The sequence below is a fragment of the Oncorhynchus mykiss genome, chromosome 21 (genome assembly GCF_057628025.1).
Source record: "Oncorhynchus mykiss isolate SJ-2025 chromosome 21, ASM5762802v1, whole genome shotgun sequence".
Lineage (NCBI taxonomy): Eukaryota > Metazoa > Chordata > Actinopteri > Salmoniformes > Salmonidae > Oncorhynchus > Oncorhynchus mykiss.
Window position 1 is genome coordinate 14055136 of NC_143042.1, and position 142630 is coordinate 14197765.

The 142630-nt window shown below is 43.2% G+C and overlaps 10 protein-coding genes across 16 annotated transcripts in view; 5 read left to right on the forward strand and 5 right to left on the reverse strand.

Moving 5' to 3' along the window:
• Positions 1-2432: 2432 nt before the first annotated feature.
• On the forward strand, positions 2433-19776 carry LOC110500049 (phenylalanine-4-hydroxylase). The gene is made up of 13 exons (XM_021577165.3): positions 2433-2652; positions 3855-3971; positions 9434-9617; positions 10810-10898; positions 11484-11551; positions 12007-12203; positions 12302-12437; positions 12710-12779; positions 14684-14740; positions 14850-14945; positions 18060-18193; positions 18338-18453; positions 18890-19776. The coding sequence occupies exons 1-13, from the start codon at positions 2593-2595 to the stop codon at positions 18931-18933; spliced, it is 1368 nt and encodes a 455-aa protein (XP_021432840.3). The 5' UTR covers positions 2433-2592; the 3' UTR covers positions 18934-19776.
• A 448-nt stretch (positions 19777-20224) lies between these two features.
• On the forward strand, positions 20225-31014 carry th2 (tyrosine hydroxylase 2). Its single transcript, XM_090213906.1, is given in 13 exon segments — positions 20225-20567; positions 20709-20886; positions 21014-21102; positions 21262-21329; positions 21484-21534; positions 21687-21832; positions 22174-22309; positions 22497-22566; positions 22689-22745; positions 22974-23096; positions 23179-23360; positions 30671-30827; positions 30829-31014. Coding segments are annotated over 13 exon segments (1668 nt in total). The 5' UTR covers positions 20225-20339; the 3' UTR covers positions 31012-31014.
• Positions 31015-35413: 4399 nt separating this feature from the next.
• On the reverse strand, positions 35414-46455 carry nup37 (nucleoporin 37). 4 transcript variants are annotated; one of them, XM_021577169.3, is made up of 10 exons: positions 46225-46455; positions 43821-44033; positions 43487-43611; positions 40956-41028; positions 40601-40695; positions 36651-36741; positions 36369-36550; positions 36183-36233; positions 35806-35899; positions 35414-35647 (listed from the first exon to the last, which is right to left on the reverse strand). In XM_021577169.3, the coding sequence occupies exons 1-10, from the start codon at positions 46225-46227 to the stop codon at positions 35534-35536; spliced, it is 1041 nt and encodes a 346-aa protein (XP_021432844.1). In that variant the 5' UTR covers positions 46228-46455; the 3' UTR covers positions 35414-35533. The 4 variants fall into 4 exon arrangements, with proteins under 4 accessions (XP_021432844.1, XP_021432845.1, XP_090070033.1 ...); XM_021577170.3 differs by having other exon boundaries at positions 46136-46425; XM_090213907.1 differs by having other exon boundaries at positions 46140-46398.
• A 33-nt stretch (positions 46456-46488) lies between these two features.
• LOC110500052 (PCNA-interacting partner) lies at positions 46489-59850 on the forward strand. The gene is given in 11 exon segments (XM_090213908.1): positions 46489-46606; positions 47752-47989; positions 48101-48204; positions 48771-48930; positions 49066-49220; positions 50481-50634; positions 50765-50814; positions 50816-50944; positions 51076-51157; positions 58007-58152; positions 58707-59850. Coding segments are annotated over 8 exon segments (753 nt in total). The 5' UTR covers positions 46489-46606; positions 47752-47989; positions 48101-48204; positions 48771-48915; the 3' UTR covers positions 58729-59850.
• On the reverse strand, positions 59707-61249 carry pmch (pro-melanin-concentrating hormone). The gene is made up of 3 exons (XM_021577174.3): positions 60929-61249; positions 60113-60254; positions 59707-59756 (listed from the first exon to the last, which is right to left on the reverse strand). The coding sequence occupies exons 1-3, from the start codon at positions 61169-61171 to the stop codon at positions 59707-59709; spliced, it is 435 nt and encodes a 144-aa protein (XP_021432849.2). The 5' UTR covers positions 61172-61249.
• A 9606-nt stretch (positions 61250-70855) lies between these two features.
• Positions 70856-91287, reverse strand: LOC110500054 (insulin-like growth factor 1). 4 transcript variants are annotated; one of them, XM_021577176.3, is made up of 5 exons: positions 90824-91126; positions 89167-89326; positions 78270-78532; positions 76413-76448; positions 70856-74257 (listed from the first exon to the last, which is right to left on the reverse strand). In XM_021577176.3, the coding sequence occupies exons 1-5, from the start codon at positions 90869-90871 to the stop codon at positions 74198-74200; spliced, it is 567 nt and encodes a 188-aa protein (XP_021432851.1). In that variant the 5' UTR covers positions 90872-91126; the 3' UTR covers positions 70856-74197. The 4 variants fall into 4 exon arrangements, with proteins under 4 accessions (XP_021432851.1, XP_090070036.1, XP_021432853.1 ...); XM_090213910.1 differs by having other exon boundaries at positions 78351-78532; positions 90824-91108; XM_021577178.3 differs by lacking the exon at positions 76413-76448 and having other exon boundaries at positions 78351-78532; positions 90824-91287.
• Positions 91288-98040: 6753 nt separating this feature from the next.
• LOC110500056 (WASH complex subunit 3) lies at positions 98041-102392 on the forward strand. The gene is made up of 6 exons (XM_036957345.2): positions 98041-98383; positions 98610-98774; positions 98928-99068; positions 100426-100533; positions 100619-100683; positions 100849-102392. Exons 1-6 carry the CDS (start codon positions 98333-98335, stop codon positions 100943-100945), a joined length of 627 nt encoding a protein of 208 aa, XP_036813240.1. The 5' UTR covers positions 98041-98332; the 3' UTR covers positions 100946-102392.
• Positions 102393-104232: 1840 nt separating this feature from the next.
• On the reverse strand, positions 104233-108270 carry LOC110500055 (DNA damage-regulated autophagy modulator protein 1). Its single transcript, XM_021577179.3, has 7 exons — positions 107550-108270; positions 106745-106812; positions 105815-105957; positions 105233-105410; positions 105082-105140; positions 104844-104936; positions 104233-104742 (listed from the first exon to the last, which is right to left on the reverse strand). Exons 1-7 carry the CDS (start codon positions 107678-107680, stop codon positions 104698-104700), a joined length of 717 nt encoding a protein of 238 aa, XP_021432854.1. The 5' UTR covers positions 107681-108270; the 3' UTR covers positions 104233-104697.
• A 1780-nt stretch (positions 108271-110050) lies between these two features.
• LOC110500058 (N-acetylglucosamine-1-phosphotransferase subunits alpha/beta) lies at positions 110051-128374 on the forward strand. The gene is made up of 21 exons (XM_036957346.2): positions 110051-110416; positions 110877-110962; positions 111110-111229; positions 111603-111653; positions 112124-112326; positions 112544-112608; positions 112814-112948; positions 118152-118313; positions 118614-118793; positions 118945-119115; positions 119315-119438; positions 119566-119763; positions 120291-121465; positions 121711-121910; positions 122236-122455; positions 122657-122770; positions 122870-122955; positions 124264-124362; positions 124736-124903; positions 125781-125871; positions 126621-128374. The coding sequence occupies exons 1-21, from the start codon at positions 110285-110287 to the stop codon at positions 126690-126692; spliced, it is 3852 nt and encodes a 1283-aa protein (XP_036813241.2). The 5' UTR covers positions 110051-110284; the 3' UTR covers positions 126693-128374.
• LOC110500057 (cholinephosphotransferase 1) overlaps positions 128358-142630 on the reverse strand; it is a 14406-nt gene continuing 133 nt past the window's right edge. Inside the window, exons 1-8 of the mRNA XM_021577181.3 lie at positions 142076-142630; positions 135049-135196; positions 134639-134780; positions 134395-134479; positions 133691-133822; positions 130762-130920; positions 130345-130470; positions 128358-130130 (exon numbers count right to left, since the gene is read on the reverse strand). The exon at positions 142076-142630 is cut by the window's right edge and continues 133 nt beyond it. Of these exons, the coding sequence (XP_021432856.2) occupies positions 130014-130130; positions 130345-130470; positions 130762-130920; positions 133691-133822; positions 134395-134479; positions 134639-134780; positions 135049-135196; positions 142076-142315 (1149 nt within the window). The 5' untranslated portion in view covers positions 142316-142630 and the 3' untranslated portion in view covers positions 128358-130013. The remainder of the gene's footprint in view (positions 130131-130344; positions 130471-130761; positions 130921-133690; positions 133823-134394; positions 134480-134638; positions 134781-135048; positions 135197-142075) is intronic.

Below are 142630 nucleotides of genomic sequence, written 5' to 3' on the forward strand. Positions count from 1 at the left end.
TGTGCAGTCTGAAGAAATGAATGCTCTTATACAGGAGGTCAAGTAGAGGTCAGACCCTCTCCTTGCATACATTTATCATCGTGTCACTATCCATAATGACCATGAGTGGGTTGGGTGTGTTCTCATTGTTAATACCACATTGTTGAATTGTGAGGAGTAGGCCTATTCTATCAAATGCTTGTTTGTGGTCTCTTTTAACAAGGAGAGGTAGATAGGCCTACCTTCTTTGTTGTAGAGGAGAATTCTGGGTATATTATTGATAGGCCTACCTTCATTGTTGTAGAGGAGAATTCTGGGTATATTATTGATAGGCCTACCTTCATTGTCGTAGAGGAGAATTCTGGGTATATTATTGATAGGCCTACCTTCATTGTCGTAGAGGCGAATTCTGGGTATATTATTGATAGGCCTACCTTCATTGTCGTAGAGGAGAATTCTGGGTATATTATTGATAGGCCTACCTTCATTGTTGTAGAGGAGAATTCTGGGTATATTATTGATAGGCCTATCTTCAATGTTGTAGAGGAGAATTCTGGGTATATTATTGATAGGCCTACCTTCATTGTTGTAGAGGAGAATTCTGGGTATATTATTGATAGGCCTATCTTCATTGTTGTAGAGGAGAATTATGGGTATATTATTGATAGGCCCACCTTCATTGTTGTAGAGGAGAATTCTGGGTATATTATTGATAGGCCCACCTTCATTGTTGTTGTAGAGGAGAATTCTGGGTACATTATTGATAGGCCTACATGTCTAGGCCTATTGCCTTACTGTGTTCGTTGAACACCAGCAGAAAGGATGGAGCTGTATGACAATTTATTTAAATAGCTGTTTTAACATTTTAAATTAGAGTCATGTGAAATGTAAAATACTTACGGCTTATTCACCAGTTGACAGGTATGTTGCCCTGGCACGTGACACAAAAAAATACAGTATTCCTATATGGCTTAGTCCTTCCTATAAGACACTCAGAATCAAACAGTTTTTATTTTGAAAAGTAATTTACAACTCTCCGTTTGTTTTTATATGTAACAGATGTGAAACGGCTAGCTTAGTTAGCGTGGGCGCTAAATAGCGTTTCAATCAGTGACGTCACTTGCTCTGAGACCTTGAAGTAGTAGTTCCCCTTGCTCTGCAAGGGCCGCGGCTTTTGTGGCGCGATGGGTAACGATGCTTCGAGGGTGACTGTTGATGTGTGCAGAAGGTGCCTAGTTCGCGCCCGGGTATGGGCGAGGGGACGGTTTAAAATTTGTACTGTTACATTGATGCTGTTGACCCGGATTACTGGTTGCTGCGGAAAAAGGAGGAAGGTCAAAAGGGGGGTGAGTGTAACGGATGTGAAACGGCTAGTTTAGTTAGCGTGGGCGCTAAATAGCGTTTCAATCAGTGACGTCACTTGCTCTGAGACCTTGAAGTAGTAGTTCCCCTTGCTCTGCAAGGGCCGCGGCTTTTGTGGCGCGATGGGTAACGATGCTTCGAGGGTGACTGTTGATGTGTGCAGAAGGTGCCTAGTTCGCGCCCGGGTATGGGCGAGGGGACGGTTTAAAATTTGTACTGTTACATTGATGCTGTTGACCCGGATTACTGGTTGCTGCGGAAAAAGGAGGAAGGTCAAAAGGGGGGTGAGTGTAACAGATGTGAAACGGCTAGCTTAGTTAGCGTGGGCGCTAAATAGCGTTTCAATCAGTGACGTCACTTGCTCTGAGACCTTGAAGTAGTAGTTCCCCTTGCTCTGCAAGGGCCGCGGCTTTTGTGGCGCGATGGGTAACGATGCTTCGAGGGTGACTGTTGATGTGTGCAGAAGGTCCCTAGTTCGCGCCCGGGTATGGGCGAGGGGACGGTTTAAATTTGTACTGTTACATATAGAGGGACGTCATGTAGGCAGGCCGCTGAAGTGGCGCTGTATTGAACATCAGCTACAACCTGTTTTAACCGGTTGTTCGGCGCCACCTTGTGGCTTTTAGGAGCACCATCACACCACTGGATGCTGGTAAGAGGGGCCAAGCAAGCAAAACCGACCCCAAAACATTCATAACACAAAATACCTAAAAAAAAACTGCAACAAACTTTTGACCGATACAAGTTGCGTCGTTTACTGTCATAACGTAGCCTATATGAGTAGCAGCTACACAACTTTATTGATTTTAGGGTCATTATGGTGGTCTAATGTCCAATTATGAGCATGCGCCACAGTATAGGAATGCATTGACCATCCTCTTCATCAATATACCTAAGTCATATTCATCTGTTACATCGCAGGGAAGTCCTGTGGGTGGAGGCTTGGTTATGGTTACGAAACGTTGATTCTGAACATTTACTCAGCCACCTCTACCCCAGCGCTAGACAATAAGAACCAGGTGTGCCAATATAGCAAAGAACAAAATGTGCCAATATAGCAGTTTCATAACGTCATGGCTCCATAGGGCTATACTCATTCGCGTGACAGGGATACAAACCATAAGGGGGTGTGGTGTCAGGTGGGACAAGATGAATGGCTGAAGTTGAACTTGAGCTGCTCAAACAAATTCGACCAAAGCACACACATTCAGCATCGGTAGTTACATACCTGCGCAACGAGAAGACTGGAGGATGGACGCGGCATACAAAAATATTAACGGGGACTATCCCACACCGGACAATGGCAAAGAGGTAAGCAATATTAAACATAAAATATAGTGTAAACAATCATATTAAATGTTTAAGAACATACATTTATGAACTTGTTTTTCACTAATAATATAATGGTGATGACAATATGTTATAATGTTGAATGAGTAATATAAATTTATAAACGTATTGACTTATAATACTAGAATGATGATAACTGAGGGTTTTATGATTCTATTCATTTAATATAGCCATATCATTATTATTGTGCAGTAAATTCCATGTCACGAGATAGGGAAGGGAACAGGTATATTTGGCATTGGACAAACCCCCTTTAAAACGTGCTATTGTATAAAGTCACAGTGTCATTTGGTGAAACGGCTATTAGAATGGCAGCTATGTTGTTCATTGTCCAGCTACTGTATGTTGTTCACTGTGGATGGAATTTTCTAGTCGGCGGAATGGCAACACAGACTAGACTATTGTAAACATCTCATAGTCATTGTGAATCATGTTAAAAGGTCAGTGACTATGAATCCATGCAGGAATGTGTGTGATAAATATATGTATAGATGTTTTTAATCTGATCTCGAAAAGGGGTGCACAGTTTAACATCAGCTTTTGCTTGAGAGGTAATGATAAAATGTTTATTGTTTGTTAATTCATCACAATAATGGACTGTGGAGATTCTAAATGGATAGAATCCCAATAAACAGCGAAGTTCAAGGAATTGTGGACGTCGAGGTATTTGTGCTGAGTAGAGATAAATAGTCGATTTGGATGAGATGGTGTCAGGGGTCATTACTACAAAAGGTCAGAGGGGAAAGGTGTGAAAGCTTTGCGCTTTAAGAGGTAAGTCTTTTAGAATACGCAAAATAACCTGGGTTCTATAACCACAGCCCACACACAAACACCAAACATGATTTTTCATTGTGAGTGATACTTTCATTCATGGATTAAATTAACACAATCCTAATGATATAATGCATATTTGTTCTGTTTGATCTACCTGGATTCCAATCAGGTTTGTGGGTCAGATTGTGGAGGCTCAGTCATTAGGGAGTGGGCGACGTGTTTGCGGTTCGGCTAATCAGAGAGCGAAAGAGTGAGAGGGCATAAAGGAAGAGAAATAGCCGTGTAGTTGAGGTAATGCCAAGGGTCACCACGCCACGGAATGTGTGCAGTGGTAAGGTCCAGCCCCGGGGGTCATAAGTAAAATTGCTGTGAGTCTTGTCTGGTTGCAGAGGAAAGGCTCCATGTACCTGGAGGAAGAGACCAGTGCCAAGGCGGGGGTGCTGTCCTGCTTCTTCTCCCTGAAGGAGGAGGTTGGGGCGCTGGCCAAAGCCCTCAGGCTGTTTGAGGTAAATCACTCAACATAACCGTGAACATGAATGTACACAGTAAAAACAAACAATCTTACATGTGCAGTAATGTACTGTAGTCACACACATGCAAAGTAGTGTTCAATCTTTATTCTGAAATGCTCTGATGTGTTTGTCCAATGAGTCATGGGTCCAATGAGTCATGGGTCAAGGACAAATAAGAAGTAAAAAACCTGGAAAGCTAAAAAAAAAAGAAATTAAAAGCTGAAAGCAGTAATAGCTGAAAAAGCTGTGAAAGCAGTAATAGCTGTAAAAGCTGCAAAAGCTGTAAAAAGCTGTAAAAAGCTGAAATAGCTGTAAAAGCTGTAAAAGCTGTAAAAGCTGTAAAAGCTGTAAAAGCTGTAAAAGCTGTAAAAGCTGAAAAAGCTGTAAAAGCTGAAATAGCTGTAAAAGCTGTAAAAGCTGAAATAGCTGAAATAGCTGTAAAAGCTGTAAAAGCTGTAAAAGCTGTAAAAGCTGAAAAAGCTGTAAAAGCTGAAATAGCTGTAAAAGCTGTAAAAGCTGAAATAGCTGAAATAGCTGTAAAAGCTGCAAAAAGCTGAAATAGCTGAAATAGCTGTAAAAGCTGTAAAAGCTGTAAAAGCTGAAAAAGCTGTAAAAGCTGAAAAAGCTGAAATAGCTGTAAAAGCTGTAAAAGCTGAAATAGCTGCAAAAGCTGTAAAAGCTGCAAAAGCTGTAAAAGCTGAAAAAGCTGTAAAAGCTAAAATAGCTGTAAAACCTGAAATAGCTGTAAAAGCTAAAATAGCTGTAAAAGCTGAAATAGCTGTAAAAGCTGTAAAAGCTGAAAAAGCTGTAAAAGCTGAAAAAGCTGTAAAAGCTAAAATAGCTGTAAAACCTGAAATAGCTGTAAAAGCTAAAATAGCTGTAAAACCTGAAATAGCTTTCTTATTATTGATTTAATCTGTATTTAACTTTAAAAGCTAGATGTTGAAATAGTTTCTGTAGGAGAGAAAGAGAGGTGAGTATGAGGCTGTTGTTCAGTACAAGCACAACAACAGGCTATAAGCAAACGATCAGGTGTTTTTATCCATGTCATACCATGCGTACCAAATATGAATAAAACAGATGGAAAAAGACTAATCCACAGTATCTTCAGAGAGTCAACTTCACAGCTGTGTCCTGGACCAGGAAAACGGCTTCGTCACTCCTTCAGGAGGACAGTTATTTTTTTACATTGGAGTCATTCAGCAGACACTCTAATCCAGAGCCTTTTACAGTAGCGAGGGAATACATTTTCATACATGCATTCATATTGGTTTCCTGTGGGAATCCAACCCACAACCCTGATGTTGCAAGCGCCATGCTCTACCAATGAGCTCTACGGGACCATTTATCACTAGCAACTTTAGGGAGGTAACGATCATGCCCATAAAAATCAGAGAGACTAAAAGATCAGACAGGTTTACTAGCTGCCATTTGTCAGTCCAGGGGACCAATTTAAAGAGACAGCCAGGGCTTCACACTGAGTTAGCCAGACCTTCCCTCGTTTCCCTTCTCTCCAGCCATGTAAGAATTTACAAGGTACGCAACCAAACACGCTTCATAAGACAGCATGTTTCCAGTTAGCTCCAGATGTTCGAGGTTACTGACCATCCTCCTGCATCCGGGTACCTGCCTCGGTAAAGAACCCGTGTCTGACTGAATACAGTACATAGCTCCCCCCAGTAGGAGTATATCCTACCCTAGAGCCTGCTGTATTTTAATGTGTACAGCTCTGTGTCCGATTGAAACAGGCTCTCTCATACATATAGACAAGTTGGTTAAATCTCTATGCAGGCTCCTGCAACAGAGGCCAAGGTCATGGAAAATAATGCTCCACCATTAGATGCTACCAGTAAATGCACTGTACGTGAACTACTGCACCCCTATGAAGTATGAATACTGGACATTTCCCTGGGGCAGAATTTACATGAACATTTAACTAGCCAAATGTTAGTGGAGAGTTTCCAGCAGGGTGTGAAGGAGTTGGAGGTACATAATGTATCATTCAAGTCCCAGGCTTTAGGTTGGTGCAGTAGGTTCCCTCTACCTCTGGGCAAAAAGTGTTTGTCAACATTGTTTCCTTGTTATTTCGGAATCAAAATGATACCATTGCACCATCATGGATGATGCTGTAGCTGTCTTAACACATACATATTGAACATTGCTGTGTCACTTTAACCCAAGACCTTTCAACCAGGGTTCAAGGTTTGGTCTATTTGAAATATTTTGAGTTTGTTGACTCAATCAAATATTAACCAAAATGTGGTTGTTGATCTGACGTCTTTGTCCAATGTGCTGGTTGCCCAATGTATTAGTAGCCAATGTTGTTAATGTAGGTTACTGAATTTAGAGTTGAGGGGATGTAAGCCTGACAGTGTAGATTTACGGCTCTATGGTAACTGTTAGTGTGATGACATATTTATCTTAGATATCAACGGGAGCAGCTGTGGACACAATCGTTCCAGGCCACTCTTTGATCCACAATGCAGGCTGAGGTTTCTGTTTTTGAAATAGTCAAACAGACTGGAAGACACCCATCCGACCCCAAAATGGTCACCAGTTATGGCTACTCCATTCATTTAACCATGTTGTGTTGTTGCCACCAGCAACAGTTGACCCTGTACCAAGGTGCATTGTTTTTTTGATTTTGTGTTGACTTAAACGACTGTGTACTTCGTAGCACCCAGTCAGGACTGTTCAGCAGCACATCCATTGTTTCACCTTCGACGATGAAGTGCTATCAAAGTTTAATGTCCTAGTGGTCAAAACAGAATTGGATTGTCTTGTGCCTCACTTGTAGGGGAGAGCGGGGTAAGTTGTGTCAAAGGGTTAGTTGAGCCACCCCTTGTTTCTAAGAAACCACACAATTAATCATCTGACCAAATATTTAGGAAGAGGTCATCATTTCATGGAGTCTTGTGAAGGAAGAAACCACATGGAAAAAGTGGCAAGTTAGGTCCAAAAAACTGAAAATAAATTAATTTAGTGTGCTATACGTTTCATGATGCTTGAATCGAAACCAAAGTAGATGGTTTTATACATCAGTTGGGGTCTCTATAAACTTCACACGAGGTTCTAAACCTAGCTTGAAAGTTCATCCTTGTAGCTATGTTGGCTAATTTAGACAAAATGTTTGCCTTGGAGTAAGTTGAGAAAATGGACATAGGATAAGTAGAGCCAATGGTTACCATTCTCCATACAAATGATTCAAGTTGGTCAGTTGTATGCATAATATGCCCGCAATAGGTCATGCATATGAACTCAAGATATTGCATTTGTATTGTTACAGAGCAGACATCCTCATGTCCCGTGTATACAAATGCAAAACAATCAGGGGTCTAGCTAGCCCCCTTGAGGTTCTTGAGAGAGCAGCCAACGGAGTGAGAGAGGGGAAGTCCATTCGATCAACAGCAATGGATGAAGAAAATAGACTGAATGACAATAGACTGAATGACAATAGACTGAATGACAATAGACTGAATGACACTGAAGAGGTACATTGACAAGAAAAGAAAACTAACATGTTCCTTGTGAAAGAGAGGCTATGACAGAGTAGCAGAGGCACACGAGGTCTTATCTGATTGACATGGAGGCTGAGCTTGATAAACATATCAAGAATTTCGCAGAACAGTTTCATGGGCCTAATCGCCTCAAAAGAACTTGCCTACGAATTGGTACATGGAAACAACATCCCTGTCCCAGACAACTAGTCAAGAAATGGAAGGGTTAGTGATTTTGTACAGAGAGATCTATATCTGAAAGTAGGCATACATTTAAATATACAATATACCACATCCCCATTCCATGAATTAAACTTTGACCTTCCATTCCCATCACCCACTCACCCTGTCCCTATTTTCAACCTGCCCAGGGTAAGTTGTGCCAAGAGACCACTTTTTTTTTGGGGGGGGGAGGGGGGGGGGGGGGGGCAAGCCGTTTTCAGAACTGTTATGAATTCTGATTATTTCCAGGGACACACACCATCCTGAAATATATGTAGATATCTTTGTTAGAAAGAATACTATATTTCCCTTGATGTTGTGATGCTGAATGTAAATAACAGCTCAACTTACCCCACTCTCCCCTACAGATTAAAATAAAAATTCTTAATGCGTGTTTGTGGAGATGTGTGAGATCAATAAGTATCTTCCAATGTAAACATGAGAAGCTCCTCTGCACCTATGAGCTCTCATTCCCCAGATCCACCCCCTACTCCGCCCCCATCTCCCTGTAAAACCCAAAACCTATCCACCATCAGACCAAGTTTTAGTCCAATCACTTTCCAGCATCCACACCCTCCTTTTCTATAAAAACAGGTCACGTTACCCTGAAAACCATCAACATCAGTTGGCACCCCGCCCTGTAGAGCACCTCTCAGTCATCAGTGGGAAGACAGGATCATATGCATGGTTTAGGAATACAATGTTCCCATATGGCTTTATGTATGTGGAGTGAAACATCGAAGGCATCCAAGTAGAAACCATCATCATTTGAATGTGAGAAACTGAAAATGACAGCTCAAGTAGGAAGGACCGAATACAAAGGAATCTTTTACATTTGCTCCATATATCCATATTACCAGCTGCATAATCAGCATCATTCATACCCATGTACATTTACAGTATTCATTTGGAGTCAAGAAGTCCTCCTATGCAGTTCCAGTCCCCAGCTACATCTCACTAACTCCCTGTTTATCCCTCTGAAACACCAGCCCATGTGATGTGGGTTGGATGACATGTGAGGAGTTAATTCCTAGCATCAGTAAGCTTGTCATGACCGGACCAAGGCCTTAGCCCATACAGGGCACGGGAAGGATTAATGTCACTCACACGAGGCCTTGTGGTAGACATTCATTCCTCTTCAAAAGTCACCAGGAGCATAGCGACATCCCTAGGAAGTACACAAATCTACCCAAACGACCCATAGAGGCCCTGGGTCCACATTAACTGGGCGGGGGGCATATTTTGGAGCGTTGTTTTGTAACTAAATGCTGTTGGATGTTGAAACAACAGCAGATTCATATTGTTGTTGTGCAAGCCCTTTCAAATGCTACCACAGCTCACGTCCTGGCTCTAGTCGGTTCTATAACATCCAGCCCACAGTTAATTATCTGGGTGATTGTTTAGTGGTGTACTGTTCTGTCCTAAGGGCATGGTCGACTCCACAAAGCCTGTCAAATGACCACTGTTTGGATGTGCACTTGGCGCCCTCTAGTGGTATGCTAAGTCCACACACAGTATTTCCAGTGCTGGATCGTCATGAGTTGAATCACAGGTTTTTAAACTAGTTTTTCAAAGATGTAACCTAACTTTTAAATAATGCTTTTAAAGTAAATATACAAAACAAAATAACCAAAGAAATAAAGTGATTTACAAGATCTAATAGCAGGAATGAACCACCCAGCTATCACACAGAATTTACAGAGCTACATGGCTTCTCCTCTGTCTCTGACTCAACAGGAGAAGGGCATCAACCTGATGCACATCGAGTCTCGCCCGTCGCGACTGAACAACCAGGAGTTTGAGTTCTTCATCAGCGTGGACACCAGCTACTCCAAGTCCCTGGACGAGGTCATCGACGGCCTGCGCACCGAGATCAGTGGCCACGTGCACGAGCTCTCACGCAACAAACAGAAGGACACAGGTGTGTGTATCAGGATTGGGGTTAATTCCAACTCTCGGCAACACTTTTTCATTAGGAATATTTGGAATACAGAATTACTTTTTGAATTGACTAGAGTTGAAATGGAATTCATCCTAATCCTGGTGTGAATGAGTGTATGTATATGGAAAGATATTATCAATCTAGATATGCATATAACATATTAGAAACCATGACTGAAAGTTTTAAAAACCATGACTGATTAAAATCATGACTATTAAATCATTATTTTAAGTGTACTTAACAATAATTATATGATGATATATTTGTGTCTAGGAGGGAGAAGGGGGAAGTAGATAAAGCCTGTGTGTGTGTGTCACATGATCTGAACTTTGGGTGGCGCTTTAGCAGGCCACCAGCCAGACTGTCTAATGAGGTGATGAGCGTCGCCGCGGAGACGGATGGCCTGTCCCTCACATCCAGCCTCCTTTATTAGTTGTTTCCACAATGACATTAGTTTAGTTACTGGGCACCAACTGGCCTGGCTGCAAACAGAGGAGCCCAGTGTCACCGACTGTCACAGAACAGACTGCCTCTATCACAGACCCAGAGGAGGGAAACCCGAACAGGGTCATCGCTCATCCCGGACAGATAGACAGGGCCACCACCAAACCCCCTCTGCCTAGCCCTATCGTCTACTGGACAGGGCGACAGGTTAATGTGTGATTGGTGGATATTAGAGATATTTATGGTCTGAGATGGAGACAGGCGGTTTTGAGAGGAGTTTGGTGGAGTCCCATTGTTCTCCTAGCCTCAGGCTGGACCACACGGCCTCGATTTAGATTAATGGTCGACGTCCAGTACTTCTAACTGTCATAAATGAGCCAATGGGTGACCTCCTCTGGTGCTCTGTTCACTGTCAACATGGTTACTGGATAGTGTTCTATCCCAATACAAAGCACCCTGCAGGCAAATCCCCCACAAAGCCATCCACATCAATATTAATTTGGGCTTCACTTGTTTCAATCAATTTACATTTTGGAACTGGACATTGAACACAAGGCAGATATACTACAGACAATTGTAAATATGACTAAATTGTAGTTTTCTACATCTCAAGAAGTTATGAAACCACTGTTTCGACTGGTTTTACTCTGGTCTGTTTTGGCCATGTATATATCTATTTGTCACATTCACCTGAACTGGGTAATGAGGAGATTCCCCCGTCCCACAGTTCCATGGTTCCCCAATGACATCCAGGACTTGGATCGCTTTGCCAACCAGATTCTGAGCTACGGATCTGAGCTGGATTCTGATCACCCTGTAAGGATCAACCATTTATTACTGTCTGTTTACATCCTACACACTGTGTACTGGGTGTCTGCTTTGTATTGTATGTGTATCTGCATTGTTGGGAAGGGCCCGTAAGTTAACATTTCACTGTTAGGTCACACTTGTTATACGAAGCGTGTGACAATTACTATTTCATTTGATTTGTGTGTGTGTGCGTGTACATACGTAGGTACATGTGTGTGTGCATGTGCACCCACACGTGTGTTTTATGAAAGACTCAAATCGTGATGAGTCCCCACTCTGCTATCTATTCTAATGGAAACTCTCTAGGGCCCCAAATTGATGTCATTGCTTTAATTGAGCCCCTATAATTATAGATAATTGCTCCCTTTTGCCACCGCCTTTAAAGTGAAATGTATTCCTCATGAGCAGCATACATTCTACAAAGGCCTCATTTGAATATGTGTTTCCAGCCAGGGCTCTCAGCAGAGTGGGAGAGTATGATGCTGTCAAAGAGTCCAAGTAGTCCTAGCTGAGGATTTACACACTATATACAGGGCCAGGCAGTGATCATAAATGAGATCTAACATTGATTACTTCTGTCTTTCACTCCAGGGCTTCACAGACCCAGTGTACAGAACCAGGAGGAAGGAGTTTGCCGACATTGCCTACAGCTACAGACAGTAACTATCCATCCATCCAGACTAGAATACTTTTTCTCTTGGGCTCTAGAACTTTTTCTCTTGGGTTCTAGCTTCTAGAACCTACTAGAAGTGATCTATGTCCCTCTCCTCCAGCCTCATTTCAGTCCCCGCTTGGCCTTTTATTGAAAATGACCACAAACAAAAAGGGACAAATTACAGAGGGGGCAGTGGTGGATTTGAAGCCTCTAGCTTTGTTCGCATAATTGAGACTTCATTATTCCTAGGAACTACAAAGAGCGCCAGCCCCAATGAAAACGCCCTCACAGGAAGCTCACATTTACATAGCAGTGGGACCTTGGTAGAATAATGAAGTGAATCCACTCACTGATCCCCCCCATCCATCCTCCCTCACCAAATAGGGACTGTGTGTCTGTGTATAGAATAACATATTACACACAAGTGTGTTTTAACAACAGTGTGTCTCTCTGTTTCAGTGGCCAGGTCATTCCCAAGGTGGAGTACACAGCAGAGGAGAAGGCCACATGGAGCACAGTGTTCAATGAGCTGAAGACTCTGTACCCCACGCACGCCTGCCGCGAGCACAACCGTGTGTTCCCCCTGCTGGAGCAGTACTGCGGCTATAGGCAGGACAACATCCCCCAGCTGGAGGACATCTCATGCTACCTGCAGTGTAAAGACAACCGATCCTGCCTAAGTGCCCCACTTCCTCTGCTTCTATCAGCGTCCCACATACACTGACATGGTACCCTCCCCTCCTCTCTGTTTTAGCGTGCACAGGTTTTCGGCTGCGCCCAGTGGCTGGCCTGCTCTCCTCTCGGGATTTCCTGGCTGGTCTGGCCTTCCGAGTCTTCCACTCTACACAGTACATCCGGCACCAATCCAAGCCCATGTACACACCTGAGCCGTAAGTGTCACCCTCATCATTTTAAGGGGAAAAAAACATCAAAAACATAACATTGCCATGGTATGTTTTATGGACCGTCCGATTTTCGTCATTTTCGCCCGTTTCCACACATATAGAATCGGTTGGTACTCGGTTTGCAAATTACGGCACCCTGTTAAGTATTTTCGGCCGGCAAACACCACTGTTGTGTCCGTGCCTTTATATAGGTATCACACCCCACCTTGGGACCAGTTGAATATGTTCTACACTCATTGACTTACATCTCTCCACAGGGATATCTGCCATGAACTCCTGGGCCATGTTCCTCTGTTTGCTGACCCCACCTTTGCCCAATTCTCACAGGTAAAGAACACAAGAGGACATTAACTTTCTTTAACCCCTGCTGGTATCATAACTTCAGAGAACTATCGTTGGCGTGAAAAAGGGTCCCACTTTAAAGATCAGCTTCAAACACAGTCATGCTAGTCATAATGTTGAAGAGGATTGAGGAGAATGCCATGCAACTGTACTGCATGTGTCAGTTTTTCTCTAATATTGGTTTTACTCCTGTAGAACGCTTTCATCTGTGTTACAGCACAATATCCTGAAGCAGATACAGTTGAAGTCAGAAGTTTACATACACTTAGGTTGGAGTCATTAAAACTCGTTTTTCAACCACTCCACAAATTTCTTGTTAACAAACTGTTAGGACATCTACTTTGTGCATGACACAAGTAGTTTTTCCAACAATTGTTTACAGACATATTATTCACTGTATCACAATTCCAGTGGGTCAGAAGTTTACATACACTAAAATGACTGTGCCTTTAAATAGCTTGGAAAATTCCAGAAAATGATGTCATGGCTTTAGAAGCTTCTGGTAGGCTAATTGACATCATTTGAGTCAATTGGAGGTGTACCTGTGGATGTATTTCAAGGCCTACCTTCAAACTCAGTGCCTCTTTGCTTGACATCATGGGAAAATCAAAAGACATCAGCCAAGAACTCAGAAGAAAAATGGTGGACCTCCACAATTCTGGTTCATCCTTGGGAGCAATTTCCAAACGCCTGAAGGTACCACGTTCATCTGTACAAACAATAGTACGCAAGTATAAACACCATGGGACCACGCAGCCATCACACCGCTCAGGAAGGAGAGGCATTCTGTCTCCTAGAGATGAACGTACTTTAGTGCGAAAAGTGCAAATCAATCCCAGAACAACAGCAAAGGACCTTGTGAAGATGCTGGAGGAAACAGGTGCAAAAGCATCTTTATCCACAGTAAAACGAGTCCTATATCGACATAACCTGAAAGGCTGCTCAGCAAGGAAGAAGCCACTGCTCCAAAACCGCCATAAAAAAAGCCAGACTACGGTTTGCAACTGCACATGAGGACAAAGATCGTACTTTTTGGAGAAATGTCATCTGGTCTGATGAAACAAAAATATAACTGTTTGGCCATAATGACCGTCGTTATGTTTGAAGGAAAAAGGGGGAGGCTTGCAAGCCGAAGAACACCATCCCAACCGTGAAGCACGGGGGTGGCAGCATCATGTTGTGGGGGTGCTTTGCTGCAGGAGGGACTGGTGCACTTCACAAAATAGATGGCATCATGAGGGAGGAAAAGTATGTGGATATATTGAAGCAACTTCTCAAGACATCAGTCAGGAAGTTAAAGCTTGGTCGCAAATGGATCTTCCAATTGGACAATGACCCAAAGCATACTTCCAAAGTTGTGGCAAAATGGCTTAAGGGCAACAATGTCAAGGTATTGGAGTGGCCATAACAAAGCCCTGACCTCAATCCTATAGAAAATTTGTGGGTAGAACTGAAAAAGCATGTGCGAGCAAGGAGGTCTGCAAACCTGACTCAGTTACACCAGCTCTGTCAGTAGAAATGGGCCAAAATTCACCCAACTTATTGTGGGAAGCTTATGGAAGGCTACCTGAAACATTTGACCCAAGTTAAACAATTTAAAGGCAATAGTACCAAATACTAATTGAGTGTATGTAAAGTTCTGACACACTGGGAATGTGATTAAATAAATAAAAGCTGAAATAAATAACTATTTCTGCTATTATTCTGACATTTCACATTCTTATAATAAGGTGGTGATTCTAACTGACCTAAGACAGGGAATTTTTACTAGGATTAAATGTCAGGAATTGTGAAACTGAGTTTAAAATGTATTTGGCTAAGGTGTATGTAAACTTCCGACTTAAACTGTATGGACAATAACATTATTTATTTGACGCTATTCTGAACAGGAAATCGGTCTGGCTTCCCTGGGTGCCCCCGACGAGTACATTGAGAGGCTTGCTACTGTAAGTATCTCAGACGGCTGTAGTTGATGTTGTGAGACGACTCCTGATACCAGAGGAAGGCAAAACGATATTGAATATGTGATGAGCCCTTGTGTCTGCCTATCCACAGGTCTATTGGTTCACAGTGGAGTTTGGCCTCTGCAAGCAGGGCTCTGAGATCAAGGCCTATGGAGCTGGCCTTCTCTCATCATTTGGAGAGCTGCAGGTATTTACATTGCATTTACACCTTCCAGAGCGACTTACAATGACAAATAGATGCTAGAAGCAGCCATAGTGGTCACATGTTGGGAATCTTCACAACAGAACAATTCTGGTGCCGACAGAGATGGCCGCCTCGCTTCGCATTCCTAGGAAACTATGTAGTATTTTGTTTTTTTACGTGTTATTTCTTACATTGGGACCCCAGGTAATCTTAGGTTTTATTACATACAGTCGGGAGGAACTATTGGATATAAGAGCAACGTCAACTCACCATCATTACGATTAGGAATACGACTTTCCTGAAGCAGATCCTCAGTTTTGCCGGCACATCGCGCACTTCTCCCGAGCATACTACTGGCCAATGTCCAGTCTCTTGACAACAAGGTAGATGAAATCCGAGCAAGGGTAGCATTCCAGAGAGACATACGAGACTAACGTTCTTTGCTTCACAGAAACATGGCTCACTCGAGAGACGCTATCGGAGTCGGTGCAGCCAGCTGGTTTCTTCATGCATCTCGCTGACAGAAACAAGCATCTTTCTGGTAAAAAGAAGGGAGGGGTATGCCTTATGATTAACGAGACGTGGTGTGATCATAACAACATACAGGAACTCAAGTCCTTCTGTTCCCATGACTTAGAATTCCTCACAATCAAATGTCGACCGCATTATCTACAAAGAGAATTCTCTTCGATTATAATCACAGCCGCATATATTCCCCCCCAAGCAGACACATCGATGGCCCTGAACGAACTTCATTTGACTCTATGTAAACTGGAAACCACATATCCTGAGGCTGCATTCATTGTAGCTGGGGATTAGAACAAGACTAATCTGAAAACAAGACTCCCTAAATTCTATCAGCATATCGATTGTGCAACCAGGGCTGGTAAAACCCTGGATCATTGTTATTTTAACTTCCGCAACGCATATAAGGCCCTCCCCCACCCTCCTTTCGGAAAAGCTGACCACGACTCCATTTTGTTGCTTCCAGCCTATAGACAGAAACTAAAATAGGAAGCTCCCGCACTGAGGTCTGTTCAACGCTGGTCCGGCCAATCTGATTCCATGCTTCAAGATTGCTTCGATCACGTGGACTGGGATATGTTCCGCATTGCGTCAAACAACAACATTGACGAATACGCTGATTCTGTGAGCAAGTTTATTAGCAAGTGCATCGGCGATGTCGTACCCACAGCAACTATTAAAATATTCCCAAACCAGAAACCGTGGATTGATGGCAGCATTTGAACGAAACTGAAAGTGCGAACCACTGCTTTTAAATCAGGGCAAGGTGACCGGAAACATGACCGAATACAAACAGCGTAGCTATTCCCTCTGCAAGGCAATCAAACAAGCTAAGCGTCAGTAGAGACAAAGTAGAGTCGCAATTCAACGGCTCAGACACAAGAGATATGTGGCAGGGTCTATAGTCAATCACGGATTACAAAACTAAAACCAGCCCAGTCGCGGACCAGGATGTCTTGCTCCCAGACAGACTAAACAACTCCTTTGCTTGCTCCTGTACTCCCTGTTCATCCACAACTGCGTGGCAATGCACGCCTCCAACTCAATCATCAAGTTAGCAGATGACACTACAGTGGTAGGCTTGATTACCAACAATGAAGAGACGCCCTACAGGGAGGAGGTGAGGGCCCTCGGAGTGTGGTGTCAGGAAAATAACCCCACACTCAACGTCAACAAAACAAAGGAGATGATCGTGGACTTCAGGAAACAGCAGAGGGAGCACCCCCCTATCCGCATTGACGGGACAGTAGTGGAGAAGGTAGTAAGTTAAGTTCCTTGGCGTACACATCACGGACAAACTGAATTGGTCCACCCACACAGACAGCGTGGTGAAGAAGCCTCAGAGACGCCTCTTCAACCTCAGGAGGCTGAAGAAATTTGGCTTGTCACCAAAAGCACACAAACTTTTACAGATGCACAATCAAGAGCATCCTGTCGGGCTATATCACCGCCTGGTACGGCAACTGCTCCACCCACAACTGTAAGGCTCTCCAAAGGGTAGTGAGGTCTGCACAACGCATCACCAGGGGCAAACTACCTGCCCTCCAGGACACCTACACCACCCGATGTCACAGGAAGGCCATAAGGATCAACAACCACCCGAGCCACTGCCTGTTAACCCCGCTATCATCCAGAAGGCGAGGTCAGTACAGGTGCATCAAAGCAGGGACCGAGAGACTGAAAAACAGCTTCAATCTCAAGGCCATCAGACTGTTAAACAGCCACCACTAACATTGAGTGGCTACTGGCAACACACTGACTCAACTCCAGCCACTTTAATAATGTAAAAATGGATGAAAAATGTATCACTAGCCACTTTAAACAATGCCACTTCATATAATGTTTACATACCCTACATTACTCATCTCATATGTATATACTGTACCCGATACCACCATCTTCTGCATCTTGCCTATGCCATTCTGTACCATCACTCATATTTTTATGTACATATTCTTCATTCCTTTACACTTGTGTGTGTATAAGGTAGTTGTTGTGAAATTGTTAGGTTAGATTACTCGTTGGTTATTACTGCATTGTTGGAAGTAGAAGCACAAACATTTCGCTACACTCACATTAACATCTGCTAAACATGTGTATGTGACAAATAAAATTTGATTTGGTTGCCATTTAGCCATGTGGCTATTTTTGCGAGGGTGTCTTTCATTACCTGTTTTTATGCTCACGTACGCAGGCCTCCTTTCTGCAGTTCTAATATAAACAAATCCCTATGAGGTAGCCCAGTGGGCTGTCAGTCAGCAGCATCGCATTAGTCGAATTGAAGACTGTTCTCAGGGCAGACCTGGTTGTAGCTAGATATGTCAGGGACAGTTCTAATCTTAACCTAATTCTCCAAACCTGCCAGGTAAGTTCTCCTAACCTGCTACGAAAAGTAACTTCCACTAGTCAAAACCGTCAGACCTGCCCTGATACCAATCTTGGTTTCCACTAATGCGATACAGCTGTCAATCAGTTTGTTAGATTCATGACAGTGGTGCATCTCCCATGACAGTGGTGCATCTCCCATAGGTGGGGATTAGAGTTGGAGTCAAACTCTGGAATAACATTTGACTGTTTTGAATTGTTTTACAGTACTCTTTGACAGACAAGCCCAAGATTCAACCATTTGACCCTGCAAAGACCAGCCTCCAGAAGTACCCAATCACTGAGTTCCAACCCGTTTACTTTGTTGCAGAGAGCTTTGATGACGCCAAAGAGAGAGTCAGGTAATATTTAACATCTGCACAATATTAAACGTTAATTATGTCACATTCATTCACTGCATTTGCTTTGGAACTCTGGATCTTTATATCGCAATATATAGATTCACATTTTCAATTGAAAGTCCTATGTTATGACTCTTTATACAGGAAATTTGCCGACACCATCCCCAGGCCTTTCTCAGTGCGCTACAACGCGTACACCCAAAGCATTGAAGTCTTGGATAACACCCAGCAGCTGAGAAACCTGGCTGACAACATCAGTGGTGTGTGACATTTCTATGGAGTCCTCATAAAACTAACTTATCAATAACCCCTTATGCAAATACCAACATCAAGTACTATTGGAAATGGATTCAAATGAGATTTTCTACCAATTGTCATTTATATACACTGTGTGTAGTATATGCTATTTAGTGTACACTTTTATTCAAAGCGGCTTACAGTCATGCAGGCATACATTTTACATAAGGGTGGTCCTGGGAATCAAATCCAGTACTCTGGCATTGCAAGCACCATGATCTACCAACTGAGCTATAGAAGACCACGCTAGGATTTATTTTTGTCTTGCCTTTTACAAATTGAAAACATAGTTTAATGCAATACAATATCGGTATGAATGCCCAACTCCTACTGGAATTTAATGTTTCTTAATCTTCCACAGATTAACTACCTAATGTTATCATGTTGCTTTTATTTTAGGGGAAATTGGGATCTTGTGCAATGCCCTGCGGAAGATGGAGTAAGGAGACCACTTTGGAGACATCCTTCAATACTGATGTGCGCAATGATAGAATCTCAATGCATTTCATCAATCTTGTAGATTTCCATTATACTCTTTGTATTTATAATCTGTGTGCTTGTCCATTATAACATCTAATGCATTCTGCTTCATCTTTATATAAATTATTCATAAATACCTACTGCATCCCAGACACTAGTCATTTTAAGTAGAACATTTTCATTTTAGTCGTCAATATTAGAGGAGCACTCGCTCAATGAATCACACAGACATACTACTAGCCAATGAAAATGCACATCGAAATTAGTCACTCATTGTAAATATGAAGTTACATAAAACAAGTATTAACTTTAAATGAATTATTCGATAAGTGAGTGAGTTTTTCGTTAGATTTTTGTTAACACCAACAAGGAGAAGTATTATTTTAACATACCCTTTTCAGTATGTTCTAGAAATCCAACACCGCCACTACAGTATTGATAGGTTAACCGATGTCATTTTCTGTAACCAGCTGAGAGGGATAACATTGGAAGAGTGCTGTTCCAGAACAATTAGCTCAGGCTTTGAAGACGATCTAATTCGCACTTGAGTATTCTATCTATATTGGTTAAATCGCAAATAACAAAAATACATCCTTGCATTATGCTAGAAATAGCTAGGCCTATATAACACAATAAGGAAATGCAATGTGTATGTCCAGCATGTTAGAGAATGTGTTTGATTATATCCTGAATTCGGATTAATCCAAATGATCGACTGTTTTTCCATTCTTTACTATCACGTGTTTGTATAATATGCATGAAAATGTGTTATTAACTTGCCAAATAAATGTATGCTTAAAAGGTTATTTCAGATCAATTCTCAAAATAATTGTGTTTTATTATTATTATTAGGCTATAATTGATTGTGAGGACATATTTTGTATTAGAGTCTGTCAAAGTGCGTTTCAGCACCTTGGAGAGCATCCCAAGTCAGGGGGAAATAAATGTCCTGTTGCACCTGTTACAATTCAATGGAAAGAAAAATATATAGCCTAGAATAAATGTAAGTAAAACTCAATATTCATAATCTTATTTTGTAGGCTACAAAACGTTTTTCTCTCTCAATATATTAGGCCTATATGTGCTTTCATAAACTGTGTTTTATTCCATTAAAAGGTGATTGATTGGCTGTTATGACGCATAACACCTAAAAGTGAGACGTGTGCATTTGCGTAACTCATTTCCATAAAGAATTGTGTGGCACTGGGATATAAACCTGTCTCTCTGCTGATAGCACAGCTTCAGACACTGCCTCGGAGGGTCTCAGTATCCGGTAATAGGCCTATATAGACTATTCGATCAAACAAATCATAGATACTCTGCAATATTATTTTTAAGACAGTCTACGATAAAAATTGACATAAGTTCAATGAAGACAGAGAGTGTGGCGCAAAACATTCCGTTCGTCGGCAGAAAGCGAAGTCTGATCGAAGATGCCCGGAAAGAGCGCGCCAGCGGTTCATCTTCCCCTGGCCCATCGCGGGGCGGTGAAAACTTTGTGTTTGAGGAAAAGGAAGGAACAGTGACACTGAACATTCTTTTCGCACTCAGCCATGAGAAGAATGCAGGGTTCTTTAAAACTGGCAAAGTCTTTGAGGTAAGGAAAACATGTTCATCATTAGATATGAGTTGCAGATGGAGAGCTTCAATAAAATCAGGTCTACGGAATCGAATCAACGTGATAAAATATACATGTGTTTGCTTATATATGATATGTATGTCTTTACCATGGATTCAGACGTTTGAAGCTAAGCTTCTGCATATTGAGAGCCGACCAGGGAGGAAGTCTAAGAACAGTGGCTGTGATGATCTGGAGTTCTTTATGAGGTGTGAAGTGCACATCTCGGACACAGACATCTTCATCAACTCACTCAAGAGAGTCGCCGACGACGTACGCACCATCCCAGAGGAAAAAGGTTATAATACAATTTGAATGAAATAATAAATCACACTTTTCTAATAATAGTAACGTTTTTATTATCTAATCATTTAAATTGTGTGAACAATTATGCTCTGACATATTTTCCTGTTTCCTTGTTTCAGTTCCCTGGTTCCCCAGAAAGATCAGAGATCTGGATAAATGCAACCTGTTGATAACGAAATATGACCCAGATATGGACCAGGATCATCCAGTTAGTGTTTACCTTAGCAATATTGCTAGGCTTCCATTTATATGGCATTGATACAATACTTGTATAATTCATTGGATTGTTAGAAATAATACTCAACTATCAAAAAGGATAACAACTAAAAATGTCATGGTTAACTAATTGTTATGATTCCTTTTTCAGGGATTCAGTGATCCAGAATACAGAAAAAGAAGGTGCTTCATCGCTGAACTTGCAGCAAATTACAGACAGTAAATTGATCTCATCATTCTCACCTTTCAAAAAATATATTCCCATGTAGTCAGTCGATCTTAGGTGCCAGCACTGCATCATTGGACCAAAGGCATGCCATTGTAGAAATGCATTCGTAAAGGAATGATTGATCCATCCATCTCTGTTCCACAGGGGGGAACCATTACCCAGAGTGGAGTACACACCAGAGGAGGTGGCCACATGGTGAGAATAACAGCTGATGTATAGTATACTGGAGATGGACATCATACCATCCTAATAGACTTCTTTCCTAATGATAATAGTCTACAGTCAATATACCTGTGGAGTTGGAATGACAGTGTTCTAATGACTCTGCTGCTGCTGTCATTTAACAGGAAAGAGGTGTACCGGACCCTGAGGACCATCTACCCTGACCTGGCATGCAGACAGTTCCTGGGTGGGCTGCAGCAGCTGGAGCGGGAGTGTGGCTACGGAGAGGACAGTATCCCCCAGCTCCGGGAGGTCTCTGCCTTCCTCAGAGGTGAGGCCCAGCAGCCTATCTCTGCCTGAGGGACAGAGCAATAGCAGCACTATGCCCAGCTTCAAGGAATAGAATAAACATGGACAGAGGCAAATCCAGCATGCCCATGACTTTCCATTGAATGACTAATTCTGGTCGATGACTGTGCGCACCTTATTAGATTGATTATGCCTCGTTATTTTATTGTAGATTGCTTACAACAGTAATAACACCATTAGGGATTGTTCTCGTACTGCAGAAACACTACAGGCTGTCACTGTTCACCATGTATGAACATCAGCATCCATGCGGTGAATATGTCTCTGACAGTGGTACCTTGCGCTGTGTTCTTGTTTGTCCAGAGAAGACAGGCTTCCAGCTGCGTCCGGTGGCAGGGCTACTCTCCGCCAGAGACTTCCTAGCTAGCCTGGCCTTCAGAGTGTTCCAGTGTACCCAGTACATCCGCCACGCCTCCGCACCCATGCACTCCCCGGAGCCGTACGTCAAATGGTGTCATTGACATAGTAGAATCACTCGAAATAATCAGTGTGTGTCATAATATTCAGTTTACTAACTGATCATAAATAATAACATATGTATGATTCATGTGTATCATAATCAGTCTAATCAATGGACATATTCATGTGCGTCATGTAGTCACTGCTCTTTCGCTTCCTTCTCTCAGAGATTGCTGTCATGAGTTACTCGGCCATATTCCTATGCTTGCAGACAAAGAATTTGCCCAGTTTTCCCAGGTAAAAACATTTAGACTTGTAATATGGTTCATATGATGCTTCGGCGTAATAATACATCCATTATAATAATACATAAATTGTCTCATCAGTGCGCAACGATCACAAATGTTTGTCATTTGCAGGAAATTGGCCTAGCCTCACTGGGAGCATCAGACGAGGATATTGAGAGACTCTCAACTGTAAGAGCTGACCTTTGAGCTTTCATTTCAAAATAAGCAGTTACCAATCAGATGTAAAACATTAGATACTGCACTGAGGTTGGGTGTTGGACTGCAAATTACGGACCTTTGCTGCCATCTAGTGGAAAATATAAAATACTGACCAATCTGACCATTTGATGAATGTGTTGTCAGGGGTGAAACGGAGCCTTATCATTTCCTCATCCCTTGTTGCCGTCCCTCCGACAGTTGTACTGGTTCACGGTGGAGTTTGGACTGTGTAAGCAGAATGGAACTGTGAAGGCATATGGTGCCGGCCTCCTGTCCTCATATGGAGAACTCATTGTGAGTAGTATTTTACATTGGCACTCTGTAGAATTGTACTGATAGAGGGGACTAATTCCTAATTTATTATCTCTGTTTTCATATAACATGCCACTAATCATTTCTGAAGGAGTCTAAAACGATAACTAATCACTTATCTCTTACTTCCATCTTTCAGTATGCTCTCTCTAACGAACCTGAGTACAAGCCATTCAACCCAGAGGAGACAGCAATCCAGCCTTACCAGGACCAGACTTTCCAACCTGTCTACTTTGTCTCAGAAAGCTTTGAGGATGCCAAGATTAAGATGAGGTACATCAATGCATACAAGTGGTGAATGTCTATATGTGAGCACTTCAGTAAGTCACAGGAAATGTGTAACATGTGGCGTATACCTTGGATTTGAGTTGATCTTGTTGCTCCTGGACGCGGGCTGCAGGGGTTTTGGAGAGGAGCCAGTGGGAACCTCAGAGGATCTGAGGACACGGAAGCAAATCAGACTGAAGGCAGCTGTTTAGGAGTTACTCGTAATTAGCATATTACGTTTTGTAATATATTAATGTAATCTGAATGAGCAGAGTATGGATGGACATGGGCAACTCCAGTCCTTGGGGGCCAGAGTGGTGTCACACTTTTACCCCATCCCTAGCACAAACAGCTGAGTAACCTAATTCCATTCTAAACTGAAGATCATGGTTAGTTGATTATTGGAGTCAGGTGTGTTAGTGAACACATTTATTTCACCTTTAGTTAACCAGGTAGGCTAGTTGAGAACAAGTTCTCATATACAACTGCGACCTGGCCAAGATAAAGCAAAGCAGTGCGACACAAACAACAGAGTTACACATGGAATAAACAAACATACAGTCAATAATACAATGGAGAAAGTCTATATACAGTGTGTGCAAATGAGGTAGGATAAGGGGGGTGAGGCAATAAATAGGCCATAGTGGCTAAATTATTACAGTATGGCAAATTAAACACTGGGGTGATAAATATGCAGAAGATGAGTGTGCAAGTAGCGGTACTTGGGTGCAAAGGAGCAAAATAAATAAAATAAATAACAATATGGTGATGAGGTAGTTGGATGGGCTATTTACAGATTGGCTATATACAGGTGCAGCGATCTGTGCGCTGCTCTGACAGTTGGTGCTTAAAGCTAGTGAGGGAGATATGAGTGTCCAGCTTCAGTGATTTTTTCAGTTCGTTCCAGTCATTGGCAGCAGTGAATTGGAAGGAAAGGCAGCTGAAGGAGGAATTGGCTTTGGGGGTGACCAGTGAAATATACCTGCGGGAACGCGTGCTGTGGGTGGGTGCTGCTATGGTGACCAGTGAGCTGAGATAAGGTGGGGCTTTACCTAGCAACGACTTATAGATGACCTGGAGCCAGTGGGTTTGGCGACGGATATGAAGCGAGGGCCAGCCAACGAGAGAGCATACAGGTCGCAGTGGTGGGTAGTATATGGGGCTTTGGTGACAAAACAGATGGCACTGTGATAGACTGCATCCAATTTGCTGAGTAGAGTGTTGGAGGCTATTTTGTAAATTACATCGCCAAAGTCAAGGATCGGTAGGATAGTCAGTTTTACTTGGCAGCATGAGTGAAGGATGATTTGTTACGAAATAGGAAGCCGATTCAAGATTAAATTTTGGATTGGAGATGCTTAATGTGAGTCTGGAAGGAGAGTTTACAGTGTAACATGACACCTAGGTATTTGTAGTTGTCCACATATTCTAAGTCAGAACCATCCAGAGTAGTGATGCTGGACGGGGACCTCATGAGAGAGATGAGATGACCTGAGGAGACACTCGGAGTCCATACTTGCGAACATTTAAATTTAACCCATAATAGTTTTAAGCCCTGTCTAAGCCAGGGGAGGGGGTACTACTAAGCTATATGGAATTGTTTTAACGTCATACCAAGGATCATTTTGCTATTTGATTTTGAATCTGGAGACCCCTTGAAGTATCAAAAAACAACAACCCCTTAGAAGACGATTTTCAGAATGTCATCATCTCATCATATGCTATTGGACCAGGTCTCGCTAGGAAAAGAGATGTTAGAAAACAGTATAAATAAAGGTTAAATAAAATAAATGAATCTGACAAACACCACGCTGTCACATTTGACCGCAAATGCGGTGTTACATAGGCGGATGCAATGGATGCCTCATCTAATGCAAAAAACAGATTTCTCTTGTTTAAACTGACAGATTCGTATGATGATTTTTTTATTATGATAATTAGATTTCCGCGGGGGCACGGACATCGATTTTAGTTTTTTTTTTAACAGGTTCTCTGGCACAAAATCCATATCAACCAATTAAACTTGTCGATTTACTTGCACGTGACAGAACACTAAATTGTAGCTGGTCCCATCCGATAACATGGCACACGTTAGCCCTATGCTAACCTCACCAGTTGGCACTGATTATATCCTGGCACAAATTATGCATCAGCCAATTACAATTGTCATCGTGATTGGACGTGTTCCAACTCTTGTTCATGGAAGCATCCTTAACACACCCTAGTCCAACAGGATGCTCCGATCATCAAAGCAACCGTCACATGTATTTGACTGACTGGTCAAAATGCTCTCTTTTGTTAAGTGCCAAGTCCACGAAATTGTCGTAGATTGCGGCAAGGGTTCGAATTTCACGAGTTTCCTCCCCTTTGAAATGTATATATACTGTTTTAGGGTGCTGAAAAGGGACGCCAACAGCTTGAAATGGAAGATGATTAAATAATTGAATAAGGAGATAACTCTTTCTTCAGCCTTGCAGACAAACGCACTGCTATGGCCTAATAATTATATGGCATAGGCTATATTACATGGACTATAGTACATGGACATGAACACAAATGTAGGCCTACAATTTGTTATATGCATATTTACAATCATCTACTTTGTCACATATGCGTTATTTGACTCGAGGAGGATGAACATTACAGTGTACAGTAGGATTGTAGTTAGTATCATTATCATCCTACAGATGGCAGTATTGCAGTTATTTTAAAATAAATTTATCACACTTGGCTGTCATGAGTATATTCTTATGTAGGTAGGCTACACTTACAACCAGGCCTACGTTTTGTAGGCTATGCATTATTAATCATCCACTTGGTCAAATGCGTTTTGAATTGAGCATCAAGGACCTGCAGTGAACAGTGTTTTCCTCAACAAAAAAGCTTGCCAGGAGGGTGACTCGAACCCACGGTGAGCTACTGATTTCAAGCCAACCGTTTTAGCAGTGTGCCACCTTGAGGCAATAATGATAGTGTGTGCCAATTTCAAGTGTGGCTGTTGAGCTCTAAGGATGGCACTTGAATATAAATAGATTACTCAAATTGTTTTATTGCTATTTTTTTTACATGCTATTTGACAAATCCATAAGACTCTCCGTTTTTTGGGTTTTACGATGTACGATAAACGTACACGTTGTAAGGACCTCATCATTCTTCCATAAAAGCACATGGATGTGTGTGAAACAGAAACGTGGGATTTTGTCATAAATGCAAAAACATTAACATGTCTATTGTTAGTACTAGCTAGTAGCGTAGTCGAGGATGCGTCAATGCAATATTGGCTCACAACTATACAGACCAACAGAACAGCAAAGATTGTGGATATAATGACAATATACATGGCCCTCTGCCCTAACAATGGTGGTAGTTGTCTAGAAAACTGCACGGCAGGCTGTCTTGCTCCCTCCTATCCTTTTTGTGTATACATCTCATAATTGTAATCTTTTTTGAATATTCGATGAGAGTTGTTGACGTCAACCGCCTGTATTCAATGGAGAGAGATGCTATGCTACCAAAAAAAAAATGCTACGCTACCAGCTTCATGCCATGAATATGTATAGCTATCTCGAGACAACTCCAACATGAAGTGTTTTTTCCTCAAAGTTATCGGGATGTCACGTGTCCTGCTTATATCAGTACACTCATAACAACTTAATTAAGCATTACGAAACTTCCATTCGATCAAATAAACCTCTTGTAGCAAATAAGCTATTAATTGTTTTGTTGACCAAATTCGACGTTCATTGACTTCCATACAAAAACTCCTTGCCTGGGTGAATGAAACAACGTCACCCGCTGGAAGGACACAGATTTTCTGCGAGTTGGGCCTCTCTTCCTGTAGGTTTAAAATATCCCTCTAGTGGCCAGGATTGACCTATTTTATGCCATTGGTTGGTGGATATAAGTCTAAGATCTTTGATAGGCTGATGAAGAATAAATCTGATGGGACCAGCAACAATTGTGATGGTGCCGGAGGGGATGGCTGCTGTTTTATTGGCTCTGAACCAACTGTGCTATTTTGTAAAAAAAAAAATATTGCATTGTTTGTAACGTATTTTGTACATAATGTTGCTGCTACCGTCTCTTATGACCGAAAATAGCTTCTGGACATCAGAACAGCGATTACTCACCTCGAATTGGATGAATAATTTGTCTTTAATGAGTCGGACGGGAAGGATATACTCCAAACACCCAAACAGGCCCAGTTTCCCCGTCATTCGCTGGAGAAAGAAACTGAGATTTCACTTAAAGGGGTGCCTTGTGAGGATCAGGCGACGAGTGGCTAATCTGCCTTTGCCATCAGTACTGTTAGCTAACATTTAATCGCTGGAAAATAAAATGTGACGAACTGAAAGCACATATATCCTACCAACAGGACATTTAAAACTGCAATATCTTATGTTTCACCGAGTTGTGGCTGAACGACGACATTAATAACATAAAGCTGGCGGGTTATACACTCTATCGGCAACATAGAACAGCAGCCTCTGGTAAGACACAGGGCGGGGGCCTGTGCATATTTGTAAACAACAGCTAGTGCACGGTATCTAAGGAAGTCTCGAGGTTTTGCTCGCCTGAGGTAGAGTATCTCATCATAAGCTGTAGACCAAACTATCTACCTAGAGAGTTTCTGTATTTTTCGTAGCTGTCTAAATACCACCACAGACTGATGCTGGCACTAAAACCCCACTCAATGAGCTGTATACATGCAGGGAAACTTGAATCAGTTTTACCTCATGTCTATCAGCATGTTCAATGTGCAACCAGGGATGGAAAAAAACTCTAGACCACCTTTACTCCTCATACAGAGACGCGTACAAAGCTCTCCCTCGCCCTCCATTTGGCAAATCTGACCATAATTTTATCCTCCTGATACCTGCTTACCAGCAAAAATTTAAGCAGGAAGCACCAGTGACTCGGTCTATAAAAAAGTGGTCAGATGAAGTAGATGCTAAACTACAGGACTGTTTTGCTAGCACAGACTGGAATATGTTCCGGAGTACACTACATCAGTCACTGGCTTCATCAATAATTGCATCGATGACGTCGTCCCCACAGTGACTGTACGTACATACCCCAACTAGAAACCACGGTTTACAGGCAACATTCGCACTGAGCTAAAGGATAGAACTGCCACTTTCAAGGAGCAGGACTCTAACCCGGAAGCTTAAAATAAATCCCACTATGCCTGCCGACGAACCATCAAACAGGTAAAGCATCAATACAGGACTAAGATCGAAATCGTACTACACCGGTTCCGACGCTCGTCGGATGTGGTAGGGCTTACAAACTATTACAGACTACAAAGGGAAGCACAGCCGAGAGCTGCCCAGTGACACGAGACTACCAGACGAGCTATATAACTTCTATGCTCGATTTGAGGCAAGAAACACTGAAACATGCATGAGATCATCAGCTTTTCCGGATGACAGTTGGATCAAGCACTCCGCAGCCGATGTGAGTAAGACCTTTAAACAGGTCAACATTCACAAGGCCAGACGGATTTCCAGGATGTGTACTCCGAGCATGCGCTGACTAACTGGCAAGTGTCTTCACTGACATTTTCGACCTCTCCCAGTCTGAGTCTGTAATACCCACATATTCAAGCAGACCACCATAGTCCCTGTGCCCAAGAACACTAAGGTAAGCTGCCTAAATGACCACCGACCCGTAGCACTAACGTCTGTAGCCATGAAATGCTTTGAAAGGCTGGTCATGGCTCACATCAACAACATTATCCCAGAAACCTTAGACCTACTCCAATTTGCATACCGCCCCAACAGATCCACAGATGATGCAATCTCTATTGCACTCCACACTACCCTTTCACACCTGGACAAAAGGAACACCTCTGTGAGAATGCTATTCATTGACTACAACTCAGCGTTCAACACCATAGTGCCCTAAAAGCTCATCCCTAAGCTAAGGATCCTGGGACTAAACACCTCCCTCTGCAACTGGATCCTGGACTTCCTGACGGCCGCCCCCAGGTCGTAAGGGTAGGTAACACCACATCCGCCACGCTGAACCTCAACACGGGGGCCCCTCAGGGGTGCGTGCTCAGTCCCCTCCTGTACTCCCTGTTCACTCATGGCTGCACGGCCAGGCACGACTCCCAACACCATCATTAAGTTTGCCGATGACACAACAGTGGTAGGCCTGATCATCGACAACGATGAGACAGCCTATAGGGAGGAGGTCAGAGACCTGACGTGTGGTGCAAGGACAACAACCTCTCCCTCAATGTGATCAAGACAAAGGAGATGATTGTGGACTACAGGAAAAGGAGGACTGAACACGCCCCCATTCTCATCAACGGGGCTGTAGTGGAGCAGGTTGAGAGGTTCAAGTTCCTTGGCGTCCACATCACCAACAAACTAACATGGTCCAAGCACACCAAGACAGTTGTGAAGAGAGCATGACAAAATATATTCCCCCTCAGGAGACTGAAAAGATTTGGCATGGGTCCTCAGATCATCAAAAGGTTCTACAGCTGCACCATCGAGAGCATGGTTGCATTACTGCCTGGTATGGTAATTGCTTGGCCTCCGACCGCAAGGCACTATAGAGGGTAGTGCGTACGGCCCAGTACATCACCGGGGCCAAGCTTCCTGCCATCCAGGACCTCTATACCAGGTGGTGTCAGAGGAAGGCCCTAAAAATTGCCAAAGACTGCAGCCACCCTAGTCATAGACTGTTCTCTCTGCTACCGCACGGCAAGCGGTACCGGAGCGCCAAGTCTAGGTCCAAGAGGCTTCTAAACAGCTTCCACCCCCCCAAGCCATAAGACTCCTAAACATCTAATGAAATGCTACCCAGCCTATTTGCAATGCCCCCCTTCTACACTGCTGCTACTCTGTTATTATCTATGCATAGTCACTTTAATAACTCTACCTACATGTACATATTACCTCAATATACATATTACCTGTTACCTTGACTAACCGGTGCCCCTACACATTGTGCCTGTACCGGTACCCTCTGTATATAGCCCCACTATTACTTATTTACTGCTGCTCTTAAATTATTTGTTATTCTTATCTATTACTTTTTGGGGGGTATTTTCTTAAAACCGCATTGTTGGTTAAGGGCTTGTAAGTAAGCATTGCAATGTAAGGTCTACAGAATACCTGTTGTATTTGGCGCATGTGACAAATAACATTTGATTTTGAATTTAGCTTTCTGTTACATGCAAATAAATCACGGATTTGAATTGGCTGATTTGCATTTGATGTCAGAGAACTGTTTAAAATTAAATGGTTGCTTATTCGCAAATATGGACCCAATGTTTTAAAACCATATTGTTTTACCTGCAGGCGGTACTCGTCGTCCATCCAACGGCCCTTCTCTGTCCGGTACGACCCATTCACTTGCAGCCTGGAGGTTCTGGACCAACCCAGTAAGATCCAGCATGCCCTAGGCCAGATGAGAGACGACCTGAAGATACTCCAAAGTGCCCTGGAGAAACTGGGCTGAGGGCCTCAACACTGAGCCAGAGACTCAGGGAGTGAAACTGATACATACCTCTGGAGGGGTGGAAAGGGGAAGCCATTTTGGGTCTTTAAAAGTGCAATCTGTCATTTCTCTGTGTGGCCATGGGGCCAAATGCACAAACAATCAATGCTCAAATTGCACAAAATACAGTAGTTCCATTTAAGGCAATCAGTTGAATATCCACCTCTTCAATCCTGCTGGGCTAATACTTGCATTATTATTATTGTATTTTTTAGAGACTAAACTAGATTTAGCATTTAAAAATGGATGTGAAATACTGTGTATATATTTAGTTAACTGAAAAACATAATTTATATTTACATGCAAGATTCATTAATATTTCCTGGTTGAGTGCATGTATTGATATGTACAGTGACGTTATACATGTATTGTGAGGAGAATGTACAAAGTAATACATTTTATTTTTTTCAGTCCAATCACAAAGGGCATGAAAGAGAGAGACACACACATGGGGGTAGGAAATGTACAGGCTGAATATGTCCGAGAATGTTTATCTTAGTAGAGAGATTACAGAGAAAAACTTTAGAATGCATGTGTAAAATAGTGATCAGAAAGAGAGCATGGAGGGAGATCAAGGAAAGAGACAAAAAAGTATACAAAGTCTGTGCATTTGCGTTTGAGAGAGCAAGCGAGCAAGAGACAGAGCGAGAGGGAACATGAACATCAAAGAGGGTGGGAGTACTACAATATAAGCCCATGTGCCACTGCCTCCCATTCCAAACCAACTGTTTCCATTTAGAAAATTCTTGGAACCCATTTGTCTTCACGTGTTATTAAGTAAAGGGAAGGAGCTAATTATGAATGATTTAAATATCATGTTTCCTCAGCTGGCTACTGTCAGAGCCAGTACTGAGGCCCAGTGGATCTAAAGCTGGACCTGGTCACACAGACCTCACAGTATAACACTACACGGTCAGTAGGGTTTCACAACTGGCATGATAAACTCTCTCCATCTCCTCTCTCTTCCTCTCTCTACCTGTGGGTTCAAGGGGTAATAGATGCCTTGTTTCTGTATCAGTGACAATGTGTCTGCACTAGAGTTCACCCGTATTCATTTTAAAGCCAGAATGCAAATTGGTTCATAGATCTACTCCGACTGTAAAACATCATGATGTACACAGTGGCTGTGAAAGCCTCCGACCACCTAGAGTGGGAGGCCTTCCTGTTCAATTATTCCAGTGTAAATCAAACATGGTTCACTTTACTCACAGAGAAACACAACCTCTCCAGTGGAGAGAAAATGGTGCACAGAGCCGAAGATTGATCTACAATACCGCTCGACTTGAGTGCAGCAGTGCACACATATCCACTTGCTTAACCCAAATTCAAACACTTAATAATTTTGCATCTCTCAGCTTACATCCAGCACAGCTCGAATCCAAAAATCCCCCCCCCCCCCAGAAAATCAGACCACTGGGATCCAAATCTGCTGAGGCCCCTAAACACAAAAGGGGTTGCCATGACGATACGATAACCACTACTGGTTCCAAGCAAAATTATCCTGCCTCACATACTAACCACAAATCCCCCAATGATGTACAGTATCATCCTGCCTTCAGAATTTAAGTGTTTCCTAATGTCATGGACCATCGTTACCTTGGCACGCTAGCCTCCCCAGACTCAAAAGGATGGGTCATTGGGGTTCACAGAGTCCTCGCTGAAGACATAGATGAAGCACAGATCATGGACTGTTTTTTGCCGCATTCATAAACAAAAAAATGCTGCTAAACACAATGATTACTGCACAGAGACACTTGAAATTAAACAATGACCAAAATGATCCAATTTACATTTTGTGTAACCCACTGTACCGAGTGCTCTAATGATTTATCGTAGTCACATTTAGTCTGTATTGTAATGCTTTGCAGCCTTTTCTCTCAACTGCCCTCATCCAGATCAACACATTTCCACTTCAGGCTGATTTTACATCGTGTAGGCCTAAGAAAATCCCCAGGAGATTAAAAGAAAGTATTTTTTTTACCTCAAAAGAAAACCTCTAATCTCTTCCTTTGTTTTCTCTCCTCTAATACTGCTCATTATAAGCATTTGTTCTCTTTTTCTTGAGCCCCTGGCTTCGCATATGTGGGTTGGGGCGGAATTAGCTGAAGGTCTCATCTTGTCTGAAGTGGTGGAGGGGATTACAGAGAGAGAGGTGGAGAGTTCACACCTGTCTGATCTCTCTTTGATTCCTCTCTGCGTTCGTTATTACATTACAACTGGAGATTAAGCTGGAAGCCAAATTGGCCTACTAACCAGGATAGCATTTTCTGGCCTATGAGAAATAGCTCTATCATGGTTATCCTACTGTTCAACTTCAAACCAAGGATCTCCTTGTTCAAACAAAAAAATAAAGAGGTTAAGGGTCATGAGAATGACCTAATATGGATATTTTAATACTGCAAGCTTCAAACTCAGTTTACACTTGGTTTAACTTGCCAAAAATTACATGGTATGTCAAAGAAGGTAACAAAGCAGTCTCTGAAATTCAAGACCTAGGGCAGCAACAGTACCAGGTCTGGGATTAATGACAGATTCTCTTGGTTGTTCCGGGAGGGTCCTCTTCAGACAGACAACTCTCCCCAAAAAATCACGAGACACACACATCGAAACCAACGTTTGCTGTAGTTTTAGTGAAGGTAGTTGATACAAACTAGCCACTAGCAAAAATGCCCTCATTAAAAAGAACCCCTGTGATCTCCGTCTTACCAGCTACTATGTGTCCAGGGGATGTTTACGATAGGGCAAGAAGTGTATAATGCAGTGACTTAAAAAAGCTGGATGTACCAACGCCACCCTTTCCTCTATGCCAAACTTACGTTGTATACATACCGTACCTCTCTGAATCAGAGGGGTTGGGTTAAATGCGGAAGACACATTTCAGTTGAATGCATTCAGTCGTACAACTGACTAGGTATCCCAATTTTCCTTTCCAGACGTGTTAAGATGGACAATTTGTACATTGTGGGACGCAAGCCATCTGTCCAGAACAGGGATGGGTAACTCCAGTCATCGGGGACCTGATTGGTGTCACCTCTCCAGCACCATAGTACTGGAGTTGCCCATCCCTGATCTAGAGAGACTAGAAACAGGGGTGGGAGACCACCAGGTGGTGATCTTGGGTCACTTTGATTCTGGGAGACACGATTGATTGAGAGATTCATGACTCACATTTCTCACAAAAACCTTGCACTTTGCAATTCTAATTCACCCTAAGAGGATATTATAGTCTTTGGAAAATGTTCAGTGGTGTGTGCAAAGAGAGGTTGCGGCGTCTTGATCTCCAACATTGATTTCTCTGTGTTTCACATAGCCATTCGAGCACCACTTGTGTCCAACACTGCAAACGTACGGCACCGACCACATTGGACTTGTTCAAACAAAGAGTCGACCAGGAGAGCGGTAGCATGTTATGATTGTGGATGGTGGTTAGTGCGTACGCTCCAAGAAACATACATGCCTGTCTAGCGGGATTGAAAGAGTAGAGGTCTCACCTCCCCTATACCTGCCTCACGCTGTCGTGCAGCAACACCGGTGCACAATAAAACCTACTGTTTCACACCTTAAACATACATTAATGGAGTAAAATAAACTGTTCTGTGTTAATCCTTGTAGACACACAACTCCATCCAAAGGACTGTGCCCTCGGACTAAAAAAGATCCATCCGTGGAAACAAGTGATTAGCTGTCACTAAATATGATTCATGATCAAATGTAATGCTTGCCCTCTTGTAGTTCTAATGCAGTTAGTAAGTGGTATTCTCGCACATGGGCCGTCCAATAGGATACAATGAGCCCTTGTTTCTAATGGAGTACTCTGCGTCTGTTGGCTTATGGTCCAATGTCTCCCATGCTCCATCTCAGCATCACTGATCGTCCCCACCCACTAGAACGATGAGATGTGTGTGGCTCTTGTGTTTTCTCTTCATCTCCCTCTTCTCTGGAGAGACAAATCACTCATCCCCTCTGCCAGCCAGTAGTATCTGACCTGAAAAGACCTCAACTCCCAGTTCCCTGAGCTTCTCTTCCAAAACCGTATTTCTCTCTTTTTAGTTTCCTGCCCATGTCATAATCTCAAGGATAACCCAATAGCAGGAGCAGGCTGCATGCATTAGTCTTTCGCCTTCCCAGGCCTCACTCTACAGGTGTTATAGGACCCACATGGGTGGTGACAGCTGTGTGTGTGCGTGAGACAGATTGTGTATGGGTGAGTGTGTGTCTGTTTTACAGAGAGTGAGCACCTGTAGAGGGATTGTGATGTTGACCGGTAGAGTAGAGTGCTGGCAGCATTGAGCGCACACATTCCTGTGACCTGCAGCTCACCCTGAGGCGCTTGGCAGAACATCATAACAAACGAGCACTGATACAAAACTTCTGAGAAAGACAGAACCAGCCCCGCTTTTCACAGAAGCCAAGTTCCACCCTTCTGTTTGTCTGGGTATGACAGTTTGTCTGTTTGTCTGGGCGGTCAGTTGTCGGACTCTAAAATAAACATCAAAAGTCCAGGATGTGTAAACTAAGTTCAGAAGTCAAAACAAACAAAAATATGGAAAATGAAATACTTTATTGAAAAATTATGAAAATAGAAATATCCAACCACACCTCATGTCAAACAGTTTCAATGTACATTTGCATTGCCTCCCGTATGTCCATAGGGAGTGACTGCATTACATTTCTGTCATCCAAAAAGAGAGCTTTCGGTCACCGCCAATGACACAGAGTGGGAGGGACCTGTGCCAGCTTAGACCCGCCCCCACCGTGGCTGATCCAATCATCACGGGCTGCAACCCCGCCATATAAACGTAAGAAACCAAGTTCAATACGCATGTTACGTTATCCTCATTTCCAACACTCTTACTGAACATTATTCCCACACTTTTATTACTCAGAAACTGACACACTGTATCTATGCAAACAGCCAAACACACAGCTCACTGACCTGCGGGTGACCAAGGTGATGCACTAGTAACTGACTGCTGATCTTGCCTGGACATCCTGTTGTGGAGAAGAGATTCTCATTGACCCGAGACCACCTGGAAGACATGACGCCCGTGGTTACAGTAAGTGCCATCACCATTATCATCATCACCACAGCCATTATCATGGACGTCATCGGCAGCAGCGGTATCAGCCGGACTACCACAACATGCAACACAACTCTGAAGGTCAGAGGAATTGGAAGCATTCAGGATCCTTGGGACATCCCTACCCTAACCATAACCCTTACCTTAACCATTTAACATAATTTCAATGGGGGAGGGACATCCCAAGGATACCAAATAGCAAGGACTTTGGAAGCATGGACAAAGCAGTTACCTGAAGTTTCCTGCTCGTTCTACATGGGCAGGTCTCTTCTCTTGTGGGTAACTATGAACAGACAAATAACCATTAACAAATCCCATGTCTTCATACAGTAGTGTTACACAGCATGTAACGGAGGTGATGGGTAACCTTGTCTGGGTTCAAACCCAGTCGGTCACAAGCATCTGTCCAGACACTCACCTGGAGCGGGTAATATCCCAGATGACCCAGTCGCTGCCCGTCACCGCGCCCACCTTGATGGTGTTGGTGAGGCACCAGTCAGCCGACATGAGCGGCGACTGGCCGCAATCCAGAGAAAGAATGGCCTGCTGGGTAACCAGGTCATAGAACCGTATCGTCCCTTTTTTCTCGGCCACCATCAGCTGTATAGAGGACAAAGTTTTAGTATCACAAGCTCTTTTCACTCGCACTAAGTATTTAAACTCTCATTATGAAACTGGAGAGCACTGTTACTGTACGTACCTTGAAGGCATCTTCGGGATGCCAGCACACACTGACACCAGGAGAGCGTAGTCTAAATGTAGTGGTTTCATTCCCCTCCAGGTCCCACACCCTGTGGGGACAAGAGGCCATCTAGCATGAAAGGGCACTAGCTGGACACTACAGGATGGTCAGAGAGGGGTTGTGCTCAGGGGAAATGAACCGTTTAAGGACCGTAAGAAAATGATTCTCCAGTCCTCAACTACCCGTTTAGAAAACAACCTGAGACAGGAAGTCTGCGATTCAAAAACAACAGGGGCTGAAAACAGGTCCTGTCAAAAATGACAAATTATCAAATCCAAAAAACAAGATTAATAGGCACTCAATTAGCTGTACTGGAGTTGGATGCGCTGCAGTGTTAAAAAATTGCTTCCGGAGTCCAGCCACCCCGTGTGGGGAGGGGAGAGGCGATGACGCGCAGCACAGCGCAGGCAGATGCCTTGGTGCTGACAGCTCACAAAACAAAGGATTACACACGCTAAATGGCAGCTAAAAATATCAAAAATAACAAAGACATCATGGCTGGCTGGCTGTTTTTGTTTCACAGGATCCATGTCAAAAAAGCGAAGTTACAAGCCTCCATCCAAACCCACCTTTCCCCAGGCGCCTGAGACGCTCTTCGGAATGTACTCTAATGACTGAGTAGCACACACCAGGCCTGTAGTGATGCCAGTGTTTTTCTGAAAGCACGTAATGCCTGTGTGTAATTTATCTAACTTCTGTCAGTTGTCCAAGAGATGCGGACACAGAGCCTCAATAGTACCACCCTTCTTTCAGGGAAAAAGGGATCTTGGTCGTAATCTCCCCCTTGAGCTGTGAAGACAGGAGGGCGGGGCCATGTGCTGACGAGCGAGAAGGCCGAGGACACAAGGCAAACGTGCGCACGGATGTAATAAATCACTTGGACAGGTTGCTCCCAAGACCAGGATCTACTCTTCAACCACATCGGAGAGCCCTCCTCAGCGAACACAAGGCCTCGAATCTCACAAAACATTCCCCTGAACCAGGGAGGAATAAACATGCAAGCGATTTATTTATTTTTTACAATATTTTTTTTTAAAGGACTATGGTTGGGAGCGATGTGAATGTGCTGACTGATGAGGTCATGCAGAAGACATCTAATAAAGGCCCAAAGCCCATCTAAATGTCAAACATGTTGGAGAGATGTCTGCAGTGGCGCGGAGGAGAGGATATGATTATGCCCCATCCCAGATGATAACCTCATTAAACAAACTTTTCCTGTGTCTTCCCTGCAGAGGATAAAACACCCTCACGTTTCTCCATGAGAGCTTTTGCATCATGACTCGACAAGTAATGTCAGAATGGCCCTGTGTAGAGTGAGGTGCAGACCCTCCTCCATAGAGCATGAGCAGGGTTGGAAACCTCAGACCACCGCAGGCAAACAAGCATAAACCCTCTCTTCTCAGACCACTCGCCAAGCAGAGTTCAATCGCACGCTACGCCGCATCCGGCCAAGTTGTGGTCCACCACTTTGCCCTTCAAATGGGGAAAGATTATGATTTAAAAATTATATATATTTTTTAAAATGTAATCCTTGCTGAACAAGGTGAAAGGGGGCAAGAAACAAGACTGAAACCAACACTGACAAAGAGATGTGTAATTGCATAACACTACAGCTGACGTGACATCAAGCAATAACACTGGGCTTCATGTACAATAGAGTTGAAAGGCGAGACTGCATTTGAAGTCTTTGTAGATGTGAGTGAGAAACAGCAGCCACACTTTTTCATTTCGGTCAACGTTTTCCAAATGAGCGGAGGAAATGGGAAACGTAGTGTGCACCGTGTGAACTAAATTATGAGAGTGTGCAGGGTAAATAACTTTGGCGACACTCGGCTAGAACGAGGGTTGAGAAAGACAAACAGTAATCCCGCCTCAGAGCCTCACAGGGGAGTCCAGGGAGAGGTGCACAGCACGCCGTCCTCCCCTCCCCGAAACCACACCAACATCCATCTTGATCAGACCTGCTCAAGTGTCTTGAACAATAACACGTTCTTTAGCAGACATTTGGACTGTTGAAATAATTATCTCGGCCATTTGTCATTTTTATTGGATCAGTTTGCTCCTCTCGCTAGAGTTGATGATGGGATCCCCTAGAACAGAGCAAAAAGAAAGTGTGAGAACATGAGAAGAAAAGAGGAGATGAAAGACCGGAATGTTGTAGAGTGGACACGGACATACTGACTGACAGATAACTTGACTGATGGGCTAGAGGGGGGAGAAAGTCTCAAACTATTGCAATAACGCCTCAGAAATACTTCCCAAAAGGATGACACAGAGTAGATCATACACAAAACAAATAGTTGAGATCCCGCACAAATAGTTGCAGCAGGTGTCTCTGTTCAAGCCCCTTGAGTAAGCTGTATTCTGCTGATCCATGTCAACACGAAACCAGAGCTGGCTGAACTGAGGAATCCATCTCACTCAACAGAAACATACCTACTGCAAATCCAACTGGAAGCTAACAGACAATGGGAGCCAAGCCCAGAGAGGTTAGGACCTCTAGCAGACACGCTGACCTCCGTGGGAGGCTGCGACCTTCTAGCTGCTACAGGTGGCTACTCCGGCTGGAGTAAAGTTCCCACGACGGAAAGGACAGTGCTGACAAAGAGTACAGCAGAGTTATGGTAGTGCAACCTGCCAAGTAGAGAAGACGGTCCACTGTTCTTTTCTCTCACCCTATCAGGGGTCTCGGTTTCTGTGGGCTGCCTGGAAGGCCCCTCTCCTGTTAACTTGATCTTTCCCTAGTTCCACCTTACTCTTCCTCCTGCGTCCTATATTTTTTCAACGTGACAGAATTTAAATCTTTCTGCAGATGGAGCCGAGCAAGCGTACCCGTTTTCTCTGGCCAGACCATTATAGAGGGAGGCTGAGGGAGAACTGTTCGCTGATGTTTCTCGCAGTAGCAGAGCTTCATCACCAGCCCGAGCTGAGGCCGCTCTCTCCCCACAGCCCTCATCCTAACCAACACTTTAGAGCATTTAAGCAGGGCGGAAGGAGATTGAGGAGATAATTCAACCATGGCCTGTATTTGATGACTGGAAGTGTAACCGCGAGCTCCAGGCTCCTGAAATTATGAGTTTATGAATAGAAAGCAGGTGTGTTTCTCATCCAGGGAGCTTTGGGTTTAAAGATGGATATGAGAGACGTGCTCTTTCAGGCTCTAGCGGAGAGAAAAGTAGGGGCCAGTCATTCATTTCTAAGCTGCTAACTTGATTAAACGTTCTTCCCCTTCAATCACAGGTCAAACAATAAGAGCTCACATTGTGTGGGAAGGGGCAAAGAGGAAGTAGGATTTGGGCCAGGCTTTCGCCCTGTCTGGACCCTAGCTACAACCCTAGTTACTAAGGTAACAGGAGGACCCTCAGGTTCAGTGGAGGCTGCTGAGGGGAGAACGGCTCATAATAATGGCCGGAACAAAGCTAATGGAATAGCAAACACCGGGTAACAATGTATTTGATACCATTCCACTGATTCCGCTCCAGTCATTACCACAAGCTCGTTCTCCCCAATTAAGGTACCACCAACCTCCTGTGCCAGGTTACCCCATGGTTACACCTTTGGCTAACAACACACTCTTTCCTTCCTTGCTCCACTACCTAGCTACTGATTGATAGGCCACATTGGGGGACCTTGTTAAGAGTCAACCCTAAGGAGGGGAACAACCTCCACCAGTACTGCAGCTAATTGGATTTACATATTTAACCAATTACTTTGAAAAGCTGGAGAAGCAGCGGTGTGATTCCGCACGGCAACACCGGTGTGTGTTGTGATAAGCATTGGGTTTCATTTTGGAAACAGTCAGGACTTTCTGCACCATTAACAGAGAACAGAACGCAGATCCAAGAGCTGGGGGAAGACACACTCATATTATTCTTGCTGAATGAGACGGGGAGGAGGTTCGGACTGACCTGCATGTATGGTCATCACTGACCGAAGCGATTTGTTTCCCCTCCGTGGGTTCAAACACTAAGTGGTTGATGTAGCTGGTGTGACCCTCCATCACCTAGACAACCACAAAGACATCACCACAGAAGATACAATTAACAAAACACTGCATTTGGTGCGAGCCTGTAAGACAGTTCCCTGGCTCCTTATGTGCTGGGTTCTTGATTAGACTAAAATAAAAAGCCATTCACTAAGTGCCTACTGTCAGTGTGCTATATACAAACTGCTTGATTTAAAGAAACCAGAAGCCAACTGAACTGACAGGTGCAGTAGTTCCAGTGGGATCTAGTCATGAGGGCAGGGGCTCCAGTACTCTACCTTGACTTCATGTTGATTCTGAAGATCAGAAGTCAACAGCCTCACTTTTCTGTCTGCTGCAGCAGTGCAAAATCTGGAGGGAAAGACGGAGAGAAAAACAAACAAAGAAAGAGAACATCAAAACAGAGCCCATCCTACTATAAGACACGCGAACGCACACGCAACCAGGCACACGTCCATGTCTATGCTTGTGTCTGACTGCACTGCAGCGTGGGCTGACACCTTTGGATGTGTGTGTGTGGTAAAGACTTGGACATGGATCAATGGAAACACTGCCAGGGAGATTCTAAGTGCGAAGATAAACATGGAGAAAAACAAAGATTCCTCATGCCATTTGAGCATTGCTAACGCCTGGGAGACGACTTTGCCTCTAATCAGTTGTAGTATATACCAGCGCCTGCAATTACTTACAATTACACTCTCTCACTTACAAGAAAAACACATCACACACATTTGCAGTCACAGGAACAGACGGATTTGGCATGATGTCACGATACACAGCCAGAATATTCCCCCAAGCAACTGGTACAGGTGAGTATACCAACAACTGATACATAGCCTTGTAGTTAGTGAATTGTGGAGGGCATTTCACCCTTCTTTCAACTCAAACCTCTAATTCAATACATACTTCAGTCTTGCAATATAAACTATGCTATCAAGATTTAGCCTACGCTGCAGGAATATTGTCAATGAAAGAACAAGTGCCAAGTGGGAGAACATTTCTTCATGAGACAATCTTCAAAGAGTTGTCAATGTCACAGGGTTGACTAATGACTGGGTCTGTTTTGGCCCTGAGCTGATTGATGCTGGGGAAGTGTTCCTGACAGTTCCCCAGAATCTACCAGGAGGTTGCTGACTGGACCTCACATGGATGGCCTGGTAGAATCTGGGATCCTCCCAGCGTAAGCCCCCTACCCCCTCCTCGCACCCTCGCCGGCCCCTGTCTCAGGCACGCCAGTGAGAACACTGTGCTTTTCCTGGAAGGCATAACTACGTGCAAAACTAGGGGAGGGGCGGAACTTGAACGGGGGAGCCATCAGTGTAATAACACGTGCGCACGTCACACGCCGGCCCCAGGGCCCTGCAGACTTAACCACGGAAGGCCAGGAAGTATCGCTATCTTTCCCTTTCAATTAAAGAAACTTGGAAACATCTCCCGCGGGATTACAGCATTCCCATCCACCATTCCAATTAAGAGGAAAACTTTGCTTTCTATGTAATAACGTTCAACTTCCTTTTTTTAATCAAACCACACCTGAAATAACTGGATTGGTATTCCACCGCTACAATGGGCCACAGACTAGAATGATGACTGAGCTTCATACGGTAGGTGAATTAGGAATACAGCTGGGCCAAGACTACTGAGGGTTTCATACCACTGACTGACACAGAGGTGGTGTAGATGGATGACCCAGAGACATAGTTAGATAAATCTATGGCTCTGGGATAAGCAGGTGGTCAAGCCGTACATACCTACACGTACCCAACGTTCACAAGAGGCAGGCCTCATTGTTCCTAGAATTTCTAAGCAAACGGCTGGAGGCAGGGCAGAGCTCCCTTTTTATGGAATAGTCAGCCAATCCATATGAGAGATGCAGAAACGGTCTCAACATTTAATTATTTACTGAATTCCCATCTCTTCAGTAGGTCCTATGATTGAGTGTAGTCTGGAACCAGGGGTGCAAAGGTGAATAGCAACGCATTGGAGTGATGAACCACCCTTGCTGTCTCTGCCTGGCCGGCTCCCCTCTCTCCACTGGGATTCTCTCCACTGACCCTATTACGGGGGCTGAGTAAGTGGCTTGCTTGTGCTCTCTGATGCCGTCAGTAGGACGGGTGCATCACGTCTTGCCAGGCTCTTTTCGCTATACTCAACTTGAGTGGGTTGAGTCACTGATGTTATCTTCCTGTCTGGTCTTGCGCCCCCTCGGGCTCATGTGATGGGGGAGATCTCCACGGGCTATACTCGTGGTCTGTTGATATCCCTCTGGTGGTGTGGAGGCTGTGCTTTTGTAAAGTGTGTGGCCCTGTCCAGGGGTATCATGGGAGAGGGACACAGTGTCCCCCGACCCCTCCGTCTCAGTCCCTAATATATATGCTGCAATAGTCTACCTACCGGGGGGCAAGGGTGGGTCGGTCCTATCTGACGTTTTTCTCCTGTCTGATTGGAGTCCTGTGTGATCTTAAGTATCCCTCTCGCCCTCTCCTGCTTGCTTGCTCGCTCTTTGGGCTTTTAGGCTGGGTTTGTGTATAAGAACTATGTGACATCAGCTGATATAAAAATAGGCTTTATAAATTCATTTTACATAGCAAAGATGAAAAAAAACAGTAGTGCAGCTTCAACCCACAGCGGTGGCTGGTCCAAATAACCAACTAACCAAGTCTTCAGTCTGCAACATGAGCTGAATCAGCTGTTACTTACTGCAGGGCTGGAAAGAAAGCCTGAAACAACCAGCAGCACTCCGGGACCAGACACCCTGATGTAAAGACAGAAGACAGCTGTAAGAACTAAAAGGTTTAAGGTAGGCTACCTGATGAGTTGGGGCAGCTTGTCCAGCCGAGACTCAGGGCTCCATGCGAGGCAATCCACACGTAACGCATGATGGAAAACACGCAGTGTGGTGAATTCAACCCCCTCTACCTCCATGTCCTCCTCCTGCACAAACAGTGGTTAACGTCACACATACAGCAGTGGTTTACATCACACATGGCACCAAAACACAGACTGTTTCTAATTTCCTTGTGTCCCCTATCCATGCCTCCTCAGAGAAGAACCTTGGGAGGATCTTCTCTTCAGATTCATTTTGAGAAGGGAGGCTAGAAGAGAGGACATGAGGAAGAGGAATCTGGCATGATACCACTCACCTGGAAGCGGCAGGTGCCAACCACCACATACTGGTTTCCTCCATAGGCCAGGAGGGCAGCTGAGCCACTGTCAAAGGGGCTGAACTCCACCACATGGACGTAGTCGTCACAGGGCACTGTGTAGCTGGCTCCTCGACCAGAGTCCTCCATGCTAAATGTATTTTTGGTGATGTTTATGTCCGGTGTATTTACTCTTTGGTTTGACTTTACCACCTGCATCAGGATTGAAGAGGGGTTAATATTAACTTCCTGATACAGAAACAGCACATCTGTATTGAAAGCCAAAAATAATACTTCCGTATGCATACTCAAGCGAGCCAAAGCTTAGATTCTCCAGTATTGGGCTAACTCGTTGAGGGGGATTCATATAGCCTAAACCTTAATGTGCCTGTTTAATTTCTGTGGTAGTCACTGAGGAAATCACTTTAGGGAGTGACAATAAGATAACCATGAGATCAGAACTTCCCTAAATGCAAAACCAGTCATATAGATCCCTTGCTACAATTTGACTAGGAGAGATATACCAGAAACACAGACTTGCCCGGCTTTTCTAGGAAGGGTGCGGTGAAACACCCTTCTTCCGGCACATGTGGGTCGGGGAGGTTGTTTAGATGGAAGTTTTTTAATTGTGTGAAAGGTCATAGGTGACAGCTGTCAGTGATCACATAATGGGACATAATTCTTGCTGTTGTACTGACATCATGTAGGCTGTAGGTTCCCAAACTGTACGTTCCCAAAACTTTTCACTCAGACCCCACTTCCAGCATTGGGGAACATCCCCCTGCGGGTGCCACGTCCATTTCTATGGGCATAAGCACTGTTCGTGACACAAACTGTTCACCCCTCTTGTTGGCAGAGAGAAAATGTTGCTGTTTTAAAGCACTAATGTGCATTCATGTGAATTGAGTGACTCAAACATTACAAAATATATGGGCAAAAAAACATTAGCTGACATGGGCTAGTTGATCTGGACATTTCTGATAAGTTATAAATAGGTATGCAATGATTGACATGACAAGAAGAAAACTGACAATGCACTACCCCCCAGTTTGAAAACCACTGGGCTATTGGACTCAAGGTTAACAGCTAGGGGGATCCACCAAGTGAAGGCAACAGAACACCATTTCACTACACTGGATCATTCAGTCTCAAGTGTCATTGATTGCAGTCTTAAAGGGGCAATGTGCAGTTTGAACAATTACAGAGCGGACCACACTGCCACTGATTTGGTAAACAGCTGCGGGATGGGGCTTGAGAAATGCAACCACTCAAATTCATGGACAGAGCTATGGATGGAAGTACTGACCATCTATGACAGGGGTAGGCAACCTTGGTCCTTGAATGCCACAGGCACTTCATGTTTTTGATTTAACTGACCTGGAAGACCAGGTGTGTTGAATTTAGGCAATCAGGGAACTGATCGATTAACTAAGTAACTAACTCAGTGTGGTGCCTAGTTGGGACAAAATCCTGTAGTATCTGTGGCACTCCATCCAGTAACAGGGTTACCTACCCCTGATCTATATCAAAAGTATAGGATTAATCAGATTTTGAAGCTATACAGTAATAAAAAAAACAAGCTTACATTGTGGGTTCTGATTGGGGTGTGACAGTTGAACTAAACTCACGAGGCATCTACGAGTTATATTATTCAATAATCAATGGGTATGCAACAAACAAAATATTTAAAAGGTCTAAAAATTATTGTAACTTCAAATTGCCCTTTTAAGCAGGCCAGCTAATTACTTTAGTTGACGTACTGGACTTAGTTCGTTCTAAAATGTTTTAGATAACCCCGTATCCCAGGAGTTAAAATATGTCTGGATAGGCATGAACAATCCAAATATATATGTTACACATAGAAGACAGGCATATAGTTAGTAGGTTAGGGTCAATGAGGCATGCCCTGGCTATTGCTAGCTCAACAGTGCACAAACGGTCAGTACTGTAGCTAGCTAGAATACTTAGTCTACCTAGCTATCGGCCGCGAACTATCTTCCTTGTAACCACCAGAAAGGTGGTAGCCTTGGCTTCAGGACATGCTCTGATAATGTAACATTGTAAAATGCTATGTAACTAGCAGCCCCACTGTTGTAAAAGTTAGCTTGCAATATAGCAGCGCTTGCTAACTAGCTATTAACGTCTAAACACGACGCTAGTTAGCTGAAAGACAGCTAATGTCAGTCAGGGAAACTACTCAAACGCTAGCAGCCTACAACACACTAAAGCGATTAAAAGTGATGACAATATAATACAAAATATTTAAACTAATAACGCGGCATTTTAACTAGCATATAGCTCATCCATAACCATACCTACGCGCGCCTTTCAGCATGTTAGCTACAACTTCTGCCCCCCCAAAAAATGCATTCGTTCCCCAGTTGATGTCCGTGTTGGAACGTACCATGCCATTTTATTCTTCAATTCTAGGGGGACCACACTGAGATTAAAAACGCAATGGTTCAGCGCTTTGACACGTTACACACTATTGATATATTAAAAACACGTTATAAAATAATAATTAATAAACGTTCTCACACGAAACATAGTCAGACATGCTAAAAACAATATTGGGTTCTGTGATAATGATCCACAGATAGCGATTGAAACAACATGGGCGTGGTTAAATGATGACACAGAATCTGATTGGTCAGAGTGGTTATTTCGCAGAATTTAAAAAATGTCAACGCATCAGCTGCCTGTGCATTGGCTACGTGGGTGAAGAATGTATTTTGGCGATACGCTTACTACATACGCCCCTGTTTGAGGCTGTAACATTTGTTTAGGTAAGTATGTGTTTAATGGTGTTTTATATTTTCACTAGCTACCAGCAACCTACATCTGTATTCTTGTAGATCTTATATCCACTTTAATTAAAGTTAAACATTCTAACTAATACATTGTTATAAGCCGTCATACAGTACTTCGTTTGTATTGGTTACATTGCCGTTTTTAGGGTTTCAGTACATATAACTAAACAGTCTTGTTTATCATCTTCACATGGACAATCACGAATTTAGAGGACAGTCTGAAGACAGTGGGGGGGGGGGAATTCTACACTTTATGCCATGGGGCAAAGGAAAATGGTGGTTTTTATAGCTACTCATACCATTCTGCAATGAGGCTGAGAATTTGTCATTTTTTTAAGATAATTTCCTGCTATTCTACACATTTTGCCATGAGGCTGAGATTTTTTTTGTTGTTGCAGTTTTACAGCTAATTTCCTGTTATTCTTAGCATATTTGATATGGCTTATAATGTGTTCATATTCTATTGGGGACCATGTATATGCTACAATATCAGTACTTGTTGCATTTACAACCTAGCATCTACTGATTTCAACTAGTTTATAGCTGTGGATTGACTGCATTGTTTGACTGTAATAGTGGCAGTTAATTTTTTAAATATTATTTTTATGGAATCATTCATCTAAAGCTGGCTATCTAACAAACAACATACAGTGCAGACATTTTTCCCATTCATTATTTCACACCATCTTTATCACAGCACTGGTAAACCATGGTTGACCCAAATGGCTGGTCTTTATCCCATCAGAAGAAGCTTCATGTCCATTCTGGTGTACCATTCTTGCGTACCACGTAGGCCCCCCAAGCCTGCTGTGGTACGCCAGTGACTGTGGTCCTAACAGACACGGGGATCAAAGTCATAACATTTAGTGACATCACGTTTTGGAGGTACGCCATTATGGCAATGAGTTTATCTGCACCCCTATTATAGCCATTTGGGCCTGGTTTCCCCTGATCACATGGTCAGGAAAGACTCCTGACCCTATAATAATAACATAATTTGTCCCACCCTTGGTCCCACCAGACTGTATGGGAGGATAATTCACCATGAACTATGCATTCTGATTCCCTTCACAGGCAGCAGTCATGGCTTTAAGCCATCTGCTTTTGCTCTCTTCTGACAGGACAGTGGAGAGTTCACTGTTGCCCTGAGCGACGTCCTGATGGCCTGGAAACACTTACTATTAGACAACCTTCACCTGCCCCTTTACAATGACTCTTCCTGACCAGAAAACTATGACATCATCAGGAAAGAATACGACTCCTTTCTGAAGCGCACCAACACTATGGACTTGATTGATATCCGCTCTATGTACAAACAGCTGAGGGTTGATCCGGGACCCTGAGGAGCCTCTGAGCTCAGTGAGTATTAGGCCTGATTGAAACTAGGATGAATGACCTAGTCAGCTGTTTGATATAGTCTCGAAGGCCAGTTTCGCTAACTGCCAAATCTGTGTTCATGTTGTTGCCAAGGTCCAGCTGTTTCAGTCCAGTAACATGGAGACCTATGAGGTGAGGGATTCCCTGTCCCAGGTCCCCTCGACTCATCAAGCAAGTCAAAGCCATACAGCACACAGGTAAGCAGATATGTCATAAGCATGTATGAACATGTCAGCATAGTGTAAGCAAACTGACTCTCCATTCTCTCCTCACATAAGAGAAGGTGGTTTGGCCAGAATTTTAAATGTTACATTGGCTCATATCGTTGTGCAACCAAGGTACTTTCTTTCACTCTTCCCTCTCCTTTTCCCAGTCAGCCTGGCAAGCCTTTCATTCTCTCTTAGCTTTTCCAGTCTTTCTCAGGCACTGGAATCTGTCTCGCTCTTATTAACAGGAACTTTAAATCATATCACTCAGATTTAAGAGCGAAATGTGAATTAAATTACCAGGCAGATGTTTTAAAACGCAACAGACATTGTGGGCTAGGACATGCGTTGCTCTCTCCAGGCTGCTGCCCTGTCAACTGTCTGATTTATGAGTGGGTAGAATACGGGTTGCTACTGTAATACTGCCTGGGGATGATGAGGTTTTTGAAATGTTGGTTTGGGTTGAAGATGGTGTTCTGACTTTAAATGGGGCCGTGTGTGTGTAGTTTGTGGCATCGGCTGTTGTTTTTAAAGGCTGCTAAATCCCCAATGGGTAGGAAAGGTGGCGAGGAGGGTCTTCTGCTCCTATCTGGATCAGCTGGTCAACTCCAAGAACGACATGGCCCTAGCGCACACCCTTGACACCCCTGGCAGATCGCTCGGACGTGTAGCTTTTACTGACCTGAAGCACGGAGCAAGAACATGTCACTCTTCTTGGTAAGAATGACAAAATGGCCTCTACACTTTCCGTGTCTGTTTCCTATCATTACAGTGACGTATGGGTTTAGCCAATGAATGTTGACAACATGACAATCCTATGATCGCGTAATGTTAATCATCTATATATTGCAGGCTGCGACATCATTTGCCAGAGCAGTCCAGCTGGGAGGAAAGGGCTATGCCCCCGCTGAGTCTAACCCCCTGAGGAAACATGTTAAAGGCCTGTCAGACTTTGTCCATTTCACAGACAATCTGGAGGAGATATTGGGAGACAACCCTAACCCAAGGTACTCAACCAGCTTGGTTGTATTCATTAGTGCACATTGTAGCAAAATGTTTTGGAATGGAAGGTAAAACCCAACCTTTATTAATGGATATGTTTTTGTACTGTAGTCCCTCCTGTTTTGTCTGTTTTTCTTCTGTTTGGTGCCTAATGAATACCACCCTGGCCTGGCAGACTCCATCTCTGCTTACCCTTGTCATCAAATCCCACCTGCCTATTGCTGTGTACAGATCTGATTTTCCCCTAATGACTTCTGCCCCAGGTTCTCATGATAACATGTGAATTACTAAAACATGTTTATCTCGGCGACATCAAAGTAAAATTGACTAAAAGTAAAAAGATAATATGTTCCTTCCTTGGTTTGATTACTTAGTTAAATTATCATCAAACTTTAAGATTTCATTGATCACTTTCATGGCCTGTGTATAATTACAGATTGATTCAGGTTTTCTCCATCAAGCGTTTGGCAGTGCCACAAATGTGGTTAAGAGATTGTTTGGTCATTCGATGAAAACGTGTGGACTGAACTTTGATCTAATGCAATGGGAGAAGCCATGCTGTGTCACAACAAGGCCTCATTTCCCCTGAATTGCAGTAGCAACTACAGCGCTAGATGATTGACACCTTGGCACTCAGATATATAGCTGTAGAGTCCATGATATTGGATGTATTGTCCCAGTTCCCTCATAGCAGGGGCCTTCTGGGTGTTTATGACTGAGGATTTTCTCCCTGCTCTGCTGTGGTGCCTCTCTGATGGGACACTGGACTGATCTGATGCCAGAATGGCTCTTTCAACAGCCTGCACCCCTACCTCCCCCTTCACACCCTCAGTGGAGTACTGTATTTCCACACACAAACACCTTCTCTGAAGGGTTCAGGGCCTCTTGTTCAGCTAACATCTGGTATCCCAGATGATTCTCTTCCAGAGACTCACTCCCCTCATCATAACTGGGTCAGGGAATCTAGCCTGCTCCTTCTCCACCCCACCTTGCTACAGTGTTGACACTTGCTGCTCTTTTCACACACCCCAATAATGTTGCAGTCACTTCATGGTCAGTGGTGAATGAATAAATAAAGGTGAAATAAAAAAGTGATGAGTGAACCCTTAGAAAAAGGGAGCGTCTTTATCATCTTTCTACCCGAGGCCTATAAGTAGAAGGCTGCTTGACTTGTCTTCATAATGGATTAGATAATTACACATGTTTTATTATATTTTATGTACACCTGTTTTTCTCTATATTGCTGGCGTTCGTCTGGTGACCAGTATCAGGGCAGCTCTGTTGGAGGGGTGGGCCAGTGGAGATGTCAGCTGCAGCATACACAATGAGACCGCCAAGGACCTCAAAGAGCAGATCGCTCAGATCCACCTGTCCCACAGACTGCAGTCGGCTAGTGGGACAGGGATCAGCCCAGCCAGGGTATGACACCTTTCTGGGCCAACGGATCCAACCTCTCTCAGCCTACATGTGGATCAAACAAAAAGGGCCTTGACATATACATGAACGCCATCATCTTAACACTATATGGTTTTGTGTATATCCTTTTCAGCCTAGATACCATGCTATTAACCACACCACTGCTTATGGAGGTCGGGAGACTGAAGGTCCTGATAGCATTGCTGGATGAAGATGCTTTGGCACCGCCATTCAGGAACAAGGCAGTCTTACTCTCTGCGAATCAGGCTGTCCTCAGTGTGGAGGAGGGGACCTGCATGCTGTTACTGTTCCGGTAAGCCTCATCTGGCACGCACACACACTAATCAATGCTTAATATGCTAATAATTCATAGGTTTTCACAGCCTCTCTAACTCCTAACTCATAAACAGCTGCTTTCAGTCTGATTTGCTTCTGTGTCCTCAGATCCCCTGAGGTTCCCACGGGCTCCTCTCCAAAACCCCTGCAGCCCCACGTCCAGGAGCGACAAGATCAACTCAAACCCAAGGTACACACAGCCCGCCCACCCTCCAAGTAGGACCAGGAGACCGAATACGAAACATCGAATCAGATGTCCAAACATTGAAAAATAATGTCTTTGCGTTCTGTAATTTCTCCCCGGTATTGTATTATTTATTTGCTCAGTTGACGCCCCTCATCTTATAACTGGCTTCTACACGTTCACATTTGTACAGCTGTGTTTTTGCTCCCGTTAATCCAGTGTGTTGCTCTGAGTTGAGTCTGGGGTATAGAACTACTCCTCTACAATCGGGGATTCAAACCGGCAACCTCCCAGTGACACGTTTTGTTATGCTTCTCAACAGGGCTCCACCCTCTTGGTTTGATAAGTAGCTGGTCAGAAGATGCTCTACTCTTCTGTTTTTGTCTATCCCTCTGAGGTTTTGCCTGTTTACTGTGGTCATTGTATAGCATCCCTAGATGTGTTCTCTTTTCAGTCATTATCAGTAGGCCTGGGACAATACCAGTATCGTAATATTTTTCCATAGCAAAAATGAAAACACAAAGCAGAATTCTTTGGTCCTTTTAAAAATATATATTTTTTAAAGGATACAGGTTGTCTGCTGTAGCTTGGAGAAAGAAAATAAATGTGACAAACAACATGTTTGTTTCCAACATTTGGGTTCTTTTCCTAAAGTGGAACCCGCTTCATGTTTTTTGTTTTTTTCCTTGCCACGATACTATACTGGTATCGGCCCAAATTATCTGGATATAAACGGATTGATATAACCAACGGATGTGGAGAGATTCTCAGTTAGCAGTGTGGTGTTTGCAGCCTGGAAGGCTGTGGGCTTATCGACTTGCCTCCGTGTACATGTTTGCTGTTTCCACGATGCGCTAGTAGAATTGGGACCTGGTGCTAACATGCTGTGCTCGTCAGTAACAAGTATACCGTTCCACAAATGCAACCTGGATGTAGAAACTGCTTACTCCTCTAAAAACAATGACAGTTTGAGATTTAAAGGGGCTGGGTTGTTCTGTCTCTACATGAAGGACTGCTTGAACCCCTTTCAAACATGTGTGCTAAACACATTTTGTGGAAATGGGCTCCTTTATTTGATTGCGCTAGCAGATGTCACTTTAGCTCCCCACATTCTGGCCGTCTTCCTGTGAGTGCGCTGTAATGGTCCCTGGGCGGCTCACCGCTTCCTGAACTCGGCGGGCGGAAGCTTTCTGCATCCACTTCACTTTAAAGATGCCATATCAGTCACTTAACTCGACTAGTAAGGGAAACTTGAATGGTTGTTGTCTGCTGAATGTCTTTATCAACCCGGGCCCCTGTCCAATAGTTTCATCATACGCTGACGGCAGTCACCTGGCACACGTGCAGATGGTCACATTTGAGTTTTTGCATTGTGGTTCTTTTTTTTCCATGCTTTTGTGTCTGTTTCAGACCGATTAAACACAGCAAGTTAAGTGAGCTTAATGATGTATTGAATTGCATAATTTGGATGAATAGTATGATACATTATTGATTGGCGTCTCTGTGATAATTTGATCTCTGTAACAAGATGCCTTTCAATGCTTTGACGTATTCCTCTTCCCCATGAAATGAAAGCTGGCTCATCATAAGAGGAGCTGCCATAAGAACACAATGTGTCTGCCAACTCCTCACCTAATATCCTGATCTTGCAGGTGGGCTATTGGGCTTGTGTGCGTGCATTCAAAAACAAACACCAGACCCGAGAACAGAGCAATTGCTTGCACCTGCTGTTCCTGGAGGATGGGCTTACCTTAGCCTGGCCAGGCCAACCAGTCTATAGAGGTTGTTTTAGGACAGCCTCAGAAGCGGTGCCCCCCCCCTTGTCATCCTCTCCCTGTAATAGAACTAGATGCTGCTCTTTCCAGCTGCTGTAATTGGATTAAGTGTGAGCTGTATGTCAGGAGGACGTCATGTCAGTCTTTTACCTCTTTGCCTGCGTTATGTTCTCCCCTGTCCGTCATTATTTCTGGCTTTAGCGAGGCGTTTTTATCAGCATGTAACGAGGGTACGTGTACATTTCATGCTTGGTGATCCGAGGGTTAAATGTTGTTTTAGGTGCTCGTTTGAGAAGTTATTTTGAGTTCTTTGAATAGCCTTCTCTCTGGACTTTAATTTCCCCCCTTTGCTTTACAGTCCCACCCAGTTTTGCACACCGTTCTTTTTTCTCCACTGGATTCCTCCTTCCCTACTGCGGTTCTGCTGCTGGCCTGGAGGGAGAAATCTTTGAGTTGTGATAATCCCCAGCAGGCCAAGATCAAACAGGGGATAAAGGAGTGGATCAGCCAGGGCCCGGTTTCCCGATAGTGATGGAATTTAGGCTTACGGGTGTTTTTAACGATGACTCTTGCATGTTACATATTTAGCCGTTTTAGGCGTCTCCCAAAACACAACGCAGAGAGAAGGGTCGTGAAGTGCATCTTGGAGCATGTGTTGAGGATGATGGGAGCGCTGCTCTCGGATCCGCTTTCTCCATTCAAATATTTTCTTAATTATAAAAAGTTATTTCAAAATACTGACAACAGATCAGCTCCGAGAGATATTACCACCCATTGCCCCAAATTTTGACACGGTTTATTGTAATGCCTACCCAATAAAAATGCATTTAAATCGCAGATTTGGCACATGATACAGTAGGCTACACACCATGCAATGTATTGAAATTATACAGAGTAGCCTACAAGTAGAAACATGTATAACTCAATTGATTGAACATAACATGTATATTTCAATGTTATCTCGATTTTCATTTGTAGCATATTTTTATACGTCGCTTGTTTGTCAATTGCAAAGACAACTTGGTAATTATGTTATCCGTGGTCAGACGGATAAACCATGTGATTTGCGGGGATCTGTCTATAAAGTGATGCGGGAGGGCAAAAAAGCACCTGACGCATTTCGCTGTTCTACGAGTGTGAGGCAGGCGTTAGATTACGAGCGTTTTCAAGTGCAACGTTAACGAGACAGATTTAACGCTACTCCTACGAAGGTTCTAACAATGAATGTAGCTTTAAGATGCTTTTGAGAAACCGGTCCATGAGCCCTATCTACGTATGTGGTTTGAGACGTTAACGGGGTCACTTTGTTCAACTCGAGAGAGACAGTTCCATTGGCAATTTTAGCATGTAAGTATTGGTGGGGCTAACTACCCCAATCGTTTTTTTGTTTTTTTTTAAGTGCATGCCAGCAAAGCCACTCACTACACAACACTAAACAATACATGAATTGCACTGTAACTATAACAAACGGTGCCCACAAGCTGTTAGGGCCCACATAAAGCTTTCCCAACAGCAGAGTTTTCTTTTAGCACCATGGAGTTAACCTTTACCACCACTTCACCTGGATATCAGTGGAGCCTTGTCTGGCTGCGAAACAGTTAATTCAGCCTCATTTGCTGCCTTTAAAAAAAAACATATCTGATATGGCTGACTTGCTTAAACAAATGTGGTTTCTACTGACAGTTGAGATGTTCAAACTATGGCATAAGGGAATGATGAGCGGATGAGGCAATCTTCAATTTTGAGTAAGACTTTTAATGAGCGAGTTAAGACTAGTCTATTTCAGCACTTTTCAAATGTACCGCGGCAGAATTCAGAACATGGGCAATTCTTACAGTATTCGCACTGTACACCATGACCTTTCCAAATATATTTTCCAAGTCAGAGCTTGTCTTCAGACCCCTTGGCTTTTTCCTTATTTTGTTATGTTACAGCCTTATTCTAAATTGGATTATATTGTTTCCCCCATCATCAATCTGAACACAATATTCCATAATGTCAAAGCAAAAACTGTTTTGTTTTTTTCTCAAGTTTTGGCAAATTGAAGAAATTAAACAACTGAAATATTACATTTCCATAAGTATTCAGACCCTTTACTCGGTACTTTGTTGAAGCACCTTTGGCAGTGATTACAGCCTCGAGTCTTCTTGGGTATGATGCTACAAGCTTGGCACATCTGTATTTGGGGAGTTCCTCCCATTCTTCTTTTTTTCAGATCCTCTCAAGCTCTGTCAGGTTGGATGGTGAGTCTGCACAGCTAGTTTCAGGTCTCTCCAGAGATGTTTGATCGGGTTCAAGTCCAGGCTCTGGCTGAGCCACTCAAGGACATTTAGAGACTTGTCACGAAGCCACTTCTGTGCTTTGCTCCATTCATCTTTCCCTCAATCCTGACTAGTCTATCAGTCCCTGCTGCTGAAAAACATCCCCACGGCATGATGCTGCCACCACCATGCTTCACCGTGCGGATTGTGCCAGGTTTCCTCCAGACTTGACGCTTGGCATTCAGGCCATAGAGTTCAATCTTGGTTTCATCAGGCCAGAGAATCTTGTTTTTTTGTGGTCTGAGAGTCTTTAGGTGCCTTTTGGCAAACTCTAAGTGGGCTGTCCTGTGGCTTTTCCTGAGTGGCTTCCGTCTGGTCCCCCACCATAAAGGCCTGATTGGTGGAATGCTGCAGAGATGGTTGTACTTCTGAACAACTTCTCCCATCTGCACAGAGGAACTCTGGAGCTCTGTCAGAGTGACCATCAGGTTCTTGGTCACCTCCCAGACCAAGGCCTTTCTCCCCTGATTGCTCAGTTTGGTGGTTCCAAACTTCTTACATTTAAAAATGATGGAGGCCACTGTGTTCTTGGGGACCTTCAATGCTTCAGAAATGTTTTGATACCCTTCCCCACATCTGTGCCTTGACGCAATCTTGTCTCTGAGCTCTATGGACAATTCCTTCAACCTCAGGGCTTGGTTTTTGCTCTGACGTGTGTGTATTTCCAAATCATGTCCACAATCAAATTTACCACAGGTGATGATCAATGGAAACAGGGTGCACCTGAGTTCAATGTCGAGTCTCATAGCAAAGGGTCTGAATACTTATGTAAACAAGGTATTTGTTTTATTTTTGATAAATTTGCAAACATTTCTAAACCTGTTTTCGCTTTGTCATTATGGGGTATTGTGTGTAGATTGGTTAAAACATTTTATTTATTAACTCTTAGAATAAGGCTGTAACAAAATGTGGGGAAAGTCAAGTAGTCATAATACTTTCCAAATGCACTGTATGGCTGATGAGTACCGATACATTTTATCTTCATATGACAAGGATTTACCAGTAGAGTGTCAACTTGATTCACAATTACTGCTTGCTAGCTAAGATTTTGAAAGTATGATTTTGACATGATCAGTCCAATCAAAGCTACTGTTGTTGTAACGTCATTTTATCTGTGGCCAATGAACTTGAGCCTTCTTGGATGGGCACTTCTAATGTAAATCTATGGCAGCACCCAAGGTGCTTGAATTTTCGAGCTCTCCTCGTATACTTTGCGGTGGCATAGTGTCCCCATGAGTGACAGAACACTGAGCCTATCACGGCACAACTAGAGAAAATTACCAACACCTACGCTCCGTATTTTCCGCTGGCCCAGCACCACAGAAAGCACTAGGCTGAAACGCCTGCATTTTGGAGCTGCCTTAATCAAGAAAGCAAAAAAGAGACCACGTTTGTATGCGGCTTTAACTCCATGATACTTAAAAAATTTTTTTTTTTTTACATTGTCTGCAAACTGTTGTGACACTTATTGCCAAAATGACATGCAAAAACAAAAAATATTGTATTTTAGCTAATCCGGTGCAGCTCTGCCCCACCTGCCCTGAATGACAGGTCGCCACTGGCCAGTTCCACAACAGTGCTCGCTCACCTTTAAGCCAGATACATTTCTACAGCAACGAATACTTCAGAACTAACCTGATCCAGGCTGGCAAACTCCATTTATCCTGAATGAAGCCACAGTTGAGGACCAATTAAATCAGATTCCCTCCCTCTCACAAATATTGAGTCAACCCCTTAATTTGAGGAAGACTACTGATTTAAAAATATTTGATAAAAATAAAATGCCTCAAATTACAGGCGTTGGGCCAATACCCGAAAGGTCGCTGGTTCGACTCCCCGAGCCAACTTGGTGAAAAAGCTGTCGAGCCTTTGAGCAAGGCACCCTAATTGGTCTGGATAAGAGCATCTGCTAAATGACATGTTCAATTACACATTAGTATTGACAATGCATTTGAAACTTCACGCAGAGTAAAACTTGTATATGACGTAATGCTATTTTATCAATAGGAGTGTTGGGGGGGGCTTGTGCATTGATAAGCACAGCAAAACTATATTTCAAATAAACACTGCACTTCAAGCCTATTTCACACCGTCGCCTGTGGAATTTGCAATGACTTTTCATTCATTTTGATTTCGGCAGAAATTAAAGTGTGGCACTGACTCGCCCATGGATTAAGGTTTCGGCATTGTCTCGATGAAGAGTTTGGCGTTTGACTAGCCATGTGCGACATGCATGTGCAGTTACGGCGGACAATCAATATACACTTTTGTAGTATGGAGGAAGCCTGAGAAGGAGAAGTTAACTGAAGCTGGCTAGATTTAGAAAAACCTGAGTAGCTCTAGCTTCAATCATAGTATACTCCTGGGGCTGCTGCAATCATGGGCTCTGGAGATCAGGCTCACTACTTTTTTTTTGAATGATTTAAAAAAAATTATTTAATGGGCTTCTAGGTTCATTGTCTAATGGCGGCTTGGCTGAGAAATTGTGACGTAATGAAGTTTTTCCTCCAGAACTTGCAACAAAATAGTTTAGATTAACAAGCCTGTTCCTGGAGATCTACCATCTTGTATATTCACTCCAACCCTAATCTAGTGCACCTGACCCTAATAATTAGCTGGTTGATAAGCTGAATCGGGATGGTTACAACTGGGGTTGGATTGAAAACCTACAGGAGGGTACCTCTCCAGGAACAGGGTTGAAGAGCCATGATAGTTTCTCTTTGATTTTTTTTTTTTGATTTTTTTTCATCCGATCTCAGTTTGCCTCCACGTACCAGGACGACTCGAAGCCACCGCGTGCTGGACTTCCGCAGCATCATCCAGGGCTCCACCTGTGTGCAACAGGCTCCCAAGTGGACCCTCACTACTGTGGACTCCACCTCTGCCCAGCTCCTCGACAGCAGAGGTAAAAATGTCTAGTTGTGGCATCATTCTCCCTTTCTCAGAGACCTGTAACTGCATGTACTAATCTGCATGCATGCTGGTGAACTGCTCCAGATTTCCTCACATATAGTGCAGCGCAGTTACATACACCCCCCCCTTCAGGGATTGGCTTCTATTCCCTCTGACGCCACAGATTCGGATCGATGCCCAGACCCACCTTCCCAGCCCTGGCCTCGAACCCTGCCCAGTCCCAGCCCTGGGACTGGTACTTACGATCAACCTTTAAATGATTCCCCATTTTATAAAACCTGGCCGCCCCCACATCTGTAGTAAAAACCTAACACCCCCCCCCCCCTCCCCCGCCTTCTTTCTGTGGGAATCCAGGCTCTGCGCCATCGGTTTACATGACAAATGTTCACTTTCAGCCCGCTAGAATAAACACTCTGGCTGTTAAACTGCAGGCTAACGTCAGCAATTTTATCCGTTTTTTTTTTTCTTTCCCCTTTTTCCTTCCTCTCTTATGTCAATTTTTTTCGACCCCAATTGTTAAGCTCTATTACTGTTTCCTCTCTCCAGTGGAGGTTTACCCAGAGGCTGAGAGGAAAGAGGCCCAGCGAGGAGGCACGACCCGGGGGGTTGCCACAGCGCTGGGGCCCAGGAGTGGAGCAGGCGGGGGCGGTCTGAAGACCAACATCCAGACAGAAGGAAGCAGCAAGGCCTGTAAACGGAAGCTGGTGGATTGTAGCGAACATTGTGGGTCAGAGAACCAGCTCCCTCTGAAGAAACCCCTCCACCACTGTAACATCAACCAAATTGTCAGGGAAGAAAGCCCCAAGTAAGAAGAAACTGATTGCCGGACAGGGCAAGCTCACCAGCTTCTTCAGATTGTAAACTATTCATTGTCGTGTTGAAGGAGAATGCAGTACTAGAAATGTTGTTTTATTTAATCAATGGTCTGTCTTCTTTGAAGCTGAATGTTCCTGTAATCAATTGCACTTGTTTTTCCCCCAGTGGAGTTTGGCCTGATTTCAGAGGCTTTATTGTACTTTCTATTTATTTTTTGCCTCTGTTGTGCTTTCCAACAATTGACAGACATCATCATTTTGAAAGAAAGATCGCCAGCTGTCGTCCGTCTGTGGGAGAGTGTAATGCAATGATGCAGAAGAGCTGTTGAGGCAATGTGGAAAGTCTGAGAGTGGTTAAAACCCAAGCAGATCTGTTTGGGTTTTAAGCGGAGGTTTGGCCTGCAGTTTATCTCCCTCTAAGACAAAAGGCCCACCGCTAGACACTTCTCCTCTCTCACATGCATCTTCCCTACTACTATCATAAACTGTATAGAATTTCCTATTTTCTTCACCTGAACAATGGTGACTTTCCAAATGTAGCTATATTATGTGACCCAGAATTGACATGTACAAATGTTTTCAGGTTTCTCAAAACATTTTTAATAGTTGTTTTATACATGATTTGTGTTTTAGAACCATGCCACAGGTGTAAGGAACACATAAGGAAAGTGTGTCATGTTTTGCAGGAGATTGACAGGCGGCAGGGCAGCAGTGTAGGATCCACCACACTCTTATGCTTGCGAACAGGGTCGGTACACTCGTCCGATCATGCATCGCAGCACTGGAGGGAATAAAATTGGTAGAATTGCAGTGATTAAAAAATAATAATAATTTAAGCATTAAACTGTTTTTAATCGTGATGTCATAACCTTCAACAGTCTTCAGTTTGTTTCTTTTATATGTCTGAAATGTCAGAAGTCCAGCTGATAAAACTCTTGTTCCAAGTAATGAATGGAATATCATGGTGAAAAGTGTCAACACCCTCATTGATGGTTTTAATGCCGGTATCGTGTCATCGAGTCACCCATTTGACATGCTGAATGACGGTGACCTGGATCTTTCTAATACTCACGATTGAAAGGATACAGGAACCGTAGAAGAAGAAATAACAAAGGGAAGTCGCTGGTCGATACTTACTCTCAAGGTCGGCCTCCCTGCGCTCTACTTTCAGGCTATATTCAGCAGGAGAGTGATCTGTGGCTCGGTCGGGGAGGACAGGAAGGGCTCGGGAGAAAGCTGTGTTCATGCCACGTCTGGTGTGCCCTTTCAGTCCAATGTCCTGTGGGACAGAAGGCTAGGTCACTGTCTGGCAGGCTTCCTTTAGTGGATCAGCCAGCCTCTACATTAGTATTCTCTATACACTGATGATTCTATTGCAAAATCAGATTTGGTGAGCCAAACCCGAAGGTTATCTAGCTTGCATGATACAACAAACATATAACAATACACATGAAAGGGCTATAGAATCCCATGTCAAAATTAATTGGACTTTGGGATGGTGTTTTTCCTTTCCATTCATTTGGGATTGATGCATGCCATTTGCCAGATGGACATTTAAGAAGCGGCACAGATCTTCTGGGTCTCAAACCCCGGCCTTCTGGAGTCTGGTCCTGAGCCAGGCCATTTGAAACCTGTACGAGAGGGGCCCCAGTTATCCAGACATCTAATCTGCCCAAGTGGCTTTATAACCTCTCATCACTCCTGTTCCAGTACAGCAAAGATAACCATGTCCATGACTTGCATGACATACAGATGCCAGAAACTGAATCACTCCACATGCCTGCCAAACCTTTGATGGAGCGGAGACATTATCGTAGATTTTGCCACTGTGGGAATCTAATCAAGATAAACACCTATCCTTTTCATCTATGTTTGATGATGGCTCAAGTTTGAGCAAATGTAAAATGAGGAAGGTTAGTGTGATGATGGACATGGATGACGGAGGATACTTACTGAAAGAATGATGATCTTTGTGTTGCTGTCGTCCAGTCCGTTGTCCAGGATGAGGTCCCGTCTGAACCTCGGGGCAGCCAGAGCGTTGTCGCTCATCATGTCTTCGCCTAGTATCGATCGCAGGCTCTCCTGCTCTGTCCTACCCTCGTCCAGCTTGCCTGTCTGTACAGCAAAGACGACTGAGCGGGTGTTAAACTCAGAGAACAGCACCAGTGTGAATATAACAGAGTATAGGGAGATCATGATTCCTACTATATTATCTTGGTCCTAACGGCCTTGCGAGGGTAATTGAGAGTGGACTTTAGTTGCGCTCACCCTGTGATGACTGTTGATCAGTGGCCCATCAGCTCTTTTTATATCACGAAAAGCCAAAACAGTGGGGTTTTTTTTTAACCATTGTAACAAAGCTGTCAAATATGTGCGTAGAGGAGATTTGAAGTCTCCTGCTTAGCTTGGCCCATATCATCATAGAAAAGGGTGACATGTCAAAGGTCATAGCCAATTTGTATAGCTCCTTTATGTAGTCTAATCAGAAGGCAGGGTAGGTGAATAATAGCTGGATTAGTGTCAGATGTAAGGACATGCTGGATTTGGAAGAGGGGGGCAACATCTTTTCCACAGTCATCTTTTCCCTCCTGTAGAAGTGGTCTCCTCGGGCCCCTCAAAGATCATAGGTCTCAAATTGGTCTCACTTCTCAATGCTGTCCACTTTCAAAGGTGGAAAGTAAACGGTGGAACATATGCCTACTGTGCAATCTGAAAGAAACCAACAGATTGCCTACAATGAGTTATCGTCACCGAACTACATCAATGGCTACAGTTATCAATGCTCTGTGGGGAGAGAATATCATCCAGGGTGAACAGTCCTGGTATGAATAGAGGCTGGGTCACTAAGGTCATGTCATCAGACTTCAACAAGACCCATAGAGAATGAAAACAGACCCAGGTAGCATCAACCGAACTGACCTATTGGTGATTGGGTATACACCCTTACCGGTTGGGTATTACAGTAGGTGGGAGGAAATCCCTGACTTTCCTGACATAACCTAAAGGATACTCCAGGTGCTAGTTATAGGCTATGTAACAATAGTTTATTCTGTTCTGATCCCATGGTCACAGGTCAGGAAAAACTCTGGGTTCTAGTCATTAGAACCTTGGGTGTTAGCTTCATTGCCCCCAGGACTAGGCCCTGCCCATAATGAGAAGCCCATTGACCGCCATCTGTGGCTTACATGGCTGATCACATCATGTTCACAAGGGTAATGGCTATGAGTTTAGGGAAATGAGCGTGGAATAGTTTTACAAACCAAAACTAAAGGCCTTGTTGACATAGCTCTCCCAAGCTCCTCTTCAGTTCAGTTAGGAAAACAGACAAGGGCTTACCTTATTAACATCACAGTAGCTACAGCAGAGGGATGGAGAAATGGGACATGAATAATAGTTATTGAACTCAGCTGAAGTGATTGTTCTTGGAGTTCACAGCCTTTATTTTGTGAGTATTTTTGTTGGAGGCTGACGGACTCTAGTGAAGGACTGAACTGGTCCACAGGGGCCCAACTGTTCCAGGAGCAGCACAACTCAACCTGGGAGCTTCAAGATCTATTGTTTTAACCTATCCTCTCTATCTCTCTATCCCACTCTCGCTCTCAATCTATCTCGCTCTCTCTATCTCTATCCCACTCTCGCTCTCAATCTATCTCGCTCTCTCTATCTCTCCATCTCTATTTCACTCTCGCTCTCAATCTATCTATCTCGCTCTCTCTATCTCTATCCCGCTCTCAATCTATCTATCTCGCTCTCTCTATCTCTATCCCACTCTCGCTCTCAATCTATCTATCTCGCTCACTCTCTATCTCCCCCTCTCAATTCAATTTCCAATTGAAGGGGTTTTTTACATTGCCATATCAAGTAAAATAAACCAAAGTGAAATAAACAATTCAAAATAAACAGTAAACATTACACTCACAAAAGTTACAAAATAATAAAGACATTTCAGATGTCATATTATGTCTATTTACAGTGTTGTAATAATGTGCAAATAGTGAAAGTACAAAATTGAAAATAAACAGGTTGTATTTACAATGGTGTTCTTCACTGGTTTCCCTTTTCTTGTGGCAACAGGTCACAAACCTTGCTGCTGCGATTGCTCACTGTGGTATTTCACACAATAGATATGGAAGATTACCAAAATTTGATTTGATTTTTAATTCTTTGTGGGTCTGTGTAATCTAAGGAAAATATGTGTCTCTTATACAGTATAGTCATACATTTGGTAGGAGGTGCAGCTCAGTTTCCACCTAATTTTGTGGCCAGGTTCATTTCTCTGTAGGTGATGGCTTTGTTATGGAAGGTTTGAGAATACTTTCCTTTTAGGTGGTTGTAGAATTTAACTGCTTTTTTCTGGATTTCGATAATTAGCGGGTATCGGCCTAATTCTGCTCTTCATGCATTATTTGGTGTTGTACATTGTAGAAGGAGCATATATATATTTTTTTTTTACCCCCTTTTCTCCCCAATTTCATGGTTTCCAATTGTTAGTAGTTACTATCTTGTCTCATCGCTACAACTCCCGTACAGGCTTGGGAAAGACGAAGGTCGAATGCCATGCGTCCTCCGAAACACAACCCAACCAAGCCGCACTGCTTCTTAACACAGCGCGCAGCCGCACCAATGTGTCGGAGGAAACACCGTGCGCCCGGCCCGCCACAGGAGTCGCTAGTGCGCGATGAGACAAGGATATCCCTACCGGCCAAAACCTCCCTAACCCGGACGACGCTAGGCGAATTGTGCATTGCCCCATGGACCTCCCGGTCGCGGCCGGCTGCGACAGAGCCTGGGCGCGCAGCCAGAGTCTCTGGGCTCTGCGATGCAGTGCCCTAGACCACTGCGCCACCTGGGAGGCCCCAAGGAGGATATTTTTATCAGAATTCTGCATGCAGTGTCTCAATTTGTTTTTTGTCCCATTTTGTGGATTCTTGGTTGGTGAGCGGACCCCAGACTTCACAACCATAAAGGGCAATGGGTTCTATAACTGATTCAAATATTTTTAGCCAGATCCTAATTGGTATGTTGAATTTTATGTTGCTTTTAATGGCATAGAAGGGCCTTCTTGCCTTAGCTCTCAGATCTTTCACATCTTTGTGGAAGTTACCTGTGGCGCTGATGTTTAGACCGAGGTATGTGTAGTTTTGTGTGTGCTCTAGGGCAACAGTGTCTAGATGGAATTTTTGTTTAGGGTCCTGGAAACTGGATATTTTTTGGAATACCATTATTTTTGTCTTACTGAGATTACTGTCAGGGCCCAGGTCTGGCAGAATCTGTACAGAAGATATAGGTGCTGCTGTAGGCCCTCCTTGGTTGGTGACAGAAGCACCAGATCATCAGCAAAAAGTAGACATTTATTTTTATTTTTTTATTTGACCTTTATTTAACCAGGCAAGTCAGTTAAGAACAAATTCTTATTTTCAATGACGGCCTGGGAACAGTGGGTTAACTGCCTGTTCAGGGGCAGAACGACAGATTTGTACCTTGTCAGCTCGGGGGTTTGAACTCACAACCTTCCGGTTACTAGTCCAACGCTCTAACCACTAGGCTACCCTGCCGCCCCATTTGACTTCAGATTCTAGTCGGTTGAGGCCGTGTGCTGCAGACTGTTCTACTGTCCTCACCAATTCGTTGATATATATGTTGAAGAGGGTGGGGCTTAAGCTGTATCCCTGTCTCACTCCACGGCCATGTGGGAAGAAATGTGTGTATTTTTTTTTACAATTTTAACCATTCACTTGTTGTTTGTGTGCATGGGTTTTATAATATTGTATGTTTTTCCCCCCCAACACCACTTTCAATCAATGTGTATAGCAGACCCTCATGCCAAATTGAGTCAAAAGCTTTTTTGAAATCAACAAAGCATGAGCAGACTTTACTTTTTTTTCTTTTTTATTATGGTGTGCAGGGTGAACTTGTGGTCTGTCGTACTGTAATTTGGTAAAAAGCCAATTTGACATTTGCTCAGTACATTGTTTTCACTGAGGAAATGTACGGTAATGCAGAGGATTTTCCCAAGGTTGCACTTGATGCATATCCCACGGTAGTTATTGGGGTCAAATTTGTCTCCACTTTTGTGGATTGGGGTGATCAGTCCTTGTTACCAAATATTGGGGAAGATGCCAGAGCTAATGATGATGTTAAAGAGTTTAAAATGGGAATTTGTGGTCTGTATATTTGATAATTTCATTGAGGTTACCATCAACACCACAGGCCCTTTTGGGTTGGAGGGTTTGTATTTTGTCCTGTAGTTCATTCAATGTAATTGGAGAATCCAGTGGGTTCTGGTAGTCTTTAATCATTAATTCTAAGATTTGTATTTGATCATGTATTATTTTTTGCTGTTTGTTCTTTGTTCTAGGGCCAAAAAGATTGGAGAAGTGGTTTACACAAACATCTCCATTTTGGATAGATAGCTCTTCATGTTGTTGTTTGTTTTCCAAATTTCCAAAAACTGGTTAGAGTCTATCGATTCTTCAATTACATTGATCTGATTTCTGACTTGCTGTTCCTTCTTTTTCCGCAGTGTATTTCTGTATTGTTTTAGTGATTCACCATAGTGAAGGTGTAGGCTCAGGTTTTCTGTGTCTCTGTTTTTGGATGGATAGGTTTCTCAATTTCTTTCTTAGGGTTTTGCATTCTTCATCAAACCATTTTTCATTGTTGTTATTGTTCTTCGGTTTTCTGTTTGACATTTTTTTATTTGATAGGGAAGCTTGTAGGTCAAATATACTGTTTAGTAGGTTTCCACAGTACTTTCCTTCCATCTATAGCATTTCTTAATTTTATTCAGTTCCTTTGGCTTTGATGCCTCATTATTGAGTATTGCTCTGTTCAAGAAGACTGATTTTGCTGTGATCTGATACGGGTGTCAGTGGGCTGACGGTGAACGCTCTGAAAGACTCTGGGTCTCTTTCTCAAGAGAGAGCTTATCCTGCTGAGCTATCTCTTTGATTATGTGAAAGTCCAGCTGAAACTGTTTGGGGTTGCCGCCTACCATTACTGTTCCAGACTTGTACAGGTTAACATTGGCTGACTCAGAGTCTTCTTTGTCTAATAACCAGAGTTTCTACCCATCGCTAACACCCCCCCTTAACAGAGGGGTAGTGTGTTAATATAGCACTGCGCAATGCCAGGGGATGGTCTATGTGGAAGATTAATTTGCTTAGGTTCCCATTTTTATAGTAGTCAGCAAAAATAGTATTTTGATTTTCCAGAAGGAGCTTCTTTTTGTACTCTTTTCGTGCCTTTCATTGTTTTACATCCAGAGAGTACTGTATTGTAATGACCTCTGAACAGCAGGAGGGGACTTTAAAGGGCTCTGCATTTGGGTGGGGTAGAGGTAATTGAGGTAATATGTACATGTAGCTAGAGGTAACGTGACTATGCATGGGTAATAAACAGAGTAGCAGCAGCGTAAACATGGGAGTGGGGACAATGCAAATAGTCCAGGTAGCCATTTGATTAGCTGTTCAGGAGTCTTATGGCTTGGGGTAGAAGTTGTTATTAAGAAGCCTTTTGGACCTAAACTTGGCGCTCCGGTACCTCTTGCCATGCTGTAGCAAAGAGAACAGTAAATGACTAGGGTGGCTGGAGTCTTTGGCAATTTGTTGGGCCTTCCGCTGACATCGCCTGGTATAGAGGTCCTGGATGGCAGGAAGCTTGGCCCCAGTGATGTACTGGGCCGTACGCAGTTGCCATACCAGGAGGTGATGCAACCAGTCAGTCAGCATGCGCTCGATGGTGCAGCTGTAGAACTCTTTGAGGATCTGAGGACCCATTCCAAATCTTTTCAGTCTCCTGAGGAGGAAAAGGCATTGTCGTGTCCTCTACACGACTGTCTTGATGTGTTTGGACCATGATAGGAACTTGAAGCTCTCAACCTGCTCCACTACAGCCCCGTCGATGAGAATGGGGTGCGTGCTCGGTCCTCCTTTTCCTGTTGTCGACAATCATCTCCTTTGTCTTGATCACGTTGAGGGAAAGGTTGTTGTTGGTGATCACTGCTGTGTTGTCGGCAAACTTAATGATGGTGTTGGTCATGCAGTCATGGGTGAACAGGGAGTACAGGAGGGGACTGAGCACGCACCCCTGAGGGGCCTCCGTGTTGAGGATCAGCGTGGCAGATGTATTGTTACCTACCCTTTCCACCTGGGGGCGGCCCGTCAGGAAGTCTAGGATCCAGATGCAGAGGGAGGAATTTAGTCCTAGGGTCCTTAGCTTAGTGATGAGCTTTGAGGGCACTATGGTGTTGAACGTTGAGCTGTAATCAATGAATAGAATTCTCATATAGGTGTTCCTTTTGTCCAGGTGTGAAAGGGCAGTGTGGAGTGCAATAGAGATTTCATCATCTGTGGATCTGTTGGGGCGGTATGCAAATTGGAGTGGGTCTAATGTTTCTGGAATAATGTTGTTGATGTGAGCCATGACCAGCCTTTCAAAGAACTTTGTGGCTATCGACGTGAGTGCTACGGGTTGGTAGCCATTTAGGCAGGTTACCTTGGTGTTCTTGGGCACAGGGACTATGGTGGTCTGCTTAAAACATGTTGGTATTACAGACTCGGTCAGGGACAGGTCGAGGATGTCAGTGAAGACATTTGCCAGCATGCTCAGACTACACGTAATGGTAATCCGTCTGGCCCTGTGGCCTTGTGAATGTCGACCTGTTTAAAGATTTTACCGAATGTACTGTATCTAACTCTAAATCTATCTTTTTGTAAAAGCATGCTGAAAAATGCAGGAGCTCATCTGCTCTCATCTGCTCTGTCTCTCTCTCTCTCTCCAAATGTGAACAGTCCTGTGGTATTTTTTGTATTTTAGCACGCAAAAACACAATTGATATCAATTTGTCTTATATCAGCCCTGCTTGTTAATCTTGGAAGACCCTGTAGTTAAAGCATATGTGGATGAACCCCCTCCTTTCTTCAATGACCTTTGAGATGGTGAGGCTCAGGCTCTTTCTCTGGGGGTTTTGCTGTTTTCCCCTGTGTTACATTTCTAGGAAAACATTATCATAATTCTACAACTAAAGCACATTAACATAAAAGGGAATAGCTAAATAATCTTAAAGGAGCAAGATGTCCTTTGTGTTCTCCGGTCATATTTGTTTGATCTCCTTTGAAGTCAGAGGGAGAGTTGAACATGAGTGTTTCCAATCTTCAGTTGTTGGATCAGAGAATCTGTGCACCTTGTTCTGATGATTTTTATTGGCTCAGCCAATACATCATGAAACATTTCAATTGGGTAGTAAACAACTCAAACACAGGGATCAGGAGAGGTAAATAAGTGTGTATGTTATGTGGATCAAAAACAGGGCACTGGTGATATCTTTATTTTCGGGAATAATGACTTCTAATAATGACATGTTTGCCAAAATATATCAGATATATGAAACTGTTGATTGACTTGTCACAGTATGCCGCTACTGCCTTAATGTTTGCTATCTTGGTTAAAAGTTTCCCTCTGGGTTTGACAGCTTAATTGCCCATCAAAACTTAGAGAGATGGCTGGCTGTGGGGACAGTTTTCCCATCATCTCTCGCTGCTGCTTACGTCACCTGTCAGGGGGCGGTGTTGTAATCCGGTCAAATACATCTTTCAGTCAGAACCGAAACCCTCTGAAGACCTCGCCAGATGACACCATCAGCAGCATCATGTTATGGTTCTCTGTGGAGCAACATATTATTTCCTTGTCCTGTTCTAACACGCTGCTTTTCATCGCCGACTCTCAACTCCTATAGCAAAAACAGTACAGAGCTGGGAGAGGAGTACGTAATGCTGGGAGCTCCAGGATGCTCACTGTGTACAGATTTCTGTTGTTGTGAAGATGAAGGTGGGGGCCTTGAAGTCTGTCTGGTGTGGGGGTGGATGCTTGGAAGTGGGGGCCTTTAGGACTGTCTTGCAGCAGGCAGAGTTGTGGGTGTAAGGGGCTACGATTGGGCAGGCCTCTTTGTTGCCCAGAGAACAAACCATGGTTTCCTGGAACAATGCAGCTGATGAGAGGCTCTCCAAGGAAAATATGGGTCTGACATCATGGGTTCTTAAAGCACACAGCTGAGCCAACACTCTCCTGCCATAATCAGTACTCAGTGAATTTCCACTGCTGAGGGAAATGGAGGAAAAATAAGACAGAGAAGCCCCTATGGGCATGGGTCCCTTCCCCTTCTACACCCAGGTATGGCTAGAAGTTCAAATTGAGAGTTTCAGTTTGAAATGGAAATGCATAATCCAATGATATACAAAGTTACTGTCACATTGGCTGGTGTCCTAAGGAGAGAAGAAAGACAGGAAACAGTAGTGATGGGGAAAGATGCTGAGTTGAAGGACTAATATACAGTGAGAACAATAATTGCAATTGCCAGTCCTTCGTACTACTGTAAAAGTAATTGATACCCAGTTTATTATTAAATGAAAACTTCGTAGAATTTTGCCAGACTAACACAAATCATCCCTCCCCCTAAAACAACCAAGAGGAAAAATAGTGAAATTGGAGTGTTTTAAACTAAACCACAAGGTCATTTAAAAGACAATAGCGTATGTAGTTGTAGTAGGGTTTTGGAGCTTCCACTTCAGGGCTGATCCAAAATCGGTGTCCTTAGATGCACTAAGCCCAGAGCACATAGAGTCCATCTGATAAATATGGGAAATAGATACTTGATGCTGCTCCTTCCAGAATCTTTCTGCTGGTGTTGCAGAGGTGCAATGGAGAAATTCACGATTAGTTATGATATTACAGAATTGCAAATCAGGAATTAGACCGCAGATGTTAAATATTTTTTTAAACATAATACAGCATTGAGGAACATTTAATTTTGTAAGGAAGCAGTAGTTTACTATGAAGTACAAAAGTTAATTATGATGATAAACTGATTTGTTATGGTGTGGTCATTGTGGTCCAAACCACTCCATGCAGTTACCCCAATACCCAGCCTCTTGTATCCGTCAGAGGTTTATTGGAGATTTATTTAAACTCTAAATCATGCAAGCTTGCAAACTGCAATTTGTCTATCCGGGCCTAATAATTGATCTTGTATTAGTCATTGAGAGGCTTGGATGAAATACCATCCAGGATTGCCGGGCCAGACACTTGCCAAGTCCCTGCTCCACACTTGAAACTGTTATGTCTGCTGAATGGAAGCCAGAAGGCCAATTTATCTGTGAAAATGACTTAAATGTTTGGTTATATATTCATAAAAAAAGTGCTGACAGCGAGTGAAAGCTTTGTCCTGTCACTGCAGAGCCGTCCGTCCTCTAAAAAGCTGAACACGCAGGCGCAGCTCTCCCCTCAGTGAACCCACACCGACTCTGTTTGCCTTGGCGGAACATGCCATCTTTTAGGAAGTATCACTTTGTCATCCAGAGTGTATTCAGTTTCAGACTGATGGGGAAATGATCTCCAATCTGAATCGTGTGTTGACATACAGCCGACAGACATAATTGATTTTTATAGTTTTTGCACATGCTCAGAGAGACAAAAGTGAGCTTTGTTAAAATGCAACACTAACGTCTATGTCAGTGGCACCAAGGTTTATTTTGCAGGTCTGACCTTGCTGTGGATAGCTTACTGTGCTATAATTACAAAGTAGGGAGAATTGTGTGTTAATAAGATGCATTGCTGTAGAATGTCTCCTGGACCTCTCTGTTTCATTACATCCGTTGGATATTCATACTTGACGTTCATTGGTTGGTTTTCCCTTGCATCAAGCGAGAGGGACATGGTGATCAATTACACTCCAAATACTGATACAAGAAAGAAAACTGTTCACCTGGCTGTTTATGTTTTTTCTTCTTATGTTTGGGTATTCAAAGGTTTCTCAAACGTGCCTGCAGAACATTCTGACATGAGCATGACAAATGGTATGAAATAAGTGCCCAGACGTTGTCGTAATGTTGACAAGTGGTTTATTCAGCAGGAATGGTGAACAATCTGTCAGTATTTAAACATTTTCTACAGAAGGCAATCGAGCACCAGAAATAACAGCGCTGTAATTAAACAGTTTCTTAGATGATGGTGAGCTTTGGAATCCCATGGCAATCAATTAAAATGTTTTCCTATTCCAGAGCGCTTGATAGAGTCAAGTTCCTATATGTAATTCAAAAAACAGTTTTCATTCCTGTTTGTGACATTGTATTTGCTAATTGTGAGATAAATGGTGACAAAGAATCAGTCAAAATAGTGTTTTGGGAGTCAGATAACTGGATTAAAAATCTAGATTCTATCATGCTCATAGCTTTCCTCTGTTGCTGCCCCTCAAGAGGCCACCATTATTATCCTTTATGCCTGCATATTGACAGTCCCACAAAGTCCCACATGGTAAACTTCCATCTTCAGCTTTGTTCCAGGGAGAACTACACTCTTAGAAAAAAAGGTGCTATCTAGAACCTAAAAGAGTTCTCCAGCTGTCTCCACAGGTTAACCCAATGAAGAACCCTTTTTGGTTCCACAAAAAAAACTTTTCACAGAGGGTTCTACCTGGAACCAAAAGGGTTCTCCTGTGGGGACAGCCGAAGCCTAAGAGTGTAGAACTGAACTGGGGTCAGTCTGACCAGCGTATGCTTCAGGGGATGAATGAAACCTACACTTGTATTACTCAAGCAGCATTAGCATAGCTGATCAGATGGATGGAGACATCGATCAAATGTGATAGCTTATGATTGACAGTTGTCAGTTTACCTAAACTGTCTTTCATTAAATACAAAGCTGACAATGCAAGTTGAATTAGATTGTGTCTTAATTTAGCTGAGATCTTTGGTATCAGTCTGGTGATATGGCACTGAAGGACAATCGTGCTGATAATAGGTTTTAAAACCACATACATGCATCTCACGGAGGGTCAAATGGGATGTGGCCATAGAGGTCATCCTGGCTTTCAATTCACCTGGCAATATCATCCGTAGCTATATGTGAATGGACAAGATGGAGGCCTAATCTTAACAACTACACAACAACTACATTGTATTGTATGTGTTGATGATTACAGCTGTGGGTTGCTGATAGATGTAAGGATATAAGTACCACATTAATACTTTAGGTCAGACCGTCATTTTGAATACTTTTTTTGGATCATTTCTATCCCATTTTTATTGATGTCCGAATGCATCAACAGCCCAAAATTGTAAAAGGTTGTAATACATTAAACATGTCTTACTTTGTGGGGAGCTGAGAACCAGATCTGATTCGCTGTGTCACTTAAGCTCTTTAACACATGGGCATGGTTTTACAAAACAAATCGTTCAACCTCAATCATACATATTAGTAAGCGTCAATGCCTTGGCTTTCTGATCATCAATGTGGTGCGTTTACATACATTTAGTTCAGGACAAACAAAAGTGCACTATGACTTTTAACACCTTAATATTATTGAAGGATCACAGTTCACAGTGCTTTTTGTCAAGTTATTTGGCATAGGGATCTATATTGAGTAACAATAATTTAAAAACAGTAGAAAAAATAGCGTTTTGCCTTCTTGGGACCACAATATGATACTTTTTTTTTCATGCATTCACAGATTTCACACAAAGACATTTGCTCGCTTATACTACTACCTTATTGAAATCGCATACAAATAAAAACACTATTAATAAAATGGTGGCCACAAGGCTGTGCAAAAGGGACGACCTCCAACGATAAGCTTTGCCATCTCTCTTTCTCTTCCTGTTTTAGCCCACCGCTGCAAGTAACAAACTACAAAATAGCACCATTATACAGTGGATAGGATTTTCTTAATACGGTTTTGCTATATGATACCATCATGTACAATAATAGTAGAAGAATGCATAGGATAACATAAATGGGAGTATTGGTTGATTATACACTCACAGAGGAGGAAGAGATGTGATGGGTTGTCAGGTTGCTGAAATGGTACAGTAAGACTGTCAGGCATCCAGATTGTGCAAACAGCCATTACTCTCTGTAATCCTGACGCAAACACAGGAATTCTCAGAACGTGGTCTGATGGAACCAGTGTGTGAACCTTGCTCACAGTAGCAGAGTGGCTTAGCCACAAAACGGACTGTGTGTGTGTGTGTGTGTGTGTGCACAGCATTTTTCAACTGCAGTCCTGTTTATTTGCAGGTGTGTGTTGCTGTGTTTCTAACAGTATTTGAGTTGCATATCATTCACATGAGTGAACTGTATGTGTTGCTGTTCATTTTATCGCTTTTTTATGAAAAATCCATGCAGTCCATGTTCATACAGAAGAAGCAAAGGTCCCTCCCTAAGCTGACAAAATAAAAGAATGCAGACCAAGTGAAATCAATCATTAATCGTCTTCCTGTAGCTGGCTATTTTTAGCGCCCCTCTGTCCTGTCCTCTGCATTAGAATCCATTTTTAATCAGACCAGATATTAGACCCAGAGAATCTACGGTGAGTCTTTACAAATTAAATATACATTGAATCTCCTCAAAACTTTCTGTTTACAGTACAGAATATAATATTACTGTCAGTTTCACTAGAATGGCTTAGCAGTACAAGATGATTGTGTCATCAGAATAGGTCTCTGGTCATGTCGTTGCCTCAAAGCCAGGTTCTTATGGTATGGTTGCATGTAATACGCTTACTGTCTGTTGAAGTAGACAATAGTAAATAAATAGCCTTGAATGAAACACGTGACAACTGTGACATCATCTTTTGGCCAGAACTGACTGACGCTGAAATAACATTCTTATTGAGGTTCTAATATATTATCAAAGCAGTGGTTGTTAGATGAGAATGGGGGGGATTACTTATCCAATAGCCCGACTACTTTGCATGGCCCAACCTCTCAGTGTAAAGCTTGAACTCTTTCAGAGTTCAGGTAAAGAGGATGGACCATTGGCTCCCATAGACAGACAGATAAAACTGCTGGCTGCCCTCCTATTGGCTGTATGTAGCACAGAGCCTATCAGAGGCCACCAGGGACACTATAGCTCAGCTCACACATGGAGGTATAAGAAGAAGAAGCTCTTTGATGTGTAAGCAGCTAAACTAGTCTGTTACATTGGTTTGACATGGAATATAATTCCTTCCAATATGAAATGGTGCAGTGTATAAAATAATAAAAATACCTCTCATTTAACCCCAGCACTTCAACTCTCAGCTAGAGACATTACACACAAAGCTTATTACCATTAGCATTGTACCATTATCCACCTTTTGTTGTTTTACAGTGGACCATTCCACAGGGGCACCAGGTATGGGCCCACCCTTCTCTCATCCGTGTCCGCCTGTCCGTTAGCTTCTGTCTTCTACATTCGGTAGTTTCTTCCCCCTGTGTTTCCTCGACTTGAGTTCTTCTGATGTACCTCCTGAAAAGGGCGGAGGGGGAACAGATTTTTAGGAGGAGAAACATTAGATAAGTGGATTAGGAGAGTGGGAGAAAAACAGCTTTGGGTCAAAACCCAGTGCCTGTGCCTAGAACAACACAGCTGTACAATTAATGGGTGATGATTTCATAACCTTTTGCTATAGTGAAAGAGCCACAAACAGTACAGTATCGAGTATCCTCCCTACCAGAGCTGATAGGTCATATTCAAACCACAAGCCACCAGAGCGGCACTGACATTCAACACACTGTCCCTCTGCACATGAATAAATCAATGTGATTATATGCATGCCGTTACCCTCTGTAACTAGCATGCCACAAATCTGTTGCAATCTGAGGACCAGGGTTTCAGCACAAAATGTACAGTATGAAAGTAGAATCTGTCTGGGGGAGAGAGTGCCCATGGGTCTACCACAAAAACCACTTAGTCCTCCGCTTCTTCGCTAATGGCTTTCTTTTTTTGAGGAGAGTTGTAAAATGCACCAAGTCCAAGCTTAAAAGGACAACATGGACACACAGGTGGAATTGGGAAACTAAGGGAGAGGAAAGAAAAGTTTATTCTGGTTGGGTTGACTACTTCGTTTGGACTGGGATTGATTACTAATTAAATTCTGTGCTTGTATTTCCTTCCCTCTCACAAAGAAGTCAATATATGCTGACTGTATTCTGTTGTAACCTGGCCAAGGAGTCATTGACTGTGTATCTACTAAACAAAGGTATAAACAGCTACTTATAACAAAGACAAGTATGCATCGCATATGATGGTAGTCATGGTACCAATCATAGCATGCTATATTCTACACTGAACAAAAATATAAACACAACATGTATGTGTTGGTCATGAGCTGAAATAAAAGATCCCAGACATTTTCCATATGCACAAAAAAGCTTATTTCTCTCAAATTTGGTCCACAAATTTGTTTACACCCATGTCAGTGATCATTTCTCCTTTGCCAAGATAATCCATCCAACTGACAGGTGTGGCATATCAATAAGCTGATTAAACAGCATGATCATTACACAGGTACACCTGATGCTGGGGGCAATAAAAGGCAACTCTAAAATGTGCAGTTTTGTCACACAACACAATGCTACAAATGTTGCAAGTTTTGAGGGAGCATGCAATTGGCATGCTGACTGCAGGAATGTTCACCATAGCTGTTGACAGAGAGTTGAATGTTAATTTCTCAAATGATTCCTCTTTAGAAAATTTGGCAGTATGTCCAACCGGCCTCACAACCGCAGACCACGTGTAACCATGCCAGCCCAGGACATCCATATCTGGCTTCTTCACCTGCGGCCACCCGGACAGCTGATGAAACTGTGGGTTTGCACAACCGAAGAATTTCTGCACAACTATCAGAAACCGTTTCAGGGAAGCTCATCTGCTTGCTCTTCGTCCTCACCAGGGTCTTGACCTGACTGCAGTTTGGCATCGTAACCGACCTCAGTGGTAAAACTGTCACCAATGATGGCCATTGGCTGGAAAAGTGTGCTCTTCACGGATTAATCCCGGTTTCAACTGTACTGGGCAGAAGTGTGGGTGAGCTGTTTGCGCTGATGTCAACGTTGTTATGTGCCATTCATCTACCGCCATGACCTCATGTTTCAGCATGATAATCTATGGCCCCATGATGCAAGGATCTGTACACAATTCCTGGAAGCTGAAATGTCCCAGTTTTTCCATGGCCTGCATATACTCATAAGACATGTCACCCATTGAGCAGTTTGGGATGCTCTGGATTTACGTGTACCACAGCATGTTCCAGTTCCCGACAATATTCAGCAACTTCGCACAGCCATTGAAGAGGAGTGGGACAACATTCCACAGGCCACAATCACAAGCATGAACAACTCTATGCGAAGGAGATGTTGCATGAGGCAAATCTTGGTCACACCAGATACTGACTGGTTTTCTGATCCACACCCCTACCTTTTCTTTAGGATATCTGTATTCCCAGTCATATGATATCCATAGATTAGGGCCTAATTTATTTATTTCAATTGACTTATTTCCTTATATGAATTGTAACTCTTGAGTTAAGTCTTAGAAATTGTTGCATGTTGGGTTTATATTTTTGTTCTGTGTAGTTATAGTAGGAAAGTACCACTGCAGTAGTGAAGGACAAACAGCCTACCTTGCAAGATGGGTGACTATGCCCAGATAAAGGTTTCTGTCAGGAAAAATAATAAAACCGTTGAGATATGAGACATGTGCTTTCCACTGTGGTAATTTATTGTCCACAATGGAATAGTTAGCCACTCTCTAAGGGGTAAAAGTCAGTTACTGGTGTTTTCTGTCCTCATCAGCAAGCCATAGCCTTAACATCTTAACTTGGAGTGCATGCTCTGGAAAAAGCCTGACACATAGTGTCTTCGAAAAGCATTCAAACCCCTTCCACATTTTGTTACGTTACAATCTTATTCTAAAATGGATTAAATAAAAAAATGTTCTCCACAATCTACACACAATACCCCATAATGCCAAAGCAAAAACAGGCTTTTAGAAATGTTTGCAAATGTATCCAAAATTAAAAACAGAAGTACGTTATTTACATAAATATTCAGACCCTTTGCTATGAGACTCAAAATTGAGCTCAGGTGCATTCTCTTTCCATTGATCATCCTTGAGATGTTTCTATAACTAGATTGGAGTCCACCTGTGGTAAATTCAATTGATTGGACATGATTTGGAAAGGCACACGTATGTCTATATAAGGTCACACAGTTGACAGTGCATGTCAGAACAAAAACCAAGCCATGAGGTCAAAGGAATTGTCCGTAGAGATCCGAGACAGGGTTGTGTTGAGGCACAGATCTGGGGAAGGGTACCAAACAATGTAGCATTGAAGGTCCCCAAGAACCTTCAATACTCCCGAGTGGCACAGCGGTCTAAGGCACTGCATCTCAGTGCTAGAGGCGTCACTACAGACCCTGGTTTGGTCCCGGGCTGTATCACAACCGACCGTGATCAAGAGTCCCATAGGGCGGCGCACAATTGGCCCAGCATCGTCCGGGTTAGGGGAGGGTTTGGCTAGGGTAGGCCATCATTGTAAAATAAGTATTTGTTTTTAACTGACTTGCCTAGTTAAACAAAGGTTAAATAAGATCATTTAAAAATAACACAGTGGCCTCCATCATTCTTAAATGGAAGAAGTTTGGAACCAGGAAGACTCTTATTAGAGCTGGTTGCCCGGCCAAATAGTAATAGGGGAGAAGGGCCGTACGGTGAAGTATCATACTTCATACGGTGAAGTATGGTGGTGGCAGCATCATGCTGTGGGGATGTTTTTCAGCGACATGGACTGGGAGACTAGTCAGGATCGAGGCAAAGATGAACGGAACAAAGTTCAGAGAGATCCTTGATGAAAACCTGCTCCAGAGAGCTCAGGACTTCAGACTGGGGCGAAGGTTCATCTTCCAACAGGACAACGACCTTAAGCACACAGCCAATAGAAAGCAGGAGTGGCTTTGGGACAAGTCTCTGAATGTCATTGAGTGGCACAGCCAGAGCCCAGACTTGAACCCGATCAAAAATCTCTGAAGAGACCTGAAAATAACTGTGCAGCAATGCTCCCCATCCAACCAGAGCTTGAGAGGACCTGCTGAGAGGAATGGGAGAAACAAATACAGGTGTGCCAAGCTTGTAGCATCATACCCAAGAAGACACAAGCCTGTAATCGCTGCCAAATGTGCTTCAACAAAGTACTGAGTAAATGGTCTGAATACTTATGTAAATTGATTATTTTAGTTTTATATTTCATTATAGGGTATTGTGTGTAGATTAATGAGAGAAAACACTTGAATTAATTTTATAATAAGTCTGTAACATAACAAAATGTAGAAAAAGTAAAGTGGTCTGAATGCACTGTATGATCTAAAAATCAAACATACTGAAAGACCCACTACAATGTTCTATATCTATGTCCATTCTGTTTCGATGATGTCAACTGTGCATCCTCTTACAATGTATATCTGTTTGGTGCTGTGCTCACCTTCTTGGTTTTTGTCTTGTCTGGGTGCTGTGCTGTCCTACGCTCTGTGCCTCTGTCCACGTTTTGCACTGCAGTACTAACCTTAGGTGTTCTTGGCATGTCTGTGTGGCGCTGTGCGCGCACTGAGCGAGCTGCCTTGCCAGACTTGACAGGGGCACAGTACATTTCGAGCCGCCTCAGCTCGCAACTCTGGAAGCAGCACTCGTCCACAATACCACGGTTATGTGACCGCCGTGAACTGGGGCCATAGCCCGTTGGTTTACCTGAGGGACGGAAAGGAAGAAGATTTTGTGTTACTACATGTGAAGACGTAAATAGCATGTAAAGAGCATGTAGAGAGCATGTAGAGAGCATGTACAGATCATGTAGAGAGCATGCAGAGAGCATGTAAAGAGCATGTAGAGAGCATGTAGAGAGCATGTAAAGAGCATGTAGAGAGCATGTAAAGAGCATGTAGAGAGCATGCAGAGAGCATGTAGAGAGCATGCAGAGAGCATGTAAAGAGCATGTAGAGAGCATGTAGAGAGCATGTAAAGAGCATGTAGAGAGCATGTAGAGAGCATGTACAGATCATGTAGAGAGCATGCAGAGAGCATGTAAAGAGCATGTAGAGAGCATGCAGAGAGCATGTAGAGAGCATGCAGAGAGCATGTAAAGAGCATGTAGAGAGCATGCAGAGAGCATGCAGAGAGCATGCAGAGAGCATGCAGAGAGCATGTAAAGAGCATGTAGAGAGCATGCAGAGAGCATGCAGAGAGCATGTAGAGAGCATGCAGAGAGCATGTAAAGAGCATGCAGAGAGCATGCAGAGAGCATGCAGAGAGCATGCAGAGAGCATGTAAAGAGCATGTAGAGAGCATGCAGAGAGCATGCAGAGAGCATGTAAAGAGCATGTATAGAGCATGTAGAGAGCACGCAGAGAGCATGCAGAGAGCATGTAAAGAGCAAGGATAGCTGTCGTTCCAGTTTGTTCTGTAAGTAAATAAAAAAGAGAACTGAAGACAGCTTGTTGCTTAGGATTATAATTTTTGGACCTCCGTGTATGTTTGTCTTCATGTTATAGGTCAAAGTTAAACGTTGAGGTAAAAGTAGAGGTCATAGGCATGTTAAGTGTTGTGTCACGGGTATGTTAAGTCAACCACAGGTGCTTTAAAAGAGCCAATGGAATCATATACAACATAACCCATTACAGTCTTGGATATGGACCAACTTCTTTAGTGCAGATGTCCTGGAAGGTCTTATATCTGTGAGCTGAATTAATCCAAAAAGCTGTAATCATTTGTGGCTGTGCGCCAGGACCTGGGCCCTGTAATAGCTGAGTGCTAACGGCATGGTTGTGGACTTGATTATTCGGATATATGGACAGTGTTAATGACATTGATTTCTTCACTGCAAAATTTACAGGGTATCCCATTGCACTGTGCGGACCCTTTTTGGCAGCCGTGAGGCAGTAAAAAAAAGGTCACGGTCACCGTAACATTGAGAATATCACGTTCGGACATTTTAGACCCATTAGGCCAAACCTCAACCCCTCGGGGCCCAATCAGCCTGTAGAGAAAGTAGGCCCAGGCCTAAGTCACACCCTCTGGCGTACGGGTAGGTCGTTTCATTCACATTTTCACCTGGCAACCCAGCAGCCCTTTATTGCTGACAATCTCAGAGCCAGTTGGACTCTGGATACTGCGGATGCTGTTACAATGCAGCCATGCTGTTGTTTACTAACAATATATATGGCTTTCCTGAACCATGACTAGACCCATAGTTCCCATACATGCAAAAGACAGACAGTTGTTGACACCTAAATTGTGTGGGGGGGTCATAGTAATGGCAGGAAGAGAATAAAGGAAATGGTATCAAACACATCACACACATGGTTTCCATGTGTTCGATATCAGTCCATTCACTCCATTCTAGCCATTATTATGAGTCGTCCTCCCCTCACCAGCCTCCAGTGGGGAAAAGCCAGAGAGGCTCACTTGGAGGTCTGGTGCTCTTCAGTATGAATCGGAATCTGAGCACTTCTCTGAGAACCCAAGTCACCTTGTACAGTGATGTGAGTGGAAGGGAGGAGGAAGTTGTTTTGACACCTGAATTCCAACATCTTTCGACTCCCTCTCTCCAAACCCACTTTCTTTCAGTGGCCGTTAAAAAAATATCCCACTCTCCATTTACAATTCCCTGCTCACCTCGGGCAATATAGCCTTGATAGGCTTTTCCCTGTTACCAAATGAAATAATAATAATGTAATATGGCATTTACAAGGAGGAAATGCCTTTCCCTTTCAGAGTTAATAGCTCTTGGCCTGGGAGCCTGCCAGTGCTGACAAAGTGCATTAACTTCTGCTCTATGCCTTCCTTATCTTGACAATGTTGTTTTGGACAGAGAGGAGCTCCAATTCAGAAACAGATGCATCTCTCCACAGTTCTCAGTCAGGACCCTGGGTACAGTGTGAAGAAAGATTATGGAGGGAGTTGTACTGTGTGAGAGAAAACACTGATCTCAAGTCAGATGATGAGATACAGTGTGTGTTCGTGGATAGTTGAAGGTGAGAGGGTTCTATACTGGCTCAAAGGTTGAAGGTGTGAGGGTTCTATACTGGCTTAAAGGTTGAAGGTGTGAGGGTTCTATACTTGCTTAAAGGTTGAAGGTGTGAGGGTTCTATACTGACTAAAATGTTAAAAATGAGAGGGTTCTATACTGGCTAAAATGTTGAAGGTGAGAGCGTTTTATACTGGCTAAAAGGTTGAATGTGAGATGGTTCTATACTGGCTAAAAGGTTGAAGGTGAGATGGTTCTATACTGGCTAAAAGGTTGAAGTTGCTGCACTGGACAGCAAGAATAGTTGATTCAGCAGGCAAGGTGCTCTGAGTCTTAGAGTACAAAGAGCTAGTTCTCACCCAAGGTCTATAGTTATAGACCCCAGACATCCCCTGTATGATGAGCTTGAAATATGTCCAGGTCAACAAGGTCAATCATTTTTTTGAGGATTTGACCACCAAAATGTAGGCTATAAGGAATCAGGCCATGTTATAGCCTCTTTACAATGAGAACTGCATGTGGAATACACCAGTTTTCACCTTGAGAATGAAAGGTAGCAGGTCTTATTGTTTGAAGACTATTTTAGGACTTTCATAACTTCATCTTTCTTTGTGTCCTCAGCTGGGCCCAGTTAAAGATGCACTCTCTAACTTTCGTATAATTTCAGCCAGTAGTATTGATAGTGGCGCTCACGAGCCAAAACGGGTCCCTGTTTTTTGTGTACCACGTCATTCCATTGTGTAGGGCAGCAGGTAGCCTAGCGGTTAGAGTATTTTTATCAGTAACCGAAAGGTCGCTGGTTTGAATACCTGAGCCGACAATGTAAAAAATCTGTTGATGTGCCCTTGAGCAGGACACTTAACCCTAATTTGCTCCAGGGGCGCCATGCTACTATGGCTGACCCTCTAAAACAACACATTTCACTGAACCTATCCAGTGTATGTGACAATACATTTTTTTTTATATATATACTATGTCATCCATTTAGTTTGATATGTTACAAATCCAATTCATGCAATCTTTTGTGCTTAAGATCACGGAGTGCATCTTTAACCCCCGTTTACTGAATGGTATGTTGTAATTAAGCCAGAATAAACCATGATAAATTGTCACTTAACCATTGTTGCTGACGTATAACAAGGAATTTTCATGACAAGGGAAACCTTCTTGCGAGGCCAAGCTTCTGATTATTCAATCAGACAGGTTGTATTGTGAGCCAGGAGTCGACTGTGCTGGCCCTGTTTTCCAATCCCTCCCAATAAGGCCCTCCAAATGAACATCCGCTATTATTCTCAATATAACCTGTAACCTTCTGAACAAACAGCTGGAGAGGAGAGAAAAATCATCTGGATGCAGATTTTAACATGTAGAAGAATCAGCTGTAGCTGGTTGTAAAACGCAGAAAGCATCAGTAATCAGGTGGAATAGGTCTTGGAAGGTTTTAAGTGCCACGTTTCAAGGGATAACTGACTGTAATCCCCCGTGAACAAAGAGTTGGCGTCCTGTGTGCTGTTGTTGTAAACAAACTCAGACAAACCACCTTCTCCTGCCTGCCGTGTGGTGTGGACATCCAGCCCGGTCAGTGGACAGTGTGAGAAACAGAGGCTGTTTGAGAAGGGGGATCCGTGGTGATTGGTAAAGGCTATTGTTTTGGAGTTTGGTCACAGACATTCAGGGCACGGCAGATTAGTGGTAGGCTACACGTCTTTTGTTTGTGTCACTGTGTCGTAGACAGACACCCACTACTACAGATTAGGGTGCAGTTTTGTTTTGGTGTTGTGTGTTGTTGCATGCATCTATTGGATGGAAGGGGGCCCATGTGCCCCCTTTTGGTAGGGTGAATGAGTTTGAATAGATTAGATTGAGACTAAGTGCTGCATAACAACTGTTTGGCTGCGTAGAGAGAGGCTCCATCATGACTTGAAAGAAGGAATGTCTGCAACTCTGTAATGCTCCCCAGTGGTTTATTAAGATGCAAACAAGACTAGGTTTTGATCCCACTGGGATCTTTGTCAGGTCAGTCAACAATGTCTTAGCTGAAGAGCAAGGCAGCCTGTTAAGATAAACCTGTCTGAGATGCACACAAGCTAGAGGGATCTTTTCATCAAGCAGCATTGACCTTTTGGCAGTCTATTTTTTTTTTAAAACTTTATTTAACTAGGCAAGTCAGTTAAAAACACGTTTTTATTTACAATGACAGCCTAGGAACAGTGGGTTAACTGCCTTGTTCAGGGGCAGAACGACAGATTCTTGTCAGCTTGGGGATTCGGTCTAGCAACCTTTCGGTTACTGGCCCAACGCTCTAACCACTAGGCTACCTACCGCCCACAGCATGATGGTAGTGCCACAACAGCAGAGAGGCATGGGTTGGAATATAAACCGTACCTTTAACTACCATTATTGTGCTCATGATCATGCTGAAGTTGCTATGAGATTTTATTTGTTATGTTCAGTGCATTAGTGAAGTATTCAGACCCCTTCCCTTTTTCCACATTTTGTTACGTTACAGCCTTATTCTAAAATTGATTAAATTAATACAAATCCTCATCAATTTACACACAATACCCCATAATGACAAAGCGAAAATATTTTTTTTGAACATTTTGGAAATGTACAATTTTTTTAAAACATAAATACCTTATTTACATAAGTATTCAGACTCAAAATGAAGCTCAGGTAAATCCTGTTTCCATTGATCATCCTTGAGATGTTTCTACAACTTGATTGGAGTCCACCTGTGGTAAATTCAATTGATTGGACATGATTTGGAAACGCACACACCTGTCTATATAAGGTCTCACAGTTGACAGTGCATGTCAGAGCAAAAACCAAGCCATGAGGTCGAAGGTATTGTTCGTAGAGTACTGAGACTGGATTGTGTCGAGGCACAGATCTGGGGAAGGGCACCAAAACATTTCTGCAGCATTGAAGGTCCCTAAGAACACAGTGGCCACCATCATTCTTAAATGGAAGAAGTTTGTAGCCACCTCAAGAGTTTCGCTGTGGAGATGGGAGAACCTTCCAGAAGGTCAACCATCTCTGCAGCACTCCACCAATCAGGCCTTTATGGTAGAGTGGCCAGACACGAGCCACTCCTCAGTAAAAGGCACATAACAGCCCGCTTGGAGTTGGAGGCACCTAAAGGACTCTCAGACGATAAAAAATAAGATTCTCTGGTCTGATGAAACCAATATTAAACTCTTTGTCCTGAATACCAAGCGTCACATCTGGAAGAAACCTGGCACCATGCCTACTGCGAAGCATGGTGGTGGTAGCATCATGATGTGGGGATGTTTTTCAGCAGCAGGGACTGGGAGACTAGTCAGGATCGAGGCAAAGATAAACAGTGCATAGTACATAATGAAAACCTGCTCCAGAGCGCTCAGAACCTCAGACTGGGGCGAAGGTTCACCTTCCAACAGGACAACGACCCTAAGCACACAGCCAAGACAACGTAGTTATGTAAATGGCATATTTCAGTAAATTTTTTGCTTTGTCATTATGGGGTATTGTGTGTAGATTGATGAGGGAAAAAAACTATTTAATCAATTTTATAATAAGGCTGTAATGTAACAAAATGTAGAAAAAGTCAAGGGGTCTGAATACTTTCCAAAGTAAAGAATATAAACGCAACATGCAACAATTTCAGTGATTTTACTGAATTACAGTTCATATAAGGAAATCAGTCAATTGAAGTAAATTCATTAGGATCTAATCTATGGATTTCATGACTGGGCAGGTGGCGCAGCCATGGGTGGGCCTGGGAGGGGATAAGCCGGCCAATAAGAATGAGTTTTTCCCCAAAAATTGGCTATATTACAGACAGAAATACTCCTCAGTTTCATCAGCTGTCTGGGTGGCTGGTATCAGACGATCCCGCAGGTGAAGAAGGCCCTGAGCTGGCGTTGTTAGGCGGCTTATGGTAGAGAAATTAACATTAAATGATCTGGCAACAGCTCTGATGGACATTCCTACAGTCAGCATGCCAATTGCACGCTCCCTCAAAACTGAGGGACAACAAATCTCTGGCATTGTCTTGTGTGACAAAACTGCACATTTCAGTGTGGCCTTTTATTGTCCCCAGCACAAGGTGCGCCTTTGTAATGAACATGCTGTTTAATAAGCTTCTTGATATGCCACACCTGTCAGGTGGATGGATTATCTTGGCAAAGAGTGATGCTCTCTAACAAGGATGTAAACAAATGTGTGCACAAAATTGGAGAGAAATAAGGTGTTTGTGCTTATGGAAAATGTCTGTGATCTTTTATTACAGTTCATGAAACATGGGACCAAAACGTTACATGTTGCGTTTATATTTTTGTTCAGTATATTTGAATGACCTCTGAGACAAAAGTCAAAGAGGCAGGACTCTCACTGCTCCATCCTGCTACTTGGATAAAGCTATGCTGGAGACACTGCAGCACATAGCTCACATTCCTCAAACGGGTAAGGCTGTAAAGACAGGGCTCTCCTCCAGAGTGGGCACAGAAAGGATCTGAGTTTTACAGCCTCGCTGTGGATAGTAAGGAACAGTGAATTTTTGGAACTGGTGCAGCGCACTGCCTGTGGAGTGTCAGGGAGTTTATGGTTTGTCGGGGTCTACGAAAGCTGCTATAGACCTGGAAACTGCCTCTTTATCACTGGTACCACAAAGAGTTTATAGCCTAGCTAAATTTCCCTCACATTTTCAACTGAGGTTTTATCTGCTTTTGTTAGGCAATTAAACGCCAGTATGTAAGAGCATTTAGGATCCTAACTCAGTGAGTTAGGGTCTCATGGGATGGGATAAACTGGATGGGCCAGGCAGTTCAAAATGATGTGACATAGCAAGCTTGGCTAGCTCTGGCTAGTTACAGTCTAGGAAAAATTTACCAGGGTTTAAGTTTCGGTTTTAGACCTAAGTAGAGGCCTCAGATGAAACTGTAGGCTATAATAATGTGGGCACAATATCTGTACGAGTTCTTTATGGTCAAGCCTGGCCAACATCTCCAATAGAACAGGTTTATTTCAACTCAAACCTTGGTGTCTTGACTCCAAACTGACAGAACTCAAATCTAACATCCCCATCCTGTCCTTTTCCTGAGATGTCTCTTTGTTCTGCAGAGTAGTTCTTTAGTGAGGAGGGTCAACATTCTCATTTCAGCACTCCATGGAAAAACAACACCTTTTCACAGTGACAAAGTGCACACAAAGTGCCAGCAGGAGGCCTTTCTTTCTTTAGTGCTGAGTGCCTTCTGCTGAGTGTGTGTGTGTTCAGGTCCAGTGTGTAAAACTAGAGAGGTGGGGAGGTGGAGGGGAGGGGGGCATCCTGATCATCCTGTAATCCCCCATAATCCCCTGCTGCTCCGGGACAAGGCCTAGCTGTGTGTGTAGTGAGGCTGATGTGCTGTTTACACGTTCTCCACTCTCCTACTCCAGCTGCTTCAAATAGAATAGACACAGAGAGACAAACAAGGCTGAGAAAGGATAGGATGGCTCATCAATGGCTGCTTAAAAGCAATTTACTCCCCTCTGTTGCTCATTCTGTTTAAACTACATGCTTTTGGGAGGGCGATGGCACAGTGCCAATCTGAATTCGTTTTCATCTCAACTATAAATGTATCTCATGTACAACTCTCTCTGAGCTAGTGGCTTATGACATGATGGCATTATGAGACAAAAAGGACAAGACTGGTTTGTCTATTGCCCTGTGTCGCTGAATCTCTGTGCCTTTTTCTGAATAGGTTTATCTCTGACCTTGACATGGTTCCTTCTGATTAAAATGTATATCACTAATACATTTACGAATACTCCCAGCATCATCCACATTAGAGATTTGGTATATGCCATGACATTGTATTTATGGAGTTACTAAGAGAAAAGTGGTGTGGTGTGCCATATAAGTCCTTTTTCATTTTAGTCAGTTGTAATTTTCCACATCCTAGTGCTCTGGAGTGTAGGTGCTTCATAGGGGTTCACTTTTAGACTGTGAGAGGAAATTCTTCAGAATAGAATAACCAGCTCCATCCAGAGTACATTACAGGAAGTGGGTGTGATCTAGAATAAAAGCTCAGGAAGAGTTGATTCATGTCTTCCAGAGAATCTACAGTACCCCACTGATCAGAGAATGTTCCTACCGATATTCTTCCCAATTTCCCTGTCGTCCAGTGTTCCTATTTGCAAGCTGGGGTTACCCAGATTCTGTCCAAAAGACCCCCACGAAGACCAGATTCATGGTATGTCTGTATATCCACTCTACTCCACTCAACCTGGGAGGAGTTTGCCTGCTAAAGCATTACTAAGACAACTGAGGATTTCTAGGTCAGGCTAATAATTGGAAAAACTGACTACGGTTGTGGATTTAGTTTTTCTTCTTTAGACCACATTTTGTTTCAATAAAATATTTTTCCACCGAGTAGTATTTCACATTTCTGTCAAGGTAATGAAATCTGAAGTCTTGAAATGCAAGTGAGGCTACTTTCGCAGTGACATGGTGGGTAAGGTGGATTGGCCCTGCTTCTCAGCCTGCAGAAAACCCAGTGTTGCTGCAACACTCTGGGGACACATCATCACTATGGTGGCTACCAAGTTCAACATGGTGCAGCAGACAGGAGGAGAAGAGTTCAGGTCGGGAGCAGACCAGACATGACGACCGCACAGAGTTGTCACACTTCCCAGTGCAAGAGACGACAGAGACGAAAATGGATAACCCAGACATCTCACTTAAAGACTCATTGTTATACATGTGGTTCCATCTGACAGCAGGAGAGAGAGACATACTGTCCACACAGCGAGCCACCTGCTGTACATACCTCAATGTTCCTTTCCAGAAAGGATGGAGTGTGCCTGAAATGTCCTCGACTCAATGTACCTTTTTTAACACGAGAACAAGGCATTGATGGATGGGCACTTTGCAGCTTAATGATCGCACAGCACAGTATATAGTCACATGGAGGTATGCAGTCTAGTTCCAAACCTTGACAGATTGAATTCCCAGAGCCAGATAAGGTCTATCTGAGGTCTGTGAGTTCATGATAGGAATGATTTGCTATTTATGTCCATTGTTCAGTTCATCAATTAATCATCACAGAATAATCTTGTTGAAGATACAGTTCTATTCCAAATACAAGGCAATGCAGCACGGTCGGGCAATTCAAGATTATATTCCATAGGCCATGTGAAGTAGCCTGATTGATAAAATGGTTCAGAAATCCCTTAAACACTCAGAGAACACATAAACCCCTTTCACAGTCTCACATCATCAAATCTCCCAGATCGTCTCCCACCTCATCAAAAGTATTTACACATATTCAATATTTCATCAAGTTCCCAGAAGAATTGTAATCACTCAAATATTCTCAACTCTGTCACAACTAGTCCAAAAAAAAAAACACCCCTCAGGAGAACTTTCAATTAAGTCTGATTAAGTTGGAGCATAGAGCCTCTTTCAAGATGATTGACATCTCTGAGCTGTATTGATATGTCAATGTCAGAGATACAAAAAGATGGTGCACAATAATTGTTTAGCCTTGGAGAGGTGGTAAAGAGAGACTTGACACTTGAATGTGCAGTGATTTCATTCAATGCCAGCTAGGGAGCCTCAAGGCACCACATTCAGTATATGGCACTAATGAGCCAAACCACAACCTTTCTGAGAACCTTTCCATGGTTCTAATGGGAAGAAGTAGTCCCCTGAGGGAAGGATCAGGGTCCATGTCATAGGAACACTGGCTACTGCTGAGTGGGAGAACGCAACACCTTGACACAGCTCAGCACTGCCATATATTGCATCTTGTTCTGGCCTTTGTGCCTCCAATGGAAAATAGGAGATTTAAGTCCTGGATTCTTAGCGGATGGTTTTCTTTGGGTAGCTTTCCCCATTTCTGGTGGAAAAAAAGTTCACTGCAACATTTATGTCTTTCCCTCCTCCTTCTTACAGATAGTCAGCCTCAATTCCACTTAAAACCCCATCCCCATAGACCCAGCAGCCGTTTCAATGAGCAGAATATACATATAGCTGTTTAACATCATTCTACACTTCATTTACCTCTCAGCAACCCCCAGAACCTCACTCCTGCTTCAAGGGCATTGCATCATGTGATTCTATATATTCCATTCCTCTAAGTCAGTAGTCCATCACAATCATGGATAGAGACTAAATATACATAGGCTTCTATACTCATCAACTCTTTCAAATCTGATAAGTCTACAGCTGAAATGTTTAATAGGAGTGAGGAAAAAGACAGAGGGAATGGTTATTAGAAAGTGAAGGCCAGATGAGAGAGATCTGATACTGTTTAATTTATGAGGTTGCGGCATTAGCGCTTTGGGAGAATGGAGCAGCAGCAATTCTTTATGAATAAATAAAAGGTGCACTTACTGAAATAAAATCCTCTCTCTCCACACACAAACTGCAGCGTGTCCACCAGCTCCGCCCCACACAGGGTCTCGGGCCCCGCCCCTGTTGCCGCCGAAGTCAGGGTTAGGACGCACAGCAGCAGTGAGAGGGTGTGGGTACAGGAGACACAGCACATCGCACTCTGCGTTCAATGGGGAGAAGGGCACAGTTAGTAGGGCATGGCAGGCAGAGAATGTCGTCAATCTCACCTTCCATATCCTATTTCACCAGTGTCAGTAGAACTTGATGGCAGTGATTTCATATGCCTTCACCAGCCTATTTCAACATCCTCGTCATTTTGATTACTATACATTTGCGAAATATATAGCTAGGTTTTCTAATAGGTTCACAATAAGTGAAGGAACAGGTGTCTATGGAACCGCGACGTCCAAAACAATCACACAATCATAATACAAAGAGCCTACAATAATACCAGTCTATGAGTTTTGGTCACGATTTACGCACGACTTACGTACGTATGGCCCTTGAAGTGTATTAACCCTTACAAGCATGTTAGGATGTATGGAGCGGTGACTGCACGAGCCGCTTCCTGAGGAGAGAGTGCTTTCCCGGTTCGAAGCTCATATACGTTATTATCTTGTCTGTAGTCTATTTCACTGATAATATTCCCGCAGCCATCAGACAGTTATGTTTCACAACCCGATAATCAAACTTTTGGGGTGTTATAATAAATAACAATTGCATAGGAATTAGTCACAGAGAGAGAAAGGTATGCATAAAACTAATGCAGAAATAAATCAATGCGATAAGATATCTTTAAAATCGTTTGTTCACAAACAGTGGTTTATCTTCTTAAGTAGGCTTAGTTTTAAGATAATGCAATGATGCCCTTGGTTTCTCTCATTCTCAGCTCCAAAAACGATCGTTCAGGACAGGAGCCACAGAGCCAAGGATCTTGCCTTTCCAAACATAAGATGGAAAACGGTTCACGCGCCAAACCCAGCAGATGAAGCATAACGGGACAAATTTACATAATAAAGATAATTTACACAGGATTCATATACATCACAACCGCTGCCCAAAGGGTGCCTTCTTAGACGCCTTAAACCCTTCCTTATTGTTTGTTTTCCTACAATCCAATGTGGTATCCAAATGCGTAGTCAGCAGAAATTACTTTGAAAGTTCAGTAACGTATGCAGCAACATTAGTGGTTTATATTCATGGAAACGGCACCGGTCAGCGCGCACTGCGCAAACGTGTCGAACTCATGCTGGAAAAGCATTGAAACATCCACACGAGTGTGTTAACTCATGCACGCAGACATGCCAACATAACCTTATTTTCGTAAAGTCAATTAAAGGAAATGTTATAGCTAGGCTACAAAGAATGTTTATGTGAAAACAGTCAAACGTGCACTCACAGAAAATGCATGCACATCTACCTGCTGACATGTTCTGATAGTCATTTTGAAATAGTCTATAATAAAACCGACTTGTACCTTAATTAATTAATTAAATCCCTGAACTAAAATCATATGCTATAATCAAACATGGGTCTTTATTAATTTGTGTTTTGATACTGCAAATAAATCAGTTTGGTTCTTGCAACAAAAAAAACAAAACAAAAAAAGAGTAAGCAAGGTGACCATCTGGTGTCAAAGGAAATTATTTAAAGTTACCTTGAAGACATCACATAAATGCCACTGGAAGAAATGACCGCTAGACATCCCCACGGGTCTCCGCACGACAAAGCCCAGCAAAAATGAACTTGTTTGAAGTCATTAAAAACAGTGAGAAAGTGGATAAGATGCAGGCAATGTCACATCTCAATATTCCGACTTTGTTCCATTGCGCAGGCTCGTTTTGGAGAAGTGAGATTTAGCGAACAGGAGACGGATTTAGAGAGAAAATCCCTCACATGTATCTACATTACACAGACATTTTCAACAGGAAACAGCTGGGGCAGCATTTGCCTTCTCCTCATCCTAAGTTATTCATTAAGGATTTTGGGCACATATTCAAATAACGTCATCGTTTATACTTTTCTTAGAATGGGATTGAATTTTGATCTCTTTAAGGCTTGGTTAGTAGTTCAAGATAGAACAAGACTCATACCACCCGCTCTTCTCAAATCTTGTTATGTGTAGAAATCTCATGGATGAGTTGTTATAGGCGTTGGAAAATATAATTATTGTCCACGAAGCGCTCGTGCATAATTTATGTGGCACACGTAGGCTATGTGTCTTCATATTCATCATCTATTACATACATATCTATCTCCAACTTTTGATTTAGTGGGCTGATTCATCATCATGATTTAAAGATGTTCATAAACTAGAATATTTGAGTGTTTATGTACAGTGCACACACAGTCAACAGTTTTAATGGATAGCTTGCACATTGGTCTCTTTTTTCATACAATTCATATACGTTTATATTCCTATATGTGAATATCATCCCTGTCCTCAGGTCATCAGGATTAAAATCTTACATCTAACCACCTGAATATTCATGTAGTTTTATACATGTAGTTTTAAATGTCCTCTTGTCAGGTCTATCCGTGCACACCATGGCAATAAATCATATTTATTGCAAATATTTTGACCACTCAGTGTTCGTCACTGAACAATGTATTGCCACTTGACATCCCAAGTGTGGGCTTTTTCCCAATCTGGGAATCTGCACCTTGCTCTCCCCTTGAATTGACATGTGTCCCAGTATCTGTTGACAACAGCACCCTTTCCATGGAAAATATGTATGCCCTTGAATAGGACAATCCTCTTTTTTCCAATAAAGGGCAGTGTTTTGAAAGACCACTGCCTAATTGTCCCAGGGCTTAAAGAGGGTTGATTTCGCCAGCACTGATCCAATCACTAAACAGGAGATCAGTGCTGACCCAATCATAAAGCAGGACATCAGCAGCACAGCTCCAGTTAGCTCAGACAGTGTCAGCGCATCACATAAACAAGGACGTATCCAGAGAAGGCAGTGAGTGGACACAAACAGGCAAAGATGACACCTTATAATGCCACCAAAGTGGGTCATAACATGCAAGCACATTCAAAGACGTCACAGGGTGTGTGAGGACATTCAATTTACCTATTTAAACCTAACATGGGCAGATAGTGACTACATTCATATACAGTTTTCACTCATTGCAATATGTTATGCATAACACTATTACCAGTGTTCAGTGGATGAACACAGCAGGGAATATAAAAGGTTTCAAGATGCCTCGATAACTATGATCAAGCTCAACATCCTATCCACCCCAAAGCCTACTGCCTCCAAAGGTCCTCCCTGCCCCTGGCTTAGCTACAGCTCCAGCAGATTGGGTGCATTGTCATAACCATTAAGTCATTGTCTCTCTCTTCAGTTCATAACATTGGGGCATTATCATCCAATATGCTGAATGGCCCAAAACAGGAGCACAATGCACCATACACATTTTCACTCCCTGCTGTGTATTGTGTCGTGGTAACGAGTAACCATATAATAGTAAACAATGATGCACCCCTAATTAAAGACAAAGCTGCTTGAGCTGACCTTGTCAAATCAGGGAAATCAAAATAAAACTCCTCTGGTTCTAAGAAACGTACAGAAACCTCGCTATAAATCTGTGTTTTCTGATGAAAAGCTCATCTAATTTGGCAACCATCTTCTCAGGTGATTATAAGTCCCACTTCCATGAATTATGACAAATATTACTGTTATCATTACTACTGGGGTATGGCTATAATGATGGCCTGTTCTTGTCTGATTATCCCCCAATGCAGTAGTAGACTGACCTTCTCCTGCCCACTCCAATATGCAGCATTCAGGGTTGTACCTCTGCCAGCTCTCTCTCTCTCTCTCTCTCTCTCTCTCTCTCTCTCTCTCTCTCTCTCTCTCACTCTCTGTCTCTTATTCTCTGCCTCTCTTATTCTCTCTTTCTTTCTGTCTGTCTGCCCTTCTCTCTCTCTCTCTCTCTCTCTCTCTCTCTCTCTCTCTCTCTCTCTCTTGCCCTGTCCCTCTCTCTCTCTCTCTTTCACTGTCTCTCTCTCTCTCTGTCTCTTCCGCCCCCTTGAACTCATTGACCAGGAAAAGGCTTGTTTTCACTCACAGGGATTCTGGACAGGGAAGAGGTGCTGACAGCGTCCTCTGTCTGGACTGACCTGCCAAACAGCCAGGCCAGAGGTAAATACAATGGTCCAGCATACAGATGAGTATATGAGAAAGATAAGCATTTTAAGTTCACATGAGGACACACAGGGGGCTGAGAGAGCAGTTAGACTCTGTGCTCTCAACCCTGTTTCATTCTACTCCTTCATAGCATTGATCTTAATTGGGGTGAACTATTCCCTCTTGATTAGTTTGAGATGGCTCTTGTGAGTTAGGCTGTTCTTTTCTGATCAGTGATTTCAACCCAAAAATATTCATATGAACTAGGCAAACTAAGCTATTCATTGTGTGAGAGAGGGGGTAAGTTCGTTTTTTTATCCCAGTATTTAATCTACTCAATGATGTGGAGTGGGTTTCATTGAAAAATAGGGGTGTGGTGCTGATGTGTGTGCATGTGTTATCAAAAACATATTTCGGTGCCATACCATGTCTGTTCATATGGAAGAAATAAAGGTGCGTCATGGAGCAGCAGAGCGAGAGGGGTGCTTGTTTTGATACTTGCCGTTGCCGCAGCAACATGTAGGGGTCACAAATGTTTCGGTGAAGTGGGCAGGAAATTCCATGGCGCCTGTTGATGATCAAATCCCAATTTAAATACTGTTCTATGATAGTTTAACTATCCGTGTCAGATTGATGAACATGCTGGATTCCAGTAAGAGAACGTTTGCAGAAATAGCCTTGTGTGCTCAGAAGTAGGGTTGCCAAATTCCACGAACTTTCAATAAATTCCCTGGTTTTCTGAAAATTCTGGTCAGAGGATTCCTGGAGTCAGGAGGGAATAAGCAGGAAGTCCGTAATCCTCCAACCAGGATTTCTGAAGAACCAAGGAATTTATTGAAAGTTCCTGGAATTATAAAACCCTACTCAGAAGACATTCAGAAATCTTGTTATCAAAGCAAATATTACCCAGCTACCAGGGTATCAGGTCAAGTAGTGACTACAGTCATCTATGGGAATTGTGATACAGGAGAAAGCTATTCCTCAACTTGCAGGATTGCAGTTCTATTATTAAGAGCCATGTATTTATTATCAATGTTTAATAATGCTGTCATTATTTAATCATTGTCAAAATTCCCAAACTCTGTTTTTTACGGCACATAGGAAAGTTCCACAGTGCCAACGTGCTTACAGACACAGGATTCTGTCAAAACAGTGAACACTATGCAAATCCTGGGTGATGCAATCATACCAATACAATTCAAGTATGCACAAGTTGCCAGTAGTTCAGCGAGTGCTCTTGATGTAGGAAAAACCCTGAGAAACATAGCTTTTTAATTACCGTAAGCTGTCTATGCCCCACCACACTACACTCTCAGAGGACCCCCTCTAAGTAAGAAACCTGTTAATTCTGTAAGTATCCCTATAGAGAAGTACTCCCGCCTGCAGAAATCCCTGTCAGCAACGTGTTGAACGTGTTTGTGTGAAACATGTATGGGAAGCTCTCAATCAAATATGTTTATAAAGCCCTTTTTACATCAGCCGATGTCACAGAGTGCTATACAGAAACCCAGCCTAAAACCCCAAACAGCAAGCAATGCAGATGTAGAAGCACGGTGGCTAGGAAAAACTCCCTAGAAAGGCAGAAACCTAGAGAGGAACCAGGCTCTGAGGGGTGGCCTGGTTGAGAATATAACAGTACATGGCCAAGATGTTCAAACGTTAATAGATGACCAGCAAGGTCAAATAATAATCACAGTGGTTGTAGAGGATGCAACAGGTCAGTAACTCAGGAGTAAATGTCTGTTGGCTTTTCATAGCCGAGCATTCAGAGTTAGAGACAGCAGGTGCGGTAGAGAGAGAGAGTCGAAAACAGCAGGCCCTGGACAAGGTAGCAGGTCCGGTGAACAGGTCAGGGTTCCATAGCCACAGGCTATGGAATATGATATAACCCTACCCACTTTGTCAAAGTACAGCTCCCACACCACAAGAGGGATATCTTCAAACCACCAACTTACTACCCTGAGACAAGGCTGAGTATAGCCCACGAAGATCTCCCCCACGGCACGAACCCGAGGGGGGCGCCAAACCCGGACAGGAAGATCACGTCAGTGACTCAACCCACTCAAGTGACGCACCCTTCCTAGGGACGGGATGGAACAGCACCCGTAAGCCAGTGACTCAGTCCCCATAATAGGGTTAGAGGCAGAGAATCCTGGTGGAGAGAGGGGAACCGGCCAGGCAGAGACAGCAAGGGCGGTTCGTTGCTCCAAGGTCTTTCCGTTCACCTTCACACCCCTGGGCCAGACGACACTCAGTCATAGGACCTACTGAAGAGATGAGTCATCAATAAAGACTTAAAGGTTGAGACCGAGTCTGCGTCTCTCACATGGATAGGCAGACCATTCCATAAAAATTGAGCTCTATAGGAGAAAGCCCTGCCTCTAGCTATATGCTTAGAAATTCTAGGGACAATAAGGAGGCCTGCGTCTTGTGACCATAGTGTACGTGTAGGTATGTACGGCAGGAACAAATCTGAGAGATAGGTAGGAGCAAGCCCACGTAATGCTTTGTAGATTAGCAGTAAAACCTTGAAATCAGCCCTAGCCTATACAGGAAGCCAGTGTAAAGACACTAGTATTGGAGTAATATCAATTTTTTTGGTTCTAGTCAAGATTCTAGCAGCCATGTTTAGCACTAACTGAAGTTTATTTTGTGCTTTATCTGGGTAGCCGGAAAGTTGAGCACTGCAGAAGTTTAATCTAGAAGTGACAAAAGCATGGATTAACATTTCTGCATAATTTTTGGACAGAACATTTCTAATTTTTGTAATGTTACGAAGATGGAATAAAGTTGTCCTTGAAATAGTATTGATATGTTCATCAAAAGAGAGATCAGGGTCCAGAGTAACGCCGAGGTCCTTCAGTTTTATTTGAGACGACTGTACAACCATCAAGATTAATTGTCAGATCCAACAGAATATCTCTTTGTTTCTTGGGACCTAGAACTAGCATCTCGGTTTTGTCCATGTTTAAAAGTAAAACATTTGCCACCATCCACTTCCTTTTATGTCTGAAACACAGGCTTCCAGGGAGGGCAATTTTGGGGCTTCACCATGTTTCATCGAAATGTACAGCTGTGTATTGTCCACATAGCAGTGAAGGTTAACATTATGTTTCCGAATTACATCACCAAGAGTTAAAATATATAGTGGAAACTACAGTAGTCCTAAAACGGAACCTTGAGGAACACCGAAACATACAGTTGATGTGTCAGAGGACAAACCATCCACAGAGACAAATTTATGTCTTTCCAACGGATAAGATCTAAACCAGGCCAGAACTTGTCCGTGTAGACCAATTTGGGTTTCCAATCTCTCCAAAAGACTGTAATGATCAATGGTGTCAAAAACAGCACTAAGGTCTAGGAGCATGAGGACAGATGCAGAGCCTTGGTCTAACGCCATTAAAAGGTAATTTACCCTCTTCATGAGTGCAGTCTCAGTGCTATGATGGGGTCTAAAACCAGACTGAAGCGTTTTGTATACATTGTTTGTCTTCAGGAAGGCAGTGAGTTGCTGTTCAACAGTTTTTTCTAACATTTTTGAGAGGAATGGGAGATTCGATATAGGCAGATAGTTTTTATATTTTCTGGGTCAAGGATTGGCTTTTTCAAGAGAGGCTTTATTACTGACACTTTTAGTAAGTTTGGTACACATCCGGTGGATAGGGAGCCGTTTATTATGTTCAATATAGGAGGGCCAAGCACAGGAAGCTCTGACAGAGCAGTTCACTCCTCACGATATGATAGAGTGGCTTGGGGGTAAGGGGGTAACCATCCACTGCTCACTCCCTGGCGGAGGGTAGGGGAGGGGAGGGGAGGGGAGTGGGTGCGGTACTCCTCTGCCCGCTGCCTGGCTCAGAGTATGTCCAGGGAAGAGGCTCTGCCAGGCCTCAATTATGGGGGAGTCATCCAGGACACACTGAAGCAATTACAGTCCCATATAAATCAATATGCTGCTGGTTTAAAAAGTGATCTGCTCCCAACACTCTCTGGATAGGGTCTGACTCAGGAGGTCAGCTTAATTTTTTTGTTGAGTTCTTCATAAATCAAATCAAATCAAATGTATTTATAAAGCCCTTCTTACATCAGCTGATATCTCATAGTGCTGTACAGAAACTCAGCCTAAAACCACAAACAGCAAGCAATGCAGGTGTAGAAGCATCATAACAATTTTGTTTGATACTGGGCAGAGACTCTTCCTGCCTGTTGAACCAGGTTGAATTGGCATGGACTGGGCTTTCAGACTTGTTTACGATCAGGTGGGCAGTACTAGGCATGGGCTATGACTTCAGTTTGCTCTTAGGTCAGGTTAGAGGGTTTAATTTCTGGCTGACATCAAGTTTAAGGGGCTCTTATTTCAGACAAGTCCATTCAAATCAAACGGTTGGAATCGAGTTCAGATTGAGGTCAAGTTGGAAAGCATTTTTGGTTTCCTGTGTTTTGTTTTTCATTGGTTCTTCTACTCTCCTATGTAGTAATAGTTCACAACTAATCAGGCATGATCCAAAGCAACTCACATTGTGGGTTGTCTCCAAAAGACTATAGCATCTGAATCATCATCAAAATGAAGTTGTCAAATAATTTGTGTTGACGGCTTTATCCATTAACTCATCATCTCTGCAAACCATATTACGGTAACTAAGTCATCCTTGCCTGGATCAACATAATTGGGGCTTGTTTTGAGACGCTGCACATTTATTAACCATTATACTGTACTCCCTCCTTGTGGTGCATTGAACACACTACATTTGTGGCAATGAACTGTTAACTCTCCAGTTCAGGTGATGGAGGTATGCACCTTCAACCTTGGGTTCATTTTGATTTCCAATAAAGAAGAAGAAAAACTAAGCACCTCATTGGCTGATATACCCGGAAGAGCAGAATAATAATGACGTCCGTTTTGGATCACTGTGAAGTCACATGAAGCGTATTACAATTCCATCTCTCTTTTGCAGATTGTCAGTAAAATATTACTATTAAACAAAGTAATCGCGAGTTAACCGATAGTTTGCCAAAACGATAAAAACATGGACGAGGACGGTTTACCGATTGTGGGATCGGGAATAGATCTGACCAAGGTGAGTGTTTTCCGTAGCCGAAGATATCTTGGTGGCTACTGTAGCTAAATTAGCCTTGACAGCTTTAGCTTGTTTTGTTAACAAGCTGAATGACTCCCAGCCAAATAATGTAATCAAGTAAATGTTGTATCTAATGAGTATGTGTAGTAAATGTGTTTGAACTCCCCATCTCTGTAAGTAAATAAACATTGCAGTTTTTCCATGATACTGAATGATATGGTCACAGGTCCCAGCCATACAACAGAGGAGAGTCGTTGCCTATCTCAACCAGTTCATTGTGCACACTGTTCGGTTCCTCAATCGTTTTTCGACAGTTTGCGAAGAGAAACTTGCATGCATATCTCTTCGGATACAGCAGATTGAAACTACCCTCAGCATTTTGGAAGCAAAGGTATGTAACCCAGCTCCTGTATGTGTTTTGTATACAATACGATGGGACTTTACTATGTCTTTGTTGTATTACTTTGTTGTTGTATTATGTGCTTTGCTGCTCTGGGCATACCAATATGATAATGTCAGTACGTGCTGATTTTGTTCTATGTAGCTATCCTCTATTCCTGGTTTGGAGGATGTCAGGGTGGAGGGTGTTGGTCAGCGGCCAGCTATGGAGGTCAACGGTCCAGTCCTGGTCCCAAGTCAACCAGAGACCCCTATAGCTGTGGCTGTGCCATTGCAACCTCCTGAGGTACCCCCCTCCACACACACACGTACATTGCCTTCAGAAAGTATTCATACATCTTGACTTATTTCACATTTTGTGTTACAGCTTGAATTCCAAATGGATTTAATAAAATACAAATTCTCATGCACCTACACACAATACTCCATAATGACAAAGTGAAAACATGTTTTTGGAAATGTTTGATAATTTATTGGAAATTTAATACAGAAATATCTCATTTATGTAAATATTCTCCCCCTTTTGCTATGACACTCCAAATTGAGCTCCGGTGCAGCCAATCCTTGAGATGGCAGTAACTTGATTGGAGTCCACCTGTGGCCAATTGAATTGTTTGGACATGATTTAGAAAGAAACACACCTGTCTATGTAAGGGCCAACATTTGACAGTGCATGTCAGAGCAGGAACTGTACCATGAAGTCCATAGATCTCCAAGATATAATTGTGATGAGTCATATATCTGGGGAAGGGGATGAAACTGTTTCTAGAGTGTTGAAAGTTTTCAACAGTACAGTGGTCTCCATAATTGGGAAATTTAAAAAATATGGAACTACCAAGACTCTGCCTAGAGCTGGTCGTCCGACCAAACGGGCAAGGAGGACCTTGGCCAGGGAGGTCACAAGAACCAAATGACAACGCTGATAGAACTACATAGTTCCTTGGTTGAGATGGGAGAACTTGTCAGAAGGACAAGTCTCTACAGCACTTCACCAATCTGGCCGGACAGAAGCCACTCCTGAGAAAAAGGCACATGACAGCACACCTTGAGTTTGCAAAAAGGCACCTGAAAGACTGCAGTCATAAGATTAAAGATTATGTGATCTGAGACAAAAATGTAACTCTTTGGCCTAAATGCAAAGCGCTATGTCTGGAGTGAACCAGGCACAGCTCATCACCTGTCTAACACCATCCCTACTGTGAAGCATGGTGGACGACCTGCAAACGGCCTTAGACTGGGGCAACGATTTACGTTCCAACAGGTCAATGACCCTAAGCATACAGTCCAAGTACTTGAGTGGCCCAGCCAAAGACGAGACTTGAATACCATTACATCTGTGGAAAGACGTGAAGATTGCGGTTCACCGCCACTCCCCATCTAACTTAACAGAACTTGAGAAAATCTGGAAGGGAGAATGGGAGAAAATGGAACGGCATCAAACACCTGGAAACCATGTTTGATGTATTTGATACCATTCCACTGATTTCGCTCCAGCCGTTACCACAAGCCTGTCCTCCCCAGTTAAGGTGGCCACCAACCTCCTGGGATTTCAACATATCCATGTTGATGGAACAATAACTTAAAGACTTAGTATATTTGTGCATGATGGAAATACTGAATTGCCGTATTGACTCTCCTTGTAGGCCTCTCCAAACATACCAGACCCAAGAGCAGCGGAGGCAGCAGGAGGATGTAGGATGACTGTGGCCAAGGACCCACGCTATGCCAGATATCTCAAGATGGTGCAAGTGGTGGGTCTCTCTACATTTTCACATTTCTACAGAATATGACATCTGTTCAATGAAATCCGTAATTTAGAAAACTATTCAAAAACAGGGTGTTCCAGTTATGGCGATAAAGAATAAAATGGTCCAGGAAGGTTTGGATCCCAACCTGCTTGAGTGAGTGTGCTTACATTACGTCTTAGTAATATCTGTATTCTCATACCTCGTAATCCAATACGTTTTGATTTATACCCCACATCTGAATCTTTCTGATGTCATAAAATGGTGGTCCTACATGTATTCGAAGTAACAATGGCGATTCCTACATGTTTCTGTTTGCAGCACACCCGATGCACCTGTGCCTGATGCCGTCAAAAAGAACACACTAGATCAAGATGATGACGGTGACGATGGCAGTGAGTCATCTTTCAGCGATTGATCTGCTGTCTTAGCCATGAAGCTGCCTATAGGGAACTTCCTTCCCTGTCACCTGTGGCCCAGGCCTTTTCCACTGTGCTGCTGCAGGGGCACAGAAGGACTAGATGCCAGTGTGTGCTTGACAGGCAGAACTACAGTGCTACCAGACAAAGTCCCACTTCTGTGGATGATCTCCAGGGATGCATGGGACTTACAAAAGCAGGCAGATTAAGTATCTGAAATGCATTGTAGATTGAGTGAATGTAAACGAGACAGTTGATAATGTCTGTATCCAGGTCAGCCGCTGATCGTGTGGATGTTATATTTTTGTTTCCATTTCTTCTCCTGAAACATTTGATTGGTCATGGACAGGGTGTTTCTTTATGTCGTTTAGCAGTAAAACAGATGGAATGACAACAATGGAAAGTATCAACCAGATAATCGATTAGTAATTGATCATTATTTTCTTTAGACTGCACTGGGCCAACATGCCTCTGCCCCTTTGTCAATATCATGTGAACATTCCAATGCCTGAAAGAGATTGTGGGGCAGCAGGTAGCCTAGCGGTTGAGAGAGTTGGGTCAGTAAGCGGAATGTTGCTGGTTGGAGTCCCCGAGTCGATTAGGTGAAAAATAGTTTTGCCTTTGAGCAAGGCACTTATTGCCCCTGTAAGTCGCTCTGGATAAGTGTCTGCTAAAAGACAAAAATGTAATTGTGCTTTAGTCACATTTGTTTTATTTTGACAGTGATGTCTGCATGTTACACTTGTGAGAGGGTGATATGTTGTATCTCATGTCCATAATAATTTTTGTGAGAACATTTGATGGGTACTATTTTACACTACAACTGCTGTATGAAGGATGTCCTACAGAAATGTTGAGGGCTGTTCTCTGGCCGATTCGTCACTTTTAATTGAGACATTAAGCTGTGAACTGTAACTGTTCACTCCAGGAACAATGTGAAGAACAAATGAAGGAAATTGCACTTTTGGAGAAATATATCATGGAAAAAAAACACCACTAGTTGTGAGCAATGTGTCAATTGCAATGGTAGCGTGTAGACTAAATTAACAGTAATACCTAATGGGAATTCACCTCAATCTTCTAAAATGATGCATCTCAATCCCAGATTTAACCATGTGTGACTAACCATGTTAGCAAGCCTTTCAGGCCCTTGAGTCCCACTATTGTGAAGGCATTATGCCTTGGCCTTTAAGTCCAATAGTTTTATACTACATCCCTTTTTATCCAAATGCTCAGAGATCCAAATCATCTTCACATTGTTTGTAGTCGTCTCTGGACAGAACACTGCAGTGATGGGAGTTTTTCAATTGATTATGAAAGAGGGTAGATGGAGCGGTGTTAGACTGGAAAGCACTTTGTTCACAAGCGCAAGACAAGCAGCATTGATATCTGAGTGTTTACGCCGTTTAGCCTGAAAAATAAAGAACACATTTTGCCTCAAGATATGTGGACATCATTTTATTCAAACACTATTTGGGTTTTGTGTTTGGAACATAGAAGTACTTCACACATACAGTAGCCCTGTATGTATTTTGAGTTACTTTATTACAAAGGTATACCATAGATATGCCTCAATACCGTGAATTTTTCTTGAGCAAAATACCCATTCTAATATAAAACATTGGAGTCGGTAAGTGTACATACAGCCTCTTTCCATAAACTTGTGATGGGTGAAATTAAGTTTCTATATCTTGTGATTTTCTTGCGCAATACTGACCTTTGTACCACCTGGCTGATGAACAATGGGTTACATATTTCCTTAACCCAATAAATTCTCGAATTGCTGGTCACAGGACAGGATATGTTTTGTTTTGTGGTTAACTGTTAAGACTGAGGTTATGTTGCAATGACATCCTCCGGAAGTTGTCATTACTGTGTAGGTCTATGGAAGGGGGTGAGAACCGTGAACCTCCTAGGTTTTGCTGTTGAGGCTACTGTAGACGTTTGCAAAATAGTCTCAATTATGTGGTGACGTGATTATATTGAGTAGTTTTCACTCAAAATTCTAACTTTTTTAAATGGTCCTCCCCTTCCTCCTCCGAGGAGGCTCCACTGCTACACATGTATGTAATCTAGCCTATACCAGGGACGCAACATTGCTTTTCGAAGTGGAGGGGGACATAATATATATTGTGGTGTACAGCAGGTCAGCCACCAGGGGGATACTCATGTGACAGACGGTGGGGCAAAAAGGACATTTCAGAATGTGGGGGGATACATGTGATACAGTGAAGGTTGCGCCACTGGCCTACACTATAGTCGTGATGATTATGTATGTAGCAGTGCCAGTAGCCTATGTGCCGGTCTGCATTTTTACATTAAATTCATCGATTTCACAAATAGCCTACCGCAAACATTGTCTAATTGAAGTATACCATACAAAGTTACATGTGCATTAATAGGTTATATAGCAAAAGGCGGATACTAACTGATGTGAATGAATGTAGGCTATAGCTATATTATTGAGTTCCTATAGTACATAAAATGCTAACCAGAGAGTTCGATGACCTTTTCAAATATAAATAATTCCCAATCTGATACGGATACAGTCAAGTGTCTTCCTCCGTTAATTAAAGACTGTAGCGTGGGCTCGAGTCTGGAATCATGACAAACTTCTTTTAAATAACTGCCATAGAGCCATCTGTAGGATGATAAGGAGAGTGCAATCATGAATTATTAATTATTATTATTAATCTTCCTTTTCAAGCTGTTGGCTGTAGGCTATGTCCATTCTCAACACGCTAACCCAATAAATGTAATGCTACATTTCAAAGGCGGACAAGAACTTGAGTGAGATTTTTTGCCCTTGCCACAAATCTACACAGAGAGCAATTTGACCAGTCAGTCAAACACTTGTGATGTAGTTTCTTTGATTATCAGTAAGTGCTGTTGTACTTGTGTTAAGGACACTTCCATGAACAAGTGTTGGAACACGTCCAACTACATCAACGATTTGAATTGGCTGATAGGGAATGTCCTACAGGAAACTATCACAGCCACCTGGTGAGGTTAGCATAGTGCAAAATGTGCAAACTTACTGTATGTAATGGGAACAGGTAATATGTAGACTTTGATCACTTGCCACTATGTCAAAGAGATTCATTGGCTGATGCTTAAACTCAACCTTGAACTGAAACTTTTTCTAACGTTCACAAGTATGGCCTGTAGTGTTTATGCAGTTTAGCCTGAAAAATAAATAACACATTTTGGCTAAAGATATGTGGCCGCCTTATTCAAACACTGTGTTTGTAACATAGAAATACGTCAGACATACAGTAGCCCTGTATGTATTCTGAGTTACTTTATTACAAAGGTATACCATAGATAACCTCTTTCTCATGGTATTGAGGCATTTCTTGAGCAAAATACCTAACTAGAAAAATATGTACATAGTAGTATCAAACGATTAACATTGGAGTAGGTAAGAGTACATACAGCCTCTATCCATAAACTGGTGATGGGTGAAATTAAGTTTCTATATCAACTTGATCTTGTGATTTTCTTGCGCAATACTGACCTATGTACCACCAGAGGATGAACAATGGGTTAACGCTTTCGTTAGCCCAGGATGTCACAGGATGTGTTTGTTTTGTGGATAACCGCTAAGACTGAGGCTATGTTGCAATGGATACAGTATAAAAAAATAAATCATACCATTCAGATAATCTCATATACATTTGCTTTATAAAAGTAGAAAAAATACATTTGATTTTGTAAATATTCAGATTAAAAGGTTCAAATCAATGCTTCATCAGGAATAGTCCACAAACTGTGTTCTCAGCTTCAGAGTAAACTTCTGTAAGAAACAGGACAAAGAGAAATAAAAACACTCAAACAAAGGAGAAGAAAAGGAGAATCATTCCCACCACAATGACAGAGCGGTAACTGAAAACTCACTTTAAAGTCGTGGATGTAGGTGAAGAAGAAGAAGATGAAGCTGAAGGCCACGATCCACTCACTCACAGCACTCACCAGATGGAACACATAGTCCTGTAATGACAGGGAGAATCAGATAGAGACTGATATTGTCACATATAGATTCTCTGGCCTATGAAGCCTATATGGATCCAGAATATCGTCCATCTTTGTTGTTTATGTGAGTGGTGTTCTTGGTAAAGATGTGCTCATACTGTACCTCGTCTTTTGTTTTTCTATGCAGTGTGGTTTGTGTCACGAAGACAGCACAGACAACAGCTGGATGGAAAATGAAGGAGATATTTTCTTTGATAAAACAATGATCATTCATGATTAAAATCGATCAGGGTTACTATTGTTTTCAAGGATACTGGGGAAAACTGCCAGGAAGGCGATGGTTGCAATTCCTGTGCGCACACGACACAAGGCCAAGGAACACCCATAGGGGAAGGCCTTATAGGATATGATGGACTGGAGGATGGTGTACAGAACACCAGAAACGAAGAAGAGTATTGCACCTGCATCATGAACTGCCGTAATCGTTGTCTCCTGGGGAAAAATAACACGCCAGAGAGATCATGTATATAATATCACACTGTCACTTAATGGTAACCCCCCCCCCCCCATCTTCTCACGAAAGGGGTGACAACCCACTGGGCAAAAACTGGTTTAATCAATGTTGTTTACATATAATTTTAAATAATGAAATTCAATGTGATGATATTGAATAAACATGGAAAACTGATTGGATTTCACCCAACTTTTATCTTAAATCCAATTACATCCTACTGGGCACACACTGGTTGAATCAAAGTTGAATAGGCAAATTGAATGGACTTCTGTGCCCAATGGGATGGTGACATTTTTTGTTGAATTCAAGTCAGTTGACAACTCAGCCAAATGTGAATCAAAATTAGTTGTTGAACTGACGTTTGTGCACCGTGGCAACCCACCTGGAAAGTAGCGACAAAACACATCCCCAAACAAGAAAGCATTCCAATCCAGAAAGCAGCCTGGTTCAGTATTGGGGGCACAGCACCTGCTGTCTCATTGAGCTTCTCCACAAACTTGTACCTGGCATACATGGTGGCCATACCTGTAGAGGAATTGTCATGGCACATGGAGTGAACGTTTTTATTAGCACTTTTCACATTTAGACAGTATAAGCTCACAGTAGGCTATTGTAGGTATATGTAAAAACCTGCTGCAATATGTATTTATTTGCACCTTAAAAAATAGGTAAAAAAGAAAGACAAACATAGTGAAGTGAAACCTAATAATAGAATATCATACCATTTATCCCCATCTGACCATGCATTTCTGCTTTCATTTTCTAAAAAATGGGAAGTGTGAATAAAGCTCTTGGCATTGTCTCTGACCTGGAAAAACCCATTGGAGTTTCTCACAGGGATTGTTCACCCAAATGACAAAATAACACATTGGTTTCCTTACCTTGTAAGCAGTCTATGGACAAGGTATGACAGCAAATCATGCTTTGGTTTAGTTCCTCTAGCACCGTTTGTTTCCACATGCTAATGTTTTAGCATTTGTGGCACAAATCCCATTTAAATCATGGGACCAATATTAGTATTTTTCCGGTGTCATGTCCAAATCATCCAGAAGTATCTAAAACTAAGTGTGAAGCTCAACAAATTCACTTATAGATGATTTGAACATGATACATGAAAAAATGCTAATATCGTCCCCTGACATTAGCATGTGGAAACAGTGCCAAGGAAACTAAACCAAAGCATGGATTGCTGTCATACATGGTTCATAGACTGTTTCCAGGGTAAGGAAACCAAATATGTAATTTGGGTGAACTATCCCGATACACTAAAACAAAAAGCCCTTTCGTGGTTTTAGTGTATTTCTGTGCTCACCTGCAAATGCAGTGATGACCGTCATCAAGCCAAAGACACAGCTCTCTGGGGGTTCAGCCCCAGTGTCACTAAAGAAAGAATAGTTCAAGTTTAATGTGTGTATTAATGCCATGTCTGGAAGTCCTTTTAAATAATTTGGATTTAATTTAAACAATACATTATATAAAAAAATCATTATACATATTGAATTATAACTGAACAGAAAGTGATATCATTTGTTATTAAATTAAATCAAAAAATGTAATCAAAGCAAAATCATACCATTGGCATAATATATTAACCAAATAGACAATTGCATTTCAATTGTGAAACCATACCATTTGATGACAAACAAATAATTATGTTATATCTACAGAAAATATTACTGAATAGAGGGCTTTGATCGTTTGAATAGAGCGCTAATTAGTAAAACCATTATTCATTATCTATGCCTAGTAATGTTTAGTTTGCATATGTGTTAAATGTCTATCTGCTCAATAAACAAAGCTGTTTAAATGTCAAGTGAGGACACACACCGGACATTAAGGGGTTCACAGGCCCCCACGCTGTAGACTACACAGCTGTGAACTGGGAACCAGCCAAATACATCATTCAACTTGTGGTGGGGAAAACGAAACTGATTTATTTTTGTTGCCAAAATGCGATATGATTTCCGTTAATATCGCCGGTTTTGATGAGTGGAAATAAAGAAACATAATTTCCAATACCCCCACTGATTTAAATAATAATAAGTAAACGCTATTATTACGGCAAGTTCGTGGAAAATAAAAATGCTCAGGCTGCTGATAAATATTAATAATCTTACCTTATATAGGGGAAGATAACATCCACATCATGCTCGAACAATGCAATTAGGTAGGAAACAATAAACGTGCTTGATGACCAGATGACCAAAAAAGTTGGTAAAAAGCATGTTCCCTCCAAGAACCAAAACATTTTGTCAGCAATAAGGAAAAGTTACCACGCAGACAGACCGACCTTTGTGCAAGTTATAAAGAATAAATACGATGCAGAATACTGACAGGTAAAATCCCTCTGTCAATATTTTAGATTTAGAATTTGTCTAATCGGCCACCTAAAAAGTGACATCTCTTACTGTAAACTATACTGTAAACTGGTATTTTGCAATCACGTGGTCTAGACAGTATTGCACTTCAGTCAAATTGAGTGTGGGCTGACGTCGGTACCTCTTCCGATCATTTCCGCATGTAACAGAAAATAAGACGCACAGCTTTACATAAAATGGCTACACACACACGAACACCATTTTTTTTGTCCTCCTCTTCTGAACCAAAATGTCTTTCTTTCTTTCTTTCTTTCTTTCTTTCTTTCTTTCTTTCTTTCTTTCTTTCTTTCTTTCTTTCTTTCTTTCTTTCTTTCTTTCAACTTCATTGTTCATTATTCATTATAACCTGAGTGGGTAGGCCTGCAGAGAGATGCATCCATTCTACACTGAGTATACAACACATTAAGGACACCTGCTCTTTCCATAACAGACTGACCAGGTGAATCCAGGTGAAAGCTATGATCCCTTACTGATGTCACTTGTTAAATCCACTCCAATCAGTGTATATGAAGGGGAGGAGACAGGTTAAAGAAGGATGTTTTAGCATTCAGACAATTGATGCATCAATTGTGTTTGGGTGCCATTCAGAGGGTGAATGGGCAAGACAAAAGATTGTGCTTTTGAGCTGGGTATAGTAGTAGGTGCCAGGCACACCGGTTTGAGTCAAGAACTGCAACGCTGCTGGGTGTTTCACGCTCAACAGTGTTCTGTGTGTATCAAGAATGGTCCACCACCCAAAGGACATCCAGCCAACTTGGCACAACTGTGGGAAGCAATCGAGTCAAAATGGCCCAGCAGCACTCTGCAGAATGCTTTCATCACCTTGTCAAATCAAATCAAATTGTATTGGTTGCATACACATATTTAGCAGATGTTATTATGGGTGTAGCAAAATGCTTGTGTTCCTTGCTCCAACAGTGCAGTAACATCTAACTATACACAACAATACACACACATCTACAAGTAAAAGATTGGAATTAAGAAATATATAAATATTTGGATGAGCAATATCGGAGTCCGGAGTATAGACATTATGGACAGCATGTGGAGAGAATATGTAGTATATCTGAAGAATATGTCGATAGAATAGTACATGTACAGCACTAGTTGAATATGATGGCATTGACTAGAATACAGAATATACAGTACATATGAAATGTGTAAAACAGTATGTAAACATTATTAAAGTGAGCAGTATTCCACGTCTATGTACATAGAGCAGCAACCTCTAAGGTGTAGGGCTGAGTAACTGGGTGGTGGCCTGCTAGTGACAGTGACTAAGTTCAGGGCAGGGTACTGGGTGGAGGCCGGCTCGTGATGGCTATTTAACAGTCTGATGGCCTTGAGATAGAAGCTGTTTTTCATTCTCTCTGTCCCAGCTTTGATGCACCTGTACTGAACTCGCTGGATGATAGCGGGGCGAACAGGCCGTGGCTCGGGTGGCTGAGGTCCTTGATGGTCTTCTTGGCCTTCCTGTTACACCGGGTGCTGTAGATGTCCTGAAGGTCAGGCAGTGTACTCCCGGTGATGCGTTGGGCTGACCGCACCACCCTCTGGAGAGCCCTGTGGTTGCGGGCGGTGCAGATTGTCAGTGATGTGTACCCCGAGGAACTTGAAGCTTTTCACCTTCTCCAATGCGGTCCCATCGATGTGGATGGGGGCGTCCTCCTTTTGCTGTCTGCTGAAGTCCATGATCAGCTCCTTTGTGTTGTTGATGTTGTAGAAGCTAAGCAGGGTTGGTCCTGGATGGGATACCATATGCTGCATGAAGTGGTGTTGGAGGACCAGTAGGATACACTCTTTCCTTTGTCTAAAAAAATATCCCAATGCCCCAGGTCAGTGATTGGTGACATTGCCCTGTGTAGGGTGCCGTCTTTCGGGTTGGGACGTTAAACGGGTGTCCTGACTCTCGGTGGTTGCTAAATTCCCCTCTTTAGCCCTCGTACCATCATCGCCACTTAATCATCGCAGCTTTAAATTGGCTCATTCATCCCCACTCCTCTCCCCTGTTACTATACCCCAGGTTGTTGCTGTGAATGAGAATGTGTTCTCAGTCAACTTAACTGATAAAATAAACAACAATAAATAAAAGAGTTCATGCCCTGATTAATTTAGGATGTTTTGAGGGCAAACGGGGGAATAAACTCAATATTAGGAAGGTGTTCCTAATGTTTGGTATATTCAGTGTATTTCTGTGCATAGGACACACCACGCAAAATGTATAGCACAACTCCTCCTAGTCGATAGAGGGCGTTATAGAGTTTTTTAAAAAGCAGCACCCGGAACATTTGAGTCAAGGCGCATCATCACCATAAAGGAAGTGCAATGTTTGATTATGTGCTTTGACAGTTTTTGCTAGGTGTCATGTGACAAAGAAGACATCTTTCGTTTGAAGTGTTTATTTTATATTAACTCCGATATGCTCCTGCGTCTTCGGTGAATGACTGAAGAGATATGGATTGCAAAGGACAACCATGGTGATAATCAATTCAGTACTGAAACTCTTGCAGAGACAGACCTACACCTGTCTGTCCCATCGCTATGGACTGTACCTCTGCTTTGGAGGGATAGTCCTCATGATCGTCTCTGCCTTCCAGTTTGGAGAAGTAAGTAGCTTAGCTAGCTAACAAGATAACCCTTGTCAAACGCAATGATGATGATGATGTGTGTGTGTGTGTGTGTGTGTGTGTGTGTGTGTGTGTGTGTGTGTGTGTGTGTGTGTGTGTGTGTGTGTGTGTGTGTGTGTGTGTGTGTGTGTGTGTGTGTGTGTGTGTGTGTGTGTGTGTGTGTGTGTGTGTGTGTGTGTGTGTGTGTGTGTGTGTGTGTGTGAGAGAGATGTTACACTAAGTGAAGTAAGTGTGAGAGAGATGTTACACTAAGTGAAGTAAGTGTGAGAGAGATGTTACACTAAGTGAAGTAAGTGTGTGAGAGATGTTACACTAAGTGAAGTAAGTGTGTGTGTGATGTTACACTAAGTGAAGTAAGGCACGGCCTGTTCTGGCTGGTTATGTTGAAGTATACAATACATTCAGTGGTTAATAATATCATCCCCCTCTCTGTGTGTAGGTGGTGGTAGAGTGGAGTAGGGATCAGTACCATGTACTGTTTGACTCATATAGAGACAATGTAGCTGGGAAATCATTCCAGACTCGGTGAGTAACCCTCTCTGCCCAAGTGCTATCCACTACGGGGATAACCAGTGTTTCACTGTCTCAATTCACTACTCCATATCCTTCCTTTTGTCTATTTACTGATTTGAAATGGATGTGTATCTTCTCTATGGTGTTGTGCTGCTGTAGGTTGTGCCAGCCCATGCCCATAGATGTGGTGTACACCTGGGTGAATGGCACGGACACAGACCTGATGAAGCAGCTACGCGGTGTGAGAGAGCAGCTGGAGGAAGAGCAGAGAACACTGAGGTACTGCACATGGTCACTGGGACTTGAGTTGCACGTCACACACGTTAGGCTACAGAAATAGTATTACGTGATTGCACGCTGAACATATTTGTTTTGGTAAATGGCTGACGGATAGAGGGTTACTGTGGTCCGCTGAATGTTATTAACACGTAAAGCAAGCGGGTACTTATTCACATTACATGATTGAATCGTTCCCATTCATCCTGTTGTGTAGACTAGGGGACCAAATATGTAGTTAACTAATATTGCCAGAGGGAGATTGTGTTAGCTCAAAGGTCAATTTCCAATCACAATACTAGAACATTCCCCAACAAAACATTCCATGCGTTAACGGGATCAGTGCGTTGACTTTCTGGACTGTTTCTCACCATAGGGCACGGCTGGGGAAGAATGCAAGTGATCCGACTGAATTGCCAAAGGACAGGTGAGTGACAAGATAGAAACACCTGTACATTACTGTAGATATACTGTGGTTTTCACACAGTCTTTACATATCTAGCTCAGTATGGATGCTTCCAAAAGGGCAGGGAGTTGATGATGAACCATCTTATTGAGAGACAAACTACGGTCGTCTAAGATCAAGGGTTTTGACATCATTGCTGGTATTTCCTGTTTCTCTCTCAACTGAGTGTTTGTGAGAACGGGTCTCAGTGTTGTCGACCAATCTGCAACAACAGGTGGCTTATGACCACAGACATTAAGGCGTGAGATGCAACCACAGCACAAAGGAAGCCTTGTGCAAGTGGTACAAACTACAGCAAGACAGTGCAGGGTTTTGCACTAGCCATAGTGGTCTGGTGGAAGTAGTGATGTTGGACTGGAGTTGTGGACACCATCTTGATGTTTTGTGACCTTTTTGTCTTTCTCTTTATATGTCTGTGTTTCTTTTTGCAGTGTGAAGCCAGAATGTCTGCTGTCCCATTGTATCACAGCGCCCATGCTAGCCCTGGACCCGGCTCTGCCAGGCAACGTCACTCTGAAGGAGCTGCCGTCGCTCTCGCCCTCCTTCTCCGCCGCCAAGCTGCTGCTGCAAGTGGCCAAGCCCCTCCGCCCCTCCACCACGGTGTCTGTGGTCGTCTTTCACTCTCAGGCTGATGGTAGAGAGTCATTGAAACAAACACTCCCAACTGGCACTCTACACACATGCTATTTCAGTTCACAGTTCTGCTACCCACTCAGTACGAGAACACCAATCATGTCATCACAGCAAAATCTCTCGCTCTTTCTCTATGTCTCTGTCTGTATGTCTCTGTCTGTATGTCTCTGTCTGTATGGCTCTGTCTGTATGGCTCTCTCTTATTCTCCCTCCCATAGCGGACAAGGCCTACACAGACGCACCCCGTGAGGCCCTGAAGCGCTCTGTCTCTAGATGTTACCTGGTGAGTTACCTGACTCTCTCTGCTATTAGAAGTTCTATTGCACCAGACGTAATCAACACTTCCTAGTCCTTTCTGATTCCAGCACATGATTATATGATTGAGCGTTTACCCCAATTGGATACACTGGTCCTTACTTAAGGATGAATAAGCAATGGACACAGTCATATGGTAACAATAAGCTATTGTGCTGTTGTTCCTCCTGTAGACAACAGATAAGGAAGCACCAGGTCTGGTCCGCATGCAGAGCCTGGCCTACCTCAGTGGCTTCCCAGCATCCTTCAAGGAGACAGAGCAGCTCAGAGTCAAACTGCCATCTGTTGTCACTGGCAAGATCAAACAGGTAAGACTAACCTAGATGGAAAAAGGAAAACAAATGGCATAATCTATCAGGAAAACACAGTGCTAAGTCAAATACTGTCTTATTTTAGACAGGGTGCTGTATCTGTTATTTCACTAGAGGGCAGTGTTTCACAAAATACAGTATGGCATTTTATCATATGAACACGTTCGTTGTTTTCTTAACCAGGCACAGATATGCCACAACATACTTTATTTACATTTAATGAGAAATGCAGATTTTAGTCAAAAAGAATGTACAATTCCAGGATATATTAATATAAGATATAATATGTAACTACATTCATATAGCCACAAGATGTCACCCTTGCTGTACCTCAGAATCATGATTTGAAAGCTAGGCTAGTCATTGCCGTGGTATATCAGACAGGATCCAGACAGAATCTATTGTGTTCAAACTGAACACGGACACTGTCTGTCTGCCATAACCACAAACCTTAAACAATATAACTATACCGAATTAAATGAGTAACACTTAAGCAGAAGAGGTCTCCATCTATTTTAAACCGATATTATGGTAGTAAAGAACCCTGGTTTAGTTTGGCCACGGATTGTCAATCTAATAATTTCCTCTAATCAGAACTCTGAGATATTTTGGGAGGAGGAATGCCAGTAACAAGCCAGATTACTCTGAGATAATAAAATAAAACAATCCAATGATGGTTAACTACTGTAAAAAAAAAGACTACTGTAGTTCTGTCTCACCACAGGCATAGTTAGACTATATCCATACAAAGCTACACTGAGTGTACAAAACATTAGGAACACCTTCCAAATGTTGAGTTGCACCTCCCTTTGCCCTCAGAACAGCCTATCAGTTGGGGGCATGGACTCGACATGGACTCAACAGTGCTTCCCACAGTTGTCAAGTTGGCTGGATGTTCTTTGGGTGGTGAACTATTGCTGATACACACTGGAAACTGTTGAGCGTGAAACACCCAGCAGCATTGCAGTTCTTGACACTCTCAAACTGGTGCGCCTGGCACCTACTACCATACCCTGTTCAAAGGCACTTAAATCTTTTGTTGAGACAATTCAATGTCTCAATTGTCTCAAGCCTTAAAATTCCATCTTTAACCTGTCTTCTCCCCTTCATCTACACTGATTGAAGTGGATTTAACGAGTGACATCAATAAGGGATCATAGCTTTCACCTGGATTCACCTGGTCAGTCTGTCATGGAAAGAGCAGATGTTCCTAATGTTTTGTCCACTCAGTGTATATCAGCCTTTTCTAATAACACTGGGCCAACATGTCACATTACATCCATAAAAGTACTTTTGTCTGTATGGAATTGAACAGCCTAATGCACATCAGAAATGGTCACTCTGGTGCTGCTGGGACAATAATTATCACTGAATAAAAAAGGTCTTGGTCAACCTACACTACAACAGAAAGTGTCTGTGATCTGCAGACTCCTACAGTGAGCTCTCCTTATCCACCCCCTACTGCCTCTCTCCTTCTCTCTTCTCTTTCTCTGTCTCTCTCTGTCTCGTCGGGGGTCATGTGACAACAGAAGGGTATTAGGGTGAAACCCTATCTTGGGGAGCGGCCAAGGGGGTTAACATTAGAACAACTGTTTTGGGTGGCGTGGTGGCAGGCAGCACACTGAAAGGTCACCAGGATTTTACTGACCTTCCCTTCTCTATCCCCCTCTGTTTCCTCTTTCTATTCCACCCACTCACTCCTTCTGTCTCACATAGACCTTTCTACAGCCCTCACAGGTGAGGTAGCCTTTATAAGCAGAGTGTATGGGGACAGGAGGTTCAGGAAGGCTGGGTGGGTGGGTGGGGGGTCCATCCGTCTGTCAGTAGCACAATGCAGGGATCCAGTTCCAGTGGTCTTCCTGGTGCTATCGGGCCGATTCTGTGAAGAGGGATGAGCAGAATGCAGAGAGACTGTGGGGGAGAGAGGGATGGGCAGAATGCAGAGAGACTGTGGGGGAGAGAGGGATGGGCAGAATGCAGAGAGACTGTTGGGAGAGAGGGATGGTCAGAATGCAGAGAGACTGTGGGGGAGAGAGGGATGAGCAGAATGCAGAGAGACTGTGGGGGAGAGAGGGATGGGCAGAATGCAGAGAGACTGTGGGGGAGAGAGGTATGGGCAGAATGCAGAGAGACTGTGGGGGAGAGAGGGATGGGCAGAATGCAGAGAGACGGAGGGGGAGAGAGAGATGGGCAGAATGCAGAGAGACGGAGGGGGAGAGAGGGATGGGCAGAATGCAGAGAGACGGAGGGGGAGAGAGGGATGGGCAGAATGCAGAGAGACGGAGGGGGAGAGAGGGATGGGCAGAATGCAGAGAGACTGGGGGAGAGAGGGATGGCAGAATGCAGAGAGACGGAGGGGGAGAGAGGGATGGGCAGAATGCAGAGAGACGGAGGGGGAGAGAGGGATGGGCAGAATGCAGAGAGACGGAGGGGGAGAGAGGGATGGGCAGAATGCAGAGAGACGGAGGGGGAGAGAGGGATGGGCAGAATGCAGAGAGACTGTGGGGGAGAGAGGGATGGGCAGAATGCAGAGAGACGGAGGGGGAGAGAGGGATGGGCAGAATGCAGAGAGACGGAGGGGGAGAGAGGGATGGGCAGAATGCAGAGAGACGGAGGGGGAGAGAGGGATGGGCAGAATGCAGAGAGACTGTGGGGGAGAGAGGGATGGGCAGAATGCAGAGAGACTGTGGGGGAGAGAGGGATGGGCAGAATGCAGAGAGACGGAGGGGGAGAGAGGGATGGGCAGGGTGGTGGTGCTGAGAGATGGACAGTATTTATAGACGGTGTTAAACTGAGTGGGATGGTGATGAAAGCTGCCCTACGACCCCCATCTGCTCACACTGTCGCCTAGAAAATACTGCCCTCCGTTTGTGTGCTCCTCTAACTGGCATGTTGCCATCCACACGTGTTGTGTGTTATTCATTTATAGCTAACTTGTATAGGATAGCCTGTCGTTTATGTACTCGAGGTTAGAATGTGCAGCTAGTGTGTCTGTAGAGAATAGACTAAAATGGTAAATCAATCGAAGCCGTAAAGTACAGCTACATTCAAAGCCATGATAGTCACACAGGAGTACTATTTTGGTGGGAATTCCTTACGTTTCTTTGTTTATGTGTGTCCTTTTTTAGGTCTTTCAGATTCTGTGTTGAACAGAGAGTGCGAGATAATGACCGTGGGGAAAGATGGAGAGAGATTTTATCAAAGGGCAGTAGACTGGGTTCAAACCCCGTGCTGTTGTGGGAGGCGTGTGCCAGGAGCTGCGGCATTATCGCCAGACCAGCCAGGCCACGGGGAATCCATAGACGCATCATTTCCCCCGTTCACCTCACTGGCCTTCATCATATGACTGGAATGACCCCCTGGTTATATTGTAGGCCAGTTCTTCCCGATTGGTGTCCTCCAAAAATATTATATCATTTTTTAAAAATAATTTCTTGTTGGACAGAAAATACTGTTAAAACAGCAGGAAAGGAACTCCAAGTGTTTTTTTAATTTGGGGAAACTTGTTCCCAAGTATTCCCACGCTTAATAGAGACACGTGATCGTATACAAACGTAAGCAAGGTTTATAATGATGTTTTAGTCAAATATTACATCTGTTTGGGCTCCTTCCGGTCTATTTGCAGTCTACAAATGATTTGTAATTATGTTTTGGCCCGCCAGCCATCCTCCCAAGAACAAAATCAGCTGAATCTAGTTGATGATCCCTGCTGTAGAGTCTGAGACCCGGGGCGGTGATGGATCGATGATCGTATGACATTATGAAGCCTCCCCTCCTCACTCAACACTACTGTGACGTCTTGCTCGGACTCTTTTTTTTTTAGTTGTGTGAAAATATTGACCATGTGTTCGCGCACATGGTCAAATATTTACTAGGCTCTGGTGTGTGTTAGACTCTTGTGACACACACAAGATTTGGTTTGGGCTACCCAGATTAGGTATATTTTAGGCTTCAGCCTTTTCCTTCCAGAGCATGTGGTTCAAGGTTTTAGTGTATTTGTGGTTTGTACGTATACACCTTTGTCTCAGCTGACTAATGACGTTTTTAAACAGTAATGAAATAGTTTCAAATGTCAGGAGTAGGAAAAACAGCTGATGTTTGGATCCTCTGGTCACTATTGACATTGGCTCATGATAACGGGTATGACAGGACCTTAAATACCTCAACTAAACGCCGGCGTCTTTTGATGGGCTGCTGACGGGCAGATGTGGACGAGAATGTTGATGTTACTGCCAATAGCCAATGCCTTTCCGAGTAAAGCTATATAAAGCCATGTTTACTATTGTCTTTGTGTTACCGTGACATGGAGGTGTGTGTGTGTGCGTGCACTTGTACAGACACATGGAGCTGTGTGTTAACAGCTCCTATAAAAGGGGCTAATAAAAATGGACATGTGATCTCCAGTTGGCTGTCCCTGCCTCATCTTAGGGATTTATATAACAACAGGAGCAGAGGAAAAAGCATGTCAATGACTGAGAGGGAGACAGGCAGCAGGAAGGTGTTTGGGTTCTGGCTCAGTGGTTTGTGGGCTGCCTGGAAGGCTAGGGACTAAGGAGATGAGGGAGTCGGGATCGATGGTCATGAGAGGCAACGACTGAGATGACACGTGCACACGCAAGGATACCAAGCCATGCCTTCCATTCCAACCCTGAGATCAATACCAGCTCCCCCACACAGAAATGACATCACAGAACTTTCCAAGACCCCCCTCCCTCCCTGCCACACACGCACACTCCCTCACACTCACTCTCGTTCCCATATCCACACAGCCATGATATTGTTTAGTACCTCTTGAAGGGTACAGTGGTTGGTGGAGACGAGTCCTCTGCTTGGATGTGGTCCATCCTTTAAACTGGCCACGGGTCAGAAGTTATAGGTCAACATCAAAATCAAATTGCTTTGAACCCAGCTCACGTTCAGCCTAGTAGTCTGTGTATGCACCCGTCATGTGGTGGCTTTGTTTGTCATCTCTGTCACACAGAATTATTCCCAGGGACAGGAGCGGTAACCAAAGTCACAATAATGGATTTTAGGCCCCACGTCATATAACCTTTGACATGGCCACTACGTCTAAAGTGGTCCATAAAAATATATCTGGCTTGATGTCTGTTTGTCTTGTTGTGGAGGTTGCCACACTGACATGTCAGTGTTTCTCTCTCTCTCTATCTCTATCTCTATCTATCTATCTATCTATCCATAGTTCCAGCTGTATACGGAGGCCAGTATCGCCCTGCTCCACCTGAACAGCCCTCAAGACTTTACTGACCTGACCCAGCAGGCCAAAAAGAACCTGACCCTGGACGGGAAAGAGCTGAGCATCAGCGCTGCTTATCTTTTCTGGGACCTGACTGCCATCACACAGGTAGGACCTCACTCTGCCTCTGTCCCGTCACCCACTATCTATCAGGGAAGATCAACAGTGTAGGTGAAGAGGAGCTCTAACTCTTGTTTAATGCAGTTGCACTGTTCATTCAGGGTGTAGTAGGTATCACTGAGTGAAACTAAACTGCTGGACTGAGAACTTCCATTGTTTTTTACCTATTTGACCGTGAGGATAAAATACAATGACATGTAGTGCTAACATTTTGGATTGGTCTCTTTTCAGAGCATAGTAAAAGCGTGTCTCAGACCACTCTGCTCTGCTCTCTGCCCCCCCCCCCAGTCCAAGCAGGACGAGGACGTCTCGGCCAGTCGCTTCGAGGACAACGAGGAACTGCGCTATTCGTTGCGCTCGGTGGAGAGACACGCCCCCTGGGTGCGGCACATCTTCATCGTGACCAATGGGCAGATCCCCTCCTGGCTGAACCTGGACAACCCCCGCGTCACCGTGGTAACACACCAGGTACACCTGAGACCTACAGTACTACTCTCACAGATATGATTGTTGACAATAACAGAAAATAAGGGATGTTGTGACCGGAGCAGGAAGAATTCTGGGCCTGTAGTTAGGAAAAAAAAATCCAAATTGCCGTATGATTGTCTCTCCTGTGTAGGATGTCTTCCAGAACCACACCCACCTGCCCACCTTCAGTTCCCCTGCCATTGAGACCCACATTCACCGAATCCCAGGCCTGTCTCAGAAGTTCATCTACCTCAACGACGACGTCATGTTTGGGAAGGACGTGTGGCCTGATGACTTCTTCAGTCACTCCAAAGGACAGAAGGTCTGGGTCTAGACTTCAAGTGTTACTAGATACACGGTCTTGAATTCAGCTCACTAGCTCAAGTTTATGCTAATGTAGACTCATGATCATTTCATCTAAATATCTCGCTAGCATGAGATTGGGTTAGTTCTGCTATTTTGTATATTGCAATATTGTCTTAACATCCCTACTGTACCTCGCCTGTCCTCTCTCCCGACAGGTGTACCTCACCTGGCCGGTCCCTAACTGTGCTGAAGGTTGTCCAGGCTCCTGGATCAAAGATGGCTACTGTGACAAGGCCTGTAACAACTCCGCCTGTGACTGGGATGGTGGCGACTGCCTGGGTGACAATCTCTCCTTTATCCCTCCCTGTACCAGTCTTGCCTCTTCTCCTTCTTCCCTTCTCTCCTCCGTCACAACTCGTCGTTCACTGAGCTTTCTATTCTTCCTGTTCTCCATCCCACCACACAGGAGCTGGGGGCAGCCGGTTTGGGACCGCTGTGGGCGGAGTGGGTAATCAGCCCTGGCAGTTTGCAGGAGGTCTAGGTGGCATCGGGGGCGTGTCCAGCTGTAACCAAGGCTGTGCCAACTCCTGGCTGGCAGACAAGTTCTGCGACCAGGCCTGCAACGTGCTCTCCTGTGGCTTCGACGTGGGCGACTGTGGACAAGGTGAGTGTGATCTGAAGTAGGGCCAGGAGTTTTTCTTAATCACCTGACCTCAAACTCTTTGCTTTTATTTATAGCAAAGATATTGATGACTAACCCAAGATGCGTTATGTGCCGTTTACAATGGGAGAAAATGAGCACAGTGGAAAGAACAAGCAAAGAGATGGGCAGTGCCAAGCACGAGCTAGCCAGATCCTATTTAACATGCATTTACATATGTTTTGTGAGGGAACGCCTATTCCTTGAAGTGCGCATGTACAATAACTCAATTCGACCCTTGCACTCCTTTTAAACAACGTAATAAAAAAACATTGGCACAGTGTCAAGTCTACAAAACTTATTGCAATTTGTTCGTAACAGATTCTACTTTTGTGAAGAGAAGACTCTAAGATCTAATGTTTCATTGATGAGAAAATGTGCAGAATGTCGGCCAAGTGTTTTTCCTGATCTGGTCATGTTAGCTCATCCAGTGAGGTGGAAGAGCAGTGATAATCATGCATCGTGTGTTTGTGTGTGTGTGTGTGTTGTAGATCACTTTAACCAGCTCTACAGTGTCACCCTGCTGAAGAACAGGACCTTGTACACCCTACCGGTGGGTGAGACCAGGCCATACTTCAGCTTTGCAGGCGTGGCTCGCCGGGTGACCGAGGCCCAGGTCAGCGACAACCCGGCCGTGCGCCATACCTCGGTGGCCAACAAGTGGAAGACGGTCCACCTGCTCCTCCACTCGGGCCACAATGCCTCGCTGGTCCACTACAACCTCACTGTCCAAAGGGATGACGACAAGGAGTTCTCCCTGACCTTCAGCGTGGCTGTGGACACCCGCCAGCTCCCCCAGCCCAACGTGTCCGTGTCCGACCCACTCCACAAAGATGGATCCAAAGAAGCCAAGCCCACCACCGCCACCGCAGAGCCTGAGGTCCCTTTCGAGGATGTCCCTCTGGAGAAACAAGGTCCTCGAGTCCTGAAGATGCCACCTGGGGAAAATGAGGTGATTGTGGATGTGCCTGCGCTAAATGTGTCCCTGCTACCGGCGGCCTTGCAGAGTGAGCTTCAGAGGCTGCAAGGAAAGCTCCTGTTGGGTGACATCACTATGAAAGGTTATAACCTCACCAAGGCTATACTGCTAGGGCCGTACAAGGCTCTGGCCAATCGGGGCCCCAGGTTAACACCAGCTGACCAGATCAAACCCCAGGACAACCCTTTTAAAGACCTAGTAGGACATGTGGTGAGGAGAGAGGCAGACACACCACAGCTAGTGGAGGCTAACCCAGAAGAACAACACACTCCAGAAAGAAACGGAGCAGAGAAGACCAAAGAGCCAGAGAGAACCGAGGCACCAGAGGAGGTGCCCAAGTCGAGCATCGTTGGTGAGAAAGAGAAACAGAAAGCACAAAAGACTCCAGCAACCCGCATCCCAGTTCTAGTGGATGGTGAGTTTCCGAAAGCCGCTAAAACCCAGGACACCACCGCCACAGAGAAACCTCCACCGTCCTCCAAGCTGCTGAGCACCCTGGTGGGCAGCATGTCCAAAGCCAAGGGCTCAGAGGGCCAATCGCAGCAGGCAGGGGCCGAGAAGGGACCGAAGGAAGGAGCAGAGGGCGCCCGGGGGGTTCCTGTGGGCCGGAAGCTGCACCACTACACCGCCACAGACAGAGGCTTCCTGCCCTGGGAGAGACGGAAGTACTTCCAGGACCTGCTGGAGGTGAGCTGGGGTTGGGTTGTAATAATGTCACAAGGTCAGTCAGGAAAAATCCTGGCTCTTGAGATGAAGAACATAGAATCGAGAACAACCGTGCATTGGATTGAATCGCAAACACTTTACTCAGAAACGGTTTAACTTTTTAATGTTCCAAATGTAAATGGGAATCTGAATGCTATCTGAATTTGATCAGAATGTTAATTGTGTGTTCTCTTATTGCTTTCTGGCTCTTTCTATGGCTGCTATAGGAGGAGGAGCGTCTGGAGGGAGAGCTGGCGTACCAGGCAGACAGCGCCGCCGCTGGCCGGAGGCTGCAGGACACCTTCGCCGACTCCCTCCGCTACGTCAACAAGCTACTCAACGGCCAGTTTGGCTTCACCTCCCGGAAGGTCCCCGCCCACATGCCCCACATGATCGACAGGCTCATCATGCAGGAGCTCCAGGACATGTGAGTAACAGGAAATTATGTCATATGGGAAATACTGGGTTAGTAATATACCGAAGTAGCTGTTGTGAGTGCTTGTCTAACAGGAGCACTCATTTGTTTACCTCGTTATAGTTAATTAGTTTTTTTATTTTACTAGCCAAGTCCGTTAAGAACAAATTCTTATTTTCATTGACGGCCTAGGAACAGTGGGTTAACTGCCTTGTTCAGGGGCAGAACGACAGATTTTTACCCTGTCAGCTCGGGGATTCGATGTTGCAAACGCTCTAACCACTAGGCTACCTGCCGTTGCTGAACAAACTGATATGTGAATGTCTCCACCTTTCAGATTCCCAAAGGCGTTTGACCTGACGTCGTCTCACCGCGTGCGTCACCCGGAGGACATGCAGTTTTCATTCTCCTACTTCTACTTCCTGATGTCGGCCCTGCAGCCGCTCAACGTCTCGCAGGTGTTCGACGAGATCGACACGGACCACTCCGGCGTTCTCTCTGACCGCGAGATCCGAACGCTGGCCACTCGCATCCATGAGCTCCCCCTCAACTTACAGGTCAGTAGAGAAGTCTGGGTGTAGAAGATCAGGTCCCCGCGTGTCCATGTTGTCTATCATCGAAGGCCAAAGTGATCATAGATCGGCACGTCTACTCTGAGACACTTTATGAATACCGACCTTGGTTTACTCCTGTTTTAAAAGCTGATCTCAAACCAGTGGTACAGTGAGGTTAATGTGTTAGCGTGTGGCGGGTTGCAGGATCTGACAGGTCTGGAGCAGCTGCTGATCAACTGTTCTAAGACGCTGCCCACCAACCTGACCCAGCTGCATATCGTTAGCCCTACACAGGAGGCATACTACGAAGCCAGCATGGTGACTACTCTACACTGCCTCTTTGCTGTGGCCCAACAACATTTATAAGCTGTAGTTGACTTGAGGTGCAGAGACTGATTCATGTATTTGAATCCACAGCCTCCCGTCACTAAAGGTCTGGTGGTCCACTGTAAAGCCGTCACGGAGCGCATCCACAAGGCCTTCAAAGACCAGAACAAGTACAAGTAAGTCCTGTTCTAAAAAATTATATGTAAAAAAAAAAATCTATGTCAAATGTGTGTAACAACAAATGAAAATTCTGTAAAAACATTTATTTTTGTCCTCTGAAGGGGGGGTGGTTGGGTCTATAAAAAATAAAAAAATCAAGTCCTGTTCTCTACCATCATCCACGGTCCTTAACTCTTGATATTCCCCATCCCGGATCCGGGAGTGCAATCATCGCCTGACAATAATTAGCATAACGTAACGGACATAAATATCCATAGAAATATTCCTATTCATGAAAATCACAAATGAAATATAGTGAGAGACAGCTTAGCCTTTTGTTAATCACCCTGTCATCTCAGATTTTCAAAATATGCTTTACAGCCAAAGCTAGACAAGCATTTGTGTAAATTTATCGATAGCCTAGCATAGCATTATGCCCTGCTAGCAGCAGGCAACCTTGTCACAATCCAGAAAAGCAATCAAATTAAATTGTTTACCTTTGAACTTCTGATGTTTTCACTCACGAGACTCCCAGGTAGATAGCCAAAGTTCATTTTTTCCCCAAAATATTATTTTTGTAGGCGAAATAGCTCCGTTTGTTCTTCACGTTTGGCTGAGAAATCAACCGGAAATTGCAGTCACGAAAACGGCGAAAAATATTCCAAATTAGCTCCATAATAACGACAGAAACATGGCAAACATTGTTTAGAATCCATCCTCAAGGTGTTTTTCTAATATCTATTCGATAATATATCCGTCGGGACAATTCGTTTTTCAGTAGGACCGATTGGAGTAATGGCTACCTCTGTATTTTACGCGAGAATCTCTCTCGGAGCCACCATGTGACCACTTACGCAATGTGGCCGCCTACGGCTATTCTTCAACATAAATGCGTAAAACTACGTCACAAAGCTGTAGACACCTTGGGGAATACGTAGAAAGTGTAAACATGTTCATAGCATACTCACAGTTCAATAGGGAGTCATTGGAACGCAGCGCTTTCAAAACCTGGGGTACTTCCGGATTGGATTTGTCTCAGGCCTAGATGCCTGCAACATCTGTTCTGTTATACTCACAGACAATATCTTTACAGTTTTGGAAACGTTAGTGTTTTCTATCCAAAGCTGTCAATTATATGCATATTCTAGCATCTTGTCCTGACAAAATATCCCGTTTAAAACTGGAACGTTTTTTTTCCAAAAATGAAAATACTGCCCCCTAGTACCAAGAGGTTTTAACTATATATATCACCCATCCTACATTTTCTCTGGATATCCTGATCTGATTTAAGATCACAGTAAACATGGAAACCTCTCCTTTGACAGGTTTGAGATAATGGGCGAGGAGGAGATAGCCTTTAAGATGGTGCGGACCAACGTGTCCCATGTGGTGGGCCAGCTGGATGACATCAGGAAGAACCCCAGGTGAGGTTAGAGAGTTGGGCCAGTAACCGAAAGATCACTGGTTTGAACACCGGAGTGGCTGAGGTGAAAGATCTGTCCAGGGGCGCTGTACAATAGTGACCCTGGCCTTGACACCACTCCCTACCGGTGTCTCGGGGAGTTGGGATATGAAAGACACATTTTCATTACACACTTGTGTGTAACAGAACAAAGATGAGCATTATATATTTTTTTTAGCATTACCTCTGTATTTTCTGTAGGTGTCCAGCCTAGTGCCTGCCTAATTAATATGTACTACTACTTCCTGTTTTATTGTTATACTACCTTTTCATATGACCATTTGACCATGATGTTGTTGATTATGATTTGACCACATCACTGTGTTTCCTCACAGGAAGTTCATATGTCTAAACGACAACATTGACCACAGCCATAAAGACGCAGGGACTGTTAAGGCGGTGCTGAGGGACTTCTATGAGTCCATGTTCCCCCTGACCTCCCAGTTCGAGTTGCCCAGAGAATACCGCAATCGCTTCCTCCACATGGGAGAGCTCCAGGAATGGTAGGACTGGAGTGGTTTATACTAGACAGGGGAATGGTAGGACTGGGGTGGTTTATACTATAGTTGAAAGGATATATTGGAGTTTATCAGTTGAATATGTGATCTGCATTTAGTTACATTCTTTTTTCATTATACCATTAATTGGTGGCAGTGCAGAAGCACAATGTGCACACAGTACAAGATGACTGTACAGATACTTTTGTCAATCGTAGTGTCTGTCCTAAATGATAGATGGACAGATATGTTATCTTACTGTATTAGTGCCATGTGAGACAGAGGTCTCTCCCCATTTCTCCCAGAGAAGAATGAAGGATCCTAGCTGTCAGCACCTCCGAGTGCAGCACTGCTGTAAATGATCGCTGGGAATCCAAGGGGGTTATAGTGGGATCCTGCTCTTATAGCGCCAGGCCTGAGCTGGAGGAATCTATCCAGATACCGAGACTTTAAAATTAGACTCGTATGAGCCACACACATGACACTCCAAGAGTCACAAGGGTGTTAGTGAAGTGACAGGCGGGTGGTAGCAGAGGTCCCCTGATGTCACATTGTCACCCCTTTACCCTGTCGCCCTCTCCCCTGGAACCACAGGCATTTCATTATGACCTTTAACCCTGTCACCCAAGCCTAAAATATTTCATAATTGAGACTGGACTCTGAATATGATAGTAGTGACTTTCGTCGAGTTTCTGTTTTGTATTCATTGATACTTCCCAAAAACATTTTACCCTGTCAATCACCCAATCAATTGTCATACTGGAGCCTAGGATCAGAATATGAGAGGGATGACTTTCAGAGAGTTATCTGCCTTGTCATGTGTTCATTGATGACACAAAAATAGTTTGTTTATTTTTGCTGTCTTACTGTCTCTGTCTTACAGGCGAGTATATCGGGACAAGCTGAAGTTCTGGACCCACTGTGTATTGGTGACTCTGGTGATCTTTACTGTCGTCTCCTTCTTTGCCGAGCAGGTCAGTAGGACTTTACACTGTCATGTATATTTCCGCCTCGCTAATGTAAACAGCACACTTGTTGCTTGTGATTTAGCACTTAGTTAGCTCCAGGGCTCCATAGAGGGAGCTCTACAGGGGCACGTATCCCTCACTATCGGTTGAGCTTTGGAATGACTGAAATGGTGTCACTGAAATGAGACTGAAACCTGTCCATGTTGGACCGTGAGCAGTGGGTGGTGGCTGAATGTTTTTTATTGTTGATCATGGCACCTGTCAGATCTGAGGGGGTCGGGGTAAAGTTTCTCCTAATAAAGGTTAATCGCCAGAGCGACCGTGGAGGAATGGGCAATCCACACTGTGCACTGGGCCATTGGGACATGGAGGAATCTGAGGGAGCCGTCTTGTTTTTGTACCAAGAATCATCCCTCTCCTCAGGCTTAAGGCTCCACTCCTCCTTCCTTTTCCTAGGCATCTGGTGCTTTGTTTGTAAACTGCCTCTTGAAGTTGGAGAGCTGTTTACATCTCTGTGGTTTATCGGCTCAGGCCTGGACCAATAAACCACCTTCTGGTGACTTTACAGGACTTAAGTTGACTCTCCCGAAATGCTGTTGCCCTGATCTGTTCAAAGGCAAGAAAAATAGAGCAAAAAGCTCCCGCTCAGAGCCACATGCTGACAGAGGAATGTTGCTTCCCTCTTTTTCCACTCGTCTTTCAGTGTTTGTGTGTTTTGTGACGCAGTACTTTGTGGTATTTTCTTCTTCCCTCAGCTGATTCTACTGAAGCGCAAGCTGTTTCCCAGACGCCGGGTCAGCAACGATGTCAACCCAGAGCGCGTGTGAAGAACGAGGGAAAGACGTCCTAATCCTCCTCTCTGCATCCACCCTCCTACCTGTCCCCTCCCTCCTTGAGTTCAAATTGAAGGCCATGCAGGGGTAGGTGGTGAGCGAGGAGGGCTATCCCTATATCTCGAAACGTCCTCATCTGGGATTGCATCAGCATGGCTGAAGGAGAGAGGGACTCTTGTAAACAACGTCAATCATGTGTGGCGGGTAAGATGATTGACGGGCATCACCTGGCTGGGAGACGCTGGAGTGATGTCGTGCCAGTAGAAGAAGCCAGAAACCAGACACTTCTCTTCTCTTCCACCAGGGGTGCCAGAGGGACTTATCGCCCACACGCCACCAACACACCAGGCTGTGGAGAAGGACACTGACTGAGCCAACTATGTGCTAAACTGCTCCAGTCCAGTCAGTGTGGGCAGTGTGATTGATGTACTGTTAAAACCATGATCTGGAAGCGATTGGCAGGAGACACCATCTGTGGTGTGGGTTTACAGCACCTTAACCGTGAGAGCTGTAACCTTGCGATGCATTCCAGAGGTTAGGTTGGACACTATTTTATTTTTTTAAATTGAACCTTTATTCCACAGAAGGAAAAAAGGGATCGGGGAGGGGTTAATCAGAATAACAGGAATTATGCCATTTGACCCGTTTCACCTTGTCACTCCTGGTCAATGTCTACATTCAACACAAGTGCCTTATTTTAAAGAGTGGTGCCAGAAGTATTCCAGTTAGACTGTATGACCTTGTTTACCCATTGTCCCTGCTTGCCTTTTAAATGTCTTGGTTGGATTTGGTATTTACATGTCATAAGTGATTTCTTTCAAAGGCATGGGGGTTCTGGGTGAAAAATGCCACACCGGTTGTTTTTTAAAATCGTGAATGTTTCACACAGTAGACCACGCAGCGATCAGCCATCCACACAGAATGTGTCCCTGTGGGATACTTTAAGTATAGCTCTGCTAGTGTCTGAAATTCAGATCTCTTCAGCATGCTCCGTAATGTCTGATTGTGTTGTTCAGTGAATGCGTTCCTAATGAATGCCACGGAATGTTAATTTAGCTCCACAAGTGTTCTACTACTGACCCTCAGTTCTTTTCTGATTCTATGGTCTCTCTGTTGAGCCTTCCATGCCTGAATTTGGTAGCTCTCCCCTCCGTTTACAAGCGGTGCATTGTGATGTTAATTATGATAAAATGTGAATGATTGCTAGCAGCAGAACCATGATAATGTTTTGCTGCCCTACTATTACTGAATATTTGTAGTGTTGGTGTACTGTGGTATGCAGTGTGCCAGATTACACAGCCTGGTCTCAGTCTGGCACACTCACTAGTATATGTAACCAAACGTAGCAAGAGGCAAATATTAGGAGCGTGAGCATATATCTAGCAACCCAAAGGTTGTGTGTTTGGATCTCATCAGACAATTTAAGAAATTTGTAGCTACTTTGCTAACCCCAGCTAACGTTAGTGCTAGCTACAAATGAATTACATACCATACTAAATGGAGTGCCACGGATTTATGTACAGAATACAACATGCTCTGAGACCAGGTTGAATTACAACAATGGGTGGTATGCGTCAAATTCAAATTTTTTGTTTAGTCATCACTTTGGCTCATCCCAAAATCAAAAATAAACCTGACTCGCCTAGTCATGAAACTGAATTTCTTGAATGGAAAATATTTATTTATTACAATAATTTAACTTGTTAGTATAAAGATGTTTTACTTGTAGTGAACAGTACAATACCATGTGGCCTTTTCAATGCATAGTTTCAAAGTTCACCTTGAGTTCGAACCCTGATTGAACAAAAACAGGTGGCTAACATTTCCAGACAAAGTCATTGAAATGTCAATCTGAAGGCTCTCATTGGAATTCGACCCGCCAATATATCAAAATGTCCTTTTTAGGGCCATATTCCTAGAGTAAGGGTTCTCTTTGTTACATAAACATGACCACAGGGGCGAAACATCCGCACCGTTGCATCCCTTTGTCTTTCTATCCTAAAGTTGTTGAGCAATGACCATTCAGCTCTGCCCCAAAACATACCATTCAACAATCACAAATCATTGAATTTAATGTACCCAAATGCATTCATTCACCTATACATATTCTAAATGTGTGATGAAAAAAGATGGCTTCCAGTACAGAATTATAGTAAAACATCAGTGTTACATATTGTCTAATACTTCAACCATAAATACTGGCTTCATAATGATGCAGAAAAGACAAACATTTTAGAACTTGTTCTTAAAATATTCAGAAATTTTTAAAATGAAACAAAACGATTCAAAGAATTAGCCCTTTAGGGAGAAGAACGTTGAAAGCAGACAGGACTCTGGTGTTAACGCATCACCAACATGACTACAAGGACTTCAACTGGAGTTGAGGTTACGGAGGGTGTTGGATACACTGGAAGGGGATTCACAGTCAGATGGAAGCCCATGTAGAAGAAATGTCACTGTTTTCAGCGTTAACCCAGACCCTTGCCCCTTAACCTGCAGTCCTTGACAATTAGCTTACCATACCTCATTAGGAATGTCTCATTCTACTTCAAACTTCATTTTAGAAGTTATGAGGTTGAAAGGTTGATTTATTTTGTATTTCCTAGCCCTGATTAAGTTAATTTCATGTCAGATTGGGTCTCATTCATTAAATAAATAAACATGACTAATGAATGATTTCAAGAGCAACAATATCAATTTGGGCAATGATCAAACATGTTGAGTTATCACATTGTTTTTAACAAGAGGCTGTGAAGACGAGTCTCGTACTGTAGCCTCTAACTTTACAGCATTGAATATAGGTCAATTAGTTAGGAATATGTATCAATTGAGAAAACAAATTCAAGAGGGAAAAATACAAAGCAACCATCTGATCACTGAGAAACATTATTTGATCTTTGCCGAAAAATGTATTGTAGCTGTTACCCATAGTGTATGATTTGAATGAGCTGGAAATAATGGCAAATGGTGCGCTTTGGATGTTAAAACCTGTCTGACATTTACCAAATCTGAATCTCAGATTACCTCAGGTAGTGATTTACTTCCAAAATGGAGACAAAGAAAAACCAACCAACTTATTTCCATGCCATCTACTCTGCACTCATCCAGTGAGATACAGACCAGTGTGTTACCCTTGACGATGGCTCTACTCGGGTGGTTGTGTCATTACCCTAGTGTTATTACAGACAACCTTTAGTCAGAGGTGGTCACTGTGTCAAGGCTGCTGAGGTTTGGGGTGGAGGGGACCTCTTCATCTGCTTTCAAGAGCGGGGCGGCGTCCTCTGCCTCCCCCGCCTCCTTCCTCCGGGCAAAACGTCAGTCGTGTTTGGGGGCAACTTTCCCCCTGATGCTGAACACGTGAATGCGCAGGTGAGAGGCGATCTGGATGCACACGCCTGTGCAGTAGTGCGTCAAGTCAATCAAAGACAGGACCTGGGGAGGAAATAAAGACTGGCATGAGAAATGTACTTGATGCACATGGGGCCTAGAGTTGTTCCCCGTAAGTTTGTGGTTAGGGGAAACTCCTGGTCCTATCTATATGGAAGACAACTGAAATGGGTTGAAAATGACACCAGACCTGAACTAAAACATTGTTTTGATGACAGAACTACAGAATCGTAAGGACAAATCTGGGGTGAGAACTCACCATTGCGATCCAGAGGACTATGTGCTCGTCGATGAAGCTGTTGAAGTACTGGTTGAGGAAAAGGAGGCCAGGCCCGATGAAAGCCGTGTCTGGGAGATAAAGCTCACTCTTGGTCATGTGGGCCACCTGACACAAGGACAAAGGAACACACAAGGAACATACAGATATTGGAGGAGGAGCAAAGCTAATGAATGAGCTAAGGTAAACACTGGTAAGGCTTTCGCTGTTACATATGGAGGTCCCATTTATGAGAGGGGAAAATTATTCATTGCTTGCTTGATAAGACACTCCAGACAAATATATTTTTTAATGAATTTCCCTTCAGGCAGTAGAGTCAGTAGACTAGAGATATTAATAGATTGAGAGATGACAGCAAAGTAAGAAAGTGAAGACTATTATATTAAATGGAGCTCTCACAACTAGCTTGTTGGCGATCTTGGCGACGACCATGCCGAAAGTTAGGATGTAGAGACACGGGTGCAGTTCAAAAAGCTTGTTGGATGACTTCTTGAAGATGATGAAGGCCAGTGTGAGGATGAGGCCGATGTGCATACCTGGTGCCAGCACACTGGTGTCCTAAGGGACACACAGCAAAATAATAATTGTTAACCTAGAATAGAAGCCAAAAAAAATTGTTTGTCCTATTGTCCTAAAATGTACAGTGCCTTCAAATGAAATCAAACTATTTATACAGCACATTTCAGACAAGGAATGCAACGTAATGTAAATTACAGTAAAAAAACAACAACGAATAAACAAACAATGAAAATAAAAGCTGAAATATTTACTACACAACAAACAAACTGAACAACTAAAAATCACCCTGAGAAAAAGCAAAGCTAAAAATATGGTTTCAGACCTCTTAAATATGTCCACAGTTTCAGCCCCCCTCAGACAGTTTATTCCAGAGGCTGGGGGCATATAACTAAAGGCTGCCTCTCCATGCCTCTTGATCCTAGGCTTTGGGATAGTTCAAAGCCAAGTGCCAGAGGACCCGAGGGACCTACTGGGTACATAACTTGAAAGCACTCAGAAAACATTGACACCCATTGAGTTTTTCCACATTTAGTCACTACGAAATTTCGTCAGCCGGTGATTGTCAAGCAAATAATTCCCGTGAGACCTGCAGTTGACTGTTAATTAACAAACACATTTAGTATCTCCTGGCTTCCACATAAGCCACCTTTGGAACATCTACATTTTAAATAGTCTAATAAATCCATGTAATATAGCCTACACCTTCACAATAATTCCATTATTTATTTTGGACATGTCTAAAGAAACATGATATGGAGTCCATTTCAGAATAACATAATAAACTGGAGTAGAGGTCCACCGATTAATCATGGTCAATTTCAAGTTTTCATAACAATTGGTCATTTTTGGACGCCGATTACATAGCATTCCAAGAGGAAACTGTGTGGCAGGCTGACCACCTGTTACGCGAGTGCAGCAAGGAACCAAGGTAAGTTGAAAGCTAGCATTAAACTTATCTGATAAAAAACAAATCAATCAATCTTCACATAATCGCTAGTTAACTACACATGGTTGATGATATTACTAGGTTAAATAGCTTGTCATGCATTGCATATAATCAATGCGGTGCCTGTTAGTTTATCATCGAATCACAGCCAAACGGGTGATGATTTAACAAAAGCACAATCGTTGCACGAATGTACCCAACCATAAACATCAATGCCTTTCTTAAAATCAATACACAGAAGTATATATATTTTTAAACCTGCATATTTAGGTCAAATAAATTCACGTTAGCAGGCAATATTAACCAGGTGAAATTGTGTCACTTCTCTTGCGTTCATTGCACGCAGATTTAGGGTATATGCAACAGTTTGGGCCGCCTGGCTAGTTGAGAACTAATTTGCCAGAAGTTTACATAATGATGACATAACATTGAAGGTTGTGCAACGTAACAACAATATTTAGACTTAGGGTTGCCAGCCGTTTGATAAAATACGGAACGGTTCCTTATTTCACTGAAAGAATAAACGTTTTGTTTTCAAAATGATAGTTTCCGGATTTGACCATATTAATGACCTAAGGCTCGTTTTTCTGTGTTTATTATATTATAATTAAATCTATGATTTGATAGAGCAGTCTGACTGAGCGGTGGTAGGCAGCAGCAGGCTCATAAGCATTCATTCAAGCTTTACTGCGTTTGCCGGCAGCTCTTAGCAATGCTTGATTCACAGCGCTGTTTATGACTTCAAGCCTATCAACTCCTGAGATTAGGCTGGCAATACTAAAAAGTTCCTATTAGAACATCCAATAGTCAAAGGTATATGAAATACAATTGGTATAGAGAGAAATAGTCTACGCGTCATAATTCCTATAATAACTACAACCTAAAACTTCTTAACTGGGAATATTGAACCACCAACTTTCATATGTTCTGAGCAAGGAACTTAAACGTTAGCTTTTTTTACATGGCACATATTGCACTTTTACTTTTTTCTCCAACACTGTGTTTTTGCATTATTTAAACCAAATTGAGCATGTTTCATTATTTATTTGAGACTAAATCGATTTTATTTCTGTATTATATTAAGTAAAAAAAAAAAAAAAAAAGTGTTCATTCAGTATTGTTGTAATTGTCATTATTACAAATAAATAAGTAAAATAAAAATTATAATAAAAACATTTAAAAAAATTGGCAGATTAATCGGTATTGGCTTTTTTTTTTATACTCCAATAATTGGTATCGGCTTTTTTTTGGTCCTCCAATAATCAGCATCGGCTTTTTTTGGTCCTCCAATAATCGGTATCGGCTTTTTTTGGTCCTCCAATAATCGGTATCGGCTTTTTTTGGTCCTCCAATAATCGGTATCGGCTTTTTCTGGTCCTCCAATAATCGGTATCGGCGTGGAAAAATCATAATCAGTCGACCTCTACACTGGAGGTGCTTACCGAGAAGACCGTGAATGTTCCCGAGTGGCCGAGTTACAGTTTTGACTTATATCTATAGCAAGGCCTGAAAATGGTTGTCTAGCAATGATAAACAACCAATTTGGTAGAGCTTGGAGAATTTAAAAAATCATAAAATGGGCAAATGTTGACAAAGTAATGACTCAGGGGCGCGAATACTTATGTGAATACTTATGTAAATGAGATATTTCTGCATTTCATTTTCAACACATTAGCAAAAATGTGAAAACGTTTTTTTGAATTCATTGTAACACAAAATGTGGAATAAGTCAAGGAGTATGAATACTTTCTGAAGACACTGTATATGCAACATCTTACTACCTACCACACCAGCTGTTTAGGATTAAGTGTAATAAAAAAAACACTAATCAACCCAAAAACGTAATTACATAATAATACTTACAGCCACAGTGGAGCCGTTCTTGCCGACGCCCCCGTTGAGGATGACGTGGAAGTAGTTATAGCAGGAGTACACGGCTCCCCCTATGATGCCCAAGATGGGGAAGGCATACAGCTTCACCCCAAGGACAGGTAACTACAAAAGGGTAAAACGACCAAGAGTTTCAGTTAACAGAACTAATCAACTTCTGTCACAACAGCTAGCGTTGTTTACACCAATAAGCTGTGGGTGGGCGGGGCATGCTGCTGAGGCCATGATGGGAGGAGAAGCCAATAATATTGCATGGTGACATCAGCTTTTTTTCTAGCCTGATCATGTGATCATGTCTCTGCTGCGGTGGATTAGCTACCCATAATTACCTTCTTCTCACTTCTGATTGTGGCGTTTAGTCGTTAAGCCTCCACAGGCTGCACAGAGTGAAAGTGAAACAAAAGGACTATTTAATTACTAGTAGATTGTTGTTGTGGGGTTGGTTGGTTGAGTGGTTAATACAGTACATGTTAAGGATTGGTTGTGTTGTCTTATGGTGCCAAGTGTTGGTGTAAAATGTGTGTCGTCACATAGTGGCAAATGTTGGTGTAAAACGTCCAAGTCTCCAAATCCTATAGCTTAGTTGACAGAAAAGGAAAGAGAGAGAGTGTATGAGTGGGTATGGGAGTGTGTGTTAGGTTTGTGTGCATGGATGGATAAATGTATTGAAGCCATACCCTGTAGTCCCAAAGGGCCACTCCACCAAAAGCTGACATCACATACATGACAACGATGGCAATCTGGACCTCTGTCACATCAACCCTGGGTGGATAGAAGTTATAGAACTCATAGGTCAGAACCAGACTGTATATTTTATGAAGCATGATGGACTAGACTTAAGTACTACGTCAAAAACAAACAGTTGTTATCTGCACAGCAACAGGTAACCAAATAATATAATTGGGCATCATTCCTACTTACAGGCCAAAGCGCAGCGTTCCAGAAACATAGGTTTGCCAGTGTGCACAGAAGAACATGAACATCCCCACAAAGCCACAGAAGAACATCCAATCAGGGTAGCTTCCTACCCCACAGGATATACATGTTCCCACAGAAACAAACACTGCAGACAGAGAGACAAACAGAGAGAGAGAGAGAGACGAGATGAGAACTAATGAGTAACAATGTGTCATATTTCTGAGGCATAGTACAATGTATGTTGTCAACCAATATGACACACTGGTTGCTATGACTCTAAATATTAAATGCAGTCTAGTCCAGACTCTAGACAAAAGTACAGGGAAGCCCCACTGCTTGAAATACACACTTGGTCAGGTACTGTAAAGCACCACAAATTAACAGGCACATTTTTTTGGGGGGGGGGCCCGCACCTGTGGAGACAGCATCACAGCCGTGGTCAAAGAGCTCCCCCAGCGCAGAGCTGCTGTTTGTCCTCCGGGCCTGCTTCCCATCGATGGCATCCAGCGACTGATAGATGAACAGGCCCAACGCACTCAGGATGAAGGCCCATGCTGGAGCCTGGAAAGAGGAAGGGAGGGGGGGGGGGGAGGAGAAAGGAGGGAGAGAAATTTGATTAAAACAAGGGGATGGAATGACCTGGTTTCTATTTCAACTAGGACAAACTTTTCCTCCACCATCCCCGGTTGAAGGGAATGGTCTCGGTCTTTGTCTTCTGTGTAAACAAACAGACTTGTTTACATGAGATGCAGGGTGTATTACCAAATCAGTGAAGATTGAAGAAAGCCACGACACACATTGGGGAAGGTTGTTTATCTTATATTGAGTCACTTCTTGCAAAACAGAGTTGCTTTTGTTTGACAAGTTGAGATGTTAGACTATTTACCTCAACACGGGTTTGTTCTCTAACAGACATCTTATAATACGCTGTCTAAAATGTATGCTTACTACAGCTGTTTTGTAGAAAATGATTTGAAAGGCAAAACAGTGTAATGCAGGCCTGGGCAATTATTTTCCACAGAGGGCCACATTAGAATATATTTTTGCCATTGCCGGCCAGAGGCATATTACAGGATGTACATCATGGGAATGACTGTGTTGACAGATATATCTACTGTAAATCATGTCCAGATATGCTACTTATTTTACTTTTTTAACATGCACAGAAATAAACCACATCCGTGTTCTCCTTTTGGTAGATATTTTCATTATTAAACATGCAATGAACTACACGGAGGGAAAAGCACTGTGCATTCAGCACCACGGACAGAACTCTTGTTAACGGGTATGCACGAAAAACACCAGAGAGCTCAAAATTACATTTAAAATATTCAGTGTGAGGAGTGAAGTCTCTGATGGGCATTGACTAGAGCAGTGATGTCAGCTATAGTTTGATGCTATGCGCAGGATTGCTAAGAGTCAGTAAGAGCTGACTTGTTATATTTCATCACTGAAAATGTCTGTTCACAGCCTCCCGGGTGGTGAGGTGGTCTAAGGCACTGCATCGCAGTGCCACCAGGGACTCTGGGTTCGAGCCCAGGCTCTGTCGCAGCTGGCCGCGACCGGGAGGTCCATTATGACTCAATGGAGGAACGTAGTCAGAGAAATGCTGATGAATGTCTTACCCGAGCTGTGTATGCAACTGGTTCACCATGCAACTGGTCCACCCCTCAACCAGTATTCTACAAGTGCACAGACACAAGGGACAACAGACACCGATCTCCACCTTGCAGAGGAGCTGTAGACAGTCATCAATGACCTTGGACCACAGAAGGTATTTGCACTGGTGACAGACAATACTGTGAACATGAAGGCTACTTGGTCTAAAGTGGAGGAGTCCTACCCTTACATCACACCCATTGGCTGTGCTGCTCATGCATTGAATCTGCTCCTCAAGGACACCATGGCACTGAGAACAATGGATACACTCTACAAGAGAGCCAAAGAAATGGTTAGGTATGTGAAAGGTCATCAAGTTATAGCAGCAATCTACTTCACCAAGCAAAGTGAGAAGAATAAGAGCTGCCCAGCAACACCCTTTGGGGTGATGTTGTCATCATTTTTGACAGTCTCCTGGAGGGGAAGGAGTCTCTCCAAGAAATGGCCATATCACATATCACAGTCTGCATTCTACTGCAGTCTACTTATGATAAGGTACAAGGTTTATGTTTCTGTCTCCATATGATATGGTCAATATATCCAATGCAAAAAAACAGCTATATTTAAAATGGTATTAATATTAAATCCCCATATATTCCCACAGAAGGTTTCCATCTCTGAATATTCCCCAAAATGTGCAACCCTAGCTGTGTCACTGTTCGTCTTGACAGGGAAACATTTTCAAAACAGATCTTTCTTGTCGGGGCAAAGTATTGCTGCAGAGTCAATTAACATTCTTCAATAAATTTGCCCTCATCGAATGGCTTGCTATGTTTAGCAATTTTGTGGGACAGTAGCTAGCTCTCAATTCCGTCGTTTGCTGAATGCAGTTTTGTGAAAAGAGAAAGCAACTGTTTCAATGCACTTGCCCTCTGCTCAGAAGACATTCCTATATTTCTCTGCATGCTTCGCCTGGAAGTATCAGGACAAGTTGTACTCTTTCAAGACAGCGATGCTCTCTTTGCACACATCTTCCCTGATAACGCAATAAAGAAATATTTAATTGACATTAATTTGAATGACCCTCCCAACCCCCACCACACACACACACACACACACACACACACGTGAGTGTGTAAGAAAAAAAAAGTGAAGGTATGGTAAAGGAAAGTAGATGACCTGACTGGGTAAGTTCCTAACACTGGGACTTGAAGTATTACCAGCTATCTGGACATTAGGGGTGAGCCAACAATCAGTGTTTATCATCTCTCCATACAACAATGTACGAGTAGTCCAGAAATTTGTTGGTGGGTGAGCCCCAAGACATTTGGGTGGGACAATTGTTCTTCTATAAATAAAGACAGCCGTTTTCCTAAATAAATCAAAATAAAGTTAACTTTCTGAAATTCTACAAAATGTTACCATGGGGCAAAGAGAAAACTGCTGTTTTAAAGCACATTTCCTGCAATTCTACACATTTTTCCATGGGGCAGAGGAAAATGTGCTGTTTTGAAGCTCCATGTTATTCTACACATTTTGCCATGAGACTCAGAGAATGTAGTATTTGTTAAGTTAATTAAAAGATAAAATATAGGTGTGTTGACTGTGATAAAAGGCACTGGACTATGAGCGGTGTTGTTTGCTAAATGAACAAATAAAGGTGGCAGTGGCATGGTGTATTTGGGGAGTTTCTCCCATTCTTCTCTGAAGATCCCCTCAAGCTCTCAGGTTGGATGGGGAGCGTTGCTGCACAGCTATTTTCCGGTCTCTCCAGAGATGTTAGATCGGGTAATGTTCGGGCTCTGGCTGGGCCACTCAAGGACATTGAGACTTGTCCCAAAGCCACTCCTGCGTTGTCTTGGCTGTGTGCTTAGGGTCGTTGTCCTGTTGGAATGTGAACCTTCCAACAGGACAACGATCCGGTCCGGAGCGCTCTGGAGCAGGTTTTCATAAAGGATTTCTCTGTACTTTGCTCCGCTCATCTTTGCCTCGATCCTGACCAGTCTTCCAGTCCCTGCCGCTAAAAAAAATTAATCCCCACAGCTTCCGTCTGGCCACTCTACCATAAAAGCCTGATTGGTGGAGTGCTGCAGAGATGGTTGTCCTTCTGGAAGGTTCTCCCAACTCCACGGAGGAACTCTGGAGCTCTAGGAAGAGTCTTGGTGGTTCCAAACTTCTTCCATTTAAGAATGATGGAGGCCACTGTGTTCTAGGGGACCTTCAATGCTACAAATGTTTTGGTACCCTTCCCCAGATCTGTGCCTAGACACAATCCTATCGCCGAGCTCTACGGACAATTCCTTCGACCTCATGGCTTGGTTTTTGCTCTGACATGCACTTATAGACACGCCTTTCTAAATCATGTCCAATCAATTGAATTTACCACAGGTGTCCAATCAAGTTGAAGAATCAAGTCCAATCAAGTTGAAGAAATATCTCAAGGCTGATCAATGGAAACAGGATGCACCGGAGCTCAATTTCGAGTCTCACAGCAAAGGGTCTGAATAGTTATGTAAATAATAACATTTATGTTTTTATTTTTTATAGGAATGTGCAAGCATTTCTAAAAATCTGTTTTTGCTTTGTCATTTGTGTGTAGATTGATGAGAAGAAGTGTTAATACATTTTAGAAAGTGTGGAAAAGTCAAGGGGTCTGAATACTTTCCAAATGCACTGTATAGCCATATAAGCACAGTGACATAGGCCTTAATGCAGTCATATTCCTGGCTTATTGGGGGTGTGGCTTTCAGTTAGTGATTTTTGACCACCCATCCCATGAGAGAATGTCATTCCACTTAATCTAAATTCCATTCCAGTGCACTGCTTGCTATGAATTCTATCTGATGGTGTTTGCATATTTAGGTAAAAGGACAAATAATGTCCCGTTTGGAACACTGACATGTAGAGGGCATAATTATTTCATTTTTTTGTTCCCCAATCTGAGTCGATGGGCATGGCTTTCCAGTAGTTGGGCCCAGGCCCACCGGTTGCAATGTACTGTACTGGCCTAACTCTTCTCTCTGCACAACTGTTCTGTCTGCACAGTACTTGCCCAACGGGTGTACTCAACACAACACTACTGTATTGGCCTAACTGTGTGCTTGTCCCATTGGTTTGTCCACGACAACTATTTTGACAGTAGTGTTTCTCTTTCTAGATATCCTGCCGTTTTCCAGTCCCTTCCTCTACCAACAACAAACTGCTCTTCAGTAACCCCTGCCCTAAAAAGCCCTTTCTGTATACAGGTAGTCATCTTAGTCACATGGCTCTCAGGCAAGTTCTGTATTGAGTATAGGCGTACAGGGTCACCCTTGACATATTTTCAGTTGGTCAGTGACAGTAGTGTATGCTGCAGTTTATGTCAAGGCCAGGCAGCCCTTTCATCTAGTTATTCAAAGCTGTACTGTACATACAGATTGCAGATGGCGACAGGTTACATGTGAGTCCATGGCTGCATTGACACAACAGCTTATGCTGCATATAAAATGCGCTTGTTGAATTGTCTGCTGCACAAACCTGCCTGGAGCTTGATGAAATCTGGACTTTGTGTCAGTGGTGAGATTCCAATCTGTACTGTGGGATGGGTGGACAAAGGTGTAGAACCAATAAACATATTGTAACATCTCTGAATACCTGACAGGCACGTGCCTGTACAAAGGAAGGAAAATAAGCCAAATAGCCAAAGGGTAGGTTCACACACCCTCTTTCTCTCTCTCTTCAGGGAATCAACCTAAGCGGATGACATGTCATAGTATGAACACGTGGCATGGTTAAAACCTAGGTATTCCACCTGTTAATGATTTGCTGACTATGGTTGAAGTTGTATGCCTATTGTTATCTACAGTTGAAGTCTGAAGTTTACAGACACCTTAGCAAAATACATTTAAACTCAGTTTTTCACAATTCAACATTTAATCCTAGTAAAAATGCCCCGTCTTAGGCCAGTTAGGATCACCACATTATTTTAAGAATGTGAAATGTCAGAATAATAGTAGAGAGTGACTTATTTCAGCTTTTATTTCTTTCATCACATTCCCAGTGGGTCAGAAGTTTACATACACTCAATTAGTATTTGGTAGCATTGCCTTAAAATTGTTTAACTTGGGTCAAATGTTTCAGGTAGCCTTCCACAAGCTTCCCACAAAAAGTTGGGTGAATTTTGGCCCATTCCTCCTGACAGAGCTGGTGTAACTGAGTCAGGTTTTTAGGTCTCCTTGCTCCCTCACACTTTTTCAGTTCTGCCCACAAATGTTCTATGGGATTGAGGTCAGGGTGTTGTGATGGCCACTCCAATACCTTGACTTTGTTGTCCTTCAGCCATTTTGCCACAACTTTGGAAGTATGCTTGTGCTCATTGTCCATTTGGAAGACCCATTTGCGACCAAGCTTTAACTTCCTGACTGATGTCTTGAGATGTTGCTTCAATATATCCACAATTTTCCCCTCCTCATGATGCCACCTATTTTGTGAAGTGCACCAGCCCCTCCTGCAGCAAAGCACCCCCACAACATGATGCTGCCACCCCCGTGCTTCATGGTTGGGATGGTGTTCTTCAGCTTGCAAGCCTCCCCCTTTTTCCTCCAAACATAACAATGGTCATTATGGCCAAACAGTTCTATTTTTGTTTCATCATACCAGATGAAATTTCTCCAATAAGTACAATCTTTGTCCCCGTGTGCAGTTGCAAACCGTAGTCTGGCTTTTTTTAATGGCAGTTTTGGAGCAGTGGCTTCTTCCTTGCTGAGCAGCCTTTCAGGTTATGTCGATATAGGACTCGTTTTACTGTGGATGTAGATACTTTTGTACTTGTTTCCTCCAGCATCTTCACAAGAACCTTAGCTGTTGTTCTGGGATAGATTAGCACTTCTCGCACCAAAGTACGTTAATCTCTAGGAGACAGAACGCGTCTCCTTCCTGAGCGGTCCCACGGTGTTTATACTTGCGTACTATTGTTTGTACAGATGAACAGGTTACCTTCAGGCATTTGGAAATTGCTCCCAAGGATGAACCAGACTTGTGGTCTACCTTTTATTCTGAGGTCTTGGCTGATTTATTTTGATTTTCCCATGAAGTCAAGCAAAGAGGAAATTAGTTTGACTGTAGGCCTTGAAATAAATCCACAGGTACACCTCCAATTAACTCAAATGATGTCAATTAGCCTATCAGAATCTTCTAAAGCCATGACATAATTTTCTGGAATTTTCCAAGCCACAGTCAACTTAGTGTATGTTAACTTCTGACCCACTGGAATTGTGATACAGTTAATTACAAGTGAAATAATCTGTCCGTAAACAATTGTTGGAAAAATTACAAAGTAGATGTCCTAACCGAATGGCCAAAACTATAGCTGGTTAACATGACATTTGTGGAGTGGTTGAAATACGAGTTAATGACTACAACCTAAGTGTATGTAAACTTCCGACTTCAACTGTATTTGCTTAATTTACATGATCCAAACAAACTTGCCACAACTAAAGTAATATTAACTTTACCTTTCCTTGAATAAACGTTCAGCCACACTTACTCCCAGTTACCTTAAATTACTATTCGCTTGATTTATGAGTGGCTATTAGACAAACTTTCGAGGAACAAAATATTAGTGGACTGTGCACATTTTCCACCCAATATGCTGATGCTTTGAGCAGTTTTAATTTTCTAACCTTTATTTAACCAGGTAGGCCAGTTGAGAACAAGTTCTCGGTTGCAAAGTAACAACAGCGCTGAAAATGAGTTGCAACAATGTTACACATTATCTCAGAGAGTTACAATGCTGTCATGGGGTGTTGCTACATGGCTACTCGAAAGTTTCTCCCACCCACCCCAAGGTCGCAAAGCACCTACCTCCTCTGTTGCCGTTGGACAGTAAAACACCAACACTACAGTTGTGACTATATTTATTACCAGTCCAATTATAGTCAGAGTATTAGGCGCTACCCAAGTTGGAATTTGTTGGACCAGCCAATTCCAATATATCTGACAAGGAGGTTCGAAAAGGGATCGACCCGAAGCGCTATATTTGTGCTCCTCTAGCCGCTTGAGTTGTGCGGCTGACAGCGGCTCCGGCCACAAGAAATGTGGCATTGTTTTCAGCTTCGGCGCTACGAAAAGTAGCTTATCACCCAGCGATACTCTTGACGTGCTTGTGTGTTTCAGGCACTGATATCTTCTCGCGACCAACCAGAAAATACTTGTTCATTTGGCAGTTACGTGTGAACAGTCATTTTTCTAGAGCGGAACCACGAATGTCGATATTTTTTTCCGTTTGTGATTGAGAATTGCGTTTCAGCAGGAAGCAAGTCTCCGGAAGGGAATTGAGGCCGGGAATTTCAAATGAAATGTAGTCCATTGACCGCTTGGAGCAGGTTTCTACAGCTTCATGGCTCCTTTGAACGTAAC

Coding starts and splice junctions, on each gene's coding strand:
- LOC110500049 (XM_021577165.3), top strand. CDS start 2,593: ATGGACGCGGCATACAAAAATATTAACGGGGACTATCCCACACCGGAC. Junction 3,972..9,433: donor AAGCCCTCAGGCTGTTTGAG/GTAAATCACTCA, acceptor CTGACTCAACAG/GAGAAGGGCATCAACCTGAT. Junction 18,194..18,337: donor GACGCCAAAGAGAGAGTCAG/GTAATATTTAAC, acceptor CTCTTTATACAG/GAAATTTGCCGACACCATCC.
- nup37 (XM_021577169.3), bottom strand. Junction 41,029..43,486: donor AAGCTGCCCCAACTCATCAG/GTAGCCTACCTT, acceptor CTTTCCCTCCAG/ATTTTGCACTGCTGCAGCAG. Junction 36,234..36,368: donor TGGGATATTACCCGCTCCAG/GTGAGTGTCTGG, acceptor GTCTGTTCATAG/TTACCCACAAGAGAAGAGAC.
- pmch (XM_021577174.3), bottom strand. CDS start 61,171: ATGATCTCCCTATACTCTGTTATATTCACACTGGTGCTGTTCTCTGAG. Junction 60,255..60,928: donor CAAAGATCATCATTCTTTCA/GTAAGTATCCTC, acceptor TCTGTCCCACAG/GACATTGGACTGAAAGGGCA. Junction 59,757..60,112: donor CAGGGAGGCCGACCTTGAGA/GTAAGTATCGAC, acceptor TATTCCCTCCAG/TGCTGCGATGCATGATCGGA.
- LOC110500054 (XM_021577176.3), bottom strand. CDS start 90,871: ATGTCTAGCGGTCATTTCTTCCAGTGGCATTTATGTGATGTCTTCAAG. Junction 89,327..90,823: donor ATTTATGTGATGTCTTCAAG/GTAACTTTAAAT, acceptor CATTGAACGCAG/AGTGCGATGTGCTGTGTCTC. Junction 76,449..78,269: donor ACAAGACAAAAACCAAGAAG/GTGAGCACAGCA, acceptor TTTTCCTGACAG/AAACCTTTATCTGGGCATAG.
- LOC110500056 (XM_036957345.2), top strand. CDS start 98,333: ATGGACGAGGACGGTTTACCGATTGTGGGATCGGGAATAGATCTGACC. Junction 98,384..98,609: donor CGGGAATAGATCTGACCAAG/GTGAGTGTTTTC, acceptor ATATGGTCACAG/GTCCCAGCCATACAACAGAG. Junction 100,684..100,848: donor TTGGATCCCAACCTGCTTGA/GTGAGTGTGCTT, acceptor TTCTGTTTGCAG/CACACCCGATGCACCTGTGC.
- LOC110500055 (XM_021577179.3), bottom strand. CDS start 107,680: ATGTTTTGGTTCTTGGAGGGAACATGCTTTTTACCAACTTTTTTGGTC. Junction 105,141..105,232: donor CTTCCTGGCAGTTTTCCCCA/GTATCCTTGAAA, acceptor TTTTCCATCCAG/CTGTTGTCTGTGCTGTCTTC. Junction 104,937..105,081: donor ATAGAAAAACAAAAGACGAG/GTACAGTATGAG, acceptor CTGTCATTACAG/GACTATGTGTTCCATCTGGT.
- LOC110500058 (XM_036957346.2), top strand. CDS start 110,285: ATGGTGATAATCAATTCAGTACTGAAACTCTTGCAGAGACAGACCTAC. Junction 119,439..119,565: donor GGATGGTGGCGACTGCCTGG/GTGACAATCTCT, acceptor CCCACCACACAG/GAGCTGGGGGCAGCCGGTTT. Junction 121,911..122,235: donor ATGCAGGAGCTCCAGGACAT/GTGAGTAACAGG, acceptor TCCACCTTTCAG/ATTCCCAAAGGCGTTTGACC.